This window comes from Pipistrellus hanaki, assembly GCF_964339955.1.
Source record: "Pipistrellus hanaki genome assembly, chromosome: 8".
Classification (NCBI taxonomy): domain Eukaryota; kingdom Metazoa; phylum Chordata; class Mammalia; order Chiroptera; family Vespertilionidae; genus Pipistrellus; species Pipistrellus hanaki.
The window spans coordinates 64035445-64157828 of record NC_140510.1 but is presented as its reverse complement, the minus strand read 5'-3'; the positions used below and the strand labels follow the sequence as shown (position 1 = coordinate 64157828).

At 42.0% G+C, this 122384-nt stretch overlaps 2 protein-coding genes across 2 annotated transcripts; one reads left to right on the top strand and one right to left on the bottom strand.

Moving 5' to 3' along the window:
* Positions 1–791: 791 nt before the first annotated feature.
* MRPL44 (mitochondrial ribosomal protein L44) lies at positions 792–6185 on the top strand. The gene is made up of 4 exons (XM_084892916.1): positions 792–1032; positions 1502–1970; positions 3020–3198; positions 5435–6185. Exons 1-4 carry the CDS (start codon positions 857–859, stop codon positions 5604–5606), a joined length of 996 nt encoding a protein of 331 aa, XP_084749042.1. The 5' UTR covers positions 792–856; the 3' UTR covers positions 5607–6185.
* A 5678-nt stretch (positions 6186–11863) lies between these two features.
* Positions 11864–70521, bottom strand: SERPINE2 (serpin family E member 2). The gene is made up of 9 exons (XM_084892158.1): positions 70275–70521; positions 32868–33148; positions 31101–31328; positions 27419–27616; positions 21083–21281; positions 19095–19195; positions 16110–16196; positions 13550–13633; positions 11864–12631 (listed from the first exon to the last, which is right to left on the bottom strand). The coding sequence occupies exons 2-9, from the start codon at positions 33124–33126 to the stop codon at positions 12594–12596; spliced, it is 1194 nt and encodes a 397-aa protein (XP_084748284.1). The 5' UTR covers positions 33127–33148; positions 70275–70521; the 3' UTR covers positions 11864–12593.
* Between the last annotated feature and the right edge of the window lie 51863 nt (positions 70522–122384).

Sequence of the window (122384 nt, the reverse complement as noted above, 5' to 3'; positions counted from 1 at the left end):
AGAAGGAGATGAGGACAGAAGGGTCACTGGACAGACCATATTGAGCCCTGGGGAATGGTGAGGACTTTGACTTTAGCTAAGTGAGATGGAAAACCATTGGAGGATTTGAACAGACGACTGGCTTAATCTGCCTTCAATTTTTTTTTTTTTTAGGAACTACCTTTTTTATTTTTAAATTTTTATTTATGATTTGAGAAAGAAACATCCTCCGTATGTTGCCTCACGTATTTATGCATTCATTGGTTGCTTCTTGTATTGCTTTGAGCAGGGATCAAACCTGGGACCTTGGTGTATCAGGTGGATGCTCTAACCAGCTGAGCTAGCTGGTGAGGGCTTTACTTCATTTCTGATACAATTCAGGGCCGTGCTTATTTTACGAATAACCCCACCTACTGCCACCTTGATTGTTTTGAAAATCTGATACCTTCTTCTGCACAAGTAAATATTTCGGTGTAAATCTGTAAAACTTAAAGATTTAAAGAAAAAACTAAAATACTATTGAGGAATCTTCTTCTCCCCCCCCCCCCCCCGCTTATACCCTCCCCCCCAATTATCTGATATTAAAAAACTTCTCAGTATTCAAATAATGCAATTCTCGTTTCTTTTCAGTTGATTTGTTCCTACCAGGGTCCTAACTAGGTCCATATTTGTTGGAAGACACTGTCTATAGATCCTCCCTCCCTCTTTGTCACCCAGCAATTATTTTTTAAGGAAAACACAGCCGCCCCTCTCACCGCATGCGGCCCGGCCCGGCCCGGCCCGGCTCGGCGCTCGGATTCCGGGGCCGGGGGGACTGTGTCACTGCGACACCGTCCCGCCGCCTCTCCTTCCGCCCTCCGCCGCCTCCTCCCCAGCCATGGCTTCCGGGCTGGGAAGGCTGCTGCTGCAGGGGCCTCGCTGCCTCCTGGCCCCGGTCGCCCCCGCTCTCGCCCCGCCGGTTCGGGGCGTGAAGACCTTCCGCGCCGCCGTCCGCTTCCAGAAGGAGCTGGAGCGCTGGCGCCTGCTCCGCAACCCGCCGCCGCCCGTGCGCCGGTAGGAGCCGCCGGGAGGGGCCAGGGCAGCGGGCGCGGGCCCGGGCCTCCCGCCGGGCTGCGGCCTCGCTGCGAGGAGGGCAGGTGGTCGCTCGTGCGCGCCTGGTGCGAGCCCGGGAGGTTTGCGGTGGAGACGCGGGGACGGAGCCGGGGGGAGTGGGTTTGGGGGGCTGCCCGACGCGCGGGAGCCCCCTTAGGCGCCAGCCCGCGGGCTGTGGGAAGTGAGCGGCTGCAGGGCGACCTTCCGGTGGCCTTGGGTGTCGGGGCCGTGTGTTCCACCACAATCCACTTCTATCGCAAAAGAGAAACGTTTTAGCGTTAGGTTCTTGCTCCAGGAATAGGAGGTCCGTGGAAAGGGACGTAGATCCTTTCTGATGGGTGTTTCTAGTTTCTTGGGATATATTCCTAGAAGTGGGATTTGTCCTCCTTTTTACCATGTGTGACTACGGTCTTCTGTTTTACATTTTCAGTTCAGAGAAGCCCAACTGGGATTACCATGCTGAAATACAGGCGTTTGGACATCGGTTGCAGGAAACCTTTTCCTTAGATCTTCTCAAAACTGCCTTTGTGAATAGCTGCTATGTTAAAAGTGAGGAGGCCAAACGCCAGAAGCTTGGAGTAGAGAAAGAAGCTGTTCTTCTGAATATTAAAGATAATCAAGAGCTATCTGAACAGGGGTCATCTTTTTCAAAAGCTTGCCTCACCCAGTTTCTGGAGGACGCATTCCCAGACTTGCCCATTGCAGGCGTTCAGAGTCTTGTTGACTTTCTCACCGGTGAGGAAGTCGTGTGCCATGTGGCTAGAAACTTGGCTGTGGAGCAGTTAACGCTGAGTGCAGACTTTCCAGTGCCCCCGACTGTGTTACAGCAGACTTTCTTTGCCGTGATTGGAGCCCTGCTACAGAGCAGCGGACCTGGGAGGACTGCGCTTTTCATCAGGGTAGGTCATTAGTAATTGCACATACTGAGGTGGACAGAAAGAAAAAAAAATTTAAATAAGTCATATATATATATAATTATTCATTTCAGAGAGGACAGGAGAGAAAGAGAAACATCAGTGATGAGAGAATTACTGATGGCAAATAGTGAATAACCGTGGGTGTCTTATAAGGCATCTCCGTACATTAAGATACTCAAAATCCCCAACTGAGAATGAACTTAGAAATATTTTTAATCAGTGAAGCTGAAATAGAGGTCTGGCGCTTGGGGAAGTGTTGTAATGAAATTGACTCTATTTCGTGAACTGAGGAATCTCTTTGTTTTCTCCCACTTGCCCCCATTTATCCCTCCCATTACGCATTGTTCACACAAGTTAATTGCAGTGTATTATGAAAATTAATATTTATTTTTATAATTCCATACAATATAATTTATTGCAAAAAAATTCTCTTGTGCTTTGAATGATCATAATTTGTTCCTCTCTTTTTTTTTCTTTTTTTCTTTTTAGTTTTATAAACGGGAAGTATGTAAGTCAAACACTTAAAAGGCAGTTAAAGTGAGATTACATGTTGAGGGAGGTAAATCAAAGCATTTCACTGAGGGCGTTCAGAGGAAGTTCCAGGGCTGGGAGGACAGTGAGATCCCACGTCCTCAACCTGGCTGCGATCTCCCAGCTTCACAGTTGCCGGAATCTTGAAATCATTATTTAAATGATTTTTTAAAATCACGAACTTAAAGAAGTGCTGCTATCCAGAAGCCTTTTAGTCCCTTTTTATAAAAGTTTCTGTCAGAAGTTACTAGTTTATTCATTCATTAAACTCTTTTTCTATTTTCTTACTGATAATATATTTCTAAATTATGAGACAGGATTTTACCTTCAACCATGATTTTTGTAATAAAATTTCTATGAGAAAACTACATGCACATATAAAGGAATAGTACTTTTTTTTCCACATTTCCGATTCAGGTTTTATTTGAGGTTTTAAAATTGTACTTTGAATTATGGTTTTTTACACTAATTTAATGTATAAATTCTATTTTTATATGCAGGACTTCTTAATTACTCAGCTGACTGGGAAAGAACTCTTTGAGATTTGGAAGGTCGTCAATCCCATGGGGCTACTGGTGGAAGAATTGAAGAAAAGGAATATTTCAGCTCCTGAACCGAGACTTACCAGGCAGTCTGGAAGCACCACAGCTGTGCCTCTGTATTTTGTTGGCTTATACTGGTTAGTAACATTTTAATCTTAACTTCATTACATTGGTTGAAAGCCTTAAAAAAATGACTTTCATAGTTCCTTAGTATAACCTTTAATTGTATTAAAAATTATTTAAAATCTCATTCCTGTGATTCTGTACTACTTAGGGAAAGGTAAGTCATCTGTGGATTGCTAATAGTATTCTTTCCGCCCTGGGTTTTCTTTCTCTTTTTTAAATATATTTTTACTAATTTGAGAGAGAGAGAGAGAGAGAGAGAGAGAGAGAGAGAGAGAGAGAGATAACAATGAGAGAGAATCATTCATTGGCTGCCTCCTACTGGGGATCAAGCCCTCAACGCAGGCATGTGCTCCAACCAGGGATCAAACCTAGACCTTCTGGTTCATAGGTTGCTGCTCAACATTGAGCCACATAGGCCAGGCTCTTTTTTTAAAAAAATTTATTTTATTTTTCAACTACTGTTGACATTCAATATTATTTTATACTGTTTTTAGGTGTATAGAATAGTGGTTAGACAGTTATATAATTTACAAAGTAATCTTCCTATATTTCCAGTACCCACTTGGCACCATTCATAGTCATTACAATATTACTGAACTATACTAGAGGCCCGGTACACAAAATTTGTACACTTGGGGGGGTGGAGGGGTCCTCCAGCCTGGCCTGTTCCCTATCACAGTGCTGGAGCCCTGCGATTGATTGCCCCAAAGAGGTAGGCCCTGCCCACCCATCCCGGGCTCCTCAATGGATTGCACCAATGAAGTAGGCCAGAGCCAGGAGGCAGGGCCCCCAGGTAGGTCTCATCCTGTGAAGCTGGGAGGAGGTGGCACCACCAGGCAGACCTCGCCACATGGAGCCGAGGGATCCGCCTCCTCCCAGGTCTGCACAGAGAGCTGGGAGGAGGCGGGACTCCCAAGCAGGCTCTGTCCGCATGCGGTATCAAGCCCAGCCTTACCCACCTGTGATGACGTGATGACCACTTGGGGAAGTGTTGTGATGTCATAGTCATCTTGTGATGGCATGATGACCACTTAGGCTTTTATTAGTAAGGATTCCCTATGCTGTACTTACTATTATTTTTAATATATTGTTATTGACTTTAGAGAGGAAGGAGATGGGGAGAGAGAGGGAAAAACATCAATGATGAGAGAGAATCATTGATTGGCTGCCTCCTGCATGCCTCACACTGGGGATTGAGCCCTCAAACCAGGCATGTGACCTGGTTCATAGGCCAATGCTCAACTGCTGAACCACACTGCCTGGGCTATGCTGTATCTACATCCCATGACTATTTTGTAACTTCCAGTTGGCACCTCTTTTTTTTTTTTTTTTTTTTTTTTTTAATATATATATTTTATTGATTTTATACAGAGAGGAAGGGAGAGAGATAGAGAGTTAGAAACATCGATGAGAGAGAGCCATCGATCAGCTGCCTCCTGCACACCCACTACTGGGGATATGCCCGCAACCAAGGTACATGCCCTTGACCGGAATCGAACCCGGGACCCTTCAGTCCCCAAGCCGACGCTCTATCCATTGAGCCAAACCGGTCCCAGCCAGTTGGCACTTCTTAATCCCTTCACCTTTTGCATGCTAATATTGTAGTAGCTTTTGATAACCAACTATTACTAGAACATTTATGGAATATATGTTAATGTAAATATTTCTGTAGAAAAAAATAAAAGTTTGATTCAAATTTTGCAGATATAACAGTAAGCCACACTTATAACAGCTTCAGCAGAGGCAAGAACTGAAAAAAGGAAGGTTTAGTTGTCCATCAAAATGCATAAATTGATTCATGTTCAGAACTTTTTAGTTTCCTTAGGGAACAGTGACTTGCCCCAAATTAATTTCAGGTCGTGGATTTGAGTATTAAATGTAAACAGTGAATATTAAGATAACTAAGAAGTTAGGTAAATATTTTTCTAATCGTTTATGATGTAGGGCTTTTTAACTATGAAAGCAACAGAGGACATTACAGAGGAGAGAAAGGGTGGTGATACAAAGTTTTACCTTTAGTTTTAATTAAAGTGTAAGGCAAAAATGTAAGATACTCCTTTGCTTCTCATATCAGCAAACTTTGAACACATTCTTTATCAGCAGTTCATATACTGTTGCTGGTAGAAAGAAAAATGGTACACTATTTCTATTCCTTCTAGTGGATGATATTGCCAAAATAAGATTTACAAGGCAAAACTGATTTGTGATGCACCGGATAATTTCGGACTGCTGTTGTTTTTACTCTAGTGATAAAAAGTTGCTTGCGGAAGGACCTGGGGAGACAGTCCTGGTTGCAGAAGAAGAAGCTGCTAGAGTGGCACTGAGGAAACTCTACGGATTCACTGAGAACAGGCGGCCTTGGGACTATTCCAAACCCAAAAGGGATCTCAGAGCAGAAAAGACCATCACTGCCAGCTAGCCAGCCACAGATGTGGGAACCTGAAAGTTGTAAGCGAAACATTGAGACAAGAGTCAGATGTCCAAACCTTTACATTTTTCAAATTGTAAAGAAATATGTTTTATGCCTTGTACCAAGTTTCTAAAAGTAAACAAGTATTCATCAGGGCACAGGTTTTGTATTTTAATAATTTTTGTTTCACCGAAACCGGTTTGGCTCATTGGATAGAGCATCAGCCTGCGGACTGAAAGGTCCCAGGTTCGATTCCGAAAAGGGCATGTACCTTGGTTGTGGACACATCCCCAGTAAGGGATGTGCAAGAGGCAGCTGATCAATGTTTCTAACTCTCTATCCCCCTCCCTCTCTGTAAAAAAATCAATAAAATATATTTTAAAATAATGATAATTTTGTTTCATCATTGTTTTTATGTTTTACCAATAAATTTTTTCTAGGTTCTTGGATTTATTATTGTATATAACTTGTACAACTAGGTGTATTTTATTCCCTTCTAGCTTTGAGGTATAATTTGAATGTATTTTTTTTCTTTTTCTTTGTTTTATGTGAACTTTGCTGTAATACCAATAAAAAAAAGGTACTCTTTTCTAATTGTTTCATTGTAGTTTAATTTGATATACCCAGGTGAATGAACTTTGCCTCTCTAATATAATTTTAGCTAAAATAGTAATGTTATTACTTAATCTTTAGAAATGTAGGGTGCATATTACAGCAATTAGGTGCTTACATGATCTCTAGATTCTAACTAGGTTTAAAAATCTGTATAGTAATGCATTTCATAGCTATTCAGTTTCTATAATATAAATGGAAGAAAAGATACATGTTATGTTTTTAAAAGAAAACACGAAGATCAAAAAGCAGCTCAAAGTATTGATGCCAATGCTAATGGAAAAATAAAGTATGTATTTGTCAATTTAATATTTCATAATAATAATCATAGTTACTATATGCCAAGCACTGTTCTCTACGTGTTTTACTGTAACATTTAATTTGATAGAGGACAAATCTTAAGAGTGTCCTCTGGCTCTTTAATTCTCTGTGTTCAGTTCCGTAAACCTGCAAACTCCCTTTGATTTATTTCTCTAACTTTTTGGCAGCAGTAATAATTTTAAGTTTCAGTTTGCCAGTAGTCACTCCCAGAGGTTAACAAGAAAAGTGGGAATGGGGAATCGGGAATAGAAAAGGTAAAATGTTTAAACGGATAGCACTGTTGCTATGAAATCTTTTTTATAAGGGAAGATGAAGGACCTCTGACACTTTCCTGAGACTGGTTAGGAAAGTAGAACTTAATGTCACATGTATGAGGGTTTATAGATCTCACAGCTAACAGACTGGAGTGGGAGGTTTGAGAATTACGTAGTTGGTTGAATTGGTGTAAATTATTTCATCTTTCTTTTTTGAGAGTTAACTAACTAATAATTGAACACAGGGACAGAGGACCAAACCCACAATAAGCAAACATGATTTGACAAGTATCTCATTGACACCAAAGGGGAAGAGATTACAGAAGGTTTCTGGGAAGCAAAACATGAAAAATATCCTCCAACCACTTATCGGTCATATGCAAAACTTCAGGTTCTATCTGAGTGTTAGAATTTTATTTTAGGTGAATGTTTTTAAAAGAATTTAGTTGCAAATCCCCCAATGCCCCATGAGTAGTGCTGATAATGCAATCCTAAAATTCTGTTCAGGGCAGTTTGCAGGACCTTAACTTACAAGGTCGGAGGGAATTATCCTCATCCTTAGGCTTACAAGTTCTGAAACCTTGAATGCTTTTAAGTTTTTATACAGAGCAAAGCTAGTTCTGGTTCATAAAAACTATTCTGCAAGCAAAGAGAGCCAAATTCCTATGGAGATTGTGAGTTCAACATATTTTCTAAGTTAAGTCTCCTTTGAATCTGAATTAAGTTGTACTTTCTAAAAGAACCCATGAACATATGATGGGCTGTAAAGTAGAAAACAAATTATTAACATACTCTTGCAGTTCTATATGAAATAGCTTGAGACTTGGAACTAATCTGGACAATAATTGGCTATAAGGGTAAATCCTGCATGAGTTTGATGTGCGGGCAAGAGGGATGTGGGATACAAGGATGTCAAATGTGTAACCTAGAGCATTCGGTGACCATTTGGAGGACTAGGTTTTTGATGGTCTAATCCGTGTTGCAAAGATAGTTGCTATGACCATAGGAAATTGGTGGGAATATAAAAGTACTGATACTTGAACTTGGCATAGGAGAAAGACATTAGACTTATTTACTTTGAAATTCTGACACCCTTTCTCACCCCTCCACTCCACTCCCTAAGCCCAAAATATAATGGTGCCAGAAAAAGTTCCTTGGTCAAAAATGTAAGGTTGATATCTACAGACTCAATTACATAAGCCTTATTCTTTTTAGTACATGTGCTCTTATTATCTGTATATATAGGAAATATTATTCTCAAAATGATTTACGTGATCATGAGAAAGTGAACTATTACTAAAAACAAATTCCCAAGAATGAAATAGGGGTTGTTTATTGTGTTCAGCAGGTATATATATATATATTAGAGGCCGATGCACAAAATTCGTGCAAGGAGCTCAGCCCTTAAAGCCCTGGCTGCCTTGGCCCTTGCAGCCCCTACTGCTGCCGAGGGCCGGCCTACTGGTCAGAAGGTCCATCTGCCATCAGGTCTAAGTAGCATATTAGCTCTTTATTATATAGGATTTGGCCACAAGATGGCCCTCTAATTCCATTTCACAGTTACAGTAAGTAGTATGCAAAGTGCCATTATGTGAGACACTGCCTTTTATCCCAACACAGGAGACTATGTATGTATGTATGTATGTATGTATAGGGTATGTGATTACAGTGATGACTTTTCTAGGCCCCTTACAGCTCTAATGAATATGTGTGCAGAAGTTAACTTACCTCTTCCCTCTGGATATAGAATTCAGAATTTCATGTAAGAGCCATTCATGCCAAGGTCTGGATGTTTTAGCTCTTATATTTGCTGGAAAGAAGGAAGATGGCAGAGCTCCCATAGATAAAACTTTTTAGACTTTTCCCCCCAATTCTTGCTACCTTTTTTTTTTTTTTTTTTTTTTTTTTTTTATGATGGAAGAAAATGCACTGATTGCAGAGTGTCCATCTTGACAGTTTGTAAAATCAGATGTGGACATCCCTCTGATCAGGGGTCCAGCTCACAAATTCCTCAGCTGAGGGATGCCCAGCTGGCAGCATGCTGCTCACATCTGCATCCTTAAACCCCTTCTGTTTTCCCCTCAGCTGGCCCCTATGTTGTCTCCAACCCTGTTTGTAAAGCCTTCTACCATTCTGCAGCTCCCAACTTTGGTAAGCAGAACACTTGAAAGACCTGGCTCTCTAAAGAATACCAGGTGATTGCTAAATTGAATCCCGTCTTGCAAACTATGAACTTTTCCAGGAGAAAAGTCATGCAATCAAAAATTATAATCACAAGCACATATACTTCTGAAAAAAGCAAGCCGGTTGGTGTTGGAACTGTCTGTGCTTTCACTAACACTCGCTTGCTTTTGTTCATGTACCCGACTGCCTGTTAGGGCTCACTAGCAGCAGAAGACTGAAGTTTTCAGAAAAATCTGACAGAAAACCAATTGAGAAAATTAAAAACATTAAACGATTTCCCCTTCCGTTGAGGAAGAGCTGTATTGTATGATTATTCACATCTGTTGTACATTTAACATTGCCAAGAACTGATGAATTTGACCTAAAGAGTTTTGCAGAAGAGAGGAGTAATGAGGTCACTGACAGGTAGAGAAGGATATTTCCAGTCAGAAGGGTTTGTTTGCCTTTCTGACGACACTTCCTCTACATTATAGCATTGTCATCTCTGCAGTCAGAAAACAGTATGGGCTAGGGGATACCATCAGTACACAGTTTAGTTAATAAGACCAATACAGTCAAGGGTAGAGGACCATCCTTAGAGTAACATGACAATGATGTCTGTAAGGGTCCCTACAACCTGCCTCTAGGACTCACTTCTTAGTCGTGGAGTCATTTTTCCTGTCCAGCAGGTTGCCTTTGGTACCAGGGATTATAAACTTCAGAAGAGCAGGTATATCACTAAGAAGTTTAAAAATTCACTTTCATTTTTCTATTTAATGTTCAATTTAATCTGCAAACGCTAATAGTGTACCTGGTAACAATGTACCTTGACCTCCTGGTTCATGGGTTGACAATCAGCCACTGGGCCACACCAGCCGGGCCAGATACTCAATTTTATTTATTTATTTATTTTTAAAATATATTATTTTTTATTGATTTTTTACAGAGAGGAAAGGAGAGAGATAGAGTCAGAAACATCGATGAGAGAGAAACATCGACCAGCTGCCTCCTGCACACTCTCTGTGATGTGCCCACAACCAATGTATATGTCCTTGACCAGAATCGAACCCGAGACATTTCACTCCGCAGGCCGATGCTCTATCCACTGAGCCAAACCGGTTTTGACAGATACTCAGTTTTAATGTGCCCAGTAAAATATGGCTGATTTATATTATTGGGGAGCTGCCCGCCTGTGTCACATAATAGGCCTGCTCTATTGGGCAGTAATAAAAAGGTGAACTCTTCCAGTCTTTTTAGGAATGAGCAGTGCTGGAGTCAAGAGCCCAGGGAGCTAGTCTTGGCCTGCAAGTGTCTTTTTGTCTTTACTCTTGGATAATGCCCATTGGGTATTACTTCCTACATGTAAACACACTGCAACAGTCAGATACCTCGATGTGCTAGGATTCTCTCTCTCTCTTCTAAAATTAAACTGTGTGGAGAAATATTTATCCCTGTACCCCCTGGTATTTGGTACCCCAAAGGTAGTTGAATGAATGAGTGGAGTGCACAATTCTTGGATTACTGATTACACTATTCTTATTTTAAACTATTTGATTTAGCTGAATGGGATCAGAAAACTGGAAAACCAGTAACACTACTCTAAAAGGCATTAATAGCTAACTGTACCAGCATGTTTGCTAGAGTACAAGTGTTCTGAGCTAACCCTTCAAAATAATTTTTTGGGGCCTAGCCGGTGTGGCTCAGTGCTTGCCATTGACCCATGAACCAGGAGTTCACGGTCAGGGTAATGTCTGGGTTTTGAGCTCAATACCCAGTAGGGGGTATGCAAGAGGCAGCCGATCAATGATTCTCTCTCATCATTGATGTTTCTATCCCTCTCTCTGAAATCAGTAAAAACGTATTTAAAAAATAATTTGTTGGTATCTTATTTTAGCTTAAGGAAAACAATTCCCCCTTTCTCCCTTCTCTCAGGGTTAACCAAAGTACCCAAACTTAGGCAAAGCTCGGCCCACTTGACAAATAAGAATTATAAATGGCAAATTGGTGGATTGTTGAATGTGACGTTTTAATATGTAAAGAGTAAAGTTCATGGGTTAGAAAAGACTTTTAAGTTTTGATAAAAAAAATATTTGAAACCATTCTGATTTAAATAATACTATCCAAATCTTGGAGAAATTAGCGGGAAAAAAACAAAAAAAACCCTGCAACTAAAAAAAGGTGACATTAGAATTGTTATTATGTCTCCAAAAAATCAGAACAAAAATCTTGTCATTTCACAAAAGAAGTGCTCCAGCCTGCCCCCAAACGACACATTGACACCCCTCCTCCCCCAATTCACTCCATTTCCGAAGTACATGAGTCCCCAGGGGCTTCAGAGTGCTGGCTACCAAACCCCATTAGCTGGTAATACTTGGCTCTCACTTGGGTGAACAGGCAGCTGAGATGAGAGGTGTGTTTAACAGATAGTTTTTCCTCTGAAGGGATCTAGACATAGAGGGTGAAGGAGGGAATAGTGTATGATTGACAGGTTTAGAGGAGAAAGCCAGGGGCTTTGGGTTTCCTGCAGTTTACCAAAGTGCAAAGGTTTATTAGGAGAGGTAGAAGTCCTTTCAAAAGACTCTGTTTCTTTAAAAAAAAAAAAAAATACACACACACACACACACACACACACACACACACACACACACATATATATATATATATATATTTCCCCCCTCCCTGATTTTAGAGAGTAAGGGAGAGGGAGAAAGAAACATCAATATTGAGAGAAAACCATTGATTGGCTGCCTTCTGCATGCCCTGCACTGGGGATCGAGCCTGCAACCTGGGCATGTGCCCTGACTAGGAATTGAACCATGATCTCCTTGTTCATAGGTTGATGCTCAACCACTGGGCCATGCCACTCAGGAAAGTCTCTGTTTCTTGTGTTGTACTTTCAAATAGTAGACAAATAACTTTCTTTCTTTTTTTTAACTACTCATAACACTTTATTTTTACTTTGTACAAAATACAAAAATGCAATCCAAAGAGTACAGAAGACCAGTAGCGACAGGCACACTGCACAACAGCAAACCTTGTCTAGCAAGACATTAGTTTTTAAAACTTTATTTTAGTGAATACGTGCATTATATAAAACAACAACAACAACATCAAAAACACAAAGAGGCTAGAGATTTCGCTATTTCTACTCCCCCCTAAATTACACTTACTATCAAGACTTTGGATAAGACCAAAAAAAAAATTTAAAAAGCCAATAATACTTTTTCCCCCATAAAAATGTAAGAGCTACAATAAACTGTCTTTTCCCCCCATCACACTGATTCAATGTCTTCTGCAAAGCCATACATTAAACAAAACAAAACAAAAATCCTGAACTGGACAGTAAATACTCAAGAGGGTTGTTACCTAGGTAACCACTCAGTAGTTTAAAGACTCTTTTAAACATTTGGAAGCCCTCTAGTCATTGCTCAGTACAGTGTTCCAGCCATCATGCCCTTTTTCCCACCTTTCACACGCCTTGGAATAGAAATGCTTGCATCATTGAGTCTCTGTTCCTAAGAACTAGTTTGGAAAAAAGAAAGTAATGTAAAAAAATATTTAACAGAACTATGAGAGATGTAGGCAAGGAGTCTTCTCTTCATAGCAAAGTTGGGTTTGCTTTGCATGGCTTCTTCTGTAGAACCTTTCAGGGCTTGTTGATCTGCCCCATGAATAAGAAGGCACCTACAGAAATGAAAGAAAACAACGCATGACTATAAAAACAGTTTAAAAAAAAAAAATAAGACGGAAGGCATATTTAAGGGAAGGTCCCTGGCATGAGTTTAAGTTACGGCTCTCAACAGAACTTTCTGCAATGATGGAAACAGTTTATACCCTCACGGGCCAGGATGGCAGCCATGAGTCACATGTGGCTACTGAGCTCTTGAAATATATATTTTATGCGATGTTATGAAATAACATTAAATGAGTTAAAGTTGAAGTGAAATAGCCACATGTGGCTAGAGATTAGGCCGCACACTAATTATGACACTGAACTTGCAATGAGACGAGAGGATAAGGAACTAGCTTATATTATTGATTTAAAGAAGGATAAGAGTTAAATGTATTATTTCTACTCTGTGCCAACATGAAGCCAACCTTTCCACAACGACAATATTATTTATTCTTCAGAGTTGTACTAGGAACTACTGTTACCCTTAAAGATGGAGCTAACGTTTGAACCAATGACTCACAGAGCCAAAATCCACTGAATTAACAAATCTCAAGTTCTAACCATGGAGTGGGCTTACAAAGGTTGATGGCATCTAGCTTCTTGTAAAATTTTACTGCATTTATTTAAAAGAAAGTCAATAGATGTTAAAAATGGCCCAAAGGTGGCAGAGCTCTCTACACGTTAAAAAAACAAGTCAAAACAAAACAACACAAACATACAATCTTGTCCTTGTTTAAAAGATTCCATCACACTCTATAAGCACAGTCTGATTTTCCTGTCTCTTTAATGCGTGTGGTTATATTTTGAAGTGCTTGCGGTTGTTGCCACATGGGAAATAGACTAAGAGCAGCACAATTGGATGTAACCACAATGGCAATCCACCTTTCTGAATTCTAACTTGTGGCAGATGGAAGAGGAGGATCACTTACCTGTAGGATTATGTCGGATGAAAAATAGAAAAGGCCTGTCCACTATAAACCAGGGAGGAGATGACCTTGCGATTAGAATGGCGGCTGTGGGAAGAAAAAGAAACATGTTGTGCACCCAGCAAGGCAGCTGGCCCAATGGAGCCTTGATTCCGGTGTTTGGGGACACGCTTAATTCTTGGATGTATCACTACAGGCCCAATGGTCCCCATTCACTGAACAGCTACCATAGGCTAGGCCCTTTGCATGTCCGTCTCGTTTAGTCTACACGAGCACCACCTTTAATAAAAACACTCACTCTTTGTAGGGTTTCTATAGGGTTTAAGTGACACAAACAAATTATAATGATGGCTTGTTTGCCATCATTAGTGGCTGCTTTTTTTTTTTAATTCCATCTGCCTTTCTGATGAAGGCAGCTGGTCTCTTCAGCCTATTCAAATCCCTTCTGCATATCAAAGTCCAGCTTCGTGCTCAACTTCTGAGTCTGTGCCTCTTTCTCTGGCATGATCTAGGTTTCCCTCCCCTTGGCAACATAGACCCACTCATTGGGAACTAATGTGTTGTCCATCACATCTTGGGGTAGACATTGGGCTGAGGAAGCAAACTTCTTTAGTTAAACAGTCTTAGACATGCTTACTCTGCCATGCTTACCAACAGTGGCTTCAGTTTAATAAGCCCGTGGTAATGCCAGGCATAACTGCCCCATGCTTGCTGTACTGACCCGGTCCTCTTGTTCAAGTCCCAGGAAGCATTCATGACCTGGGCTTGATATTTACAAAGAAAACATCTGTAGCTGTGTTGGGATAAACCACTCAACCCACCAGGGTTATTAAAAACAACTCAATAGCAAGTGTTATGGACTAAATCGAATACCCTCAGAACATATACATTGAAGCCTTAATCTCCATCGTGACTGCATTTGGACATAGAGTCTTGAAGGAGATATATGCTTAAATAAAGGCAAGAATGTAAGGCCCTAATCCGATAAAACTGGGGTCCCGATGAGAAGAGAGGGTGACACACAGAGAAAAGACCTTTGAGGATACAGTGAGAAGGCGGATATGCACAATCGAAGGAGAGAGGACTGGAGAGAAACCAGCCCTGCCAACACCTTGATCTTGGGCTTCAGCCTCCAGAAGTGTGAGAAACGAATTTCTGTTGGACTTGTTACAGCAGCTCAAGCAAACTAATACAGCAGAGCTGGGCTCCATGAGGCTGTGACCTGGGCAGCTACGCAGGGCCCCACACTCACAAGGTCCCTGCACGTGGTGTAGTGTCCTGCTGCTGCTGTCTCAAACTCTCCATCAGTTTTGATCAAGGGGCTCCCTGTTCTCATTTTGCAAAGAGCCCTGTAAATTGTGTAGCCAGTCCTGATAGTTATGCTGTTGGCAAAAATGGGTCAATAACTTTGGAAAAACTTATATGCCACTTATGCCACCCAGGAAAGGCAGGAGGCATTTAAAAATAATGCCAACCCCTCTTATTCTAGGTCTTTGTTTCAAATGCTATTTTAAAGGAATAAGTATTAAATGTTTAGTTTAGAAAGGCAATAACATGTCTACGATGGATATACATGGTACTTTCAATGACCAGAAATGTCTGACCCAGTTACAAGTGCAGCTGAGATATGGTTCACTTTATGCGCTCACAGGGCTTGCTCATATCTATTCAAGCAATCTCAGGTGGAAAATCAAGGGGCAAAAAGGAAACAATCTAAGATTGTTCCGTTTTCTCCTTCATTATGTGAGCCATCGAGGGGAAAGCAGATGCTGATGTTCAAATGATCGAGAAAGGCTGCACGGCAATGCTGCTCCAATCAGCAGCTGTGTGCTAGTTCTTCGCTTCATCCTGGGTAAACCCCATTGACTCGTTCCCTATGAGTTAAGTGCTATGATGCTATGGTTCTAACTGAAGATTGGTCTTCTCTGCCAGGAGAAGCCAGAATACGGTCTGTCCTGCTGAGAGCAGGTCTCAGCTCAGGCCAAGTGTGGTGACAAATCCTGCCTTCACCAAGTTTTGTAGAAACAGCCAGGCCCTTTGGCTTGCATCATCTCTGCTGCTTTGTTGCTGCAATGGCAGAGTTGAGAAGCTGCTTTAGAGCTGGTAGCGCCCACAAAGCAGAAAATACATCATTTACAGAAACTCTTGTCCTGGAGGAATTTCTCTCATTGAAGTGCTTTCACAGTGTTTCCCAAAGTGTGGTACGCATACCCCCAGGGGTATGGGAAGAGTTTGGTAGGGGTACGCATTGCACAGGAGTTTGGTGGGGATATGCACTGCACCGTGCTTAGCTGCTCCTAATTCTACGTTCTCATGAGTACGAGGGGTACTCAGCGTTACGAAAATTATAGAAAGGGTGCACATATCTCAGAAGTTTGGGAAACACTGCATGAGACAGACTCGGAGGCCCATGGGCACCGGTCCTCAATCTGTCATTTCCCGCTGTGTCCGGACAGTCACCCCACAGCACCTGACCGGAAGTCCATGAGTGAGCTGGGGATGCCCATCACCCTTCACCCTTTACCCCTGCACCAGGACCAGCCCCACCAGGACCCCAGCTTACTGGTGACTGCTGAAGCTTTGGTTCCATCTTCACTGACTTCAATTTTTGCTTTTTGCAAGATGTGAGAAATGTGAAGGCTTTCTGACCCTGTTTCCAGAAAATAAGACAAAAACAACAGCGTTTGTTTGCTGTGCAGACCATCTGTGTAGCTGGAAAAGGAACCTCAGCCATGTCCAATTCCAGTCCTTAAAAGGTGTCAGAGAAGAAGCGACCTCTCACAGTCCCGGCGACCGAAGGCTGTAGGAGGCCTGCCACCTGCTGTGTCTGCTCTAAGACCTGGGATGTCACTCAAGAGGAGGGAGTCCCAGGCCCCAAATACGTTAGTGCTGCTAGCTAACTCCAACCACTGAGAATCTCATAAACAATAAAAAGAGCGGAGCTTTAAGGAGCAAGCCAACGTTATTTTTACACAGAAGCAGCAAGCCAACATTATTTTTCACTTACAAATGCCAGATCCAGGAGGGATTTCAGATAGCATTGACAGATGGGGAAACCGAGGCCCATAGTGTTAAAAAAAAAAAAAAAAAAAGTCTGCCTTTAAATCACATGGCAAGTTAGTGGCAGAGTAGGTGCTGGCTTTTCACAACAAAAACCACTCATCTCGTGGGTGTATTAGTAAGAGAAGAGGGTCAAGCAGGAGACCAGTCAGACTGTTGTGAGGGCCAGACTCAGAAATGCAGTTTTGTCCCTGGAACATTCTAGTGAATTCACTTTCCTTCTCAGCAAATCCTTACTATTCCTGCAACCCCCACTGGGGGCAGCTTTCAGGGGCAACACAAACAAGTTAATGGTAGCCTTGACTGGACATGGGTCAAGATGCAAAGCGAACTAGTGCTTCTTGTGTCATCTGGTTTTATTTCATTTTAAATTTATCAGGCTGCTATCTCTACATACATATATAAAAACATAATATGCAAATAGGCCAAACAGCAGAACAACTGAACAAGTGAACAACTAACTGAACAACCGAACAAATGGTCGCTATGATGTGCACTGACCACCAGGGGGTGCACAAAGAACATGGCTAGCGTTGGCAGCAGGTGGCAGAACACAGAACATGGAGGGCATTGGCTGCTGCAGGCTGGTGAAGCAGGTGAGCGGGGGTGTCAGACTAAGGTGGGTGCCGATTGCTGTAATTGGGGCAAGCCTCTGGTGGTTACTGAAAATTCTTTGCTGCCACACACCCTAGTTCCATCTGGCGCTCGCACTTGCTGCCAGCACCGAAGCTGCTGCTTGCATCCGCTGCTGGGGCCCAGTGTTGGCCCTAATTGCTCGGTGCAGTAAGTGGTTGTGAGCAGCAGCTGCTAGCCCTGATCACCCTTCAGTGCTTCTCCAACTCCCCCTGCTCCTGAGGGGCAACTGGGACTGGCAGCCACCTCTCGCACCCACTGCTGGCACCAGAGCCACTGCTTGCACCCACTGCCAGTGCCAGGCACCAGTCCCAATCACTCTGTGCCATCAGCGGGTGCAAACTGTGGCTACTGCCCCAATTGCCCCTCAGGGCTTCTTCACCTCCCCCGGGTCCTGAGGGGAGATTGGGGCAGCAGATGCCGCTCGCACCCACTGATGATGCTGGCCATGATTGTACCTGCTGCTGGTGCCAACCCCAATAGCTCCACACCAGCAGCAGGTGCAAGTGGGGCCAGTGCTGTCAGCGACTGGGAGCGGTGGCAGCGACTGGGAGCAGTGGGAGGGGCCAGGCGAGGGTGAAGAGGATGGGCAAAGACCTGCCCCTATGCCCACCGCAGCCTCGTGACCCACAGTTTCTTTCAAGGTGCACGAATTCATGCACTGGACTCCTAGCTAGTTAATAAAATTATGTAGGTTTCAGGTGTATGATTCTACAATCCACCAACTGTACATTGTACTATGTGCTCACCACCCCATCTGGTTTTAAATTGGCTGTACCGATGCTTGGCTCTAATGTGGGGAGCCTGGTCTTCCCTCTGAATACCTGTGAACTCCCTGGGGACACTAGGTAGCATTTAGGCTGCACAGGCTAATCCTGAAGGGAAAAGTGCAGATTAAAACTGTGCTCCTCAAGTGTGTTTGGGCTGAGAAATTGGGTAAAGCAAAGACTCTGATTCAGTAGGTCTGAGTTGGACCCAACATCATGTGTTTCAAACAAGCTCCCAGGTGATGGGGCCGCTGCTAGACCAGGATGAGTGTCTGGCTCACAAGAGGAGACCATCAGGGCAGCCATGCACTGCAGCTTCCCCAGGGGGGTCAAGTATGTCGCCGGGACAGTGCTCACTAGCAGGTCAAGTGTTCACTAGCAGGCAGCTGAGGCTGGTGATGAATGAATGCCTTTGCACTCAAGGGGAAAAATACAAAATGGAGTGCAAGTAGTATTTAAGCCATGACTTTGCTATGGGAGGAGGTTGCTATGCCCCAAATTAAAAAAGACAAAGGAATGACCAGTCAGACTTAGCTCCAGGAAAAGGTACCTATGTGGGCTAAGAAGGGATGTCATACCAGATGTGTCCTAGAAGTTCTGGCAAAAAAAAATTCTAATTGGACTCCTTTGAATTTACATAATTTCAGGTTGATGGGCATGAATTTCCAAAATACATATCTGGATAGTGTGCATGCCTGCTGTTGTTTGGTGGGAATAAATATTTGAGAGCCCCAAATATCTTGATTTTTCAAACAGAGGAGACAAGTGTGCATTTGAAGAAAAATAACAACTAATATCTAAGTAAGGGCAAATTTTTCGGTAATAGAGACAATACACAAAGTACTTCTTTGCCTGTGTAAAGTTACGTGGGGTTCACAGGAAAAGTGCACTTGAAATGCAGGGATGAGTGACATGCTAATTGAAATGACTAAGGGTCAACAGCAACACTGGGCAATATATCAAATTAAACCTTGGAGAGTTTTAGGTCAACACACTCGTTAATTTTGACCTTATCTTTCTGAACAAATCAGAGACTCAGTATGTAACAAAGTCTTTAAGTTTAAGAATATATTTTAAACTGAACATACTTGTTATTTTAGCAAAATTTGCCTTTGACGGATCAAACATCTCGGTGATGCCAAGAACTTTCAGCGGCTCCTTTAGATCCATTTCTGCTGTGGCCGTGAACCTAACGTGAAAGCAGAAAATAGGAGGAAAAATCACTGGGCTATGAATGATATAAAATGATATAATCAGTGCCAGCGGGAAAATGTTTACAAAGAGCTTATTTTTAAGCCCGCTCTGAACACCAATCTAAACTGCATTGTAAATCTCAATCCCAAGGTACTTAGAGAACAACTCGTCTCTCAGACCCTCAGCTGGCGTTAACAACCCATACAGTAACAGTAAGTGCCCCTCTCTCATCCTCACATGCAACAGACTCCCCGTTCCAGTCTCAGGGAGACCCACAGGAGCACCTCTCTGTGTGGACGGGAGAGGCCGGGTGCTGACAAGTGTATACACTCTGCAATGTCTACAGTCCTTCCCCACATCCAACCAGAGAGCCATCATCTTGGCTACCGTGAGAGCCACCATCCTCACTGGGATTGGAGATGGTCAAAAGAGAGAAGATGCATTCCTGCTGGTTCATGGAGAGATCCTGAAAGCATCTCAGGAAGTTAAAATGAGAGCAAACACCGGGAATAGGTGTCATGGTATTATGCTTGGGTGTAATACTGGTTTCTTGAATACGTGTAGCTATCTGGCCTTATAGCATCCACATGTCAGCTATTCAATGTGTTTTCTGGGGATATTTTACCAGATTTGATCACATCTTGCTGTGGGAGAGCAACAGGGTAGGTGAACGGATTCTCATCACAGATGGGTAGGAAAGGCAATTAGCCATCTTACGTAACAATAGACAGACATGTAAACTGACTGTACCTTTGCTATGCCCACAGACAATCAGATTAAGTGTGCAAATTAACCCAACAAAGATGGCGGTAAATTTGCATATATAAGCACCAAGTGACTGGGGGCAGGCAGGACACTTGCATTGTTGCCATGGTGATGATGAGGTGCTTGAGTTGGAGTGGAAAGGCAATGCCAGCAGCAGGGAAAGGAAGGCCTATTCTAGCACAAATCTTCGTACATCGGGCTTCTAGTTAATTATAATTGTAATTTACCAACAATGTCACCATCTCATTCCTTTATACTACCAAGCATTGCCTATGTAGAGGCTTATTTTACAACAAAAAATAATCTTGGGAAGATTACTAACACTTATTATCAATGTATTCCTCTGACTTCTTAATTCAGTGACTGGAAATTAGAAGCCATTAGAATGGGAAATTACCACCATGAGGTATGGGTGGTTAAAAGCCCTAGAGATAGGCCCAACACTTACGTTAAAAGTTCATAAAAGGAAGACATCATTGCCCCCTTTACCATCTAGGCAAAACAAAGCATTCTCTGTTAGAAATTCAGGATTCAGACAGAATCTGAGATGACTTTTCCCTTGGATTTAAGTCTGAACAGCCCAAATTCCATCTGTCTTATACTTTCAGGGTATAACAGAAAAACTGCCCTAGATACTAATGTGTGAATTCTGCCTTGTGGTTTCAAAATATTTCCTTACCACCTACCTTCTGGGCCTTGGTCTTCAGTAACTTCCAGCTAAAACATAACTAAAATGAAGCTCTTTATCAAAGAACAGAACGCTACTAAACTTTACTATAATTTCATCATACTAATATGATGACATGCATGTTGTATTTTTCAGTTTTTTGAACAAATGAGACATGTTTGGAGCTTGGGGTTTTGTGGAGGCTCTGAGGCCATCTGCCTTCTCTCCTCCACTGTCATTAGCTGGCCATTCCAGAAGCACGGGAATAACAACAAACTTTCCCATAAGCACAGCCTTGCATTCTGATCATATGATTTCTGCACAATAAAGTGGACTTCGGGATAGGCCAGATTTTAGTCTCATGTTACCTGGTATCTGGCACAATCACCATCAACCACCAAGAATGGAACACTTCTGTTGTTTTCTCCTTCAGGTAAAGGAGCCACTTACTTGGGCAAGACGACCTGCACCCTCTTGGGCACCATCATGCTGGTCCAGCTGTCTATGGTCTTGGTGCTGATGTGAGGGATGATGGCTGAGAGTGGGGTGGAGCTCTCGCTCGGCAGCGCAATCAGCATGCTGATGCTCTCTCCGTGGTAGGGCAGTTCAATGAAGTTGTACCATAAGCCATTGGGGGTGCTTGCTGACCCTAAAATAAAATCAAAGACAGGTTCAGTAGGCCCTTGATGCTTCCAAACGCGGTGGGAGTGACTGTTGGTCACCATGGTAGAGTCACAAGGAAAATAGCTTCCTTAGGAGGACAAAGATAAGGACAATTATTTCTTCCTTCCATTGTAAAGAATTCCTTTCTTTAGTCTAAACAGAATGCCTTTGGGTGGCACTAAAATTACATTTATTCTGTTGAGGGGAATTTAGGTCATAAGGCACTGAGGATATAGTGCTTTGCAAGAAGTTGATCATTATCATATGAATAAAGAAATGAATTTGAGCTGCCTGAGAAGGATTATTTTGGCCAAGACTACTCGTGCATGTTGAAGAGAAGGGAGGGAAGGAATAAACAGCTTCCATTGTTTAGGGCCCAATCGGTGCCAGCCCATACCAACCATTTCCACACAGTTACAATCACAGTGTCCCATAAGGCAGGTATAAGACATCTGTCACCACTAGGGAAGCTACCATTAGAGTAATTAGGTAACTTGCCAAGGGACGCATGGCTAAGAAGTGGAGCACCAGGACTTGGGGTCAGTATGTCAAATGCCAAAGACCCTCTTCCTACTTCACTACCCTGATTCCCTGCTCACTCTTCATCTATTCTAGTAACTATCACTAGGGCTCTTAGAAAATTTATGGTACTTGTGCTTGCTAATAACAAACCAAGAATGGCTTAACCAGTATTTGTCAAAATGTCATGTAGAGAACTCTTGCAAGATGCTCAGTGGACAAACTGGGGTCCACACCCAGTGAGTTTAGAAAGCTCCCTGGACCATTGCTTCTTGCAGAGAATATAATACCAACATTATAAAGGCTCTGAGATATCCTGAAGAAAACTGTTCAACTCTACTTATCCCCAGATCTCCCAAACTAATCTGTTCTAACCCTTTTATCCCATGTAAAATATGCAAAACATTTAGCACCTGAGCAGCATGCCTGAGCATCTCGGATTAGAGTGAATAAAAGTGTAGTCACGATGGGACTGGCCAAGAAGCCCTGCTCATGGGGACGGGCCCAGAGAGGCTTCCAGCTCCCCGGAGAAAGACTTCGATAGAGCACTTTAGGATCCCATGAAACCTCTACATTAGGCATGTACTGAGTTATAAAAATAATGTGTTGAATGGAAATTTCTAGACTTAGAGTGGATTTCTGAAAAGTTTTATTAGACATATCTCAAACTTTTTAAGAAGAACTTGGTGACCTCGGGGAGGTTATTTAACCTCTGTGTGCCTCTGAGCACAGAGGGTGGAGACACCAGTGCAGGAGATCTGGTTACCGGACCTGGATTCAAATCTGATACACACTAGCTCTTGGACTTGGGCAAACTCCTTATCCAGGGGTTGTTGAGATGATTAAATGTGAAAAAAAAATATATATGTAAGAGACTCAGCAGGGCCTGACCCAAGGTGGGTGCCCACAGAGCAATGGCCCCCTCTTCCTCCTTCCCTAAATGACCTAGAAGGACATCATATTTAAGGAAAAGAGAAAAGAGACAGTGATTTCTCTCATGATTATCTTTTCTTTGGGGAAGACCTTTGCCAGTCACTGCACTAGAGATAAATAATATCCACGTCAGGTCTCCAGAGATGGGGGAAGACAGCGAACTTGTCTTTGGTACATAACAAACACTTTTAACTATAAAATGTGATGAAAACAGTGAAGCAATCAGAATGACTGACACGACAGGGTGACACTGCAGGTTCCTCTTAAGAAATAAATATGTGGCAACCTGTGCATGCGCAGGCTCACGCTCGCCCGGGTTTGTCTTGGGGCTACCTACAATTCAAACCTAGGGCCCTCATCTCCACTTTTACCCTGCATAACACAATGGTCTCAGCAGAAACTGAAAAATCCATGGGAAAGTGAGAGAAAAATCACTTCCTAATAATCCCTTTAATCCTCAAAGAAAACATTAGGTCCCTTCTCTGGCAGAACTAATTTTTAGAAACTGAAATTTGGGAAGCAGTTAATAAATGATTACCCCAGGGCGAGGAGTAAGTACCTGGAGGTACTCATTAACCACTTCTAGAAGTGTTTAATGTTCAGATAAGGATTGGGGCCAGGAATAATAAAAACTTATGAGCTGAGTGTGCTTGCGGCAAGGAGACAGCCTATTTCCACCAGTTAATCCAGCCACCACTGGAGACATCATTAACTAACCATTTGACATCCAGTCCCTCATGTCTGCCCCCCGATTCCTTTCTCCCTGGCTCTGCTTCTGCTTCTGATCACAGGAGCTGGTGACAAATGTCAGCGAGGACCCCTCAGAACAAACCCCTTCCATGCTTATCTTTACTTGGCGGCTTGAGGAGCCAGGAGACAAAAATAACACGAGTCCTCTCCTTCCACTCGGTCCCTCAAGCACTGCTTTCACAGAGCCGCCTTAGGGAGGGCAAGCGCAGAGGTCAGAGACATGAGATCTGGAGTTATAGGACCTGGATTCAAATCCTGGCTCTGACACATACTAGCACTTGGACTTGGGCAAATTCCTTATCCAGGTCTTAGTTTATTTACCTGTGCAATGGGATAACAGTGCCTACCTTGGAGAGCTGTGAAAACAAAATGAGAACATATTTGCACAGTGCTCAGCACAGGGGCTGCACGAAGCAAACACTTGCATCTACTGATGTCAGCAGTTTTGTAAAAACACTTCACTTCTTGAGTATTAGGTTGCTGCACAAGCAGTTGAAACAGAATTGATCCCCCAAGAGAAATCCTAGTAGAGCACAGCTCCTGGGCAGGAAGAGTCAGACAGAGAAAGGGTATTTGGGAAGCTGGTGAGGAGCCAGGGTCCCAGACGGCTTCCCCCTAGTGTCCTGCCCGAGGTCCTGCATCCCGCAGCGCTAGGAAGCAGATGGAGCGTGCTTTAATGAGGATGATCTCTGGAGAACATAATAGTGAGAATGAAGCAGAGACGGGAAGATGTGAAAAGGGGAAAAGCAGCCTTTTCTCTTAGATGAGTGGTGATCAACCAAACCTTTAGTGAGAAATAAAAGGCAGAAAACCAAATATTAAAAATATTAGAGATGATTTTGGACTTTCTGTCAAGGGTGCTTTGGGGATGAGCCAGTTTTTGTGGAAAGCTCCGATTCCTATGTGAAGTCCTATAAGGGAGGAAATAGTAGGTAGGCTCAAGGAAAGGTGAAGAAACTCTTAACAGTCTGTGCAATCAGAACATTTTAAATATTAAACATTAGGAAAGCCTCATAGAGGAGCATTCCCCAGATTACCTTCTACTACAAGTAACTATGGATATCCTGAGTTCTAAAGGAACTGTTCAGCTATTCTTAGTAGATATTGAGATATCTACACAACAAGTAGACCCACGGCCAGTTGTCTGTACTCAGGATGGAGCAAAGGGAGTTTGCAGAGAGCTGATGGGGAGGGCTGATGGTTTGAGCAGCTGGGTGAGAACTGGTGCCATTTGCTGAGCTGAGGGACATGGGGCAGGGACATGGGGTGAGGGCCACCATGCGCTTACCTATGGAACTAGATTTAATAGACGACCACAAAGAAGTAAAATGAGTAGGTGTATGAGTAGGAAGCTCAGAGGAGAGTGGAATCTAGAAATACACTGATACACACACAAACATGCATATGTATTTCTGGAATTCTTTGTGGCCTCTTAAAAAAAATGTAAGTCTAAATTCATAACCATAAACACAAGAAATGTGTAACTGCTTTGACTCAGCAATTCCTATTCAAGGAAATTACCTTTAGAAGTTCTGGCACAAGTATCTAAACATTTATGTACGAGAATGGTCCCTGCTGTGCTGTGTGTTATGGGGGAAAAAAGTCAGTGGCCATTTATAGGATACACTTACGCCATGGCATATAATGCAGTTGATAAAAATATCCCATTGACATCAAAAAGTTTCCCAAGTTATACTGTCTAGTGAATAAAGCAGAGTATAGAATAGAAATGACGGTGTAATTCTTTGCATGTGAAAAAGTCTCACGGACACATTTCAGAGAGCCATAGGAAAAGTCTCAAATGCTATCCCTGGCACTTAATAGGGGATTTTATCCTGGGAAATGGGATTGTAGAGGAACATGTACTTTCTGCCTTATATGTGTCCTATTTGAGGATTTTTGCAGTGAGCAGGAAATATACTTCTACCACAAAAGGGGTTTTCAGACTTTTTTAATAGAAAAGTTTCTATCATCGAAGAGCTCTGCTTAATGGACAGAGTCAAGAGAATTTTCCCTCTTTCCCTACTGTCCCCCCTCTCTTAATGTTACTGAGTGATGGCATCTCAGAGGGAATAGTTGGAAAGACTAATAAATGGGATGGCAATGCTTCGGCGAAGTGACCAGGAACGGTGAGGTTTGGGGAGGCCCAGGAACGTTGGGCTGGTGGCACCAGAGTCCGTGTGCGTGGGTTCAGGCCAGCAGCCTGACCTGTCTCAGCCGGGACTGCCCAGCCTGAGCCCTGGCTGGTCGTGGTGGCCAGCCTGAGAGGAGACACCGGAAAATGTGACCGGCTCAGCGGTCTGTAGTCATGAAGACGAATGCCTGGTGGGGCCACCACAGACGGCTAGCTCTGTGCTCCCTGCACAGCTGCAACAGGACAAACCTGCCCTGTCCTTTGGTGAAAAGCAGAGTTTAATGAAGGGACTGCTTATACGGCATGGGCAGAGGACAGAGGAACCATTTAGGACAGCACCCTGGGCTACAAATAGTTGGGCACATCGCTTCTCGGCCTTTTGGCTAAGATCAAGTGTACAAATAGTTGGGCACCCTTACCGGCCTTAGGCTGGGAGGGGTGAAGGGAAGGAGGTGACCCGGAGCTTTTGGGCACGCCCTGATGGCAGGAGCTAAATAAGACCTTGGTGGAGGGAGGCCAGGCCCTGGTGACTGCAGGGAGAGGGCTGGGAAGTCAGCAGCTTAACCCCTCTCCCCTCCCTTGCCCCACAATCTGCTAGTTCGCCTCACTAGCCAACCCAGCTGGAAGCCAGAGGGCTGGCAGCCCACAGATGCAGCTTCCTGGGGGTCCCAACAGGGTGGAGAAGCGAGGACACAAATCAGGGAAGGGGCCAATACTGCAGTTTCACAGAGAATGAACCTTAGACAACAAGGATGTATTTGTGTACTGCTTTCTGGTGTATATTCTGAGACAAAGCAGTTCTTAATGGAAAAGCTCCCCGGGACATGTCGCTTCCTCTCTGGGAATATCCTATATACTCAAGGAAAGTAGGTTACATTTACACACATATTTGAATCTTTTAGGAATGTCAGTGGAATTCCTTGCATTTTCATATTCGACTGCTGACTTATTTGTCTTTCCTCCCCTCCACCCCCAATAGAAACATATGGTAAATGAGGTCCCCTCACTTTTTATTTTGTTAGAATGTGTGCAAAGATTGACCTTAACACAGCTGCACCTGGGCTCTGAGTTGGTGGCCATGTTAGCATTCTGCTGGTCTTACTGATAGCAACTTTGGGGAAAAAGAGCCTTTCCTTATTCTCAGTTGCTTCGCATGATATGTTTCTGCAGGACTTCTTAACTATATGTTATCTTTTTAAAAAAATTATTAAGTGAATGACAACATTTTACCAAGAAGGATGATGAATAATAAATGAGAGGAAAGTGACTTTATCACATCCCTTATATAAGTCATTCCCTAATTTAAAGAATCAGGCAGCTGGTGAAGTGTTGAGCAATGCCTGAAGCTAATACATACTGACTACACAAAGGAAATACTTGGAAAACACACGTCCAGGTATAGGTTGGAGACGTCAAGCTAACTTATACAGTGAAAAGAAGACTAAGGTCGATCGGACCACCAATGCTTTGATAAAACCAGGTTTAAAATGCAACCACCAGACTCAGTTATCTATGCTGTGGTACTGACAGCAGAGGTGGGCCATTTTTTGGTTTCCTGATTACAAAATGGATACATATGTTTTAAAATTTCAAATTGAAATAAAGAAAAAGAATCACTTGAAATACTACCTCTGCTAACATTTCATTGAACATCCTCCAACACAGGTCTCTAGAGACGTATGAATGTAAAGTATGTTATACAAATGGGATGATTCAGCATCTATTGCTCTATAGCTTGTTTGAAATCAACTGTATGTTAGAAAGGAGCCTTGCACGTGTGAACTTACCGCTCCGGAACAGAGAGAGCTGGGCTAGCATGGGCACTTGGTAGGACTTTCCGTCAGCTGCCACAAACGGACGTTTCTTTGTGTTCTCGGGCCGGAACCGTGATTTCCACAAACCCTTAAAATACAGGGCGTTGACCAGGACCATTCTGGTGAGCATGCCGTCGATAAGGTCAGGGGAGAGCAGATTGTCGATCTTACCTGTGAAGTCACGGAACAAACAAGGAAGAAACTTAGGATTGGCAGAGGCAGCTGCTGGGTCAGGAGAATGGGAAAAATCAAAGGGATTCCTAAATGATTTTGAAAAGCAATTTTTTTTACACCACCCTTGTATACTTTCTGATTCTTTTTCTCACTAAAAAAGTAAAGCTGAAAACATGTTAAAAAGCAGAGACCAGGAAAGACTTTAGAGATTCTCTATGTAGGGATTACTGAACTTTTCACCAGGAAATTCTTTTATACCTAGTCCCTATCAGCCCCATGCTTTAGAAAAATTTACTCATCCAAATAAGCTATACAGTATTTAATTATTAATTAGGTTCCCTATTTTGGCTAATAACGGGCATGTGTGATGACCAGTGAGAGGTTTTGGTCAGCATAAGATAAGCAGTCTGGCTGTTTGAACCACCGAGTTGATTTAATCACAGTCAAAATAAAGAAACACTTTATCCTGTGCAGTGTTATCAAAGGTAAATGCCTAAGTTCTCTTGAGATTTTTAGAAATGTTGAGCATTGTTTGTAATCTGTGTGTGAAGAAAAGTGGAAGTTAAAATCGGTGTCTATATTTATGGGTCAGGGTTCAAGCTAGGTGCTAGTATTACAGAGATGAAAAGAAATGAGTTCTCTCCCAGAACTTCTAATGTGGAAGGAAAACTCTCTTCCCCAGACGTCAGGATGTGGGGAGGGTCCGCCTCGCTTGTCCTGGGAGACTCTGAGAAGCGCAGGGTCCTGGGAAGTGTTACCTGGGCTTCACCCTTTGGATTTTCATTTAGGTTCCTTTGGCTTCATATTGGAAGATTCAGCTGAGTGTGTGTGTGTGTGTGTGTGTGTGTGTGTGTGTGTGTGTATGTACATGTGCAAGAGAGATCACTAATACCCAAAGCTTTTAAAAGTTAGTTCAATGCTGCTTAAAAAAAAAAAAGAGTGCATAATTTAAATGAAAGTTATAATGTAACTAAATGACAAGCGTTTCTGAAGAAGCAAGAATGCCTAACTCAACGAAGAGATTTAAGTCGTTGTAAATGAAGTGCAAGAAGATTCTGATGTACAATAAACAAACATATAAATAAATCACCAGAGAGAAGCAGAGGCAGGTTTCCCTGACAGTTTCACCATTGCTCCCTATTTCCACAAGGGGGCACCAACGCCACCTTAGCTTAGGATCTGAAGGAAAATGAATGCTTTAAATAGCCATTTATTCAATACAAGGCTGGCCTCTGTGAACAGACTGTAGGAAGGAAGTTAGAGCTCTGTGCTCTGGGGATAGCAAGCTCCTTAGAGCTGGTCCCCCACAGTGACTGTGTCTTGCCTTTGCTGGGAACATCCCAGCGCAGCCCCTCCCTGCCTTTTAACACTCCATGGTCCCTCTTGTCCACCTTTCTGAGCTTCCCACTCATCTCTCAGGAGTTTCCATAAAGCACCACCATGACATCGAGGTATTTTATTCCAGACAAATGTAATGTGTCTATCTCCCCCACCTAAACCACGAATTGTGCAAGCAAGGATCCTGTCATTCATTTCCTAAAATCCCGCCTAGCTCTGTGTTCAACGTACAGTCAGTGCTCACTAAGTGTCTGAAGAAATCTCTTCAACCTTTTTTTTTATTGCTAAGATAAATAAAACCTCTGATTGTCACTGGCAGGACTAAGATATTGTAAGGAGACGTGAAAAAAACACACAACAAAACAGGAAAGATAAAGAAAGGCAAGAAATGCATAGCTTAGAGGCAATGAGGCACGCAGGGCACCTGCTATCAGTGACTGCCATAAACATGCATCCATTGACCATCCACGTGTCTTCCAATACACTCACGATCCACTTATCCATTCATTCTTTTTAAAAACATATGTTTTTATTGATTTCAGAGAGGAAAGGGAAGGATAGAGAGAGAGAAACATTGGTGATGAGAATCATTATCAGCTGCCTCCTGCATGCCCCACACTGGGGATCAAGCCCACAACATGGGCATATGCTCTGACTGGGAATTGAACGGTGACCTTCTGGTTCATAGTTCGACATTCAACCACTGAGCAACACTGGCTTGGCCCCATCCATCCATAGATGCCTGTCTATCAGGTGCCACGTATTCTTTTAAATAAGAAAACAAACAAACAAACAAACAAACAAACAAATAAACCCTGCCCTTGAAGAGCTGTGTCCTTGAAGTGGAGGCTGACATAAGTAAATTCAGAAGAGGATAAAGCTGCAGTGGTAACAGCTACCTTGAATGAAAGCACTCAAGGATGTGAGAGCAAATAAGGGGAATCTGACCTGGTTGGCGAGGTCAGGAACGGATGAGTTCCTTGAGGAAGTATTACTTAGTTGAGCTAATGGCTATCAAAATAGCTCACGCTTGAACACTTGCTAAGTGCCAGGCACTCTGCTAAATGCTTTACATGTATTATTTTTATCCTCATAACAACCTTAACATTGGTACGGCTATTCTAGTAGAGGCACATTTATTGGCTGTATAAGCTAGCCCAAGCATATACAGCCAGTAAATGGCAGAACTGAGATTCTTTTAATGTTATGCTCTTCTAGTGTGAAAATGACCAGGCAGGAACAAGGGGAAGGGAAGTATTTAGCAGATTGGGGTCCAGTGATCTAAACTCAGGAACCACAATGAGAAACATGCCTGAAAGCTGGAGTTCCCCCAAGTTTTTTCTTTGAGCTTCTTCTCGCTATTGAGTCTCGTTTGCTTCCAGTCCTGTACCCTTAACTCTCCCTTCTATGAATAATGGTTCCCAAATCTACATTTCTACACTTCACTTTTCTCTGTTGTCCCAGACCTACCTCTCTTCCTGCGTATTTTCACCTGGAACTCCAGTTTACAAATGAACAGGTTTAAAACGCCAATGTCAGACTTGGCTCAGTCTCATGGGAGAAGAGACACAGGTAAACAAATAATCATTATGCCATGTGGCAAGTGCTATAATGAAGGGCATAGAAGAGGCACAATCATATACCCATCAGAACTAGAGAGGAGGCACCTGCTCCCTGCCATGGCAGAGCAAGACTCAGGGAAGGTGAGAGAGAGACCAATCCTGAATATTAAAGGCTGCAAAGGACATCCCAGGCAATGGAGACAGCAGATACTCAAGCAGGAAGGAATGAGCAGCAAAAATTTCAAAACAGACAAGGGCCAGTGCACGAGGTTTCTGGGGATGAGAGGCAGGGAGGAGAGAAGGGGGTCTGCAGGGCTGTATTCTTGCTCTGCTGCCTGTGCCACAGGGGAAAAAAAAAATCCCCACGAAAAAGGAAGGGAGGCAGCCTGAGTGGTGGGGCCTGCTCAGAAAGAAAAGACAGACCAGCCAGTGGGGTCTTGACCTTTGCCAACAGAAGGGCCCCTGGACTTGCAGACACGTGTGTCTAACTCACCTGTTAGGATCTTAGCATCTAACTCACGCTTTCATTCACAAAGTGTAAAATCACACAACATGTTGCCCAGGGGGCCGTGACCACTCACCCCGGGTTTCATTTTTAACCCACGCGTTGATGGAATCACAGGCGGAGGCTGAATCCCTGAAGTTCACGTTCCGGACTTCGCACTGAAACACATCTTTGTTCCTGGTGATAAAAGGCACTTCGATCTTAGAGCCATTGCTCACAAACATCGCGTTCGCCACCGTCACGATATCTTTATTCTTCTTGGAGACGATGGCCTTGTTGATCTTCTTTAACGTCTTACCAGCTCCTAGAGGGGAAAGGAGAACACAGGGCAGTATTTCCACAAGAATTCTGAGAAGTGATTTTTTTTCAAAGAAGTATCTTACGGCAATAACAACAGGATAAGCAGGATAATACCAGTAGCGTTCTCAGTATCCTCTTGTTAAGAAAAGGAGGGGTAATTAAATAAAGTACAACTGTTCATGGGTCTTAAAAATCGTTGGTGATGCTCCGAGCATCCAATCAGGCACACTGCAGGCATTTTCAACACCTTTCCCAAGTGGACTTCATTCTCCTGGGGGACTTTCTGGGTACCAGGTCCAAAGGAAGATTGGTAAGCGCCTCAGTTATGTAGCCATGGAGGGATACATGAAAGGAATCTTCCCAACCCATTCTCTTTCTCACTTAACAATCGTGACGGCTATTTCCTTTCCTGCCAAAGGTTTAACAACATGATTACCTTTTTCTACTTTGGGAAAACAAAGAATAAAATAAGCATTTGAAAGACTATAAAAAAGTGGCCATGTGCCATCATCCAAGAACAATGATTTTTACTTGATGCCAGGCTCAAAAAGTAAAGGGATTCATTTTATGGCAGCATAAGCTTTATTCTACACAAGCCATCCGTATGTGCTCCACTCAGTTTTAGCGCATGGGGAAGAGGAGAAAGAGTTATAAGGATGCAGTGTGTTTCTACAGAGAGCTTGTATTACAGGTCCTTCTCACTCACGTTGCAGAATGACACTGTCCTAAAATGCCCTGCAAGTCTTGTCACTCTGAGAGCATTTCTTCTTCTGACTCTTTAACTAAAAATGTTTTATTGATTTTTTTTTTTTAAGAGAGAAAAAAAGGGGAAGGGAGAGAGAAAAACATCAATGAGAGGAAAACATCAACATTGACTGGCTGCCTCCTGCACGCCCCCTTCTGGGGACGGAGCCTGCAACTTGGATAGATAATTATAGCTTCACAGGAAGTTACAAAATAGTGTATAGGGTGGTACCACGTACCTTTCACCCAGTTTCTCCATGGGTGACATTATGTATGGCAATGCCACCACCAGGAACTTGCCATTGGGACAGCCCACAGAGCTCATTCAGATGGCAGTGTGTGTGTGTGTGTGTGTGTTCTTCATGCAATGTTATCCTCCAGATAGGTTCATATGTCCATCACCCCAGTCAAGACACAGAAGGGTCCCATCACCACAAGGCTCCTCGGGCTGCCCTCCATGGCCATGCACAACCCACCTTCCCAGCTGACATTGTTAAAAGTGCATTCACAGCCATAAGGCATTTTTAGCCTTGAACCCCATGAAGGTGGGCAGATGGGCAGTTTCTCTTCAGAGATGAGAAAATTGAGAGATCGAGGGTTTGACCCAAAGCCCTACAGCCACAGGCTGGAATCCAGCTCTCCTAATTTCCAGCACCGCAGCACCTGTGCTTTAGAGCAGATGGCTTAACCCCTGGATGGCACCAGGGCTGCTCTGCTGGCTTCTGGGCTTTAAGAGAAGACCCAGCAAGGGGTCCCCAGACTCCCGTCGGGCCCTGTGGCCAGAGCCCACAGCACGCACCTTTCACGCCGTATCTCATCACGGAGGTGAGCTGCGCCTTGGTTCGGCCGTCGGCTCCCAGCTGCAGCATCCCCAGCACGGACGCGATCCCATGCGGGGAGACGACGATGTTGTCCTGAGGCCGGGACTTGACGATCTGGTGGAAAACTTGGATGCCTATGTCCGAGCCGAGTTCCTCCAGAGGCTGAGGATTAAACTGGAGGCACACGGAGGGCAAAGTCACTGTGACCACGAGGAAGAGGGGGAAATGCCAAGACATGGTTCCTGCGCGCCGGGCCAATCTGAAAATTAGATTAGAGAAAGATCACGTAAATCCTCCTGAAATGGGCGCCTTGGGGGACGGCTTTGTATTCAACCAGATGGGATTTACCTTACCCAGCATAATGAATACCTTCTTTTTATAAATATATATATAAAAAATAAATAATATATATATATATATATATATATATATATATATATATATATATATATTATTGATTTTTTACAGAGAGGAAGGGAGAGGGATAGAAAGCTAGAAACATCAATGAGAGAGAAACATCAACCAGCTGCCTCCTGCACACCCCCTACTGGGGATGTACCCGCCACCAAGGTACATGCCCTTGACCGGAATCGAACCTGGGACCTTTCAGTCTGCAGGCTGACGCTCTATCCACTGAGCCAAACCGGTTTTTAATAAAGTGAAGAAAGAACAGCACAGATTACATTGGTTTCAACTGTATGTTGTTAGGACGATGGGGAGGGACAATTAAGCGCCGGACACTATTCTAATTGTTATTTATTACTCATAACCACTGTCCATCCAATTAAACCAACATTGATGGAGTGCCTACTGTGTGTCAGGCCCACGTCTAAGCACTAGGCATCCAACTGTCAAAAAGGTCGGCAAGATGCCTGGTCTGCTGGAGTTTCCACTCCAGAGGAAGACAGAAAAATAAACCAGGAATCAATAAAGTCGTCAGAAAGGGATCAGGGCAGGAACAAGAAAGCACAGTGATGCCAGCGAATGGCAGGCTGGTGTGGGCAAAATTAGCCAGGGCTGCTATCCAGAAAGTCCCTTCTGCAGAGGGAGCACAGGTGGCGAAGCCTGGATGGTGAGAGACCCAGCAGGGCGCTGAGCAGGGTTCGAAGGGCCTGTCAGGCAGGTGGATGGCGGGGCAGAGGCCCCGAGGTGGAGCGCACCTGGCGCTGGAGTTCAGGGTGGCTGAGACATAAAGAACTTGGAGGAGGTGAAAAGGAGGAGGGGCAGGTTCTGAGGGGCCTGCAGAGCTTGGATTTCATTCCAAGGAAGAAACCATTCACGTGGCTGTGATTATCATATAACTATACTCCGCATCCCTGATTTTCTCACATGGACATAGTCCTTTCTTAATGAAAGAATTGTTGATTAAAATAAGTTTAAGGGACATTCTTAAATTGTTGATTAAAATAAATTTAAGGAACGTTCATTCAATGGGGCAGGTATTCTCGATATGGTGATTTTGTTACACGGATATTCTCAACGATGGTGATTTTATTAAATGTGATTTCTTCCTTGATTGCCTTTTCCTGAGCTCTCTCGGGCTGTGAAATATGAGGAGTGGTACATGTGTTTATGGAAAAGCAAATACTTTCATTCAATAAGAACCTCAAGGTGGCAGCCAGTAAAACAAAAGCAAAAATTGTGATATGGCTAATAGGTCCCTCCCTCTGGACTGGAGCTCCTGCTAAGCACAAGTTTCTCACGAGGCAGGTTGAGAGTGTCTGCAGAGAACAGGAGAGAGGAGCCTTTTAGGAGACAGGTGCCCAGGAGTGAAGGGGAAGTGAGGTTTCTGTGCTCCAGGGAAAAGAAGGGACACTGGGCTCATCAGTAGACGAGTGGATAAAAAGCTTGGTACACTAAGACAACGTAATATTATTTGCCATAAAAAAAGAATAAAGTCCTACCTTTTTGCAACAGCATGGATGGACCTAGAGGGTCTTAAACTAAGTGAAATAAGTCAGACAGAGAAAGACAAATGCCATACAATTTCACTTATATGTAGAATCTAAAGAACCAAGTAAACAAACAAGAGAAACAGAATTGCCCTAGCCTGTTTGGCTCAGTGCATGGAGTGTTGGCCCATGGACTGAAGGGTCCCAGGTTCCATACCCGGTCAAGGTCATGTAACTTGATTGCAGGCTCAAATCCAGGCCCTGGTCGGGGTGCATGCAGGAGGCAAACAATCAATGTATCTCTCTCACATGGATGTTTCCCTCTCTCTCTCCACCTCCTTTCCACTCTCTCTAAAAATCAATGGAAAAATATATTTGTGTGGCGATTAAAGGAAACAAACAAAAAACTGAAATAGACTCACAGATACAAAAAACAGACTGATGTTTGCCAGAAGAAAGGGAGGTTGGGGGCTGGATGAAAAAGATGAAGGAACTGAGTACCAATGGGTAGTTTTAGAACAGTCACAGAGATCTAAATTACAACATAGGGAATATAGTCAATAATTTTTTAATAGCTATTTATTGGGTCAGGTGGGTACTTGAAATATCGAAGGGAAGGGACCACACTGTAAAACACACATTTTCTAACTGCTATACAGAACAATACTGAATTTAAACTGTAATTGAAAAATAAAAAATAAAATCTTAGAGATAAAAAGGGCTTGAGAGAGAGAGAGAAAGAGAGAGAGAGAGAGAGAGAGAGAGAGAGAGAGAGAGAGAGAGAGAGAGGAGGGAGGGAGGGAAATTAGGGCAGCATTAAGCAAACGGGCATTTGGTTTTCCCTCACTTTCCTTCCTATGTATGTGTCTCCTTCCCCTCTAGATCATAGTGGATGGTCAATAAATACCGTACATGTGGGATTAAACCTGCTGGCTTATATACTTCCTATTTTTTCTAATTATTTTTCATGGCATCAAAATCATATTTATTGAGTGTGACGGGGAAAATGATTGTGTTGAGTCACTTTAGCACCCTAAACTTCCCAAGAAGGGTAAGTTCTTTGGGGTGGAAGAGGGCTGGCAGCAAGAGCTCCCGCCTACCACATCCGCACATAGGGCCACAAGGCGAACACCAAGGCCATCATTCAAGGTGATGTTGCAGTTTTTTTCCACACATTTTTAAAAATTTAGAGATTCAGAGTTTCTCCAGAGCTTCACAGTAAAATAACTGGGTAAAGGCAGCCTGTCTGCATTCAAAACAGCTAATTGACCTAAATATGCTCCTTCTGGGGGCTTTCCTATGGCCAGCGTGGCCTACTTTGACTTTGGCACCTAGGACTGGCTCTAATACCACTACAATCTCCTGATTTTCTCTCCACCTGTTGGACATTGGGGAGCTTCCAAATCCTGATTATGGAAGCTTTGCTCATTTTATCTAAAAACTAGACACTGTGTCTGTCTTCCCTCCTTCTCTCTCTCCTTCCTTTTTTTTTTTTCTCGTGATAAATTTCCTCTTTAAAATGAAATAGACCAAAAACCCATATCTATCTATCTATCTATCTATCTATCTATCTATCTATCTATCTACCTACCTACTAAGCCTAAGCAACCTTTACGACCAGAATGACCTGTCGTCAACCAGTCACTATGACACACACTGACCACCAGGGAGCAGACACTCAACACAGCCAACATCCCACTGCCTGCCAACCACCCACGGTCCATCCCCTCCTGCACAAATTAGTGCACTGGGCCTCTAATGGTAAGTATAAAACAATTTGTACAATCTTGGTTACGAATGGTCAAATTTGGTGACTGGAGCCAAAACAATCTGAACTGTTGACCCTTGCATTGTAATCTATTCTGGCTTCTAGCTTCAACATGCCATCGAATTTATACACCCAAGCCTCCCAAATAAATCCTCCTGGATTAGCAAATATTTGAATAAATGTTTGAATCTGCACACTCATAAAGGACATCAAATTGGTTTTGCCTCTGATAGCTTACAGTTGGTTCACTTAAATGTTATGGATTTCTGTAGAAAATTGTAAAACGGGTATAAAGGATCAGTAACAAATGGAAATTTAATAGCTTCAATGTCTCAGAGTTGACAAAGACAATCTTCTGAATAAATAGCCATCTTATTTAGCAAAATTTTGCTCGGTTATGAGTTTTTTTTTCCTTTCTGAAGAACAGTTCCATTATGAAGTGGGGGAAGGCTGCCATTTTCCTTGGTTTCTTCGATTTGAGATTTCTGAGAGATGATAGTGCGTCAGGACAGTGCAGAACTTGGAATCAGAGCTATTTTTTGATTGATGTTCTGGGCATCACTGCTTGGCCTCCATTTCCTAGGCTAAATGTTCACTCATCTGAGCTCACCTGGCTTATGTACATGTCTAAGATCAAGCTTTTACTTCTCTCCAAAGTTCTGTAGCTAGGAGAGTGGATATTGATACATGAATACTTTAGGCTTGTAAAATTCCTACTACAGATACCTGTTCATGTCCACATAGACAATCTTTTACATGGAATAACTGTCGAAGTTCAGGCTTTGAAATTCTTAGCCTCTAGAAGACGAGGAAGTTCTCATTTTGGAAAGAATATAGTAACCTCCTGTTTATTTTTAAAAGAAATTACACTTTAAACTTTCAAGTAAGAGGGGAAGAATAAAGATGGTGCCCAACTGTATTACATAGCATCCACATGTTTCCATTTCTTGAATATTCTTTTCATAACAGTAAAAAAGAAAAAGATTCTTAGTTTAAGTCATCAATGGAGGAAAATCAAAATACCTGTAAATAAAGCCATGGTTACAGGCATGTCCTTCCAAATGTGGGTTTTTCCTTCCCCACAAACTTCTAGTTTCTCTTCCTCCAAAGCTTTCCTTCTCAGTGTGGTGTTGGGAATGCTTTTGATATAATTGGGTACTGTTTTGAGTTTTAAAGGAGATTTTAAATGCCAGATGCCAGACTCCTGGCGCATCCCCACATCTATAAATGCACCACCTGTCAATGGTAGGCAGAGCACCACTCCCATAGACCTCATGACATCAATTGTCACTTCTACCAGATGATGCTCAAATCCTCAGCTGAATTTCAGTGCCATACTTACAACTGTTGGCTGCATATTTTCAGCTGATTGCTCAGAACAATAGCTTGGCCTGAAAAATTCTAGTCTGTGAAATCTACCAGCCCTTATAGGGTGGTCCTTGTTGCTAGTCCTTGGTCTTGCCCATGTCCAGGCCTTTGCTTCTTCCCTTACCTTCTACCTACTAAGCACCAGAGCTCCCCCAACTCCTTCCATGGCCTGTGGGAAGTTTCCCTGATTACCCCAGATAGGGCTATTCAACCTCTTCTCTGAATTCCCTAGAATTTCCTATCTGCACTCTCATTTTTTTTTTTTTCCCAAGTGTTTTTTTTTTTTTTCCTCCTGCCAACTAGACTGACAGCTCACAGAAAGCAGGGTCCTGGGACTTTAAAATCATACTGCCCACAGGGTCTTATTCAGGACCCACCCATTAGTAGATACTAAACCAGAGGTTGGCCCATGAGACTTGCAGCTGCTCCAGTTGTTTGGTTTGGAATACAAGGGATTATTAAAATATTTAAGCAATTAAAAGTTAGAAAATGTCACATACCATCTAGATTTACAGTTATTCTCAGGAAAAACGAAAATGAATGGGAGTTCCAGTAACTCAGAGAGTTCTCATTCCTCAGGCAAACATCCTGCATCGCAACCACTCCTCAGGGCTGGGTGCCTGCTTTCCCACAAGCTTCAGATCCCTTCACTCCCTGTTACCATCACTGACGTCATCCCTCTAGGTTGGGAAAGCACTGTGGCCAGACCCCTGCCCTGAATGAATGTCACTCCATTGACCAATGAGAGACCAGGAGAGCCAGTCACTAAAGAACCTTAGTTTCAACCTAATAAATTCTTGTTTACAAAATAAAATAAAAAGTATTTTATATGTGACATATGAGCTAATGAGATATCTGTCAGATCTATTTACTATAACAAATAAGATATAAACAGTTTTTTGGGAAAAACACTAGAAAGACTCTTCAGGCTCCAACTCTTGGCCAGATGATTCACATCTGTTTTAGGAGCCCCAAGAGTGTCTAATAATGAAAAGTACTCCATCCCTTTCATTCTCTAAAAATGTCTAAAGTGATACATATTATAATTATCAACTCATGGCCTCTTTTATTTCTTTTAAAATCAAAGGCTGTTATAAAGTAAATTCTAGATACCATATAATTTTAAATATTTCTAACACATACTCTAAGCCTGAATATGAATATATATTTTTAAAATATATACATTGTTTTATTAGGGGTTGCCCAATGGTGCTGTTGTAAGTCTAATGTTCCCTCTGCATTAGTTGGAACACTTTTATAAAAAGTAAATTTCCATAACCAATGACATGGTTATCCTGAGGTTCCATTTGTGTAGCAAAGGCAGGATTCCCTATATTGTTCTTACAACAATATATTGGTTACCCAGCATTTTTAGAGTTAACCAGAGATATTTTTGTTGTTGTTTGTTCTATTGTTTTCTTAGTTTAATTACAAACTCATGTTTTTTAAAAAACATATTTTAAGGGCTTTGATCTACTGAAATTTTATTATCCTTGTACAACGGTAGTCTCATTAGATTTGTTTTCTGCTTTGACAAGATGTTCCAGACTCATTTTGCCCATTAATGTCCCAAGAGGAATCAGACACTTTTCTAGGGGCTCTGCTTCCTTTTAACAGGAGACAGACTTTAGAGGACACAATCTGAGTATGCTCACTTAATAAACTCCAAATTAGCTCTGGGAATACTGGGCATTGCCAATGGGGAAAGTCCAAAATGCATTTGTATCACTCTCTGGACTATATCCAAATATTGAGGTTCAAATTATGAAAGATAGATTGTTTATTTATGAATTGCTTTGCCTCCCATGACAATGCAGCCCAGGGGAGACACACTGGATGATGAAAAGCTGTGGGAGTGAGCTGGGCATTGAGGTTAGGCTAGAATATCAAATGGAAAATCCTCAAGTGAAAATCATCCTAAAAGTGGGATGCTAACAATGCAAGTGTCTGAAATGAACAACTGGCACCCAATATGACAAGGAAAGTCCCCTAATTTATCTCGACCAGCTCCTGCCCCCATCAAGCACTGAGAATGCCTTGATATCCTACTGGTCTCTGTGATTCTATTGGGTCGGCAGCTAAGTAATTGCGGATTTTTTAAAGAAAATCAAAGACAATTTTTTCATGGAACTAAATAACTTTATTCTTTAATGCATTGCCCATTTTGATCAATGACCTTTTGCCATCTTTCAGGCAGCATCATAATCCCACGTTCAAAAAACTTCTGGTTTTTATTAGCAAAAAACTGAATCAGGTACGATTTGACATCATCATCATTATTGAAATTTTTACCATTCAAGGAGTTTTGTAAAGATCGAAACAAAAAGTAATCAGATGGTGCAAGGTCAGGACTATATGGTGGATGTGGCAAAACATCCCAACCAAGCTCCATTAATTTTTGCCGAGTGACCAAAGATGTGTGTGGCCTTGCATTGTCATGATGGAATACAACACCTTTTCGATTTGTCAATTCGGGCCGCTTTTCTTCAACTGCATTGTTTAATTTCGTTAGTTGTTCAATGTAGACATCAGAATTGATCGTTCGGTTGGGTGGTAAGAGTTCAAAGTAGACAATTCCTTTGTAATCCCACCAAACTGATAACAAAACCTTCTTTTGATGAATATCAGCTTTTGATGTTGTTTGAGTTGGTTCACCTGGCCTGCTCCACGATCTTTTCCGCTTGATATTGTTGTAAACAACCCATTTTTCATCGCCAGTTATCAGTCGTTTTAAAAATGGATCATTTTCATTACGTTTCTTTAGCAAATCGCAGCTGCTAATGCGTTGCGTTAACTGTGATTTTTTCAGTTCGTGAGGAACCCATGTATCGAGTTTTTGAACATAGCCAAGTTGTTTTAAGTGATTTTCAATGCATGTATGTGATACATGAAGCTTCTCTGCAATCTCACGTGTTGTACTGTGACAGTCCGAATTGATTATTGCTTTGATTAGGGCGTCATCAACTTCAACTGGACGACCAGAGCGTCTTTCATCTTTGAGTGAAAAATCACCAGAACGAAATTTGGCAAACCAATTTTGACACTGCCGTTCTTTTAAGGCTTCGTCACCATAAACAGCACATAACTTTTTATGAGCTTGTGATGCGTTTTTCCCTTGCGGAAATAAAAAAGCAAAATATGACGAAAATGTTCCTTTTGATTTTTCATTTTTCAACGAATGCCAAACAAAAACTACAAAACAGATCAAAAAACTTTTTTTACTGATTAACAGCTGAATAGCCAACTATCAAATACAAAATGTGTTTTACATTTGTACTACGTCTGCAAACCTAAAAATTCAACTGAAGCCATATATGTGTGAAACCCGCAATTACTTAGTTGCCGACCCAATAGGATTTTTCACTCTTAGTACCTGGAATCCTATATTATCCTACCTTTGGGCTAATTAACTCTTCCTTCTAGAGGGGCTACAGGAGATAGAGAAAAAACAGTGCATCAAATTATATGAGAATCATCAGATTCCCCAACAGTTGTTTTTTTCATGACATTTTTTCTTCTCAAAGAAAATGTGAAGGAAAGGTATTGTGCTGCCAAATTGAGACTTAGTGGCCTTAAGTAGGATTGACCTGCCTAGCAGCCCTCTAACTGCCTTCCCCTCCCCTGCCATTTGTCTTTGGATTTATTCTTGTTCATGCCAAATGCTTCTTACCAATATTCTTATCAACAGGCAAAGGTCTAACTCTTCAGGGTGTCTGGCAAGGGGCATTCTAGAGACCTTCAGGAGTTGACCCAGGAAAGCGACAGGAGTTAATGCACAAACAGCTGAGGTTGAGCCTCAAATACGGTCCTGGAATGGCCAGAGGATTCTAGTCTCTCAGGCCTCTGCAAACATCCCTGAGATACGTTCACCCAACCCTGTCTTCATTTTCCAAACATCTTCCGCATTCTCTTAAGGCAGAGAATAGAGGAACCAGCAAAAGTGAAGTGCATTTTAATACCCTGGGAAATGTACTGAGTGGTATCCGAATGAGTCAGCATCTTTAAAACTTCAGAGAAGAAACAGGAAATGCTAACTGATCAAAGTGACTGCAGTGTGGTGGTTTTAAATGTGTTCTTTCAGGTTACTGGGGAGAGGCTTAAAGGCCTCAAAGTGTGTACTTGATCTATGATGTTAATTAATGTAGCCAAAAATGAACTTAAAAAGACTCAGGAAAGAAATGCTCAGCCACAGAAGTGTAGGTGTATGGCAGAAAAGTTTAAAAAGTTCCTCCCATGAAGAGGAATGCATTTTATTAAATACTAGGGGGCTGGTGAACAAAATTTGTGCACTGGGGAGGGGTCCCTTCAGCCCAGTCTGCCCCCTTTCACATACTGGGAGCCCTCAGGGGATGTCCTACTTATGGCTTTGTGTGAGGCAAGTAGGCTGATCAGGGGAAGGCACCAGCCTCATCACCCTGTTGCTGCAGCCACTGCCAGTAACCGCAACTGCCAAGGTATTTTCAACAACATGGACTCCAGTCCCTTCACCATGAAAAAATGACAACTTTCTTTAAGATGTGTCTTTCATAGGATATGACATTTCTTTCTTTATTTTTCTTTTTATCCTCACCTGAAGATATGTTTCCATTGATTATTTCCCCCCCTTCCCTCCGATCCCAGGCTTGGCCCCCACCCACACCTCCAATCACAGGCTTGGTCCCTTCCCAAGCCTAAAGCCTCTACCGGATGGCTGGCTGGAAGTGACCTGGGTGCTGAGGAGGTTCCTGGGACCCAGGTATGTATGCAAATTAACTCCATCTTTGTTGGGTTTATTTGTATACTCTCTGATTGGCTATGGGCGTAGCGGAGATACAGTCAATTTATATGTTTCTCTATTATTAGGTAAGATGCTTGAACTGACATCCAAATGCCTTTTATCCACATTTATTTATTTATTTTTCTCTATATATTTATTTAATCTTTATTGTTGTGATTATTGCAGATGTCTCCCATCATTCATTATTTATTTTTTTATTTATTGTCTAAAGTTTTACGTAAGTCTCTTTTTCCCCCCTGATTGACACCCCCACCTCCCCGCCCCCACAACCATTCCCACCCTGGACAATCCTCCACCGCTGCCCCAGTGTCTCTGTCCATTGGTTATGATAATATGCATGCATACAAGTCCTTTGGTTGGTCTCTAACTGCTCTCCCCTCCCCTGCCATTTGTCTTTGGATCTATTCTTGTTCATCAAATTATGTTGATCATTATATCCATATCTAATGATATATTCATATATAATGAGTAAGATCATGTGATATTTATCATTCTCTGAATGGCTTATTTCACTTAGCATAATGCTCTCCAGTTCTATCCATGCTGTAGCAAATAGTAAAAGTTCTTTCTTTTTTATAGCGGCATAGTATTCTATTGTGTAGATGTACCACGGTTTTTTAATCCACTCAGCTGCTGATGGGCACTTAAGTTGTTTCCAAATCTTAACTATTGTAAATTGTGCTGCTATGAACATAGGGGTGCATATATCCTTTCTGATTGTTGCTTCTGTTTTCTTGGGATGTAGTCTTAGAAGTGGGATCACTGGGTCAAATGGGAGTTTCATTTTTAACTTTTTGAGGAAACTCCACACTGTCTTCCACAGTGGCTGCACCAGTGTGCATTTCCACTAGCAGTGCATGAGGGTTCCTTTTCCTTCATTTTTAAAAAATATTGTTTTCTTGATTTCAGAGAAGAAGGGTGAAGGAGAAGGAGATAGAAACATCAATGATGAGAGAGCATCATTGATCGGCTGCCTCCTGCATGCCCCACACTCGGGATAGAGCCCGCAACCTGGGCATGTGCCTTGACCAGGAATCAAACCATGACCTCCTGGTTCATAGGTCAATGCTCAGCCATAGAGCCATGCTGGTTGGGCTATCATTCATTCTTAAATCTCTATTGGGCTGAAGGAGGAAGGCCATGAGGAAGAAGAAGGTAATTGGGGCTTTGTTAGTTGCCTTTTAAAATGCAACCTTATAAGACATTTATTCTATTTTCCTCTAAGTGTCAGGGAAAATTAATCTAAAGTTAAAATCCCATTCTACTATCAACTAACTAAGAGATCCAGGGCAAGTCACAATCTTTATCAACCTCAGCTTTCTCTTGTACCATATTAGGAATCAAATTGCAAGGGTGGTCATGGGAATTTCATAAGCACAAACAGAAAGTAAACAACTAGCACAGTATCTGATTCAGAGAAGGTGCTCAGTAAATGGTGGCTCCCTTCCCCTTGACTTCCTCAATAGTCAAGACCTGAAATAGTTCCTGATTTTTAAAAAAAATTTCAACATCTATTTAGAACATTTCAAAGATCAAGCTAAGAAAATGGATTAAATATAGCTATTTTAAATAAAATAAATAAATTTTAAATAAAAGTATTTTATTTAAAAGTATCTATTTTAAATAAAAGTATCTTTATAGCTTCCTTAGACTATTTGAGACATAGAATAAAACAATGTTGGTCTGTTTTGATGTCTTTATAAGAGAAAGGAAGAGTTGGATCATGATGGCAGTGGAGGTGGGTGAGTATGTTCCAAAAACCTTTACTGGTGCTGAGATGTGTTTTTTAATCTACTGACTTATGTCACTAAATCTGTTTAATTCATAGTATCAAGTCCTATAGGTTTTCTTATTGACAAATCTTTAAAGTGCAATAGTTCAAATAGATGATTTCCTAATCAATAGTCCAGAGATGACTCAAGACATTATGCTGATACTGACCAGTGGTTCTCAATCTTTCAAAGAAGGTAGCACCTTTTTTGGCATAAAAAAAAAAAAATACTGGACACTTCATGACCAATTCTATTTTTAGTACTTGTAAAGAATACATGATTAAAAAAAACAACAACAAACAAACAAAACTACCACACATTCAGAAACATTTTTATAACTACAAATTCTTTTTATCTATAACAGCATCTTGATACATTTCAAAAATCATATTTTGAATTATACAATTCAGTCTATACTCAAAGCTGAACCACGAATATGAGTTTTCTGGCCCCTTAGAATAATTCTGATGCTGTTGATGGATCCCCAATTGATAGTTGAGAAATCAATGTTCTCTAGATTGCTGCTAGTAAAAAAATGAGGAGTGTTAAAAGTATAAATTGATGAAAACCTTTCTGAAAGGCAATTTTTGATATGCATAATTTTAAAAATGTGTTTACCTATTGGAACAGTAACACCCCTCCTACCAGTCAACCCTAAGGTAACAACAAAAAAAGATTTGGGTGTATACATGTTCACTGTACAGTCATTTCTAGTAGCAAAATCATTGCAATATTCTTTGCAATAAGTAACTGCATAGCAATTATCGTTTCCAACCTCAATTTCCAAGAGAAGGACCACTGTGGGTGATCTTTCACCAGCTTTGTGGACTTCTCCTCTAGCTCCTGGGTACTTTGACACCAATAATTTGCACCTATCACCTTAGGAGAATTGCTAACTGGGAGTTGCAGCCCATTATTTTAGTGGACTTCAAGTGGCTGGGAGTTGACATATACCATTCCTCTACCCCAGAGGCCAACTGACTGACTAATGGCCGGGAGTATGAGAGCCCAGCTTCGTTGCCTCAAGGTGGCACAGAACTCTCCAGGATCGGGCTGAGTGTGGGCCTTCACCTAATACCCACCCCCTTGACTGGCTGATCCCCTTTCTAACACCCACTCCCCCCACTCTTTTACTCTGTCACCTGGGGACTGTTCCTCAATGAATGGTTTGCACTTTATTCTTGGCTCAGCAATTCGTCTTGGAGGCCATGACCTCTGACATCCAACAGTAAGGGTCAGTTCATGACATCCCTCAAACAGAATATCATAAAGATATGGTAATATATTCTGCATATATCTTAATTGAAAAGAAAACTATGCTATAATTAACTATAAAAATTCTACACAGGCACAAAAAAAGACTAGAAAGATGAATACAGGATATTATCTCTATATTTATTTCGGATGGTAGAAATATGAATATAATATATTATTCTTTAAACTGTTCTGGATATTTTACAAAATGTATACAATGAACACATTACTTCAAACAAGCAGCTCTTTTCTGGTTATAAAAACGCAGCAGCAGGAACTCAGATCAGCTGTAATGTGTAGCAAGGAGGAACAGAAAAGGCTACGGAGCACAAGAACTGTGTTTCAATAACAGAATCGTAAAAACTGGAATAAAAAGTGCAGTTGCTAGAAAAACAGAGAGTTGAGAAATAATATAGTGAGAGCCCTTTATATACACTAAAATGAATGTTGCACCCCATTACAACCCACAGACCACTCCATATTGAGATTTTTTTCAATAAGTGGTGGTTATATTTTGATGCATATGACTGGAACCATTCATGTGACTACATCTACACACTAGATGTTTAATAGCAAGGATTATAGTTTATTCATATTTTTTTTTATTCCCTGAGTTTAGCAGAGAATCTGGTATATAGTAGAAACTCAATAGAGTTTATGAAATAAATTGTAGTTCAGTGAAAATTAACTGATTTCACTCTTATTTTAAGCAGCAGCAACTTTTATTGCTACCTTTAAAAAAAAACCCAAACTTGCTTAAAACTTGTGGAATGCATTCTTAAGTACTCAAAATTAATGGCCACCGTTTATGGAATGTCTGCCATGTGCCAGACCCTGTACCTGGAGCTTTTATAGTCAACATCTAGCTGCACCCTTGACTTAAGATGTAGGCATGAGTATGTATATGCTATCGAAGTTGAAAACAGAGGTCCGGAAAAATTAAACAGCCTGCCCAGACCATACAGATCGTACAAGGTGAAGAGGTGTCTGAATACGGACTCTTAGCTGGTATGTCACAATGCTCCTTGTGATGGAGTTTGAAGGGTTGACCGAGGAAGAAATGAGGAAACACTGACTTCTTTCTACCTCTCTGTCCGGTGCTTACATCACCAGTGACTCGGAGTAAACAAGTGACCACAGCTTTACAAGGAACAAGAGTGGAACAGAATGTTTGTTACTCCAGGGCAGTGGTTTTCAGCCCGGAGGAGGCTCCACGGCCCCCAGGGGGCATTTGGCAATGTCTGCAGACGTTTGGGTTGTCATACCTGGGAGGGACCGCTCCTGGCATCCCGTGGGTTGAGGTCAGGGTTGCTGCTGAACATCCCACGATGCACAAGACAGCTCCTCACCACGGGGAATTATCTGGCCCAAAACGTCCGTCAGTGCCAAGTGCCAAGGATGAGAAACGCCGCTGGCCCACAGGAAGGTGCACATTCCACCCCCCAAGGTGGCACACGGAGGTCCCGGGGACTTTCCTCACTTTAGAACCCAGGCTCCAGTCTGAAGTCTCACACTGCTCCTTGTCAAAGCAACTACTGCACTGATGCCAGCTGTCACCGTGGCTCCCCCTGGAACTTCCATCCAAGGCTTCTCGAATTGGGAAAGGAAGGAATCCAGGCCACCCCCCCTCAGGGGCTCCCAGAAGAAAGGGTTTAGTGACCAGCAATGAAAGCTCTGAGCGTCAGCCCACCTATCAAAACAGACTCCCAACAGCCTGTTGGAAGAAGCGGGGATGCCTGCGTTATCCGGAGCTTCCCGTGGGGAGCATCAGGCAGGTGTTTGTCCACACCAGGCCCCCTCATCGGGCAGCTGTTCCTCGCAGGAGGAAGCCTGGCCCAGACTCCTGAGGCTGCGGATCCTCCTGCACCATTGACATCCTTCCCATAAAGCAGCAGCAGCAGCAGCAGCAGCAGGGAGCGGTGACATACCCAGTCATCACCAGTGGGCCCCGCTCCCCTCCCACCGCCTGGTTGCTCCCCACCCCCACCAAGGCCTTCGCTGTTGTTTTCTGAACCAAAGCTAGCTTTCTCATTCAGGTTCAGGGAACAGAAATGTCAGGTATAAAGAGAAAAACCCCAAGCATGCTCATATACCCTCAATTATTCTTGTGTCCACTGTACTTACTCCCTGGGAACTTTCTGAACTAATTAGTTAAGCAAAACTGAGCCCCAGCTCCTACTTTCCTCCCTTCCCTCATGAAAAGAGGGCAGGGCCCAGCGACGGAGGAAGGACACTCCGCAGGTGAAGGTGGAACTGGGTCTCCACCATCACCCTGCGCCACGTTACCTCCAAAGTGCCACCTGCGGGAGGCCCCCTGCTGCCTGCTGCGATGCCCTCCTCTCCTCAGAAGGAGAGCTGGGAGTCTGGGGAGCCTGTGTAGGATGAGGCTCTCCCTCCAGGTGGGGAGGCCCCTGGTTGGCAGTGTTAAGAGAGGATGTGGGCTTCACCAGGCTGCACCTCCAGACTCAGGCAGCCTCCCCCCGTCGGCCAGACAGACGAAGGCCGAGGGCACCAATATTCTACCGTGTCGACAGGGACCACCATTTTAGGGCTGAATTCACAATTTAAACCCACTTGGTCCTTTGGAAATCGGGGTGCTATTTCAAAGGCTGCCATGTAAAACACTGTTAGGTGGTAGGCACAGTTTGCCCATTTATCTATTTCACAAATACCAGTGGAGAACCCATGGGCCAGGCAGGGTGCTGAGGTGGGAGCGTGCACAAAAGCGGGCCGGCCCCACGCTCCTGGAGCCAATGGTCTAGAGACTGGCTTCTCATCTGGGCAGGTTCGCCCCTCAGGGTACATTTGGCAACATCTGGAGACATTCTTGTTGTCACAACCGGTGGGGAGGGTGCTACTGTCTAGTGAGCAGAGACCCGGGATGCTGCTCAACACCCTGCAAGGCCCAGGAGATGCAAACTCGGCCCAGCAAGGACGGTCTGCTCCACAACATCCACAGGGCTGAGGGGGGCACTGGAGGAGGGGCACGCAGGTGGACACGGAGGTGAGCTGGATGTGACCGGACAAAGGGGCAGAGGAATGGGGACAGGGCCCAGTATTCCAGACAGAGGATCTCAAGCACTCAAAGGGCCTGGAAACAGATTCTGGAAATGTGTTCGTTTGAACACTATACCACCTTAGAGTCTTTTAAGACAAGGTCCACTGGGGACAGACAGCTCACGGTGACACACACCAGAGTCCAAACCAGACAGAAGCTGAAGACTCTCTCACACCCGTGTCCAGCCTGCCCCACGGCTTCTTCCTCAACCACCAGGCACCGCCCACTGGAAGAGACAGGAAGTGAAACCCTACTTTTACTATCTTAGTCCTGATGCTAAAAGCATGACCCCAAAAAAGGAAAGACTAGTAAGCCAAACCTTATCAAAATTACAAATATTTGCTCCACAAAAGACTCTGCAAAGATGAGGAAAGGACAAGCTGCAGAGTAGGAGAAAATATTGCCAACCACCGATCTGACAAAGACGAGGAACTAGAAAATACAAAGGACTCTCACAATGCAACAGTAAAAAGAAAACAGCAATCCAATCAGAAAATGGTCCAAAGACATGGACTGACAGTTCACTGAAGAGGATACACAGATGGTAAATAAGCCCATGAAAAGATGTTCAACATCATTCGCCATTAGGGAAGTGCAAATTAAAACCACTGCACACCCATCAGAATGGCTAAAATAAAAACTAATGATAAGTCCAAATGCTGGAGAAGATGCAGAGAAATTGGATACCATGCATTGCTGGTGGGAATGTAGAATGGTGTAGCCACTCTGCAAAAACAGTTTGGCAGTTCCTTACAATTCTAAACACGCTTTTAACCATATGATCTAGCAATCTTGGACATCTATCTCAGGGAAATGAAAACTCATGTTCACACAAAAATCTATACACCAATGTTCATAGCAGCTTCATTTGCAATAGCCCCAAACTGGAGAGTATCCAGATGTCCTTCAATAGGCAAATGGGTAAACAAATCATGACACATTCACACCATGGACCAGTACCCAACAATAAAAAGGAATGGACTAGGATACACACAGCAACTTGGATGCATCTAAAGGCAAATTATGTTGAGTGGGGGGGAAAAGTCAATTCCAAAAGGTTATATGCTATATGATTCAATTTATAAAATACTCTTAAAATGACAAAATCATAGAGATGGAGACTGTATTAGAGTTTATGAGGAACTGGGGAAGAGGGAAGGGAAAGGGAAGGATGTGGCTGTCAAATGGTGACATGAGGGAGTCTTGTGATGGAGCTATTCTGTGTCTTGACTATGGAGGTGGCCACACAATATACAGGTGATAAAACATCACAGAAATAAGTACACACACACACACACACATGAATGCATGTAAAACTGCTGAAATCTGATAAGGTGGATGAATTGTACCAATGCCAGTTTCTTAGCTGTGGCATTTATTGTTGGGGGGGAACTAGGTGACGAGTAAATAGGATCTCTCTATATTATTTTTTTATAACTGGACAGGAATCTATAACTCTGTTAACATCAAAAGTAAAAACAACAAAACAAAAAAACACCTTATTTTAAAATTGTGTCAGCAAACAAATGTACCTTAAGACAGAACTTTTATTCACTTTAATTCCTTTCCCCATCCTACAACTACACTAGAAATGCCAATCTTCTAAAAAAAAAAAAAAAAAAATACCAATAATGTTTTTGCATAATTGTGCCTTTTCATAATTTGTGACAGTCTCAATTTTTAGCTTCTGTAGGCTCCTGAGACAAACTATCCAAGTTCATACCCAAGCTCCAATTAACTGTGTGACTTCGACAGGTATATAACTTCACTGTGCCTTAGTTTCTGCATCTGTACAATGGGTATAATAGTAGCCCCTGCCTTAGAGACTGCTGAGAGGCATAAAAAGGAGGAATCCATCTCAGGTTCTTTCACCAGTTACTGAATACATTGAGGTTCACTCGAAGCTGGTTCTGCCACTTACCACCATTATCACGGAGGGTTGAAGCATCCTTGGCCTCTATCTTCAGCCTCTTAGGGTCTACTCACCAACCCATCTGAACAGTTCCCTCAACAAGGCAAAATGTCCCCAGATTCCAAGTTCTAAAAATTGAAAGGAATTTTAAAAGCTGCCTTTTCTATTTGCTCGTGGTCTTTTTTTCCATTATGGCCCATACCTTCCTTTCATTTCTAGCTAGTATGTGATTTTATCAAAGTTTTACCTCCGGTCACAAGTCCTCAGGGAAGATGACCAGAGTGGCCTTGCCCTCGGGGAGGAGAATCAGCAGGGCCTCATCCAGCCTCCGAGAATGGTCCTGGTGATGGGACCAGGAAATGACTGATGGTCACGGGGTGAATTAAGAAATGGGCCTCGGGCTCTGCTGGTTTTCCGTGTGTTCTTTCCAAGCCATGGCCAGGTTCATGAATAAGGAAAAGTGTTTCCTAGCAGCATAAACTGAAATAAGGCATGATTAGACTAAAGCAATTTCTAAAACATTTCAGTACGACAAAGCCCATAAAAAAGCCTGCCTCAGAGGTCGAGAGACTCAATGGTAGAGTCTGGATTGTAAGCCAAGTCTCATCACTGTGTTATTTGCGTAGATGGGGAAAATATCTAACACAGAAAATGCCTGATGATTGCACAAGGAAGCCACTTAGAAATAACTAGAAAGCCCATTGTGATGGTAACTGAAAAGAAGGGGCAATCCAGAAGAAATAGCCTGAATTTTAGCAAGTAGAACAGACTCTAAAACCTTGAATTTATTTTTCTAAAAAAAAAAAAAAAAAAAAAAAAGATTGGGTAGAAAGATATCAAAGTCCCCTTATCCCTTTTCACAGAAATGTTAGGATCAGAGAAAAAAGCTTCTTCATCTCTGGGCTTACTGTTCCTGCAGGCTCTGCATCTCAGAAACTGGGCACCCCATCCACCCAAGAATCTAAGCAGAAAGTCTGGGTGTCATCCTTCATCCTTCCCCTGCCCCATTAGAACCACTGCAAACTCCTTCCTTCTTCCTCTGAGCGTTCCTGCACGGCCTACTCTTTCCACCTCCTCTGCCCTCAGTCCGGCCACCAGACTTTCTGGAAGAGGACATGAGTCTCCTCTACCCAGCTCACAGTCTGCTCTGCCCCAGTGACCTTGCCGATAGGAAAGGCTGACCATACCCCTTGGCACTGAGACCTGCATCAGACCCTCCAGCGGTCTCCCTAAGCTCTCGCAATGAAATGCAAACCCGCTCCCCCAGCCTGAGAGTTGGCCTCCTGGGCTGGATTTCTTCCTTCTAGACATACACTCTCCCCTTGGGAGGTCACAGAACCTTTCCAGCCTCAGCCCTCCATACGTGCATTCCTTCAGACTACATCTGTCTCCTCCCCCTCTCTTCGTGCCTGAGGGTGGGGCAGGGACCTTGTAGGTCCTGTAACCACTCTTCCCCCAGGGCACAGGGGACACGGTTGTGCTCTCTATGCAATCAAGGCCCTGAGGAAGAAAGCAAGTTTTAACAACCAACATGATTCACTTCAGGTGCTAACCTTGATTACAGAAGCCACCATCTTATAAGCAGGTTGGGATCTTAAATTATTTGGGGAAGTCATTTGCTAAAAGAAGTTCTAGAGCAAGCTTTCACAGCATTGGATCTACTGACATTGCTGGGGGTGGTGGCGTAATTCTGTGTGCTGGGGGTGGTCCTGTGTATTATACGATGGTGAGCATTATCTCTGGTTAAACCAACTAGATGCTACCTAGTAGTTTTCCCTCCCCTCACTGTGACAACCCAATTAAATGTATAGAGACACCAACAAAAGTTCCTGGAGGGGAGAGGGAGGATTACCCCTGGTTGAGAACCACTGATCCAGAGAAAAATTAAAAACTGGTAGTTATGATTTTAATTCTGCCCACAAAATGCCTGATTGATTGACCTTTGTCTGAATCACTTGAGCAATAATGCGGTAATGCAGTATCTCCTAACATCAAGTGTCTAGTGATCACTGTTTACAGCATCATTTCAGCAGGAACAAGCATTCCTAACTTCTAGATATATTTATGAGCCACCATGGAGGGCATGGTTGGTCCATCCCAAAACTCAACTTAGCTTCCGGCATCAGTCATCTCTCTCGGTGATATCTGATGTGAGGCAGGTGGCAAAGAATTGGGAAGGGGGGGAGGTTAAGAAGGAGGGGGGAAAATAGAAAGTCAGAGAAGAGCTGGGGAAAGGATTTGATCATTCATCTGTGTCTGGTACATGAAAACAGGAGAGAAAAACGGAGAAAGCCCAGTGCCTCTGGTCCTTCCTGAGAGCACCATTCCACAAAATCCTCAGGCAGTCAAGCATCCTCTTTCTGCCCGGAGTATGGCATAACCCAGGAATGAAATGTGAACGTCTGAATCTCAATACGGCTCTAACCCCTGTCCATGCCCGCCCAATATACTAAGGGTATATTGAGCTCGGAGCACTTCTTCAGGAATGCAAAATGACTTCCTGGCTTTACCTGCCACTCGGCAACAATATTTTCAATTGTTGGTTAAATTGCAAATGCCCCATGAATCATTTAAATAAATCTCACATGTATGAAATAGGCAATTGTGTTCTCAGACCAATTCTCAGCTGTAAAAATAGAGCCACACGGAACAGATTTCTTTTCCTGCAGCTAATTGAAAATACTGCACATATAATGCATGATTTAAAGCTCCCAGGAGAAATTTCAATTTGTGTTCCCCACTTTAAAATGTACAATCAAATGCTGTCTTAAAGTGCTCCATGCATTTAAGTCAATATTGCTTGCCTGAAGCACCTCAACCATTCCTAAATTTTCACACTATGAATTGATGACCTGAGATTTTTAATGCTCTGGGTGACTTTCAAAACAATGGCTTTAATAGGACTGTGTTTCCTGAGAAAACAAACACTCCTAGAATTGACTGATTCAAATGTCTGTGGCCCAGAGAAAATCTCCACAACAGTAGCAAAATGCCTGCCAGCAGGAAGGGACCACGTAGAAGAACATCCTTCACATGGGAGCCCAAGCAGTGGTGTCAGGTGCCCACAGCACCACCCTAGAGTTAGAAAGGCTGCCTCAATATTCTTGACGGTTGATCAAATGGGAGTTGAAAGAATCTGTGACAATGAGGAAAAGACTGTCAAAGTAACCCTTACCATAGAAGGAGTGCCCTGGCTAGGGCCTGGGGGAAAGGGGAGTTAACAGATTAAAGATCATTATCCATTTCTAATAGAGCTTCAGAGCTTGCACAATACTCAGATTTCCTGCTAATGCCACAGCTGAGGTCCTGCACCACCACTCAAGCACGTGGAAGACCTTACAGGATGAAGGGAGAGCACAGGCTGACATTGAGCTGTAGATGAACAGAGGATAGAAGTACTTAAAGGACTATAGAACAAGGTAGAATGTGGCAGGAAGCATTAAGAGTTCCAGGCGAACGAGGAAATTGTCAAGTTGCCTTTACTTTACATGCAGTCACATTAAATTCCACCATTAATATTCCTCTGTACATAGAACTAGTAAGAGGTGAAAATCTTACCCCATTAGCCAAGACGAGAGAGCGATGAGCAATTCTGGCAACAGACAAATAATAATCAAACTAGCAAAGAATTAAAAGCATCAGAATTTAGAGTCAAATAACATAGTAGACACTTGATGCATATTTATCAAATGAGTTAAAGTACTACTCACAACTGAGTGTTACTCATTAGATAAGAAAACCTTTAACCCTTAGCTTTTATTCCATAAATTAAGAAATGGAACTCAGAAATGATCTGTTTCAAAAACTTGTCTTCAAGGGCTAAGGTCTTATTTACAACTAAGGCGTAGATGTCCCCAACATTTGGTGATGAAGGCACCTACTATGTGGAAATCTTTTGACATCCCTACAGGCCATAGGGAACTATGGTTGAGTTCTGTGACGTGAGCCATAATCTCTCTCATTTACTTCATACTGTACTTATCAGTTAACCCAGTAACAACTGGGTTTCCCATGAAGATCTTATTAATATGGGAATGTGCTAACTGGCCAAAGGCCATCTTCCAATTCTTCTGTCTCTTGTGAGTGGTAACTGTTAGTCTCTCTGACCTGTAACAACCCTGGGGGTCCTGACAAATCTATTGATAGTTTATCTTCTGTGTTTCATGCTGTGGATACCCCTAAGCAATGCCATCTCCAGAGAGTCCACCCAAGCAGGCAGCATCTTGGATTTCACACAAATAAAACTGCAGCACCATTTGATGACCTCGCCTATGGTTTTTCTTCTCCCTTGGGCACCACTGACTATTTTTTTTTACAACCTTTTCTCCAGGGCAAATGGAGGGAAGGCAAGACTGAACTTGTGCTTCATAACCTGAGAAGGAAGAAAACAAAGGAAGAGCTCAGTGTAGTTCAGTCAGCTTCCTAACATACATATGTCCCCAAGTTCAGGGATAAATAGACAGAAAACATCCTTCCTACCCTCTCTCCAAATATATTAAAGATTTCACATAAAAATAATGGATTTTATTTTTTTCATTGGATGACCAGGGATGCTTTGGAGTAAGTTCTGGCAGCCACAAAAGTGATTCTGTGGCACCTGGGTATATTTTCATCTCTTCTTTCTCAGTTACCCATTCTGGTTCTTGTAATTGAGTCCCGTTTCTAATCCGGGTTTAGTACAAGAGATGCAAACAAGTATAGCCCATCCACCTCCTTCAGAGTAAGTTTTGGGTACACATTACAGGTAAAACAGTTACGCAGAGGAAGTTGGGGAATGGGAAATTATATGAAACAGTTTCCTATGTAAATTAAACAAGTAAATAGAGATATATGTATCTTTAAGGCATAGGATCTGGAAATATTCTAAAGTAGGAAGATAGAATGAGGGATGGGAAAGATAAGATAACTAGTAACCACTTTAAGAAGGGCTCCTCAGCTTTTATCTTTGGTCCTTTGCTCTCTTCTTTCAGTTCAAAGAGTTTGTAAACAAGTAAAATCCCAAAGAAATATTTAACATGACCACTCTGTAGTTACATTTCCCCCTGACAATCATTGGACCAGCAAAGCTCTGCAAACCTTAGAAACCATCTGAAGTAATGGGAAGCGCAATTTCAAACATCTTTAGTCACCCAACACTGAGGTTCTCCCTTTAGCTTGACTTAGTTTCTTTGTTGAAGTCCCCGCTGATGCCTTCTGAAGGGATTCGGTGGGGTTAGGAGAGCTGTTCAGCTATTTCCCATGAAAAACCTGTGTCTACCTTAACACAACTGTGGAATAGGCCTGCTGTGTAGTCCTAGGCCTGTCTGCCTCCGATACGTCACATACCTGCTCTGTGACTCTGCTTCCTCATCTATGAAATCAATGATAGTCCCCTCTCCCATCCTGTAACTCAGAAGGTTGCTGTGAGGATCACATTAGACACCGTCCTGAGAACTGACATAAGTCTCAGGTACCACAGGACTTTTCCAACCCTTTCACCTCCCCACTTCCAAAGCTAAGGCAGAAGAACATGAATTTCTGGAATTAAAAATCAATGACTTCATGAAAGTTCTAGTCACCTTTGTCTAACCTCTGCTATAAAGCTACCAACTGAGGAATCTTTAGGGATAGAGGAGGCCCAGCCTCTTTCTGTCAAAATTTTATAAGGAGAGAAATATTCTAACTTTCTCCAATTTCTCATAACCAGTTATGGAAAAAATGTCCTATTCATCAACAATGGAGCTGCTGACTAGCTGCATAGGAAATGTAAGGGGGGACATTTATAAAGCTCCTACTATGTGCATGCCATCTCACTTAAGCCTGGGATACAGTTGAGTTAACAAAGATACAGACAGAGTGAGTCATCTGCCCGCATTACATAGCAAAGAAGAGATGAGAAATCACACAGATATGTCTCCCAGAGAGAGGACAGAGACGCTTCTGCTTCTGTCACCTGCCTCTCCCTATTCAATTTCTCCAGGTCCTTTTCCATTCCCTCAGTCGGCCCTCAGGATTGGCATTGATCCCATTCTGGAACTTTTGCCTTCACTTTAGTTCCCGGATGCCGAAAAGAGCTTTCAGTACATCCAACCACCCTTTCCCACACTGTAAGGGGCACCTCTTCTCCCAGGATGAAGTTCTTTCTTTGATTAGGTTCTTTAATTACATGTGTTTCAATGTATGATGATAATTCCCAAAATAAGACAGTCTTCCCTTTTTCCCAATGAGAAGATCCCCAACAACTCTTCCCCACTCCCACCCAAGATTTGGTTAACCCGACTAAATAAACTTTATGACCAACATGGAAAATTACACATGTTATGATTTGGAAATAGTACTTTTCTTCCCATTCCCACCTTCCATGAAGCCATTTACTTCAGAGTTCTCCCAGGCATCCTCTACATGCCTGTCATCGTGTTTGAGTTGTCTAACAATTTGTCTGAGCCCATCGGCTCCTTCTCATCCAAGTTGTCTCTGATACAGCACTTTGCAAATCTTGTGTGACACTGTCACTGAAAAATCCATCGTAAGCCACTGGAAGCCCTTCCTGGCGTATCAGGACAGCTGCCCTCAGAGGTAAAAATACATTCCAAATCCCCACAGCAGATCATTAGCCATGATACTTTTTAACAGTTTTCATAAAACTTCATTTGACAATAAAACTGTCATTGTTTTTTCTATTGAATCTCTTCCCTGGAAGGAGTTATTTTCTTGAATTTAGCCATAGAGAGTATGTGAGAGACTAAATAACCAACTCTTTATTATCGATACAAGTCAACAACAATCCTACAAAATTTAGGGCTGAAAGGGTTTTGTGGAGAACAATGGGAAAAAAAGGACTAAATGACTGCATCATTCATGAGGGCTGCCTGGACATTCGTGTTATTAGCAACCTCGCCGACAGCGCACACAGGGTACACACAGACCTGTATCTCACACACGCTACAGGAGTGATGACTGACATTTGAGAAACTCTTGTGTGTGAGAGGCTTTGGTGTTAGCACTGCTGAGCCTCCTGGACTCCTGGGGAGCAGGAATTGCAGCCCTCATTTCATGTGGGAGGTTGCTGAGACCTGGAGATGGTCCATCACTGGCCCACATCTACAGAATGAACTTGGGCCGCCGTGAGGATGCAGGGAGGCAGTGCCTGTAAAGAGGTTTTGTGGCCCTTGCCCTAACCAGTTTGGCCCAGTGGGTAGAGCATGGACCTGTGGACTGAAAGGTCCCAGGTTCGATTCTGGTCAAGGGCATGAACCTTAGTTGTGGGCACATCCCCAGTGGGGAGTGTGCAGGGGGCAGATGATTGATGTTTCTCTCTCATCGATATTTCTCTCTATCCCTCTTCTTCTCCCTTCCTCTCTGTAAAAAAATCAATAAAACATATTAAAAAAAAGAACTTTTGTTGCCCAAATCTCATGCTGGCCTGTGACTGCTCCATCATTAGGGTCACACACTGCTCCCCCTGAGTCCTTTCACACCAAGAGGGAAAGGAGAATCTTCATGCAGCTTCACAACGATTCAGTCCACACCGACCACCCCAGTCTGAGCATCTCATCTGTAGCACTCATTTGACAGAAGATTACATGACCCTGAGGGTCAGGGTCATGGGTCTGTTCCGGTGGAGGACTAGTTCATCACATGGCACGTGACAGTAAAAGCAAACCAATTGTGATGTTATTTCACTGTTGAGTTTAACTTCTGCAAATAATAAGCCCATTTATTGCCCCCCTCACTCCACTATGGTGTGCCACTGTTCTAGACTATGTTGTATTGTTCAAGTATCACAGATATGCCTGTCCTACCTAAATATGTAAGATCCTCAAAGGTCAATCTGTTTTGTGGATATTTCTGTGTCCTTCAGAGCACCTGTTAACACAGTAAGTGCTCAAAAACTAGCTCTTAAACTGAATGCTACCCATACACAACAGGGTTGCCACTTTCCAGTCCTTTGAAGATCCGTGTGGGCCAGATTCATCTGGAGTAAGTCTTGGCGAATCTCTTTACTCTCTGGGAATAATCCTCTTTGAGATCATGGAAGTGAACAACATGGAGAAAAGTAGACATGAATCAGCCAACTGGCTTTAAGGAATGCATAGTAACTGTCCCCAAGTCAGTGGGGTACTCTGAGGACTAATCAAGGGTGGATGACAGGTGGTGGCGGATCTGTTACCACATTGTACCCAGACTTCGCATCTGGAGATATGACAAATGACAGGAGCAAAGACATGAGTTCTCAACCTGCCACAGTCTTGACCTTGCCAACTGACCTAAATCATTGTACTTCCTATCTCCCTGTCTGTGAAACGGAGACAACACTGTCTTTCGCTGCATGGAAAGTAACAGCCGTATCATCTTCATTCTCTAGCTATGGAAATGGGGCACAGAGTGGGTGTATTTTTGTGTCCACAAAACAACTAAGTATAGATCTGGGTTTAAAACCCAGGTTCCTTGGACTCTCAAATTCATTCCTGTGTAGCAATGTCCCAACCCTTCATCTGTGGGTATTAGGAAAAGTTAAATGACTGTTTCGCCTCAGTCTTCCACTGAACACAATGCTTCAGAATAAAAAGTCTCCATGGCAGCGACACATGGGGGGAAGTCTCAGCAGGGTGCTTCACACACCTGGATCTCAGATTTCTCACCTATAAACTAGTACCATTCTCTCTACTTTACAAGGACTGTTAGGATTCAACAAGATCCTATATAAAATGTGCCCAATAGTACTTGACACACTGATGATCCATCATCTTTCCTTTGCTGCTCCCTTCAAGCATCTTTGGGCAGGTACTGTGGAAGGAGCACAGAATGATAAGACAGACCAAACAATCTTCAAGAGCTCCTACCAGAGCAGAAAAGACACACTTAAGTAGAACACAAGGTAGAGAGTAAGACAAAAACATTATTTTGCCCAGGGTACATGTGAAAAAAAATATTATCCTACTCACAGAAATTTTAGGCTAATAAGTGATAAAATATACATGCATTGGAACAACTATTGAAAGGACTTGCTGAATTAATTCACATTAGTATGACTAGCACTTGAATATTCATAATTTACCTCCTTGCTGCCCAAGAACAGGTTTACTTTGAATACTTTGGCACCTCTGGCCAATCCTCCAAATGGCTATTTTAATTAACATATCATTATGAAATGAACATAGGTTTGGCATAAGATGATATGAGTCTATTGGAAAATGAATTTCAAAGCGAAAATCTGCACCTTTAGAAAGAAAGCTCTCTTTATAATTAAATCATCACATAGACTCCCTGACATCTACCATCCCACTGTCCGAGCAACAGTTCAGGTGTGGGCGTGCGTTGAGTGCTGTGTAAAATCTCAAATGAATATTTGCCAGTAAATTTCCCAAAAGTCATATTAATGGCAGCATAGAATACATTTCCTATCTGGGCATGCTTGGTGAAGTTAATTGAATATTCATAGAACTCTTTTGTATATTGAGGGAATCAAATCCTAATTAAATGACCACATGTCTTAAATACATTCAGCGTGTGTTTTAAATGGTTATTACTGGGTATCTGGACATCACTGAATACAGTAAGAATGACATTTTCACATATGAAAAACAAAAAAAAAGGAGAAGACTCTGGATGCTCTTTATTATTTGGTTTAATATTGCAAAGACAGGAATATTAAGCCAAATAGATTATCTTCTACTCCAAAGACCTTTATTCATTCTTTGTAACTAACATAAGAAAGAAAACACACCTACCCTGACAGATTAGCCTGATATGTGCCCTAGAAAGACCTTTTGGGAACTCAGCTCTCACATTTCCTCACACAAGAAGGGAAAGAGGGAGTTTATTTCATGCACGAACCATCCTTGCTCCACAGCCAGTCCTGGAAGTCCTGGAAGCCTGCGGGAAGGACAGATGACCACTGATCACTGGGAGTACTGCCAACCAAGAGTGCTGCAGGAAAGGAGTCTGGAAACAAAGCATGTGAACACACAGAGCAAGCCACTCGTTCACCAGGCCAAAGACAGAAAGGAAACACAAGTCCCAAAGGAATGAAATGCTCACCTGGACCAACGGAAGCCCCACCAGCACCATATCATGCCCTGGAAGCCAGCTCCATGCTAACCCCTGTGCTCAGCACCTGAGCTATACTCTCCACCTCATCCTCATGAGACTTAACACGTAACTACCTTCATGCCCAACTCACAGATGAAGAAACTGAGGCTTGGAAAAGTTTAGCAAATTGGCTATGATCTCCTGGCCTCTAGCTAGTAACTGATCAAATCTACACTCAGACCAAAAACCACTGGCCTCCCAATCCTCCACGCTCCAGATTACTACATGAAATGAAGGAAGGGGACTAAATATACTATTTATATGTGACTCATTTTGAAATGAAGGTAACTCTTTAAAACAGAAAGAACTCTAAAAACTAGGAAAAGTTAAATCTCAAACAAGAGTCTAAGCTAAGTCTCCATAGGTTTGTGGAGTTTAATTAGGCATCTTTTAAAAAGCATGCTCCACCTTTCCTTTGGTCATGTTGAGTCTGACCCAGTCAACCTAAGTTACCCCCTTGGAGTCTGGGTAAATGCACTCTACCTTTTCAACCCAAAAGTCAGTATTAATTTTAGCGTTTGAATCCCATGAGAAAACAAGCGTCTAAGGAACGAACTGGGGCAGGGGAGGTCCAAGGCATAAAAAACATTACTTGAAACATAACACAGAAATATTAGACTCTCCCTGTCTCGGTTGTTTTGGCTGTGTGATTGAAGGCTATTACACAGCAAAGGGAGGAGATGATCATTTGAGAGGAGGCATATTGTTTGACAGGAATTTATTTTTGAGAAGTTATGAAAATTGATGGGATGTAAATATTTGAACATTCGTGGTATCAGCTCACAGTTTACACATTTACAGACCTGAGTTCAGGCTCTGGCATTGACACACCCAGGTTGTATGTATGGCCGAGGACACTCCAGCTGCTCCATGCTCTTTCCCAGCTGTTCGAGTGGAAAGGATACTGCCTCTGTCCTACAGGCAGACCCAACTGAAAACAAAACTAAGGGCAGGTGGGTAACTTGCCTTTGCAGGACACCTCTCTCAGCGCTCCCTCCCATCCAGACCACAAGCTTGAACATGTGACTCAGACTCTGGCCAATCATAATATCCCATTCCCTTCCACAGCCATTGGTCCAGGGAAAGGCACATGACCCAAACTGAGCCAATCAGAGTGCCTCCCTAGGATTTTTCCAATTGGAAATAGCAGAAAGGCCCTCTTACCTCTTTGATCATGAGGCTATAGGGAGGTGAGCCTGAAGCTGCCTTTAGTCATGGTCCCTGAATCAAGAAAACCTTCAGACACAAGAGATAGGGAGGAGAAACGAGAGCACCAAGGCCCTGAGTCTTTGGTTCCAGGCACCTCCAGGGCCAGAGGCATCTCCGCCATCCCTCAGTGGTGGCAATACAAACCAATAGCTCCACCTTGCACCCCGTGATTGTGTCAATTATTTTTATTTAGGTTTCTGCACTTTTAAGAAATGATAATGCATTACTTGATAGCTCATATAATCTAAACAGTAACCAAATCCTCAAAAAACATAATTTCTTCCCAAGTGGATTTCTTTTTTTTTTTTTTTTTAAATATATTTTATTGATTTTTCACAGAGAGGAAGAGAGAAGGATAGAGTTAGAAACATCGACGAGAGAGAATCATTGATCAGCTGCCTCTTGCACACCCCCTACTGGGGATGTGCCCGCCACCAAGGTACATGCCCTTCCCCGGAATCGAACCCAGGACCTTTCAGTCTGCAGGCCGACGCTGTATCCACTGAGCCAAACCGGTCCCGGCGGATTTCTTATTTTAAAAATGAAGCAAAAATTAGTAGAGGAAGCAAACACTGCATTACTTACACAGCATTTTCTTAAAATAAAAAAAAGGAAAAATCTATTTTCATTTACAATCACTTTACTTATTTTAAGTAGACTTTGTAGTTGGCATTAAACTCTCTCATATACCCAAACCCATGTTCAAAAGTTGGTCCATTAAAAATTTAGGCTAAAGACAAACGTTTTTTGTTTTTGTTTTTTCTAGAACTATATTAGTTGGCACTAAATGGAGGGGAAATAACTGATGCTAATCCTCCAGGTTACCAGAGTTCTCCCCGCAGGGCTGAGGAGGGCATTCCAAAAACAAACCAAGTATATTTACCAAGATTCCCAGTCACCACAACAAATCCTTCTGCCTTTGCAAAGGATTTTTTTCTCCTTTTACACAAAAATCTCCTCCACCTTATCTCTCTCTCTCTCAAGAATGAACTGATAAAAATAGAAAGGCACCATGGATTCCGATTCTGGAATTATCTTCTGAAGCAAAGGACAAAGTCTGAGGTCAAACTGAAGCAGGAGCATGTGGTGTTCCGGATCTAATCTTGAACGAGGGAGTGTCCACCTCAACCTTTGAAGGAACTCAAGGATGAAACAGGGGACATGTTTGTAATATGCATGAATGGAATTACAAACAGAAGATTGCCTCGGCTCAGTAGCCATCCGCATGCACAATAAGCCCCAGAGGGAATGCCAACTTCTCCAAACTGGGCTTCCATCCAGACCTAGAAATCTAACCAGGATACGGGGAGAATCATTGACTGTGTAAATAGACTTGGCCTGCTGGGTGAAAGGCAGCATTTCTCAAAAGAGAAATAAAACCTTACTAATCTCTCAGTGTTCATAGGCAAATTGTGAACTTATTTATGGATAACAAATAACTTAAAGATGTAGTTTGTTGCATTTAACTCCATTCTACACCAAAAGGTTCTGTGTGTGTGTGTGTGTGTGTGTGTGTGTGTGTTTAAACCCAACACTGATTTTTCAGGTCAGACCTGTAATCTATTTACGAGGAAAGTTGGTTTTGGAAAGGAAAGATGGACACATTTAAGGATGAAGATAATGGTTTACAAAGAAGAGCCAAGTATATGGGTCACAATTTACTTAATATTTTTAATGAATTCATCCAAGGAATACAAACTAAATAAATCTTTGTGTTGGCCCTAAGTGCTATTTCTAATTACTAAAGAGCCAAGCTGAATGATTTCATGGGTTTAAAAGAAAAAGAAGAATTTCATGTAGATAAACATGAGACTAATCAGACAGCTCTTTGTTCATGGGGCGATGCAGGGTGTGATGGAGGGATTGAGTAAAATGGAAAAAAAGAGAGAATTTATGGGCAGTGTGGTGATTTTGAGGGCAAAAGAGGGTGGGTAGAGGTGGAAGAGGGCATAGAGAGGATATATTGGGAAGGGAAAATAAATTAAATTTAAAAAATTTAAAAACTTTCCTCTAGATGTGATATTTAAAAAATAAGACACTTTTCTGATAATTATTTCAACATACCCATTGAGCCATTGTATAGACATAGAAATTAAGTTCTAGGTGGTTAGCTATATAAATCATTGTACGCACAGCCCAAACCCTCTTCCAACCCAGTACTTTTTCCACTGCACTTGGCTGAAGACATTAGCCAAAAAACTACTATGGGGGGTTGGGAGCCAGCAAGAGGGCATGCATCACCATCATTGAGAAGATTAATGGAAATAAAGCAGAAAGCATTCTCCAACCTTGTACAAATCATGAAATACAGAGCACAGCCCAGCCAACGGACCTCAAGGAAGATAGACCAAGCCAAGAGAGGTTCAGATGAGGATAACTGAACACAGACACAGAAGCACTTCTGTATTAGACTTCTGCTTTTTTTCTCTGCCCTTTTTTCTAAGTAATGCTCATTCTCAGAAGACATGGGTGATTGAAGATTTCCTTTAACGTAAAGATATACAGGGTGGGGCAAAAGTAGGTGTACAGTTGTGAGTACACGAAACAGAGTTAACAAAGCTATTGTAACAACATAACCTGCATGTCTTTTTCCATATGAACAACTGTAAACCTACTTCCCCCCTACCCTGTAATGTTAAATGCAGAAGTACCAGAACCAGGGGTGGAGCTCTGGGGGGAGAGCTCCCTTTCAGCCTGAAAAACAATCACTCTTTCATGAAATATGTAGTAAACATAACAAAAGGGAATATAGTTTAGTTCAGAAATCCATTAAATGCCTTTGGGTCATGCACCCCTGCAGGTGCAAATGAAACTAACATGCAGGCTTGGTGGGTAAAGTGTCTATTCTAATAAAAGGGTAATATGCTAATTAGACCAGACATCTTCCATATATCCTTCCAGATGTCCTTCCGGACAAAGCCACAGTGGCAGAGGCTGAGGCAGAGGCAGTTAGGGGCAATCAGGCTGGCAGGGGAGAACAGTTAGGGGCGACAAGGTCAAGAGAAGAAGGCAGTTAGGGGTGACCAGACCAGCAGGGGAGGGCAATTAGGGGTGATTAGGCTGGCAGGCAGATAGGTAAGGGGCAATCAGGCAGGCAGGCAGGTGATGGTTAGGAGCCAGAGGTCACGGATTGTGAGAGGGCAAGATTGGGCCTAAACCAGCAGTTGGACATCCCCTGAAGGGTCCCAGATTGTAGAGGGTGCATGTCAGGCTGAGGGAACCCCCTTTCCTGTGCAAGAATTTCATGCACTGGACCTCTAGCACTGCTATAACACAGAAACTGCCATCAAGGTAAAGTGTGTGTGTGTGTGTGCGCGCACGCACACACACATGTTATAGATCTGTTATGGAAGGCTGGGGGTAGTGATTTTCAGGAAGAACTTTTTGGAATAGGTGATACTGGACCCAGGTGTTGAAAAGAGGGGGAAGCCAAAACCAGTTTGGCTCAGTGTATAGAGCGTCGGCCTGCAGACTGAAAGGTACCAGGTTTGATTCCGGTCAAGGGCATGTACCTTGGTTAGGGGCACATCCCCAGTAGGAGGTGTGCAGGAAGCAGTTGATCAGTGTTTCTCTCTCATCGATGTTTCTAACTCTTTATCCCTCTCTCTTCCTCTCTGTAAAAAATCAATAAAATATATTAAAAAAAAAAAAAAAAGAAAAGAAAAGAAAAGAAAAGAAAAGAAAAGAAAGAAAGAAAGAAAGAAAGAAAGAAAGAAAGAAAGAAAGAAAGAAAGAAAGAAGAGGGGGAAGATTCCCAGACAATCAATTCAGACAGAAGATGGAGAAAAAGAATTCTAGGCATTGGTTCAGTAGTGACAAAGGCAAGGAGGGTATAAGGAGTCTGCAGGAAGTTCCGTTTTGCAAGAAAACAAAAGTTTTGAGAAAGGCAGGAAGCAGGGAGATGGGAAGAGGTTGAAGAAAGCTTAGGCTCTGTCAGTCATTACAAATGGCTGGCATCCTAGGGAGTTCGTGTGGGGCACAGTGGTGCACTGTGGAATGTTTCCTGGCTGAGTGCTAAGGAGTTCTTGAGGCAGAACTGTCCAATGCCACTGAGTGCCTTTGGGAACATACTGTCTGGCTCTGGTACAATGTGTTAAATGGGGCCTTCCGTGTTCCCAAACCTGAGAGCTGGTGGGGCAGCCCATGCCTCCATATTTAGTCCTGCACTGCTGTTTGGATGTGGAATCCACCACACCCACTTCTTCCCAGGGAGGCTGTGAGAAAGCGGGAGGGTGGAGAGGTCTATGGAAATGGCTGTAAACAGTAGAGAATGCATCGCAACACAGATGAGGTAACACTAGATTCATGTATCAACCACGCTCCTTAAAGAAACTTGGGTACAACGCCATAGAAAGATGCTAGAGCTCACCTCTCAATCTGAGACACCCAGCCTGTGATACAACATAACCACTTCAGAGTTGGGTTTGTCCTAAAGACAAAAGGGAGGCACTGGGTTGTTGTGGGGTTTTTTGTTGTTTTGTTTTTGTTTTTGTTTTTGAAGGACACAGCAGATTTGGGTTTGAGGGGCAGGAGGAAAATCATCCCAGCAGTACATGGAAGACAGTTGAAAGGGGTGCAAAACACAAGTGTGAGAGAGTAGGCAGACCGGGTGAGCCAATAGGGAATCACAGGCTGTCATGGTCTCCCAGCCAATGGTCTCCCAGCCTGTGGCCACTAGCTCAGAGCCCGTGGGAGCCAGCAAGCTACCATAGTGAGGGTCACAGGTCCAGGGGAACCAGAAAGCAAGCAACCTCCGGCGTGGCCGGACACTGGAAACTCCATGCCAGCCAAGAGTTGCCACATAGGAATGTTAGCTGCATGTTCCAGGTCTTCTGACTTTTAAGAGAAGCTATAAATCCCAATGACATCTTGATATTTCTAAATATAACTCAGTGTTTGTATACTTGTGCCGGCCAACAACACATCTGCCAGCTGGAGATGACACACTGGCCACCATTTTGCCAGTTCTACATTCTGAAGCAGGGCAGGGCAGGGCTTCAGAGGCTTCCAGGGCTTCACAGCATGGGGAAGCAATGCGACTTGGCGGGTATCTGGATGTGGCAAGTTCTGGAAGAGACTAGCATCATGGTGAGGTTCCTGCTTTAGCACCTTGGTGAATGGTAGAGCCACTATAAAATTTTTTTAAAAAATAATAATAAAATAAATTTTAAAAAAGAGCTCTCCTGGTGTGGCTCAGTGGTGGAGCATCAACCTATGAACCAGGAGGTCATGGTTCAATTTCTGGTCAGGGCACATGCTTTGGTTGCAGGCTCGATTCCCAGTGGGGGGCATGCAGAAGCAGCCAATCTATCATTCTCTCTCATCACTGATGTTTATTTCTCTCTCTTCCTCTCTGAAATCAATATATATATATATATATATATATATATATATATATGTGTGTGTGTGTGTGTGTGTGTGTGTGTGTGTGTTTATATAAATCAATATATATATATTGTATTAACATATTGTATATATTATATATGTATACTATATGAATCCTTAGCCCAAATTTGATCTTTTCTCTTAAAAATTTATATATATATATATATATATATATATATATATTTTTTTTTTTTTTTTCTTTAAGAGAAAGGGACAAATTTGGGCTAAGGATAAAATGGATCTGGAGTGGATGGTGAGAACTAAAACCAGTTTTGGATTTATAGTAGGTTTTCCCTAAAGGGCATGGATAAGTCCACCAGCCTGTAGGTCACCAGCTGGAGACTCACTTTGTAGTTGGTGAAAGTTGGAGCTACATAGAGAGTAAGGACAGAGCCCCGAGTCTCCCCGGGAGGTAGTGGAGAAGCCAGGGAGGCAGGAGGAGATGGCAATCAGGGGAGGAAGAAAGCACCAGGAGGGAAGGAAAGATCACATCTAATTCCACAGGGAGGTGTGCAGAGCATCCGCAGGGTGACCCACTCGGAAACTGTGGGTCTTCTACTTTGGGGAGACTTTGGCCAGCTCGCACAGAGCTCAGAAGGAAGGGGCGATGTTAACTCATTTCAGAAGCCCGGGGAGATGGGGTGGTAGTTGGAGATGAGGTGAGGATACAGAGATAAGAGAGATGATGGAAGTTTAAAAATACTTTTAAAAGAGAAAAGAGTTCTTAGGGAGACATTAGGCACTGCCACAGGGAGTGCCTTCTCTTTAACCTTCTCGATGTTCCCAGTTCCAACTTGATTTTTTCTATTCTTCTACCTTATTCATGTTTTATTATCAGACATTTTATGGCAGCATAATTGGGTTTGCTCTTTGTTTCCTCCCATAAGAACGACAATTCAAACAGAGCAGGTACCTTCTATCTTTACATTAGTGCCTGGACACAGTAGATGCCTAAGGAGATTTCCTGGGTGACTGGGGAAAGTTTTAGGAGGGAAATGGGGTAGGACATGGAGAGATTTTAATCCAGTGGCCCCTACAGTAGGGTAGAGTGGGCCCTGAAGTCACCTACCCAAAGGGAAAGAGGAAGGGAAGAGATCTTTTGTGTTGAAGAAGAGTTGCAATGGGAGGGCTGGTCAGCAACTGGGAAGGATGGTTCAGAGACACCGAGACGCTGAGGTGTCTTATTTCACAAGCTGAGCATCTCTGGGAGAGGGCAAGACTTGGATGGAGAGCACTAAGTAGCTAGAGTGGGTGGAGGTCACTGGATTTGAGATGGTCAAGGATGGAGAGCACCCCTCCACCCCCATGGACTCTGGGACTCTTCTAGAGGAAAGAAAAGAAAGGCCAGCAGCCAAAGTCTGTCTGGGCAGTGACCGGATGGCAGGGGAAGCCACACAGAGGAGGAGGAGCAGGGACCTGGCCAACTCACCATCTCACTTCCGAACTCTGCCACCCACCTCAGTCTGATTAGTATCTAATCCCTTACGCCTGGATCGGAAAATGAATGTCCTTTTCAGACTGAGTCATTTCTGTCTTTTTAAAATTACACCCATATGTGAAGTTCCTGGGAGGCAGAATTTTTCTGTACATACTCATTTTTTAAGGGATAAAAGATAGATAACATCTTGATGACCTTCAATAATTGCCTCACCCTGTACACTATTTTCAAACACTATTTTAATAGAGAATCAAAACGTAAGGGTTGAAAGAAACCTTGGATTATTTAGGCTATCACCTTCGTTCGCAGAACTGAAGAAAATTACTGCTGAAATACTGCAAACAGCACATAATAGCTGATGGAGATATGCAGAAAGCCTTGAAAGTGTCTTCGATTTTGAAAGTGTGCTTTAGACAGACAAATTAGCAAAAACGCTTACGTTTCTTTCAGTTATCTGCGTTCAACTTTGGATGTAAAATCTCCAAAGTTAAAAAAAAAAAAAAAATTATCACATACATTGTCCCCGAACAGTTCAGAGAAGTAAATTGCTTCCTGGCTTGAAAGAGGAAGTCAAACCTTCAAACACCTTTTCATGTGAATGCTAAATATAAGAATGTTCTCTGCAAAGTAGTCAAAGCAAGACACGGCAGCACTTGAGATTTCTCAAGAGAGACACGCACGACGATTGTTTTTCTTGCACAGAAATACTAAAACCTCCGATAGCACTTTCCACAATACCTCAGGTACAGTGAGTGCTGTCTTATGTAATCAGAGCCTTCCCTTCCCAATAGGCAAATACCCCATTCCGCCCGGAATTTCCGAGTACTTTTCATTCTTACCTGTAGTCACTAACCAGCGTCGCAATTCCCATGAGTACAGAAGGTGAAAACAGCAGAGACCCGCTCCATAGGGTTAAAAGGGATGCCAAAGGCCAATTTAAAGTGCCCCCCCCCCAACTACCCTACCCCCCAAATCACTGGTCATCCCCACCTTGTTCAGGCAAAGGAAACAAGAGTCCGTTTGTCTTTCCTTGTAAGGAAGGCGGCGTACATGCAAACTACAGGGTAGGGGATGCCCAGGAGTACCTGGGCACCTCGGGTCCAGGGGTACGAGGGGGCCAGTGAGGACGGACCCGCAGAAAGCACGCATTCCCCAGGACTCCCGGCTGCGGGCACACCTGGGCGCCCCGGCGGCGCGGACCCTCCCCGCCCTGCCCGGGTTCCGGGGCACAGGGGCCGGCGCACAGCAGCCCCGGCCGCCGCCGCAGCCTCGGGGCGGCTGAGAAAGTTCCTCCGCCCCGACGCCGCCGCCCCCGGGCCCCGCCAGCCCCGCAGCCTCCCGTCCGGGAGCAAGGTCGCCGCGGGGAGCCAGCGGCGCGCGGGGGGACGGTCCCCGGCTCCGAGGCATCGCCGCTGCTCCCCGCTGCTCCCCTCCCGGCCCTGGACGCCCGCGACCGCCCGGGGCGCGCACCCCGGACTCACCGCCCCTGGTTCGGGATCCCCGGGTGGCGAGCCGAAGCCGGGCGGCGGCGGCGGGGCGGGTGATCGGAGGCCGGAGAGCGGCGGCGGCGGCGAGGAGGAGGAGGAGGAGGAGGAGGAGGGTCCGAAGAGGAGGAGGCGTCTGCAGACTTCGAGTAGCCGGAGCAGCCAGTGCACCCCGGAGCGCTAGCCTGCAGCGGGCGCGGCGGGGGCTTTATCGCCGGCCCCCGGCCCCCGCCCCTTCCTGCCAGTCCCGCCCCGCCCCGCCCGCCCCGCCTTCCCGCCGCCTCCTTTGTGTGCCCGCGGGCCCCTGTCCCCGCGCCAGCACGCCGGGGCGCCCCCACTTTGGGCGCCGCCTCGCGGATACCGCCCCCCCAGGGGGTCACCGTGGTGTCGCTGTGCCCAGAAAGCGCCAGGAGCCCGGGTGACCCCGAGGTGCGGCGCCTGCTGGGGCCGAGCTGCACGTGGGTCGCCCGGATCCGGGGGTAGGTGGGAGGAGGAGGAGGAGGAGGAGGAGGAGGAGGAGGAGGAGGAGGAGGAGGAGGAGGAGGGGGAGGAGGAGGGGGAGGAGGAGGGACCCACGGGCTCCCGGCGCGTCCCTGGGACGCTGGGCGAGTGGGCTTAGCTGTCCCCTGGGACAGTGCCCATCATTCCGGGGATGGGGATAGATAACGGTGCCCGGTCGCGGCCGGGAAGCGGGTAGAGCACCCCTCGAGGGGTTTCTCGGGGTGCCCCAGGGCCCACTGCTCCAGCCAAGGGGACCGAGGAGCGGCAGCCCATCGCCTTAAGCGGAAAGGCAGACCAGTGAATTCAGAAAACCGGATCCTTGGTTGCGGTGACAGCGCGAGGAGCAGCAGCGTGCTGGGGATTCAGCCCCTCCCAACCCACAGCTGCAGCCCAGGGGACTGGACCTTGTGCGCGGCCAGGTGCAGACCCTGGAGGCCCGTGACAAATCACCACCGTCCGGCTCCCAGCTGTGTCACCCAGATCTCCCCTGTTCAGCCCTCCTTTGGGTCAATCGAGGTTTGTGGGGACTCAACGTAATGACATAATTATGTTGCCCTTAGACAGCTCAGGACCCTCACCAGCAGGCCCAGGGCCCCAGCTGTGAGAAAGAAAAGAGGTAAATCTAAGACACAAACTAGAGTTGAGGCCGTACCCACAGATTAGAGCAACTTGGAATCTGCAACTGGCTCTGTAGGCAAACGTGGGCGACCGTGCTAGACCGCGTGTGCATGTGTGAGGGTGAGAAAATCGCTTTTAAGTATAAAGTCTGGGCTAGCCGAAGGGTATTCACAGCCTCTCACAGCCATGGGAGGTTTGGGCCTTAAATAAAAAGCAAACAGTCCAGCCGAAACCGGTTTGGCTCAGTGGATAGAGCATCGGCCTGGGGACTGAAAGGTCCAGGGTTCCATTCCGGTCAAGGGCACGTACCTTGGTGTCGGGCACATCCCCAGTAGGGAGTGTGCAGGAGGCAGCTGATCGATGTTTCTCTCATCGATGTTTCTAACTCTCTATCCCTCTCTCTCTTCCTCTCTGTAAAAAATCAACCATATATATATATATATATATATATATATATATATATATATAGCAAACAGTCCACAAAAAAAAACAAACAAAACCTGTCTTGTTATTTACAGCCAAGCCTAATATTTATATCCAATTACAGAGCAGGATTTAAAGCCCTTCTTCTTGTTCCCTCTGCCTGAAACTCTCCCCTTCCCCCTGCCCATGACCTCATGATCTTATGACTGCCTCATTATACTTCAGGTCCCAAGTCAAGTGCTACCTTCTTAGGAAACCTTCCCTGATCACTTGAGCTAACTTTCCCTGACCACTTGACCACTTCCTCCCTTCCACAACCTGGTGCTTACTTCATAGACCTCATCATGGTTTGATTTTTTTTTTTTTTTTTTTTTTTTTTTTTTACTTGTGTCTTGGCTAGTTTTCTCCCACCCTTCCTCATGAGAATATGTGCTCCCAGAAAGCAGGGAAGAGAAACCAGTTCGGCATGGTTTCCAACTCAGCCAGTCCCTAGCGCCTAGAGCCAATTCTACGGAGATAGTAGTTGCTCAATAAATGATTGTTGAAGGTTGGTGAATAAGTGCCTGGTGGCTATTGACAAGGCAAGTACTGCTCTGGAGATAGGTCAGGAGGGTGAGCTGGAGCTGGGAAGAGGAATGAGAGTGTGGAGAAGGCTAGAGGAGAAGAAGCCTACAGTTGTTTATGAACTCGGTGTATTTGAGAAGCTAGGAGTAGCCTCTTCCCGATGGAGGAAGTCATTCAAGGGACTAGTGAAGCAACTAGAACCAAAAAGTGTGGGTGAAGCCAGGTTGCAAAAGCCTGCCTAATTCCCTGTGTTCATTTCTATCTCAATCACTTGTTTTCATTGAATTTTTTCCCCCCAGAGATAACCAGAGGTTCCCATGCAGTTGTGAGAAATAACACAGAGAGATCCCTTCTAAACTTTGCCCAGTTTCCTCCATCGGTAACATTTCAGGATATCACAATCAGGATATTAACAATTATACAATATGACAATAACTACATTAACATTGCTACACTGATGTGTATTGCAAACACTTTGGTTAATTATTTGTAATTTTAAATTTTTAGTAAAGTTACTCTGAAGTTAAACAAGTAAAAGATACTGTAAGCTTTTGAAAAAAACGCACAAATATTATTTTAAAGGTTTCAGTCTCTTAATGGAACCAACATTTTTAAGGGAAAAAATGTTTTATTTTTACCAATTAGAGTGTGTTTAGATTCCAGATTCTTCATATATAAAAGACCATCAGGTGTCTCTGGAACTTATCTCTTTTCTTTACATCCAGTACTGTCAAAGGAGCATTTTGAGCAGTACTAAACATGACTTGACGATTCTGAAATCAGACAGGATGCAGTGTTAAACTAATATGCTAAACTAAGCCCAACCACTAATGTGCCTTTCTCTCTCCTTGGACATTGGATGGGACTGCCAATGAGTTTCCCAAAGGGAAATGATTCAAGACAAAGACCCATTCTGCCTGCGGTATATGCCGGGAATACCAACTATGCTTATTATAGAATGAGCATGGCTGGGGTTGGCCGGCCTTCCTGATGCCAGTAAGAGGAAACAGAAGCAATCCCCAAGCTTTCAAGTGACATTCAAGTCACCAGGCACTTTGACTCCCGCCATGAGGGGGCTGCTCCTAAGAAGCTGTGTTCCTACCTCGGTTGGGGCCCAGGAGAGCCGCTCAGCTAGTGTGTGACCCTCTTTGAAAAGGATTTCTCACAGATGTGCTCTTTCAAGCCGCACAGGCCTCGCCTCTCTACCTTGGTCTTGTTTGAGAAATCCAAATCGTTAAACGCTCCTACCTGCCTCTTTCTTTGCAACTTTACACTCACTGCAGAATTTCATTTTGTCTTTCAATTGTGTGGCTTGCCTTAATCCTCGGAGAGAGCTTCAAATTGTTTATTCCTTTAAAAAGTAAAAAAAAAAATAGTGACCTGGAGTTTAGCCAGCTCCAGTCAGTCTCTGAGTTTGGCTTTGTGTCCATAAGCCACAGTTGGGAGAAACGCAAGAAATGCCCAAACAGAATAAAACAAATGATCTATTTAGTCTCATTTCCTCTCTTGGAAGAGGTCCAGTGTTGAGTGCTTTGGATGAAGATGAAAATCCCCCTGCCCCATCCCCTGCTCCCCCAAACACCCTAACAGTATGGCCTTGTATTTAAGCAAAAACTACCCTTAGCTTCCAATGGGTGATGTGTATTGTCTGGAAGAATGACTGATGTTTCAATAATAAGATAATAGTTGCTCCTCTTCTATCTGACCCCCATTGAAAACGCATTACCCCACAAGACGACTTGTTACACAATGTTATAGATGCAAAGGCTGTTATGTAAGACTGTTTCAGCCAGGGGAAAGAAGACTGGTTATAAGAGTTCACTCAGACAATTAGTTTCTGGGACTGTTGTATTGTTATGATTTTTTTAGCTTATAAAAGGCATTTTTATTTCCCTTTCAAGTTGGCTTTCAAATAAATTCAATTTCTTCTCTCTGTAACTTCTGAAACATTAAACCAGAGCATCAATTCACACTTCCCCATTTTCGTCACCAAGCGCTTCAGAGAAAAGACATTGACTAAAGTGCTAGGCTAAGTATTATTGAGTATTATTGTCTACTTGTACTATTTGGTCAAATAGGGATGGGAAACCCTGAGGGTCATTGTGATACTGACCCCTTCAAACAACAACCTAGCTTGTCTTCCTTTTACACTCCAGGAATAGATGTTGTCTCTCTACTTCCACAGAGGTCTCTGACCTATCTTCTTACCTGCTTCACTGACTGACTGTGCCTCCCTTTCTCTCCCTCCCTCCTCCCTCCCCCACCCTTCTCCCAAAGCTCTGTTACCAATCACTTCCAATGCCAGCCTCAGTATGTTTTCATCATTCTTCACCACCTTTAATGTTTGGGCAGCATTAAACTCTGGTGTTTTGCCCATTTTTTTTGAAACGCCTTTGTCTAGTCTCTCTCCTCCAATTCCTTACCCAGCCTTTATCGTTTGCTCATCAAATCCTCCTCCTCTATATGTGGGCGCTATGCAATTGCTTGCCTGCTGCTTTATCTCCTCTCCTCCTCGCACTCTGCATGGAGGGAACATTGACTGGCTTGTGGCCACCCGGCATCTATTCCCCAGTCTTGATCTCAGAATCTGGTTTGCTCTCGGGCTCTCTGTGCCTCCCCATCAAAAATGGGAGTCACAGTGTCTTTCCTTCTTCTAGCCATGGGGTGAGCACATGATCCCCACCCAGCACCCTGAGTCCTGAAGGGAGTGGGGAAAGTCATTGGAACTGATTTGTCCCAGCTTAATGAGATTGTGAATACTTCTCATCTGGGCCCCCAGAACCACTGTGACCCCCACCCCTTCTGAGTAGAGGCCCACAGCAATTCTTTTGAGCCTTTTCTACTTTTAGCCAGATTCAGTTTCTGTTCCTTGCAAGCAAGGACTCTTTAACTGACACACCTAGATGTGTAACTTGGCTTAGTTCTATATGAATTCCAAGCCTGTGTCTACAGATGGCCTTGATCACTGTCCTAAGTTCCCACACACATATCTTCAAAAGCCTGGTAGAAACATCCACTTAGTACCCTATTGTCACCTTCCATCTAACAAATCTAAAGCCAGTTTAGTCTCATCCTTCCCAAAGCAATTACCGGTATTCCTCCTGCATCCCCAAAGTGTCTGACAAGGCTGACTGTGTCTCCATCATTAAAGCCAGGAAAATGGGGATGAGCTCTGACTCCTCCCCTTCCCTTGATTCATTCCATATCCACCCTGGGGTGGTGGATTAGTTTCTTTCCCACATCCTTCTTATTCACCCCTTTTCCATTATTTTTTCAGAAAAGTTTAGATCCTTATAATTTTATACCTGGGCCACTCCCATAACATCTTAAATAGCAACTCAACTTCCAGATTCTCTCCATCCCTGTCAGCATAATAATCTTTCTAAAATACAGTTTCACTCATGCCACCGCTTGCTTAAAATAATTCCAGGCTTATCACTTAGGTTTGAATTTTTTTTGCTTAGGCCAATCTTCCGTAGACATTTTGGTCATAAGCTCTGGAGTTAGATTGCCTGTGTTCAAATTCCAGTCTCACATTATGTAATTTTTCCCAAGTAATTTAACCTCTGGACCTTATTTTCCTCATCTGTAAAATGGCAGATAATAATAGTACAACCTACTCATAAACTTATATGTGAATAAAGCAGTTAATCCATGAAAAGGGTTTAGCTAAGAGTCACCTAGTAAGTGCTCAATAAAAATTTATCACGACGAAAGCTCTCCACAATCTAACTCCGATTCATCTTGCTAGCCTATCGTCTTATTTTCTCTGACATGGTTTCTCAAGTTTTTACCAATTAGAATCACTTCTATTGTAGTGCTCTGCCACTGTGTCACAGTTCAAACCATTCTCTCTATTCTGAATACCCTTCTCTCAACCCACCCGTATGAGTAATCTAATTTTTGAATTGCAAACTATCCCAATCTTAATGGCTTCAAGTGACCATGTTATTTGTTTATGATGCCATGGGTTGCCAGGCAGGGTTCAGCCCAGATGGTTCTCTGCTCCACCAGGTCATCTGATCTCACTCGTGCAACTGCAGGATTCAAGATGACCTCACTCATGTGTGGCCCCTCAGCGGGATGCTGCAACTCGGTCTTCTCTCCTCCAGTTCTTTCATCTTCACTGGCATTCCCCCTTGTCATATTTTAAACTGAAAGGTTTCTCTCTGTATGGGTTGTCCAGCAGTACTCAGACTTCTGTACATGATGGCTCAAGACAGTAAGAGGGTGAAAACAGAAATTAAGTCTCAAGTCCTCTTAAGGACTAGCCATGGTTTGGGCACAAGGTTACTTGTGCTGCATTCAAGGGAGTCATAGGGCTATCTCAGACTCAGGGAGGAGAAGCAGACTCCACATTTTAATGAGAGATGTTGCAGTCACCTTGGGCTACCATATAAGATACCACAGACTGGGTGGCTTAAACAATATACATTCATTCTTTCCTAGTTCTGGAATCTGGAAATTCAAGATCAGTGTACCATCAGGGTTGTTTCTGGTGGGCCCTCTCTTTCTGGCTTGTAGATGGCCACCTTCTCATTGTGTCTTCTTATGGCCCTTCCAAGAGCACAGTATGAGAGAGTACAGTGTCTCTGTTCTTCTTATAAGGACACCAATTCTATCAGGTTTAACCCCTTCTCATGACCTCATTTAACCTTAATTAGCTCCTTAAAAACCCTGTCTTCAAATTGAGATATATTGGCAGTTGGGGCTTCAACATATGAATTTTGAAAGGACACAATTTAGTCTATAACAAGAGGATTGGGGAAAGTACAATACATTGCAAAAAGGCATGCCGGATGGAAGAGATGGCTGTGCCCATTTTTGGACCCAATCTGCCATCATTCTCTGCCACTGAAATAATCTTCATCCTTCACAATTTTCCCCTTAGCCAGGCCAGTATTTGATGTCTCCTCCTCAGCACTCCTGTAACTCTAAGTATGGGTTGCTTATTTCACATGACCACATCCTGCCTCGGATGTAAGAGTTTGGTTTAGGCTCTAACCTCAAGGCAATGGCCATATTTTTTTTATATCTTTAAGTTTTCACACAGTGCCTTACCCAGAAAAGGCCATAATAAATGCTTGTTATTATGAATGAACAAAAATGCAATTAATTTTACTGCTCTAGCAGACTAAGCTAGATTTGGTGCCTGGGTATCTTTCATGCTTTGCAGCTCTGCAGACCACTGTGTGTTGGAAGAACTCAAAAGGCTGGACACTGGGGGCCAGAAGGCCTGGTTTCCTGTCCCATTTCTGCCACCTCTCAATTGTGATCATGGGCAAGCCCTGGATTTCTCAGGGCCTAAGTTTCCCCATCTGTAAAAGAAAAATAACAATAATTTTATGGGATTGTTGTGAGAAAAGAATGATAATCTAGGACTCACATGTGTCAAACACAAGGCCTGCAGGCCAAATCCAGCCCACCAGGCCTTGCAATGTGGCCCGCACCGCGCTGTCATCACTGCACTCCGCTGTCAGTTTATGACATTGTCAGTTTATGACTGTTCAGTAAACCATTCGGCCTGCGATTTAGGCTGGATTTTAGGTTTTGGCCCCTTCTCTGATTGAGTTCGACACCCCTAATCTAGGTTAAAGCTGTTTGTGAAATCCAAAGAGCTTCACAGGTATTGCCTGTATTAGTCTAGTTGGGTTGCTAACAAAATACCAAAGACTGGATGGCTTAAACAATAGAAATTTACTTTCTCACAATTGGAGGCTCTTCCTTGGGTTGCAGATGTCTGTTTTCTCACCATGTGCTCCATGATGTGTATTTGGAGAGAGAGAGAGAGAGAGAGAGAGAGAGAGAGAGAGAGAGAGAGAGAGAGCGCTCTGATGTCTCCTCTTTTAAGGACACTCCTATAGGATAAGGGCCCTCTCCTCATGACCTCATTTAACCTGAATTACTTCCATAAGAGTCCCATCTCCAAGTTCTGCCACATTGGAGGTTAGGGCTACAACATATGAATCTTGGGGGCACCGGGGGGGGGGGGGCCACAAACATTCAGTCATGATACTATTATAGTTAATTCTGAAGCACACAGTTAATTTTAATTGGTCTAGCTTGATTCCTTGCTGATTCTGCTCTATGCACCTTCTGGTGCACCTTCTATAGTGCCTGTCACAAATTAATAAATATAGCATTTCTTTTAGTTATTCCCAAACCCTAGTAACAGATGTTAGGGGAGTAGAAAGTAAAGATAAATATTTGAGATTTTCCATTCTAAGTATAAGGAAAGGATTTGTTCTCTTGGGTTTCTAACTTCATAGCAGATTAGAAAGCTTTCAGAGAACTCTGTTGGGGTGTCTCCAAATTTTCAGGAATACCCCCATCCCAAATTATCAAAGTTCATCCAGACTTCAGAGTGAGAAAAAGTAGCTTATAAATTCTCAAAAGTGTCTCCTCATCTAAAAAATAAAAGTTTTAAATATGGCTGACTGTCTAGCATGCTCTGCACTTGGTCACAGGGCAGCAGCTTCTATATGCTGCTATGTTTGTGCTGCGGTTCCCAATGTCTCCATCATGGGAAAGGACCCACCTCCCTCATCTGCTTTCACTTATCACCTCTCCTCACACACCATTTTAGATTTAATGAGGATAATGATACTCCCATCCTTATAAGACCTCAAAAAAAGGACTGGTTTTTATTAAAGAGTAAAATTCAGTTATTAAGTTCTACCAGACACAGAGATCTCGTGTCACTTTTAAAGCAATAATTCCATAAAGTACCACTAGAGGACCCTCTTCAACTTTGCCAATCTACACTTTGTATATACATCTGCCCTAAAGGATTTAGGAACAAGCGACTCAACAGCGAGGCGGTCTGTAAGCCTGAGCTTTGACTGACTGTATCTATTGACATATGCTGTTAATGCCAACATCATCTTAGCTCTGAACTTCAAGAATCTCTAGAGTGAGAAAGAGACCTTATAGATCAATAGTCTAGCATTTCTTATTTTATTTTTTATTATTTTTTTTCTTTAAATGAATCTTTATTGTTCATATTATTACAAATGTTCCTCATTCCCCCCCTTCCCACCCTCCATTGCTCTCCTCCACCAGGTTCCCACCCCACCCTCTGCCCTTTCCCCACCCCCATTGTCCTCATCCATAGGTGCACAGTTTATGTTCAGTCTCTTCCCATACCCCCCTATCCCCTTTTTCCCTGAGAATCGTCAGTCCACTCCCCTACCATACTTCTGATTCTATTATATTCACCAGTTAATATTTTTCATCAGATTTTTTTTTAATTCCCTTGGTTTTTAGATTCACTTGTTGATAGTTACGTATTTGTTGTTCATTGTTTTTATCTTTATTTACTTTCTCTTCTGAAAGAACCCCCTTCAGCAATTCATATAATTCTGGTTTGGTGGTGATGAACTTCTTTAGCTTTTTTTTATTAGTGAAGCTCTTTATCTGGCCTTCGATTCTGAGTGATAGCTTTGCTGAGTAGATTATTTTTGGCTGTAGGTTCTTGCTATTCATCACCTTGAATATTTCTTGCCATTCCCGTCTGGCCTGCATGGTTTCTGTTGAGAAATCAGCTGACAATCGTATTACCTCCTTTATAGGTAACTACCTGCTTTGCTCTTGCTGCTTTTAATATTCTCTCTTTGTCTTTTGCTCTTGGAATTTTAATTATGATGTGTCTTGGTGTGGTCTTCTTTGGAGTTCTGTGTGCTTCCTGGACTTGTAAGTCTAATTCCTTCACCAGGTGGGGGAAGTTTTCTGTCACTATTTCTTTCAGTATGTTTTCAATATCTTGCTCTCTCTCATCTTCTGGGACCCCCATAATTCTGATGTTGGTTCACTTGAAGTTGTCCCAGAGGTTTCTTACATTATCTTCAACTTTCTGGATTCTCTTGCCTTCTTGCTTCTGTGGAGGAGTGTCTTCTGGCTCTTTATGTTCCAAATCTTTGACTTGATTCTTGCGATCTTCCATTCTGTTTTTAGGACTCTGTATAATACTTTTTATTTCAGACAATATATTCTTTATTTCTTGTTGATCCCTTATTAGTTCTTGTTGATCCCTTATTAGTTCTTGTTGATCCCTTTTCATCTCCTCATAGGTCTTGTTGACCTTTTCTAGGAAATTCTTGAAAAACCTTATAAGCGTGGTTTTGAACTCTATATCCAGTCTCTTCTTTTCCTCCATTTCTTTTGCTTGTGCTCTATTTCCTTGTCTTGGCATTTTCACAGCTTCCCTTAGTTGGTAGGGTGGCTTAACAACAAGACTGCACACACAGCCCACAAGGGGCTACACCAAGACTGTCCACCTCAGGTAACTGGGAGGCTGACTCACTGAAACATATAGGACACCTTAGCACACAAAGCCACCAACGCAGCTGGGGTCCAAGAACCCAAATAACTTGCCCAAGGCCACATAAATACACCAGAAGGAAATGTGGATAACTGAGTAAGAGCACATGCTTGCCATTAGAAAGACCAGTGTTTAAATCTAGGCCTTCCCCTTTGCTATTCTAAAATCTTGGATAAGCTTCATTATCATTATTTGTTGTTAAAGTAGTCATACTACCTCAGAGGCTTGTTGAGAAGATAAAATGAAAAAGCATATTAATAGCAGCTAGAAACAGATCTTATGATCATGATTCCAACATATGCAGATTCTGTGCTGCCTCAGAGGTATCCCATGTCGCATGTAAGAAGTAGGAAACAGTGCTTTAGATACATTTGGTCTTTTTTGAGACTAATATGTCCACTTTAGATTCTAGGGTTTGAAAAAATGAGGACAAGGATGGGGGCTCTCCAGTGGAAAGTAAACAAAATGTGGCACAGCACAGAGATTTCTCAGACTCCTGCTAATCCCACTCCTCCTAGCTTGGCTGGCCAGTGACGACCTGCAGAACCATGATGACCTAGAAAAACATCCAGGACAGTGAGACTTCTGCCGGCGCTTTTCCTCAGCTTTTGGGTTATATTCCTCTCTGTCCTCGGGGCTGTGGGTGCCTGGCCTCTTGCATTCTCATGCAGGCTCCTCACAGCCTTTCTAAGAGCGGCTCCTTCTCCTCCTGCTTCCTGAGACATCTGATAAATTTGGGGCCTTCCTTCCACACCTCCAAAGTCACCTGCTCTGTGCCTCATTCTAGAGGACTTTCCCTCTAAGGTGATAAATCAAGTTCAACACTCGCTTCACTTCCTTCCAGATAATATTTGCATTTTAATGAGATCTTGTCCTGTCTTAAACCTCAAATAGGAAGCAATGGATCACTCACTGATGCAGATATTTTCGAGCAGACTAGCACTGGGATTCCTTCAGCACCCTCAAACCCTGCCACTGTGAGCAACAGCCAGCACCACCTTCCATTAAAGCAGTCTCTAGAGGTCTACTCTCTCTCCATCCCTCCCACTCTACTTCTCATTTTACAAACCACTTGATATTATGTAGTTAAGAACAGACTCTTTAGACCCATGTCTCCATTATCCTGAACTCTTACTTTGATTTACTCATGAGAAAAGGTTTTTATGTGCTGAAGGACACCCACCTTGGTAATATTTTTTAAAAATATATATTTTATTGATTTTTTTACAGAGAGGAAGGGAGACGAATAGAGAGCTAGAAACATCAATGAGAGAGAAACACTGATCAGCTGCCTCCTGCACACCCCCCAATGGGATGTGCCCCCAACCAAGGTACATGCCCTTGACTAGAATCAAACCTGGGACCCTTCAGCCTACAGGTCGATGCTCTATCCACTTAGCCAAACTGGTTTCAGCTCACCTTGGTAATATTAGATACCTTCTGCCTCTTGTTCATGGGAAAATATACACTGTACCACACCACAGCATACAATTAGTTCTCTATAGCATCTCTATCGGATGGCTATTAGCATATCAAGATGGGCATTCATATAATAAATTCTATGCTCAGATCAAAATCTGGCAATACGCCTGTGGAGGGCTTATGATATTCTACAGCACACTGATTGCCAATCAATGTATAGTAGATACAGTTGTTCATCTGGAAAGGTCATTTCCCTTTCTTGTTTTAAAAAAATTGAATTTTTCTCAGATAGCTATTCATCTTATCTCTCTGGTACTTATTTAGGACAAATTCTCAGTAATCTTGGCCAATTATGATAATTCCATTCTCTTAACCAATGCTTGATTTAGAGGTAGAAATGTTTTGCTGAAAAGTCAACTGACAGAGCTTCTGAGAAAGGTTTCCTTGATGATAAAAAGAGATTTTTTTTTTCTTAAATAAGAGATGACTTCTTCTACCTGTTGCCCAGAAATACAGCAGTCATCTTGTGACTATGAGAGGAACTAAGGTACATGCTGAGGATGGAAGATAACAAAGATGGGAAGAACTTGGTTCTTTCATGATGTCATTGAACTTCGAGGCTCCTACTAAGGAAACCCTACCTTATAGATAATAATTATTCTTTACTATCCTGTCAATTTTGAGTTATTATTTCTTTTATTTGCAGCTTAAAGGTATTATATTGAATATGTCCTTCTTTAGAATATTTTAAAGCAATTATTAACTTTTTGTGACTCAAGGCCCTTTATAGAATTCATCCATTCATTCACTTACTTATTAATTTTTTAAATAAATATTTACTGAGAAAGGGCAGCAACAGAGAGAGTTGATCTAATATATGCACATCTAACAACAAACTATAATAAATAATAAGGGAAAGTATAAGGAACTATGCGAGAATAGACTGGGAAAGGGTGGGATTGTGGATAGATAAGGGGCCACATACTAAACCTGACAAGCTCAGGGGAGGCCTGCATGGCTTATAAACTCAGAGACCAAAAGTAACCACATAGGATGGTTTAAACGTAAAATTCTTAACTAAAAGCAGATGATGGTGGGTAGTCACATCCTAGACCTGCAGCTCCTTGATAAAGGTCAATCTTTTCCTTAATGAACCTGTTCATTCACTTTTTTGCATCTAAGATAATATACCTTTAAAATGCCAGAGTAATCTTTTGTCATTGTTATCTTGTTAGTTTGCCGCATACATCTCTACGTGCTATAAATGTTAATTATTAACAGCAATGTAAAAGAAGTATGTGTCTCTCCATTTTACTTTTTCTCGAATCCCAGAGATTTCCCTGCTGCATCCTTAATCTACCATCAATGGACTTTATGTAACTCTCCTTACATCTCCTTTGATTCTAATACATAAGATAAGCTGGAAAACTGCCACTCTGTGATCCATTTTCTCAATCCTTTGAGATCTTACTTCTAGTCAATTGCTGCCAGTTTGGCTGAAATAAACTCATAAAAATTCTCTACAGGTTTGGATATTTTTTACATTGATAGAATTAAGGTAAAACACTACTCAGCAAGTGATGTGTGAACTGAGGTCCTAAAGCAAGTGTAGGAGTAGGAAGGTATTTTAGGGAGGGGAACAGAGTGTGCAAAGCTGCTGGGTGGGAGGCAGCAGGAGGCCCTGGAGGAACCTGCAGGTGACCTGTGGACAGGAGGACAGAAATTGGGAAAGAGAATGTCACACCTAAGTCTAGAGGTTAGCAAGGTCCAGAGGACATAGAACCCGTCTTGGAGACCATATGAAGGATTTTTCTCTCTCTCCTAAGAGAATTAAAAAAAAGTGTTATATCTGGGTGTGGCATGATTATAAAGTTTAAACCAGTGTCTTTTGTGCACCTTGGGGCTCAGTCTTGCCATAGTACTATATTCAAATGCAAACCATTGTCCCTAAAAGACAAACGTCTTTCTGATCATTATGTGTGACCTCTAAAGGGGATCTTTGCAGAGTATTATTGTCAGGAGAAACTGATTTCCTCATGGTTCTGGAGGCTAGAAGTCTGAAATCAAAGTATTTGCAGGGCCTTGTTCCCTCCAAAAGGCCTAGGTAAGAATCCTTCCTTGTCTCTTCCTAGCTTCTGGTAATTGGCAATCCTTGGGATTCCTTGAGTTGCATCTCTGCAATCTCTGTCTCCCTCCCTGCCCAGTCTTCCTCTCTATGTATCAAATGGCCTTCTTATAAGGACACCTGTGCTGGATTTAGGGCCCACCCTAACCCAATATGACCTCACCTGTACTAGTCACATCTACAAAGATCCTATTTCCAAATAATGTCACATTCTGAGGTTCTGGGTGACAGTTGCGTTGGGGCACACCATTCGACCCACTGCAATGACTAGCACACAATATAATTCATAAAAAACAGTAGCATTTCTTAGAACCACCATTTCTATCCACCCTAGTTCAAGAGCAACTCTGGAACCTCTCACCTTTGCATCCCCCTCTCTGTCTTTCACCCTCACTCTTCCCTAGCTTCATCTTACAGGCCCATTTCTTTATCACAACCTCACCTTCTCTCCCATCCCTCTCTGTACCATCTCTTCAAACATTAGTCTTGATTCAGAATCACAGCATTTGTGGAGATTGTGCTAGTGAAAGCAGAACATGCACAGAGGGCAGAAAAACACACACACACACACACACACACACACACACAACACAAGGAAGAACATACAGCCAAAGCAAAATATTTAAGTGGATGAGAGGAAGGGTGGAACACTCTCAAGTTAGCAGCTGCCCCAGTCAAACCTTCATTTTAGAGGATTATTCTGGATGTAGTTAGAGTCTGATTATTAGGGGTGGGTGAAAGCACATAAGTCAGGAGGCCAGAGGGAGCTTGTAGCCATCCTGAGAGCTTGTATCAAGGTGATGGGGAGGAGTGCAGGTGCAGATATATTCCAGGTACAGTACTAATAGGATGTATAATAGGAAGGATGGATGAAGAATAGGATCTGATCAAAGCTATGAAAAAGGCATATTCAGAAAAAGGCATTTTTATACATATATAATGACTCCTGAAAACCATTCTCAATTAACAGTCTTGGCTCTCTGAGAAGAGTTGCAGACCTCTGGAAATACTGCTCCTCCTAGCCGAGCTTCTGATAACTATTGAGCAGCAGCCAAGATGAAGTTATTCTTGTGAGGCTCGCCTGGAGGGTTCAATGCTGCCCCAAATGAATGAAGCCATCACTTTAAGAGCCCGGTGCCTGAAGGAGCAGAGCTCCATCTGCATGGAGATGGGCCAAGGGGACAGCTGCAGAAAGGACTTTCACAGCTACTTTTATCCCTCACCCCCCACCCCCCCAAAAAAAATGAGCAGAAAAGAGATGCAATTTCAAAATGGGAAAAGCAAGTGGATATTCTGGGGAAACCTGTGATAGCAGTAAGAGGAGGCAGGCCCCCCACAATAGAACATCAAGTTCAGATGCTGAGAAGTGGGAAGACATGCAAGAGGGAAAGGGGCTGTGGCAGTCCCCATGATCTCCAGCTCTTCTTGTATGGAGTCACGTAGCTCACGGTGGCCCTAATCCTGGGGACTTGCACTGTAGTGAGTGCTGTGAAACCATGTGGACACAGCATTCAATAAAACCCGGGCTTCTGCTTTACAACCTGTTGTGATGATTTGTTCACACTTGTTTCCCAAGTATGTGGGGACCCCACCCACAGGCTGGGGAGTGGTGGGGAGTAAGCTGACTCAGACTGGTCTGGGACCACAGGTGCTGATACAATTGGGAGTGACTATTTGGGATAACCTCCCCAAGGAAGGTAGCCAGCCATCTAAATTACCAGGTAAAACTGCATTTAATCTGGCCTGGCATCAGGAGCCAAGTGGTCCAGTTTGGGGACCGAAGGTACAGTAGTAAGTTCTCTGTGTAGTCATGGTAGCCAGCATCAATGGATGTCTTGTGAATCTAAGGAGGACATATTTGGAATGAAACAGTGTTATGAAAAATGGATTCTGGGTTGAGAAACAGGGATCAGGTCACTGGAAACAGAGAGGGGCAGGAAGGGGCTGAGCAGGATTGAAGGGTTCTGGTCCAGTAAACAATAGATTAAAGGCCTGGATGGATACAGTGACTGCGCATGCACAATACTGGTTGTGAGAGGGGCTGGTGTGGGGTAGAGAGTATATAGGTTCTGGTTCTGTTTCATTTCAGGGACTCTTGGGTGATTGTTTATCTACACTCAGGACCAGGTAATGGTTTTCAACTGCTGACATGTTGCCATTGGCTCTGGGCTCCACCTGACTGACCTATTAAGTAACAGGTCACTTTGTTTTTTGTTTCTGTTTTTAAATATATTTTTATTGATTTCAGAGAAGAAAAGAAGAGAGAGAGAGGAATAGAGACATCAATGATGAGAGAGAATCATTTATTGGCTGCCTGCTGTATGCCTCCTAGTGGGGATTGAGCCTGCAACCAGGCATGTGCCCTTGATCGGAATTGAACCCAGGAACCTACAGTCTATTCTATAGACTCTATAGGTTGATGCTCTATCCACTGAACAAAATTGGCTAGGGATGCTCTGTTCTTTATACTGGGCATGTCTGAAGCAGACATTGTTCACACATGGGTTGCTGCTAAGACTTGAAAAAAGGCCCAATTCCTGGCAGGGCTGGGCAGGCTTGATTGGATTTCCTATATCCTGGCCAGTTCTTGTCAAACTTCCCCTCTGGGGATACTTGCCTTACACCTTCTCCCAGAACCCTCAGGCTGGTTGCTCTGTCTCCATCTCCAGCATTGGGTGTCTCCCTTGTAGGAAAGCGATTTCTAGTCTCGGCCATGGGGCCAGAAGACTTGGTCTAAATGGCTCTGACACTTCTTACAAGTGTAATCTTAAATAAATGTTTTCAACCTCTGATCCATAGTCTTTTTATCTGCAGGTAAGAGAAATAACCCTCAATCAAGAGTGGATAAGGCGATTAAATGAGATCATGCATGTGAAGTACTTGACCTATATAACTATTACCTGATATTATTATTATATTTCATGATTGGATAATTTGGTTGTGGGATACTCCCTGACCTTGTCCTGGCTCCTTCTTATTATGACTTCTGTCCCTTCTCCACCAATATGTAATGAGGTGATGCTAGCATATCTCCAGGTTGAGCTGCCTTACAAGTAATTTAGTCATAGGAAACTCTACCATTGCATTTATGTGGAAAGATACTCACATGAATATATTTGGAAGGAGGGGGATCATTCTTGAGTTAGGCCAATATAATTCTTCCTTTTTTTTTTTTTTTTAAACATTTCCACTCTGTGTGGAGAACAAACAGACATCTGGGAACACAGTGAAGGTGACATCTCCTTTCAGAAAAGCTGGTTGAAAGGCTGAATACATTGGCCTGATGGGAGAAGGTTGTTTGATTATTCAGCTTGATTCATAGGATTGGAGATAAATTTTAAAGTGATAAGCCTACAACATATATTTATAGAAAGGGTAATGGCATGTTATCCTCCACCAGCAGTAATAATATTACAAGACTAAATTCATTGTAAGAGGAAAGAGTCAGTTTATGTCCAAAAGAAAAAAGACAGATAGTTCTAGTAGAACCAGCTTAAAAAATACAAAAAATTAGAATTGTTCTAGGTATGCTTAAAGTCACATTTAAGATATAGAAGGCTGTGATGATAACAAAACCAAGCATACATTCTGGGTCTATTTATTCTGTATTGTTTCATAGGGAAGTAATCATTATCATGGCCTCCCCCCCCCCCCGCCCCCTTTGATAATGCATTTATTTCATTACTTTTGCTGTTCATTGTCTGTGTTCATTTTTCACTTCTCCGTGTCCTCTATTCCATTTTTAACCTTACTTTAGTGACTATAACAGCATCTTGTCTATGCTCAATTACACTGAAAGTAATACCCTCTCTCCTTCAAATACCCTTAAAATACCTATCCCCTACTGTCACCCCAGACCTTGTGCCTAGAGTGTTGTTGTTTTATAATCCTCATCCAATGTTGTTTTTCTGTTGCTTTCTAGAGAACGTGGAAGAGGGAGGGAAAGATAAGAGAAATATTAATGCGCACATTGATTTTCACCTCTTACATGTGCCCCAACCAGGGCTCAAGCTGGGAAGGAGCCTATAACCAAGGTATGTGCCCTTGAACGGAATCAAACTTGGGAGCCTTCAGTCCACAGGCCAACACTCTATCCACTGAGCCTAAGCAGCGAGGGCTGCATAAAGTATTGTTTTGTTGTTGTTGTTGTTTGTTTTTTAAAAACAATATTTGTAAGCTACTACATAGATCAGAAAATGATAGAGGAATTGGGGAAGAGATTTTTAAAAAATATATATTTTTTTATTTTTTTATTTTGTTTGTTTGTTTTTGTTTTTTTACAGAAAGGAAAGGAGAGTGATAGAGAGTTTGAAACATTGATAAGAGAGAGAAACATTGATCAGCTACCTCCTGTACACTCCCTCCTGGGGATGTGCCTGCAACCAAGTTACATGCTCTTGACTGGGGCTATTGAGTATGCAGGCCGAAGCTCTATCCACTGGGCCAAACTGATTAGGGCTGGGGAAGGGACTTTTACTTGTGTTTTATTCAGCTTCCCAAAATATTTTGAGCATGGATTTTTGCGTAAACTTCTGTTGTTTTATTTCCCAGCAACCTTTTTTCATTCTTAGGGTTGTGGATCCTGATTTTGCCTGGGGAACTACCTCCTTGACTTTTGCAAACACTCTGTTCCATTGAAAGCAGTCCTGGTGGATGGCCAATTGAGATGGCCCAGGCGTTGAGCAAGATTGAGTATGTGACACAAATTAGGCCAAGTAGATACTCTCTTGCTGGAACCGGAATTGTAGCAAAATGGCATAAAAAGCCTGCAAATAGCTGAAGATTGTTAATCACGACAAAGGCAATTTGAAGAGGTGACACCTCATACCTGGAGTTACTATGTTCCTTGTCTTTTCTGAAGTCTGTTTTTTTTCTATTATTATTATTATGAGAGCCATCCCATATCCTTCCCAATAAGTTTCTTTTTGCTTAATTTAGTTACTGTTGATTTCTGTGTTGTAAGCAAAGAACCCCCAAAGACATTTTGATACACTGTGTTTTTCTTTTATGAGAACAATTCCCATATGTTCTTCTAAAAATTACCTTTTTTTTTGTTTGTTTGTGCTGTAAGGTGTTAATAAAATGTTGATTATTGGTATGGAGATAGTTGTAACGTTTTGAGGAAGTCACCAGATGGTGACATTATATATTATTTCCTAATTCAATTTATCTTGAAATGTGTGTTTGTTAAATCCTGAGGAAAAGCTTTATCATCATTATTATGTGATAGCTCTGCGTTTTAAAAACCAGGGTATAGAATATCATGTAGGAATAGAGTTTGGTGTGATAAAAGCAGTTCTTTGGCAGTATCTCAGGGGTATATGCCTTAACTTAAAAACAATTTAGGTCCAAAATGTCTGAAGGCTAACAAATATCTTCAGAAGAGGAATATATCCTAAGTGGCTGCAGCCAATATGTGGATTTCATTATAGCTCTGTCAGGAACCAATGACTTACACATTACTGCTGCTCACACACAAACCTTTCACAGATTATGATAAATGTTTCTTTGATATGTTAGGCACTGCTCAAAGCAAAACTCTCAAGCAATAGACTCTGACCAGAGCCATGTGTTGGTAGAAAAAGACCGTTGCTTTAGATTATAAAAAAAAGATTGCAGATTATATTGTTGTGATCAAACAGGGGCTAGAAAAAAAAAGTTCTACATTTGTAATAGGAAGTTCATGGGTAATGTTTTCTATTTTAATTCTGACCATAGTTATTTTGCAGATCATACCAAAAGAAGTGAATGACACTATTAAATTCCAATATTACTGACTGCTGGAAACTCTCACTGATCAATATCAGCTTCTACCAAAAGGAAAGAAAACGAATGTATATGCAAATATTTGCTCTTTCACCTCTCCTTCCACTTCTGATTTTCCCTGTTTCACTAATGTATTGGTTAGCAAGTGCTGTGTGACAAACCAATCCAAAAGATGGTGGATTAAAACAGCCAACATTCATTAGCTCATGAGTTTGTGGGTTGGCTGGGTCGTTCTTCTGGTTTCAGCTGGGCTTGCTCATGCATCTATGATGAGTTGGAGGGATACTTGCTGGATCAATGAGCCTCTTCTCTACTCAACTTACAGTAAATTTGAGAGATAAAGAGGATGTGCAAGAGAGAAACAATCAAGGCTTTTTTTTCTTTTTTCAAGTTTAAGCTTGGAACAGACATACCATCCCTTCAACCTCAAGGCAGAAGCCACAAAATTACATTTGCAAAAGATAAAGATTTAAAGAGGCATGAAAAGTTATGGTCATTTTTAATTCCCCACACTTAAGAATATCACAACCCTGCTGCTAGTCTTTTTTGTATGTGTAATTTCAAATAAGAAAAATGTGGAGAGAAATCATGAACTAGAGAGGAGAGAAGTGGAAAAGAGAGAGTTCATGTGGGTTAAGTCTCAAAGAATTTGGGGCATTTCACAACTAAGAGAATTTAAAACAACTTCCGTATAGAAGAGAAATGGGTGTGAGAAGAAATAAAGTTTGATATGCATTCTCATGGTTTAAGAATTTGATCCCTCTTGATATGCTGTAAGAGATGTAAGTAAATTACTTTTTTTGGCTATTGAGCCATACATTTTTCAGTGTAAGATGGAACTCTGTGGGGTCCCAGGACTTATTTGAATTAAGCATTTAGATTTTAAAAGAAAGACCTTAAAAAAACAAGCTCTACCAAACCGCAGGAAAAAATAAAATATTGATTTCCCCCTCCGAAGGAGTATAATGAATCATATTTAGGTGTTTAATATTTTCTGAGCACTATCAAGTTCAGCATGTCAAATGTTTGAACAAATGTGGTGTTCGCTGAAAACTTTGTGGTTTTAGTGTTTTCAAATATCCATGGAAATGTAAAGAAATAATGTATTGACTAATTCCTAGCTGTATGATGCTGCCAGTTTATTTGAACATTTGATAAGTTGCTCCTCTGAACATACTCTTTTGTTTACCCCTTTGTATCCTAATGGTGTGGGTGCTTAAAATCTGTAACACCCATGGAATGAATGAGAGATGCTCTGGAAGCCAAAACTCAAGGGCTTGAAAGTCAGCTCAGGCTGTATTAAATCCCAACTTCACTGTTTGCTATGTGAACTTGGGTGGGGTTTTTTGTTTGTTTGTTTTTGTTGTGTCTTTTGTTGTTGTTGTTGTTTTTACCTGACTAATGTTTTTAAAAGTCTTAACATGAGGATAACAATCCATTTGCATAAGTTTGTTGTAAGGATTAAATGTATCATCAGTGTAGAGCACATTGATGTTTATTTTTGATTCCTCAAAAAGAAGCTATAGATCAGATTTATTGAGCCAGCAACAGGATACTGCAGATTCCCCAAATTTGCTGAAATTACCTTGTCCAATATCCACTGTCAGGAAGCCATTGAGCCAACAAAGACCTCATCCTTTTTCTTGCTCATAGAAGACAGCCTAAGGTTTAGCTACCAACTTTGGTGTTGGTGGTAAGTGCTATGGCATTTGAAAATATATTAATCATCAGATTTGGTTTTTATTTTACAAAAGACAACAACAAACTTTAAAATGCAGCAAGAACATAATCCAATGCTACATTTGGAATGTTAGGGCCTTCAAAGGGAGGTAGATAAAGGTTGATGTGGATAACTTAAAGTGAGGCAAGTTTCTGGGTATAGAGATGGGTAAGGGAGTACTCTGAAAGAATAGTTGGAGGTGGATGCAGACTAGAAAAGAAGATAGAAATGAGAGAGTTGGGTGGGGGAAAAGTAGATGATGAGGGTTGTGAAAGCCAGGCAGAAGCCCTTGACGGCGCTGAAGCTAGAGTATCACTAACAATTTCTGAACAAATGAAATTGTGAAGATTAGTGCCTGACAGGGACCTCCAGATTCCCAAGGCAGGGCCTGGAATCAAGTGTTGGTTGGCAGGGAATCAGGCACGTGCTGATGGAGCCTGGCCAAATGTGGTAGTGGTGGAAGGGCAGGAGAGAGTCACAATGATTCTTCACTACTGGAGTTTTGGAGAGCTCTGGGTTCTTCTGAGTCCCATTTAGTCTACACTGACTGGTACTATCCTGGATCAAGCATCTGCTTTGGGCGAAGATTCAGAAGGCAAAAGCCATCCTGTTGGGTACTAGATGGGTGAGCTCAGATTCCCTTTCTTGTCAACTTGGCAAAAACCAGGGTATTGCCTATTAGAGGCTTACAAATAATGCCTCATCCTTCAAGTGCTTGAGAAATAGGAATGAGAGGAGTTTGCCTCATCTGGTGGTTTGTACAACAGCTACAATTTCCTTTCTACCTGAACTTCATAATAAAAGAGGCCAATTTCTCTCCCTCTCCATGGGCAAGGGACAAATAGAAAAATGAAACATGGAATGGAAAAAAAAAAAAAGGGTTATTTTTTCAATTACTAATGTCCATTTTTGCCTTCCCCAGACTGTCAATTACAGAGAAATTGGCCCACACATCATCTCAGGAAAAACTCAAGGTCAAACAAGTCTTCTGATTCAAGTATCAGTGGGACTTCTGATGTTATACTTTCTGCCGAGAACTTAAAATGTTTGCCTATAACTTCTAAATAAATGACATCTCTGTCTTCAAGTTAGCATTCATCATGGAACAAAGGTGGGGAAAGCTGAACAGAAGAAGCCTATGAGTCAAGGTAAATTCCCTTCTTGTTTGAAATGTTTTCTTAAGGGAGAGGTTGTCACAGTGGGTGAAATGGAGGGTAAGAGGGATATTACTCCTGAAGGTGAGTGATATTAAAATTTAAAACTTGGATATTTACCTACAAATAGTCTCTATAGGAACCAGCAATTTAAAGCAAGTTCTATGCCATAAATCTGTTTATTCAACAAGTAGTTACTAAGGGCCTAGCCTGTGCCAGACTCTGTCCCAAGAATGAGGAATGTATCAGTAAATAAAACAAGTCCCTGCTCGCCTGAAGTTGCATTGCCAGTGGGAGAAGATGGACAATAGCCTATAAAAATAAACTCTACTATAAGTGCTAGCATTGGTCTGGGAATGGGGACAGAGAGGAGCAGAGTTGATGATGGTGTTGTGATCTTCTGGACAGTGCTAAGGGCAGCCGGTCTAAGGAGGAAGTGAGGGCTGAGCCATGTAGACTCCTAGGGCCAGAATGATCTATGCGGAGGGAGAACACAAAGTGTTGTCAGGTAAGACACAGGATGCCAGGTTACGTTACATTTCAGATTTTAAAAATTGTCTAATTTAAGTATGTCTCAAACATTGCATGGATACACTCAAACTACCAAAAAAGTAATTAATCTAAAATTCCACTTGAACTTGGCTTGATGTATTTTGTTTGCTGAATCTGGCAACCCTTGCCAGGTCTTGAGGAATGCTTGGTGTGTTCAAGGAACAAAGAAGGCCAGAGACGTGAATTAGGGAAAGACTGAGAGAATCTGAGGTCCTGGAGGTGGCAGGTGGCTGGGTCACAGAGGGCCTTGGTGGCCACTAGAATAACTGTGGCTTTTTTTCTGAGTGTGATGGGAAGCCATGGCAGGCATTAAGGATAGAAATGTCAAGATTCATTCACTTTTTCCAACTGTTGATGAATTTCACTCAATACTCATTTAACAAATTATTGAATACCTGTTAGAGTTACTGAGCTAAGACAATGTTAAGATCTTTTTCTTGCTTCCCAGGTGCTCATCCCTATCTGGAGAGATAACACTTAACAAATCGGTTAAGCAATAATATAAATGTTTGGGTCAGCATGGATGGTTCAGCCTATAGTACCATAACTGAGTGGATTACTTAGCTCAAAAAAAATCTGAGCTTTTTGGTTTGTTTGTTTGTTTTTTGGGGAGGGGTTTATTTGTTAATCCTCACCCAAATATATTTTTCAGTTGATTCTTAGGGATAGTGGAAGAAAGAGGGAAAGACAGAGAGAAAATCGATGCGAGAGAAACACATCTATGGATTGCCTCATGTACGAGCCCCAACCAAAACCTGGGCCAGGGTGGAGCCTGCAACCAAGTTACGTGCCCTTGACCAGACTCAAACCTGGAACCCATTGGTCCTCAGGCTGATGCACTGAGCCAAACCAGCTGGGGCTGGGAAGCATTTTGGAGGATGTTGGACTAACTGGACCAGGAAGGATGCAGCCTCTGAAGTCAGCATTTCCTGGAGACAGTGCTCGCCCTTGACATCATGTCTAAAGAGGGCATTCAGAACCAAGCGGGTTGCAGGATGAGCTTCAATACCCCAAATAAAGGGTCAGAGGGTAGAACTCTGAATAGAGTCTAAGCAGATCAGCTCTACCCTGACAAACCATAATCAAAGCCCTTGTCTGGAGCTGAAATGTGGACCTCAGTCAATGTGTATTTTATAAAACAACCTTACTTTTCCTGAGGCATTCTTACCTCTCACAAGTTAGCACCCAGAAAAGTTCCTGGCACACCAGAGAAGATAAAAAATGTTTTTGGAATACATAGCCATCACTTGTGCATCAATTTGCAGCAAGCATTTTGAAGTGCTTTTAATGAAGTGATTAGCTTTGCCAAGTAGCTTTGATTTAACTCAATTTTTTTTTTCCAGGCTGCCTAAGTGAGTACAGAAAAGATCTCATGTCCTGTGGCTTCTCTGGAATGTCCAGAGAATCTCAGAGAAGGGTTACACTTGTAGTCTGGATCCAGGGAACCAGAGCAACCAGAGCCTGGGATGACCTGGTTCTCACGGGCATCTGCCAGCCTCAGAAATATAGTCAGAGACAGTCGGTCTTTCAGAGTTGTCCTGCCTTGATGCAGGGAGAGTGAAAGAAAAGCTGATTCCCTATACCTTCCCAGGATTGTCCAGTCACTAGATGAGGGTTGCTAACGAGAAGAAGGCATGACCTTGTGTGAGGTTGCTCTACTTAACATAGGACAATTTTTGGAGGAAAACTCACCTGAAAGACTTCTGTTGCCAACACTCCCAGCAACTGGAAGAATGCATACTTTAATATTGAGAGGAAGGATCTGGGTGGTGCCCTATTCTCTACACTTTACACTGTTTGGATCCAAGGTTTTCATATAATTCCTTCTGGGAACAACTCCTCAGAGCCCTGGCCGGCCTCTTTCCCTGGGTAAACTTTTAAGAAAAGGTTCGTAGGATAAATGACAGGCCCCACCACTGTAGCTGGTCTCAAAACTGCAAGTGATCTGCCAAGTCTACATTTATCTCACCATCAGCTGTCATTTTGGCTGGTTTAAGTGGTTTATTTGGTGAGATAACCTAGAACCTTAACCACAAGGGTTCTGAACACTGGTCAATATGTCCTTCTTAGGCTAAGGCTGCCATATTCATCCATTCACTATCAAAATTGGACGGGGGAGTACCAAGAGAAGTTCAAGTGGATCACATGCGTGCTAAACATAGTCTTTTCTTTCCAGTAGCCTTAATCTCCTCCTGATGAGCAGAATCAATCACTCCTGCCAGGTTGAAGACAACTTGCTTGGCTTTCTCAGACCTTTGGCATAAGAACACTGAAGTGACTGGATATAGCCCAGGAACTTAAAAATTAATGAGTCTACTGTCTTACCTTTTGGAGCTAGTGTTTTCTTGCTGGGAACTAGGACCTTTAAATCCATAAAAACTACAGCTATTGATACCAAAAGCATATTACCAGATATGATGGATAGAACTATTCCTACTTTCACCTCTTGATTCTGGTTATATGTATTCTATCTTCTGTGGACCTAACCCCATATAATGGTCACTGATTTATGCTTGTGGAGACGTAGCATCCTTGCAGAGTTATCATCTCCAAGCTGGCACTTTAAATGCACCTTCAAAAATGTATCCCATTGCTCTATCAGGCCAGCAGCTTCTGAGTGGTGCAGTAAGTAATGGGACCAGTAGATTCTATACTCATATGACCATTTCCACATCTCTTTGCTGTAATGTGGGTTCTTTGATCCAACATAACATTATATAGAAACCATGTCAATAGTTCAAATGCTCTGTACACTCTCAGATAGTGTTGCTGGCTGAAGCCCAATGGAGAGAAAAGTCAAACCCAGATCCTCCAAAATATGTTCATATGTCTGTCAAGATCAAACACTGTTCCTTCCATGGTGACTGAGTCCAATGTAGTACTCATCAAGGAATGGTGTCATATCATGGCAGTTGCAATAAAGGTTTCAATAGATTCCACAGGGAGCTTGAGAACAAGGATGGTCCCTCAAGGTTGTCTTTATTTAAGATAAGGGGGGCTGGACCTTCATACTTGCTCTCCTACTAACCAGTTATTGGATGCTGGCTGTTCCCAGAAAGGCACAAAACTTCAAGAGAGATGGCTTCCTTCAGTTGACAGGGATTCTCAAAGAGCAATTCAGCTGAGAGCCTTCAGCCCCCAACCACCCAGCAGGAGGGGATAGAGGGGAGGTTTGGCAGTTCAACATCCACTGAGGCTCCTTCATTTTCCATGAGTAGAACCATGCTTGCCATTGTTTTTCCTCCCTGGAGAAATAAATTGGCCCTGAATAGTCCTTACTCAGGACAGTTAGCAGATTGTTGGTGGTTTTAGCAGGAATTATTTTAATGGAGTGTTGGGAGGAGGGAGGAAGCCAGACATTTAAGAAATAACTCTGAAATAAGGAGGCAGAGCTAATGAATCTAAAACATATCTTGTTAGAAACTTAGTTGAGAAGAAAAAAGATCTGTACATTTGGGGAGAATGAATTAGAGTACCCTTCCTTCCCCAGTGAGTGTACTTCCAAAATAGATGGCTTGGGGTTGTAAAGGAAATTTGGAAGACTTTTTTTCCTCTGTGTGAAGCTAATTAGTCCCCAGGGGAACTGAATCTGTAGCTCCAGCTTCATTAGTACCATTCCAGCAGAATCACTGGCTGGAGAGCAACCAAGATTTGGGCGAGTTGCAGCAGACAAATCCAAGATTATCTGAGAGGTCAAGTTATTTACTAAGTCAGACAGACAGAATGGGTTTGCATGCATTATCTACAAAATGTATCATAATGTGTGAGGGAATCTAGTGGGGTTGGCTGAAACTTAAGAAAGTATTCTTATTTATGCCCCCCAAAGGAAGCATAAAAAAATTAAAGATAGATGAAATTAATGGCTCTGAGATATTTTGAATGGGACAGATTTGAAGAAGGACAATGGATTCAGACGTGATCAGGACCTTCCATGTCATCAAACCAGGTAGTTGAATGTGACTATACTTTTTCAGTTACACATCTGTTTAGCATGTAAAATATGGAAAACTGAGCTCATTATGCTACAAGTATAACTGATGAGGGCAGGTGCGAATTCTCACCCGTTCATGTACCATTTGACAAAGCTCTGCTCTCACCCATAAGCAGAAAATCTATTTTTTCTTAGGCTGAGAAACAAGCATAAATATTTTTTTCCCATTTCTTGGGTTTGGAAAGAAGAGTCTTTTCAAAAAAGAGGTTGGTGGCCTGTATTTGTGATTTGTACTAACTACTTCCACTTATTCCTGAACCATCAAATGGCAAATTATTATTGAAAATAGTGGGTTGCTGGCAGACCACTTAAGCCAATTCTAAAGATGAGTCATTAGATTTAAACCCCAGGAAGTGAAGACTCAGAAGGAGAGGAGATGTGCCCATGACCTCCTTATTCGTCTTCCTTCCCCATTAAAAAGAGTGAAAACTCAACACATGGATAAACTGGAAACAGGGAAGGGGGTCTAACTTCACACCTACATCTAACACAATTAAGAAACCAAATAACAAAATTTGTTAGCCTCTCTTGGTTTCCCTACCCATGTGAGACTGCCTCAGAGTTCTGATAATAATTTCCTAAAAAAATATTGGATTGGTGAAGCAGCCACAGTGGACAGTTTCAGTGATCCTAACACTCAAAGGCTTGAAATGCCACTTAAAGAAAATGCAATGAGTCTCTGGGAAAATAATTACCATTTGGCCTTGAAATTCTAACTGTATTTGTGCAAAATCAGGTGGGCCTGGGAAGCCCAGGAACTGTTTTACAGAGTAGTACCCCCTTTTTTTGTTTCCATTTAGGGAGATAATGAAAATTGCCACGTAAGATTTTATAAAGCTCCGGGGTAAAGCCAAAACTATTCAAACCGGAAGAGCATTTAAAGGTCACTTTCTCGATGAAGAAAATGATTCACAGAAGTTCTGAAACCTGCTCAAGGTCGCAGAGAGGTCTGATAGTTGTTTGTTTGTATGTTTGTTTGTTGTTGTTTTTTTTTTTTTTTTTGGGGGGGGGGCTCAGTCACCAGGATGACATGGAAGTGTTAAGCATTTCTCACAAAATTTTTCTACCAGTCAGCCTCAGCCATTCTTAATGTGCCTTGGAATACTGGTGAACAGATGTTCTGTGCACAAAGATTTTGCTAGACAAATGAATTTGGGAAATAACATGGGCTATTGCTCTTCTTGGAGCAGTGTAACAACCCAGATGTCCTAATTAAAAAAAATATTTACCTATATTTATTAGAGAGTTGGCCCAGTATATTTGACAAAGGAACGTTTATTCTGGGGAACACCTACCTATTTTAGTAGACAAGCTTTTCATGTGGGAAAGACTGATATGTTCATTTGGTGTCAGCTCTGCCACATGCACTCAAGCTCCTGGGAACACTTTAAACTTTGTTCTGAGATTTACTGGGCCAGATTAGATTCTATTTAAAATTTAAAATTAACAAATATTTTGCTGAGGAAAATGTTCAAGCACATTGTTTCTTGTATTTTTATAGCAAAGCTTAGGAAATACCAAAGTTCCGTAACTCAATGAAATTTAGTATGTGGTTCTTGGAATCAAACAATCTGACGATTAAGTCCCTGACTAAGCGTGAAATATAAAACCATGAGTCAGGATTACCCAGTCAGCTCCACATGGGTGTGCCTAGCAGACTGTGAGCCATTAGTAACTCTAAGTGAACCTGTTAGCCAATACTACTGAGCACATCAAATGACATTGTTACATTTCTTCAGGGTTTACCAATTAAAATGATTTTAAGCAATAACGTAAATGGATAAAAATGCAATAGAGTGGTAGGGAAGCACTTGACCCCTAAAAGCAAACTCCCTCCCAAACTCCCCAAGCAATTTGCCTATAATAATATCTTCCAAACAAAACTCATTTGGGCTCTGAATTAGTTACATGGGATTTCAGTGTGTAACCTTTGTTTGAAACTTAAAAGAGGAGTCAAGATTTCATTATTTGTAGCTATTTATAAAAAATAGTATGGAGGGTCCTCAAAAAATTAAAAATTGGATTACCTTAGGAAGCAGTGATTCCACTCCTGGTTATATATCTGAAGAAAATCAAAACACTAATTTAAAAGATATGTGCACCTTTATGCTCACTGCAGCATTATTTACAATAGCCAAGATATGGAAACAACCCAAGTACCCATCAATAGATAAGTGTATAAAAAAGTGGTGATAGCCGAAACTAGTTTGGCTCAGTAAATAGAGCGTTGGCCTGCGGACTGAAGGGTGCCAGGTTCGATTCCGGTCAGGGGTATGTGCCTTGGTTGTGGGCACATCCCTGGAGAGGGGTGTGCAGAAAGCGGTTGATTGATGATTCTTTCTCATCGATGTTTCGGCTTTCTATCCCTCTATCTTCCTCTCTGTAAGGAAATCAATGAAATATATTTTTAAAATGGTGATATATATATATATATATATATATATATACACACACACATATATATATTTAATATTCCATTATCATCTATATCTATATCTATATCTATATCTATATCTATATCTATATCTATATCTATATCTATATCTATATCTATATCTATATCTATCTATATCATCTATATCTATAAAATGGAATATTACGGTACTCAGCCATAAAAAGGAGTGAAATTTTACCATTTGTGACAGCCTGGATGGACCTGGATGGATGCTAAGGGAAATAAGTCAGACAGAGAAAGACAAATGCCATATGATTTCACTTACATGTGGAATCTAAAGAACAAAACAAATAAACAATATAGAAACAGACTCTTAGATAAAGAGAACAGACTGATAGTTGCCAGAGGAGGGGTGGTGTGGGGGATTGGGTTAAAAAGGTGAAGTGATTAAGAAGTACACATTGGTAGTTACAAAATTGTCAGGGGATGTAAAGTACAGCACAGTGAGTATAGCCAACAATATTGTATAACTACATATGGAACCAGGTACTAGAAATATCAGGGGGAACACTTTGTCAAGTATATGATTGCCTACCATTGTGCTATACACCTGAAACTAATACCAAAAATATTGAATGCAAACTAATTGAAAAATAAAATAAAATAAAGAAAAAAAAGTACAAAGAAACTTTCTAGGGAAAAAAAAGATTTAAATAGTGGTGGCTAGAATGCTCCCAGAAACAGTGGCATTCTGCTATCTAGTAAGATCAGGAAACTGAGTAATTGGCTATCAATATCATGATTTATGATGCATGGTTACAATCCATGAGCTTCATTTTACAAACAATATGCAAATTTGTTATTCCCATGAAATTGGCAGAGAAATGGGAAATATATTTGGCATCCATACTTGACTGATCATTACCGATTCGTCTAATGATTTGGAAGACACCAGGGGAAGCCTGGCAATGCTTCTGGGCATCATTTGGGCCAATAGTTGCACTGTCCCGGGAACCCAAGGGCGTCACAGGTAGATTTTTTCATCTGATAGTGCAGCAGCTCAAAGGGAGTTTGCTGTGGTGAGGTTAGATCTGTATTATTTTTCGGGCAAATCAAAACACAATTTAAGAAAAGATTCCTAAATAGTGACTGGATATTTGAAAATTAGTAATCACGTGGAAATTTACTTGGTAAGACTTGTCAGGAAATTGCTGCAGAAAGAAAGTTTTCAGGAGAGAAAAAGTTGTTATTGAAAGATAATTTCATTTGGGGAGAGATTTAGTAAGCTTTTATTATTATTGACTAGAAGCCCGGTGTACAAAATTTGTGCGGGGGGGAGGGGGGCTCAGCCCAGCCTGCACCCTCTCCAATCTGTGACCCTTGGGCCTAAATGGGCAGTTGGACATCCCTCTCACATCCCTATCCCAACTGCTCGCCTGCCTGCCTTCCTGATTGCCCCTAACCACCTAACTGCTCCTCTGCCAGCCTGTTTGCCCCTAACTGCCCTCCCCTGCAGGCCTGGTCATCCCAAATGCTCTCCCCTGCAGGCCTAGGTCCCTTGCAACTGCCTGTCCCTGCAGGCCCAGTCACCCCTAACTGCCCTCCCCCACAGGCTTGATCACTCCCAACTGCCCTCCCTTGCAGGCCTGGTCCCTCTCAATTGCCCTCCCCTGCTGGCCATCTTGTAGTGGCCATCTTGTGTCCACATGGGGGCAGGATCTTTGACCACATGGGGGCAGCTATCTTGATCTTGTGTGTTGGAGTGATGGCCAATCTGTATATTACTCTTTTATTAGATAGGATAGAAGCCTGGTGCATGGGTGGGGGCTGGCTGGTTTGCTCTGAAGGGTGTCCTGGATCAGGGTGGGGGTTCCCTTGGGGCATGGGGTGGCCTAGGTGAGGGGTCTCTAGTGGTTTGCAGGCTGGCCATGACCCCCAGTGACCCAAGTGGAGGCCCTGGTATCTGGGATATATTTATCTGCTACAATTGAAACTTTGTAGCCTGGAGCAAAGCCAAGCCTCCTGCTCACTCCATGGCGGCAGCTATTTCTGTTGGGGTTTATTCACCTTTTATAATTGAAACTTTGTAGCCTTGAGTGGAGGCCTAGGCAAGCCAGGGAAGGTGGAAAACTTGGCTTCCTCCATCCTTGGGGGCAACCCTAGCCTGCTCTCTCTAGCTTTGTGGCGTGGCTGCCACCATTTTTCTTGGGATTTATCTTCTATAGTTGAAACTTTGTAGCCTTGAGTGGAGGCCTGGGCCAGCTAGGGTGTGTGGAAAGGTTGGCTTCCTCCATTGCCAGAGAAACCCAAGCCTTCCTCCTACTCTCTGTAGCAACAGCCATCTTGGTTGGGGTTAATTTGCATACTCACTCTGATTGGCTGGTGGGCATGGCTGGTAGGTGTGGCTTGTGAGTGTAGTGGAGTGATGGTGAATTTGCATATTACTCTTTTATTAGGTAAGATTTGTTTCTCTTTTCTTTCTTTTTTTTTCAAGAGAGGAAAAAAGAGGGAGAGAGAAAAATATCTATGTGACAAACATTCATTGGTTGCCTTCTGTATGCACACCCCAAAGGGATCAAAGCCCACAACCAGGGTATGTTCCCTGATCAGGAATTTAACCTGTGATCCTTTGGTGCACAGGGCAATACTCCAACCAAATGAGCCACACAAGCCAGTGCTAGGGAAGAGGTTTAACTTAGTATAACTACTTAGTATCAGTAATGATAGTGCACATCTTCCTAGACACAGAAAGAGCATGATCCATGCAGGTTGTGTTTTGATTATCGAGCCTTCTGCTTCTTAGAATTTCAGAGCATCCACTTGTGAATTCTCTAAAGGTGATGATGTTTCTTCTCTGGACTCAGAAACCCTCCCCACAATGCCTGTTACTGTGCCACATCTAGATCAGGCACTCAATAACACAGAGACAAATGTATTTCCTAGAAGAAGAAGAAGAATACTAGCTAGCATTGACTGAGCCCTTACACTATGAACAAGGCAGTGAACTGAGTGCTTTATATATCATTCCCTTAATTCTTCTGGCAAACACTGTTTTACAGATAAGGAGACTGAACCCTGCGGCAGTGAGTGCCTCATTCAATGTGACATGACAAACTTGTAAGTCACAGGGTCAGATCATATGCTTTTCAATATATTCTGTAACTGGATATGGATTTGTAAAAAATGAAGATGTCTGAGGAGCAAATGGGTTTGGGAGAGGGAGTGGCTGGAATCTATAAAATATTAAATGTGCCTGAGAAAATATAAATGGAGAAGAGATTTAAAGAAAGAATGAAATAAGGCTTTAGAGAAGGGAGGGATTATTACAGGCTCAAAAAGCTCGATGTCATTCATCTTATCTGTGTTTTAAAACCAAGTAATGCAAACATTTGTGGCTATGAGACTGGGAGCCTACTGAAAGTGTAAGTTAAGAGTGTGTAGTATGTTGAATAGTGGCCCCAAAAGACACGTCTAATTTCTAACCCCTGGAATCTTAGAATATGATCTCATTTGTAATAAAAGGGTCTTTGCATCTGTAAGATAAGAATCCCCAGGTGACATCAACAAATCCAATGATGGGTACCCTGTAAGAGACAGAAAAGAAGACACAGAGAGGCACAGAGAGGAAAGGCATTCCAAAACAGGGACAGATATTGGAGTGATTTATCCATAAACCAAGATTGCCAGAGCCGCTAGGAGCTAGGAGAGAATAGAAGGGACCCTCCCTCAGGATCCCCAGGAGGAATCTACTTTGTCTAAGGCTTTATTTCAGTTTTCTGGCCTCCAGAAATAGGAGTGAAGCCACCAAGTTCACAGTAATTTGTTATATGCCCCCCCACCCCCCCAAGAAACTCATTCAGGGTGCCTGGCAAGTTCATTTCTGTGGACCTGATACCTGTAGCTCTCACGTTTCTTCTGGGGATGCATTTTCAGAGAAATGGTTTGATAAGAGAGAAACTGAGCTGGATATTTTGGTTTGGAAGCTAGAAAAGTGTCCCTTAAATATGACCTCTTAGCTGGTAGCTTTTATGTTCTCGCTGTGAAATTGGCATTAAAAACCAGACCATTAGTTTGATTCCTCAACTCCTCCACTTGATTTCTCTTTAATTCCTCTGTGACCCAACCTTAAGCAATTAATTCAGTATCCGTTTCCAGGTCGGTAAACCAGGCTGCACTATCAGCTGCTTTTTTTCAGCCAGAAAGACCAAGTAGTCTGCACTTAAGAAATGTCACAGACAAGTGAAGTACTTACAACGCCCAAGGAATAGGTGTCACGGCTGCTTTTCAGTCTGTCCCAGAGCTTTCTGCAGACTTATCCTTTTCTGTACTGAGTTAGTGAGGATCTCCTGTAAAGGGTTAATGTTCTGGCATTAAACTATTTGGGCACAGACTCATTACAAAGTGTCTCGGCCTGCTAAGGAAACAAACCCCCAGAGCTCTTAGAAGATGCTCTGAGATATACCTGCGGTGCTGTCACAGACTCAAAACCCACATGGTGGGTCTGTAATGAACTGAGTCACTTTTCCCAGTGGACAGACTGATCTACTAACCTATGCTGCACTAACAGGCTCCTGTGGGTAAACGACACTCAAATACTGCACTCAACTACATGCACGTTTATGAGCAGGTTTGAAAACGAAATTTGTCCACTTAGAGATTTGGGGCAGTGCACTGTCAAAATCACCTAACATCATCCCACTTTTTACTTCCTGTTCCCCTCTGTTCTCATAGGGCTTAAATAATGTGTCATCCCTGCAGTATTTCATCTGTGCTATCTTTTGAAAACATCTGCTGTCTTTGCTGGGAAAGGGGAGAAATGTTATACTTTTAGCTGGTGAAAAACAATGCTGCTTCTATCCTTATTAATGCTAAAGAATTCCCTGTTTACCCATTCACTCAAATTTTTCAGCAAATATTTATTAGTAGGCTCTTTATGCAGCCCTCTTTTAGGTATCAGAGAGAGGGCAACAGACCAAGTTTATAAAAGACAAAGATTCTCCTCTGGGAGTATGTAGTTCGGTGGGGAGAGACTACAGGCAGGGTAGGTGGGCAGAAGGTGCTGGTGGGTGACTTAGTCAGCTTTAGCTGCCATACAAATACCATAGACTGAGCTGCTTAAACAACAGACTTTTATTTCTCACAGTCTGGAGGCTGGGAAGTTAAAGATCAGGGTATTGGCTGATTCCATTCCTGGTGAGCATTCTCTTTCTGACTTCTAAACAGCTGCCTTCTTTTCCTCACATGGGAGAGAGAGAGAGAGAGAGAGAGAGAGAGAGAGAGAGAGAGAGAGAGAGAGAGAGAGAGAGAGAGAGCGCTTACAAATAATCAGAGTAGATCCCCATTCTTGTAACCTCATTCACCATTAGTTATTTTCTTTTCCAAGTGCAGTCATATTGGGAGGAGGCATGATGTAGTCCATAGTAAAGAGACAATGGAGGTTGCTATTTTATGTAGGATGGTCACGACAAGCTTCCTTGACTTCTAATCTGAGAGCTAAAAGAAGCGAGGAAAGGAATCTTTTGGATAATTGGAGAATGCTTCCCATTCCAGACAAGAGAGCAAAGGCAAAGTCCTTGAGATAAGAAAGTGCTTGGGGAGTTCGGGGGAAACAGCTAGGAGACCAGTGGGTCTGGAATTTGCAGTGATCCAGGGACAGAGCACAAGAACTTGGACTCAGGAGAGGCTCAAGGGTTGGAACAGATTTTGCTGCACTTTGTAGGTCATTGTAAGATCCTCAGTGGAGAAGCGGCATGATTTGACTTGTTTTAGAAGGATCCCTATGGTGTACACTTCTCTTTTATTTCCCATGGTAGTGAGTCTCCAAAGATGGTGCACAACAATTCTTTCCCAACCTGTACATATACATCTCTTGTCATATCAGTAAGCAGAGATTATTTTCTCTCTTCTGGAATCTGACATATTCCCAAGATTTTACTGAAGCAGATAAGTGTTTTTTAATGTGAAGAATGGGTTGTAAACAGGAGTATGACTCAAGAGGGAAGGGCATTTAAAAAAGTGCATGAGACAGAAAAGGAAGTCTCTAGAACAAACCAAGTTGTCCCCAGGGAACTCTCCACTGAGTGCACATTTTAAAAGGTTATATACAAAAAAAAAAAATTGAATGAGCAAGAGATAATTACGAATGAAAGCTAAGGATGGTGTTGTGAAAGCTAATGACTGTGCTCAATGAACACTTGTGAAAAGTGAACGAAGCAAAGGCATCATACCTATTCTCAGAACAGAATATAAGTAAAGTGGCTCAAACCAATGTTCTGCCAGAATGGTGCAACATTAGCAAGTACAAAAGAGAGATCTGCATTTACTTGCTCCTCTCGTTTTTCCATCTCTTTGACGAGGGTCAAAGGGCATCAATCTGGATGCATAAGGAAGAGGCATTACTGAAAGAAACTTGAATTTTTCATAAATGGGGACATCTATCACGGTCCTGGTCAAAGGAGGTAAGTATTAAATTCTTGCCAAAGTTATGTATAGATTTAATAAAAACTCCATTCCTTCAAGGCACATGTTCAAGAATGATTGTAACAGCACAACTCATTGTAGCTAAAAACTGGAAATAATCCAACAGAGTATATATGACATTTTTAGAATAAGGCAGGCAACCAAAACCACGAGAAGTGAAACTGGATAAGGGGGGATAACTGTGCTCCCACAACATTTAGATTTCCCAGTCAAGTGACTACAGCTCCCACTGTAGGGTCTGGCCTACAGAGAAGGGGGTTCACCACACTCTTCAAGGGTGCCAGAGCTTGCCCCACGAGCTTATTTTTCACAGTGGTGGTGGAAGCTATGTCTTCTGGACCCTCCCAGTGTGACTGAGTAGATCTTAAATAATAAATCCACTGTAACATTGATTCTCGGCCATCTCCGTCCTACGGTTGCAATCAGGGTCTCCTTCAGGGCACATACGGAAGCTTTTGGGTCATTTATCCATTCCTAGCAGCACCTGAGCTGGGAATTAGAATCCCTGAACTCATCCTTTTATTTTTATTTTTAACGTTGTCCAGCACAATTAAGAGCACCCAACTTACCTCATTATATTCATTAGTTTGCAAAAATGTTTGAAAGTATTCGAAAATGTCCAAATGTTGGAAAGTACAAAAGTGTCTGGGTGACACTTCACACTGGCTTTTTATAAGGTGTTGACTAGAAGTATGAAATGGTGGTTTTTGCATTTCTCTATAGCCAGGTCACACCATGGAGTGTCTGTGCTGTCTTTCCTGTTGGAAGTAGAATCATACAACCACAAGGAATTAAATTCTGTAACAGCCAGTGAGCTTGGCAGAGGACTCCAAGCCTCAGACAGGAAACCCCATCAGCCTTGTGAAATCCTGACCCACAAAAACTGTGACATAATAAGTTTGTTTTGTCTTAAGCCACTATTTATAGTAATTGAATCTATGGCACAGCAATAGAAAAGTCATACTTTAAGAATTGCTTTAAAACTTTTTTTAAAAAGAGCTTATTATATTAGATATTAAAACTCATTTCAAAACTTGGATAATCGAAACAGTATCATTTTTAGCACTGGAAGGTAATGTAAAGAAATCACCAGAAAAAAAGCAAGTAGTTCTGTAACCAATTGAGTGTGTATGAATAGATATTGTACATAATATAAAGAAATGATTTTGAACAACGTTGTTGAGAATTTTGAATTCCTAGTAAATACCTGGGGGTAAAATTAAATTTAAAGTCATATCTTACAACAATAAAAAATATGACAGAGTTAAATCTAAGAAATAATATTATGAAAAAACAGGAGATGGAGAAATATTTGCAAATGTAAAATGTGGTGACATGTACCATGAACTTTAATAAAATTCATATTTCTAAGTCTAGTAATTTCCCTCTTAGGAAAACATTCTCAGAAATAAGATAAAGATTTTGAATAAATATCTTCTTTTTAGCATCCATTATAATTCAAAAATATGCAACAATAGGGAAGTGTTGAAATAAATTGATATAGTAATATGCTAGTATGTACATGTCTTCAAAGGGAAGAATCTAAGTGCATCAGACAAAACCTTTTTACTAAAAGCATTTACCATTAAAAAAAAAAATAAAACTTGAACTTACACTATTAAGTAAAAAACTAAGGAAAAAACTATAAAAATATTTAAATATAACATGTGTATAAGGAAAATTTAAAAACATGAACAAAGAAAGAAAATATGAACTTTGCATAACAAGCTCAACATCCAGTACCAATTACAGTTACCATTTTGTTAAATATCTTTCTTGATTTTTCTCAAAAGTTAATTATAATTTCTAAACAAAACTAATAATTTCTTATGCTGTATTTTATAAATTGTATTAAATAATATGTGATAGACATATTTTCATGAAAATAAATCATATTTTAAAAATTTGACTGGCCTCGTAGCATTTCTTTTCATGCAAGTGAGTTGTTTTTTCGTTTCTATATTGACTTTTTTCACCTTTTTCTTAAAATATTCAATGTTGTGATAATAAGTCTAGTAACTAATTCACATTATTAAAAAGTTACATTAGTGTATATGTTTTTTTTTAGCCAGAAAAATTATGTCATCTAACTTGTAATTAATATGAAATTATAAACATAAATGGAAATGAGCTCTAAGATGACAGAGAATTTAATAAGAAAGTTACTTCAGGTTTTAATTTCCACATATATAAAAACAACTTTAAAAAATATGTGCGTAGTTAAAAAGTCAAGCCTGGCTGGTGTGGCTCAATGGTTGTGTTAAACTAAGAACCTGCAGGTCATGGTTTGGTTCCCATCAGTGCACATACCTGGGTTGTGTGCTCAATCCCCAGTGTGGGGCATGTGGGAGGCAGCCTGTCAATGATTCTCTCTCATCATTGATGTTTCTCTCTCTTCCTCTCACTTTCTTTGAAATCAATTTTTTAAAAAAGTCAAATATGCCAGAGGTGTTTCTAAGGAAAGGAGCTATATGAAGAAGGGGGGAGCTTGTCTATTAACTATTTAGGGTATAAGTGTGGTATCTTAGCTCTTTTGCTTTGGAAACCCTAATGTTAGAATGTACAGAGCATTTCTTTGGGGTACCTTTTAACAACAAGGGCTTTAGTTATCTTGAATTTTTTGTTTAATTTTTAATAAAAGACTTGTCCTTACTGAAAGGGTGAATGCCTGTCCACTTGTGCATTCACTCTTGGGGTGAAGGATGATTTGACCTGCATTCTATAGATTAAATTGTCCCCTGTCCTATGTTTCACCTCATGACCCTCTGTTGTACTTAGAATGCCCAAATTCAAGGTTGCCTGTGATTCTTTAAGTAAGGGGCAGGTCCCCTTCCTTCTCAGATGCTCGTCCATCTGTATCTGTTCTTGACCACAAATTCCGCCACCTGGATCATCCATAATACCTGCATCTACTTTCATCTTTCTAGAAATTTATTGAAACCTTAAATCTACCAATGCCCTCCTTTCTCTTCTTAGTTGTAAGTTAAAATTAATATTAATCATTAAATTAATATTATTAGTCCCCTGCAATAAATTAATGGAGACACAGGTAGGAGATGTGTATATCTAATACACCACTTTGAACTGGAAGTTTCCTACTTGTTTTAAATGTGCTTGATTATTGATTCTAGCATGTAGAACCTGTGCAGTAATTAGGAAGTTGATATCACTGAACTTTATTTTCTCCATCTATACAATGGCTGTAAAAAAAAAAAAAATGCCTTGTCTACTTCTTAGATGGGATCTAAGAAAACTATCACAGCCATACAATAGAGCTTCATGAAGCCCCAAAGATACACACAGTCAGAGTTTCTTTTATTCTCTCAGTTTTCTTCCACTTGATATATGGTTATTTTTAGCTCATAAAGGATTTCTCAAAAAATAAAGTCTCTTCTGTAGTTATTTTATGCTAGATAAAACTTAATATGCTTTGTAATTGTCAAGCAAATTTGTTCAAAGAGGGGTTATTTTTTGAATCACTTTCATGGTGCTATTTTCTTTTTACTGTATCAAAATATCAGAGGTCTAAGCAAAATATTATAATAGGCAAGACCATACCAGGCTGCTGATTTTTTATTCAATAAGAAAACTAATTAACTGGTAAAAGGAGAATAAAAGCACTTGTGAAATCTTTAATCAATGTGTTAATTGAAAAACTAGTTCATTTTCCTTGTTGTCAGATCATTAGGATCATGTTGTAGCTTATTTATCAGCCTCTGAAGAAGAATGAAATGTGAAGTCCCTCAGTCATCTTGACTCCTAGTATTTTTACTATATATAATTTTCCTATAATGCCTTGCCTTATGCATGCTAGCTGCCTAAGGACAAATTAAAAATGATCAATATAACTAAGCTTTTATTCTCTTTCATTTGCTGCTGTAACTCAGTACAGTTCACTTTTTGGTGATTAATAACTAGCCTGTGAACATACACAGGACTTCCTGTTCAGTCATCAAGCCATTAATCTTTTTAAAAAATATTTTTATTGATTTCAGAAAGGAAGGGAGAGGGAGAGAGAGGTCGAAACATCAATGATGAAAGAGAATCATTGATTGGCTGCCTCCTGCACATTCCCCCATTGAGGATCAAGCCCATAACCCAGGCATGTGCCCTTGACCCGAATCGAACTTGGAACCCTCCAGTCCATAGGCAGACACTCTATTCACTGAGCCAAACCAGCTAGGGCTCAAGCCATTAATCTTGAGCATCTATCAGCAATAAATATTAATCATTAATATTAAAATATAGTGTTGTTATTAGTCACGGGAAGGAGTACAGAATGTGTCTATTGCTTAAACAAACAAACAAAAAAAGTACCACAAAGAATTTAGTATCTATTTCCAGGCTCCCAAATTATGAACTTGAAAATCATTGATACCATAGCTCATTACTCTAGAATTAACACAAGAATCATTACTTACTTTAAACATTAATTGTGTCCTTTATTTCTAGACATAGAAAAACTTAAATTTTTAGAGACTGTGGTGATCATGGAATATGGTTATTTTTATAGCTTTCAGTAGATTTTTCAGCTCAATAAAAGTCAATATAAGCTTTTACTAATTATATTTGTGTTCAATTAATGGGACAGAAGAGCCAAATACCAAAGAATTTATAGAGGTTGGCATTCAGACTTATCTCTTTATTTCAAGAAAGTTGAAGATATCTTCCAGGCTAATGTTTCCTAAGCTTGCTTATCTATAGAAATTGTTAGGCTGTGCATTGGTTAGGTACCTCAAAACTCAGTTCCTTTAGACAGCTATCTAATATTGCCTGCAAATCTGTGGGCTAATGGTGTGAAGTTGCCAGTCAGCTCAGCTTATGAGATCTTGGAAAGGCTCAGTGTGTGTCTGCAATTAATTCTTGGGCAGATCTGCATCACCTCCCTCATATGTCTGATGACTAACTGGCTATCAACTAGGTGACAGGGGCCACATGTCTCTATTAATCCAGATATCAATATTTGTCTTAAGACCACACAAGTTTGTTAATTGTATACAATTCCAAACCCAGGGAACTTTCTAGTCCACTTTATCTCACCCACAACCTCTTCTCTTTCCAAGATTGATGACGTTAGTGAAGATCTCTCAGAACCCCATTTTCTGCAAAATACTGTAAGATAAACTAGGCCGAACTTTTTAGTTCTTCTTTCAAAAGATAGGACAATAACAAGTTCCAGAGATAGATGGGAGCTCCATGGGGTTCATATGTCAATACGTATCATTCGCCATTTGGTCAAACTTAGCCTTTGAAATACGCACTATTAACCCTATGGAAATATATTGATAAATTCAATATGCAAATATATTGGGTATCTGTCATGTCCCAGGCTCTATACTAGTAAATACAAAGATATTAAACAGACTTTTTTGCTGAAACATTGGATTTGCTAGAAGAAAGAGAAGGACTTCCTTGCCAGAGAACTATCCAGGAATGACTTGAAATTAATTATAACAAATAATATATTTTACTACATATACTTTATCTAAACATCAACAAAAGCCTTTATCTTGAAAACTCAGGTAACATTTGCACTTGTGGATGAAAGGGGCCACATGCTGACCTGACAAGCTCAGGGAAGGCCTGCATGGCGGTCTTGCAAACTCAGAGACCTAAAATAATCACAAAGGATGGTCTGAAATTAAACTTTAACTAAACCAGTTATGGTGATTAATTACATCCTAGGCCAGTATCTTCACTGACAAGGTCAACCTTTACCTTAACTGATCCTATCTGTCTTTTTGCAACTATAATAACAGACCCTTGAAATGTCTGGGTAACTTGTAACTTCCTTTTTTCTGGACCCCTTAGGGCACAACCCAATGTTCCTGGACGCCAGGACAGATACCACAAATTCCTTTATTATCATGCTAATTGTTACTGCACCCACTTAAAAAGTATGTATCTATCATTTTGCTTTTTATCCAATCCCAGGGGTTTCCACACTTTTCTTTCTCCCACCTCTCTTATCTATCACCAATAAATGTCATGTAACCCACCTAGGTCTCTTTTATTGATTGCAATGTATAAATATAGATGTAACCCGCCATTCTCTGGAGCATTATCCCAATTTGTTGAGATTCTCCTTCCCGGCAATTATTGACAGATTGGCTCAAATAAACTCACAAAAATTATTTACAGGTTTGAATGTTCTTATGTTATCACACTGTAGGAATATATTTTAAAATAATTTAATGTTCAGATTAAAAATGAGCATCTTTAAAATTTGTATTCTTGTGGGTTATTTCTCTGTTGGGATACTTTGATTATTTGAAATTCAGTAAAATAAAGAGTGGGACAAATCTTAAAATAACTTAAATTTACAGCGTGACCACAGGTTGAAGAGACACTGGTATAGGTTAGATTATTTCAATGTTTATACTCAACAAGCTCTATCAATGAGTCTCTCATGTATTTCCTAGTCTTTAGTAATGGCTCTTAAATAATGAGGCCTTCCCTCCCTTCAGAAAATGTTTTCCTGAGTGCCTAGTAAATGTTAAGCACTTGGGATATACCAGTATACAGACAAAGGCCTGCTTTTGTGGAGCGTAATTAAAGCCTATTGAAATCCAAATGATGTTTGAATCTTTAGGGTTTTCAGTGTTGGTTATAGTACCTTGTACTTAAAAAAAAAATAAAAATAATTGCAGACAATATGAGGCATATTATAAGAGTGGTCATTTTGTAGACTTCCCCAGAAAATTTTTATTTTGAAAGAAATCAATCCATATATATATAATGAAGTGCTGAGAAATAAATATAGGAAATATTCTCCAAGGATACTGGGGATCTGGGAGTGTCTGGGGAGGAGCATGGGAATTTGGGTATTCAGGGTTCTCAGAGGGGCAGGCCAGTGGAGCAGGAGCCTGAGGAGGAGGAGAACAGAGAATGGGGACAGGCAGAGTGGCTCCAGCTGCAGGCCCCTGGGACAGGCCCACAGGAAGCAGAGGGCGTGGCTGGCTGGGCTGAAGGAAAATTCCAGACTCCAGGGGCAGTGCCTTCAGCCAGGACTTAAACAAACAATAACAACAACAACAACAACCAAAAAAAAAAAACCACCCAGAAAACAACAACAACAAATACACCCCTAAGTGGGAGTATTCAGGAATGAAATAAAATAACACGGACGTAGTTTATTTTGTTAAAAAAGAACAAAACTGATTTTAGCCTTCAGGCCCTATTAATAAAGGAGCCATCAGAAAAAAAGAGAAGATACTGATTGCAGAGGAAGCAGGATGAGAGAGCCCAAGGGAGCCACTGTTTGGGGGGGAAATCCAAATTTGCTGAAGCAGCTCTGGGCTGTGGAGGATGGTCTGGGAGCAACTGACTAGAAACAGTTGCCAGAAATCTGAGCAGAGAAAGAAGGCACTGAGATGAATCTGAGAAACTTAACTTAGTGTGTGGTTTGGGCCAGAGCATATGTTGTGTCCAAAAACCCATGAGGCTTAGAAGCTCTCGGTCTTCGTGACAGCCACATTCATCTCTTCCCCACACCCTTGTGGCCACCTCCTCTGGGAACCAGTCATGGCTCATTTCCACCAAAAAGCTGCCAATATCTGTACCTTAGTTTTCCTGCTTCCTTAGGACCCTCAGAGTGTGAACAGAGGAGTAAATACTTTGTACATAAAGGGTGGGGCAAAGTAGGTTTATAGTTGTGAGTACACAAAACACAGAGTTTATTCTTGTAATATTTATTAATTATGGCATTATTTTCCATACAAACAATTGTAAATCCACTTTTGCTAATAGACATAAAATGTGTATACAATATGGCTAATACTATAATAAATATAAAACTTACTAGAAGCCTGGCCTGCAGGATAGGGCCGAAACCAGCTCTCCCCTGGGAGGTTGGCCAGCTGGGGAAGGAACATGGGAGGACTCCAGGGTGTGTCCGGCCCATCTCACTCAGTCCTCGATTTGCTGGACCCCATCAGAAAGCTAACCTGCCACACGGAGCATCTGCCCCCAGGTGGTCAGTGCACATCATTGCCAGTGGTTCAGTGGCCTTAGCATATCACGCTTTGATTGGTTGAATGGCCAACTGGACAATTGGACACTTAGTGTATTAGGCTTTTATTATATAGGATTACTTATAGTATAATAAGAACCTTTATGTAAATGTACATATACATATGGTGAGGAAAACTTATGAGGCTAGAACTGAACCAAGTAATTAAACAAAAGAGGGATCACAAAACTAGAAAAGTTTTAAAGAACCAGTATGTTTGGTCCAACTTAAAGGCAGGGTAGATTACAGGTCAGGCATTGGGATTCCAGAGTCAACTCTCTCTGGTTTTCTTTGGATTTCTGTCACTTAGAGTTATGTGATCTCTGGCAAATCACTGAACTTCTCTTGCCTCAGTTTTCCCCTTTTGTAACCTGTGAATATTGATAGGATACATTTCATGGAGTTGTATGAAGTTTACGAGTTTATATCTGCAAAAAATTCAGAATGATATCTGGCCCATTGTAAGCACTTGAAAAATAATGGCTATTGCCCTGGCTGGTATGGCTCAATTGGTTGAGTGTTGTCCCATGCACCAAAAGGTCGCTGGTTCTATTCCTGGTCAGAATACTTACCCAGGTTGCAGGTTCAATGCCCCATTGGGGTGTATATGGGAGGCAGATAATCAATGTCAATGTTTCCCCCTCATATCAATGTTTCTCTCTATCTCCAATACGACTCTACTTAGCAAGGTTATTATTCAAAGTTAAAAAAGAAATAAAGAGCTTCCCAGACCCCCCCCCCAAAAAAAAAAAGGCTAAAGAAGCTTATTATCATTAAAACAGAATTGTAAGAACTGCTAAAAAGACTGCTATAAGAAGAAGAAATATAATAGGGAGGGGAACATACACATTATGCTAAGTGAAATAAGCCAGACAGAGAAAGATAAATATCACATTATCTCACTCATTTGCAGATTATAATGAACAACATAAACGGATGAACAAAAACAGATCCAGAGACAGATGCTCAAACCTTAGAGGGAAAGTAGGGGAGAGAAGGGGTAAGGGTAGAGGTCAACCACAGGACTTGTATGCATGCTTATAAGCATAATCAATGGACATAGACACCAGGGGGATGAGCGCATGAACAGGATTTTTATCATTGATTAAGGTATTACATATGTGTCCTTATCCCCCCATTGCCGATCAGTCTGTAATCTAATTCTTGTCTGTCGGGGACCCTCCAACCCTGACCACAGCAGACTGGTCCTCTGGTCTTCATCACAACAAAAAGGATCGTAAGGAAACCCACCAATGAGATAGCTTGGTATGATGCTGCCTAAGAGTAGAGTTTTATAGTGAAAAGTGCTATATTGGCTAAAATAGATGTTCTTTCCTGGGAAATTCAGCAGGGAGAAAAGCAGGGAAAATGAGGTTTTGAGGAACAATATAAGCAAACAAACCACTTGGAAGATAATAGTTCAATTTGTTAGAGTGAATTAAGCTATGATTTCTCAGAAGAGAATGTTTCATTTATTCATTATTCATTTATTCATTCATCAAAATAGATTGAGCATGTAAATGTTTGTTGATATTATAGGTAAAGTGTGGGATATATCTGAGCTCATTCTAAAAAAATTAAGTCTACTTGGGATGTGAGATATAAAGCTAAATTTCAATTTAGAAATTCAATATCAATAAAAGAGTTGTACTTATTTATTTTTAGCTTTCCCAGAACCAGCCTTTTTTTGTGTGTGTGTGTGTTTTTCAAACATCAAAGGGATTTCTCTTTTGGTACAAAACCTTTTGGAGTCTTCCCTAACTACTCTGTTTAAAAGAATAATCTGTCCTTCCCTTTCCTATGTCTCCTAACTTCCATCATTCTTGCCCTATATTTCCTCAACACTTAACACATTTTTAACATAAGTGTATTGCTTATTTATTTGCTGTGTTCATTGGTTATTGCCTGTTCATATCTGCAAAATTTTAAGATCCCCAAAGACAGAGATTTTTGTCCATTTTGCTAAGTGGTATATTCCTAGTATAGAACAGTGCCTGGAACATGACAGGTGCTCAGTTAAGATTTAATGGATGTTGACTGAATGAAATTTGAAGACTCATAGATAAAAATGCTTCTTAAAATATTTCTTCCTGCCTACTTAACTACAATATTCTGGGAAAATTGAAAACTTTGGGGGGCAGGGATTGTCATATTGAACTAGTCTTATTTTGCCAAGTTTTTACATTGTTCTCAGGGCCTACTGAGGAGGGTAGGACTATTTTATCCCACTCTGGGCCTGCAGACTCCAGAAAGATGTATCGTTTGAGTTCTAGTGTCAGCTTTTTCTTTGATTTCAGCAGACCAGGGATCATTTCTCACCACCACCATCTAGGTAAACTTCTTCCTACTCTGAATCCTTGGCTGATTCAGTGGTGGACTTGGAGAAGTCCAGAGCAGAAAGCCTGCTGCATTGGTGTTGGAAATAAACCTAAGTAGGTCAGAATTAATTTTGAGGTCGTATTTTCTCATTTCTAATCATACCAGCAATCATTTAAGCTAAGTTTCATCTTGCCCATTTATGGATAGAGGGCATAAGGACAAAGGAGCTGCCTCATAGCAAAATTCACGTGGTTGGTCAGTGGAAAGGATGGGACTTGACTGAGGGCTGCGTAAGTTCAGAGTTAGTATTCTTTTCTTACCATCATTTTGCTTCTTTGAGGATCTGGAAACATGTTTGTTCAAGTAATGTGTATAAAATTCCAACCATGAAACTTACTCTATGGCTTCTGGATGCTCATGAGACTTTTATTTCCTGGTTCTCTTTTTCATTTTCATTTTTAAAAAACCTTTCTTATAAAGTTGAGGTTTCAAGTGGCTGGGTTCTAGTCAGAGATACTTTATAGCATATGCCAATGAGTTCTATATGCCCTTGTTTCTGAAAGGTTTTCTAGAGTCCCTTTTAAAAGCCAAGTATGGATTTGAAGGTTAGTACATAAGTTCAGAGCAACAGGAAAAAGCACATATTTGAGCAAATAGCTGCCTTGGACATGGACAGCTGCCTATGATTACATTGGTTGACAATGACTCTGACTAAAAATCGATGGAGACCAACTCTTTCATGCTTTTCCAGATTAGAAGGCCGTTCTCCCTCCTAAGAGGAACTGTTGTGTATCTGTTTCTGGCATCACTTTAGAGGTTTAAGAAAATTAATTATTAAACTCCCTACACAGTGAATTAAAAAAAAATGAAACAGAAAATGACTTAATGAAATTAGGGTAACAATAATACCATTTTTTATTGTAAAAAATATAAACTAGCATTCCCTAAATTGGCCTTGGAGGAAGATCTTCACATAGAACTGGTTCCAGCTTGACTCCTAGCACTCAGGCTTTTTCAGATTAGAAGGCCGTTCTCCCCCCTTAGAGTCCCATTCTCCATGGCAACTCCTCCCTCAGTCCCTTGGGGCCTAACAGGGACAGATAGCCCTAAGACTTGGGAACAAACACAGACTTTGGGCTAGGAAAACAAACAAACTTTACTTCTGCAGAGCCCACGAGTTCGGGTTTCCTCTCACCAATTCTAGAATAAGTTTTTACTCTTAATAATTATGCCTGGCTTTCGACTAAACTAAAGAAGTCACCAGCTGCTTTTTCGAGGTCCAGGACTATCTTTGCATGATCCCTACTCTCATCTTTCATCTCCACTTCCTCTCCTCTTTCCCAACATTGCCATTATTTTTCAGCTAATTTGGCCACAGACTATTGGTCTCCACTTCCAAGAAGCTGTTTTCTTACTGACTTCCTCTGGACTAGCCTTTGGTGGCAGGTGGTCCTTTGGGACTGACTATTCTGAGGGCAGTGGGAAGAGTCAATGCCTTTCAGATTGAGTTCTTTGGCTGATAATATAGAGACATGAGATGATTCATAGAACATGTATTCATAAAAGCCCTCTTTCATTCATCATGCTTTCAATCTCCCAACAAATGGGTTTCATGCCTCTATTTGTCAGGGCTTTAAGATAAAGGCAGGACTTACCATTTATTTGGAATGCTTCCTCCTTTCTTCACTTACTTAATTCTTACTTATGGTTTATATTTTAGCCCAGTTATTGTTTCCTCATCTTTTCTTCCTTAGCCTATAATATTAGTAGAATCTTTTCCTTTTACTTAATAGTTCTTACTTACTGCTTTTATTTTTCTATGTGATAATTTGATCACTGGTGTTCTCCAACCTAAGCTGGATATTTGTTTTAATCAGCTTTGTATATTCAACATCCAGCAAGCACTCAAAAATTATTGTGTGATATAAATAGAGTAGGGAGACAATCAGACTGGTGTTTGTCTAAGGCATATTGGGTGATGGGATGAATAGAATATAGGAAAAACTTCTGAAAATTACACTTAAATTCTAGACTGTAAGAATATGACCCAACAAAGAACTTCGGGGGTGGGAGCTTATGATGACAGCATTCCAAGTTAGGGCAAGGTGTTAAGCCAAACCTTGGAAGTGGGAGAAAACGTGACCGAGCTGTTGTAATGAAAGCAAACAGCTCAGAGAGTCTGAGGTATGGAGCGAGACCTGGGGAGTTGACAGTTGAGACTGGACATGGAGATTGAGGCACATCCTGAAGACCTTGCCAAAAAGTTCTGACCTAACACTGAAGCATTTTCCTCGGGACAAAAGCATGAATAGACATATTCCATGCTCAAAGGGATGTGTAGATCCTAACTTGAGTCACAGGCTCCTGGAGGAAGGTCAGGAAGTACTAGTCTTGTGAGTCCTGGAGGGAAATTGCCTGAAGAAGCTAGAGCTCTGCAGCACTGAGGGAAGAAATCTGGAGATGATTAACAAAGAGAAGGATTTACTCCTACTTCAGAAGCTGGGATTTTAGAAACTCATCTTTCATTTTCTGGGGGGATAAAATATTATTTTGGTTATTTGCATCGCACAGAGCTGACAGGCGACCAGAAAGGCCTCCATAACTAATTTTTTCCTTCTGGGGTGAGGTTCAGGAATTATGCTTCATTTCTTGTAATGGTCAATGGGACCAGTCATTTTTTCATCTTACCACAATGACTGGTGCTTTAGTAAAATGCACACACAAGAAATTCTAAGGAAATGATGTAGAGAGAAGGAAACGCATTGTATTCACTGTGGACATAATTTATGAAACGCATTGTATTCACTGTGGACATCATTTATGATTCAATCGACATGATTTAATTAGGACTCCCTTGAAGTTTCTTCTGGGATGTTTGAACACTTGCTTTTCCTCCTTTTGAAGAATTCTTCCCCTTTTATATACAGACTCTTAATTTTTTACCCCTTGCCAAGCTGCCTCTCCCTCTTAGCTCAGGATTATCTCAAATCCTCCCTCTTCCTGTCACTTTAACCTTTGATTCACCAGCTTTTCCAATTTCTCCTACACTCCTGTGCCTGATCTGTGGGGAGCAATTTGAAATTAGGAAAATCCTTACTTCAAACCCATTTAATTCTTAACATTCTCAAACATCTGATCAAACTCAGCAAAAATGGGGCGACACCTCCCAGGGGCAGAACTGAATATGCTTCGTATGTCAGACTAGGCTACCAGCTCTGCGCTGGCCTCCCAAATGGGCTGGCAATGCATGGCCAGTTCCAGGGGAACTGTGAAATGAGTGACCTTAAGATGCTTTTTCTTGCATCTTAATTTGTCTCCAGATTTTATTCCTCATCCATTTTAGCCTCATTCCTCATCAATCACACAGCCTTGCCCTGGAAAGACCCTGGATTTAAAATAATAATGAGATTTAGGTTAAACTCCCATCTAGAATACAAACTGCATGGACAATGGATAATTTCTTTCCTCATTCATAAAAGCAGAATCCGACCAGCCATGTTGGCTATGAGAATCCCATTTTATGGTACATTTATAAATGGCCTGGTTGCTGTGAAATACCACATTTTCTCTTTTATTCTCTAGATCAGAGTCTTCACTCTAGAGGACATGGCCCCTCTGCCCTGATTTGAAGCGCAAGCTTGGTCCAGGTCTACTCAAGATAATCGGCAATCCTCGGCAAGTGGGCAAGTTGGACTGTGAGTCAGATTCCCATTGAGGAATGTTCCTGGCACACAATCTTCCTCTGTGATTTACTTCCCACCTCCTGCTGTTATGCACACAGGATATGTGAGCTGAGATTTCTCTGGAGAACTTACAGATGACTATTGTATAAATGATAAGCCTAACTTTTCATCCTGTACTATATATAGTCTTTCTCTTTCCCCCAAGTTATTCTGATTGCACTAAAAATGGATTCAAGTTTTAAAATCAACTATTATTCTTATTATGAAGAAGATTATAATAAAAAGATAAAGGATGATACCAATAGTCATCTAAAAATTCAAATATCACTGAAAAACATACACCATCCTTTAAATTTCCTGAATGAAAAGGCAAAGCTAATGTAAAAGAAATAAAAGAGAAATAAGAATAGTTGCAAAATAAAGCATCATGACACATGGTAGACATTTTTCACAAATTTGATTGTCCTAGGTTTATTGACAAGCACAGAGAAGTTTAATATGAATGGAGCTCTATTTCCTCATGTACTGCATGAACATCAACAACATATGAGTTCTGCATCCAAGAACAGCATGTCACCCTACAACTTCCCCAAGGACCTGAATTTCTGGCAAGAGGATTACACACTTCATGCTTTCAATTTTATTTTTCCATGTTTCACAAGGATAAAGTGACTTGCTCAGGGCAATAGGGGCTCCTGCTGGTCTGTGATTCAGAATAGCAAGGCTAGCCAATGAACATTCACTGGGCAGTTCTTCACCTCATGTGAGTCATTGTTGAATGATGTAAACTTGAATTCAAGGTACTAAATCTGACATAAGTAATCCAGAATATAGGAGGTGGTGATGGTGTGTGTGGGGGAGGTGGACAACAAGCACAACAAAGTAAGGAAAGTGATAAAGTTAATATATTGACTCTGGAAAAAAATGTGCTAAAATACCTCAAATATATAATATATTAAGTTAAGTTGTCATAATAATTGAAGCATGTAAATTTCTCATGTTGAATGAAAGCTATGAAGCATGATTGGTATTTTGTTTATTAAAAAAATAAAATTACTCCAAATGTGTCATTGATTCTGTACCAAAGAAGCAAGACATTTGTAATGTGGACAAGAAAGGGGCCACATACTGAACCTGACAAGCTTGGGGGAGGCCTGCGTGGTCACCTCAAGTCACCGCTTGGGATCATCTGAACATAAAAATTCCTAACTGAAAATGAGTCATGGCTGGAAGTCACATGCTAGGCCTGTAGCTTCCTTGACAAAACTCAATCTTAAGTGAACCTGACTATTGTCTTTTTGCTTGTAAGATAACATAACTTTGAATGCCAAGGTAATCTCCCTTTCCAGCCCTCCTCCCCACCCAGAGCAGAGACAACAAAACCTCTCATTGTTAGCTTGTTCCCCAATACCACCTCAATGTGCTATAAATGTTAATTATTAGCTATCCTGTACCCACCAATGTAAAGGAAGTTTGTGTGTGTGTTCAGTACAGATGCAATCAGAATACACCTAACTACCTAGTACACATCAGCAACAAAGTAACATTTTTTTCAAATATTTTTTATCTGCAGTTAGTCAATCCCTAGATGTAGAAACTGTGTAGACAAAACTCATGGATACAGAGAGCCACTGCATACAATACAGTGTTATCAACTATAGTCGCCATGTTTTGCTGTGTCTCCTCAGACCTTATTCATCTTATAGCTGAAAGTTTGTTCTCTTTGCCACCTTTTCCCTAGTTGCCCACCTGAAGCCCCTGGAAAACCCTTTTCTGCTCTGTTTCAATGAGTTTGACTTTTTTTAGATTCAGGATCATGCTATGAGGAGGGTGTCCTAGATTATCTGGATGGGCCCAATGTAATTAATCACATAGGTCCTTACTAAGAGAGGGAATCAGGAGGGTCAGAGATGTGAGGATAGAAGCAGAGGTCAAACCAAAGTGATTACAGGAAGAGTGCTGTGAGCCAAGGAATGTGGTCAGCCTCTGCAAGCTGGAAAAGGCAGGAGACCAAGTTCACTCAGGGTGCTGGCCAGATTTAGTTCCTTGGGAACCAGTTTCCC

Bases quoted from the DNA above. Each gene is read 5' to 3' on its own strand.
- MRPL44 (XM_084892916.1), top strand. From the start codon at position 857: ATGGCTTCCGGGCTGGGAAGGCTGCTGCTGCAGGGGCCTCGCTGCCTC. The intron at 1,971-3,019 runs GTAGGTCATTAG...TTTTATATGCAG, and splicing joins GGACTGCGCTTTTCATCAGG to GACTTCTTAATTACTCAGCT. The intron at 3,199-5,434 runs GTTAGTAACATT...TTTTTACTCTAG, and splicing joins TATTTTGTTGGCTTATACTG to TGATAAAAAGTTGCTTGCGG.
- SERPINE2 (XM_084892158.1), bottom strand. From the start codon at position 33,126: ATGTCTTGGCATTTCCCCCTCTTCCTCGTGGTCACAGTGACTTTGCCC. The intron at 27,617-31,100 runs GTGAGTGGTCAC...GTGACTTCACAG, and splicing joins GGTTAAAAATGAAACCCGGG to GTAAGATCGACAATCTGCTC. The intron at 16,197-19,094 runs GTATGTTCAGTT...TTCTGGAAACAG, and splicing joins AAATTTTGCTAAAATAACAA to GGTCAGAAAGCCTTCACATT.